At 36.5% G+C, this 137,616-nt stretch overlaps 17 protein-coding genes, 2 non-coding genes and 1 pseudogene across 23 annotated transcripts; 10 read left to right on the top strand and 10 right to left on the bottom strand.

The window, feature by feature from the left end:
• Nucleotides 1-25,597: 25,597 nt before the first annotated feature.
• LOC127900342 (uncharacterized) lies at nt 25,598-27,568 on the bottom strand. Its single transcript, XM_052434988.1, has 2 exons — nt 26,989-27,568; nt 25,598-26,634 (listed from the first exon to the last, which is right to left on the bottom strand). The coding sequence occupies exons 1-2, from the start codon at nt 27,566-27,568 to the stop codon at nt 25,598-25,600; spliced, it is 1,617 nt and encodes a 538-aa protein (XP_052290948.1).
• Nucleotides 27,569-31,127: 3,559 nt separating this feature from the next.
• On the top strand, nt 31,128-35,328 carry LOC102608677 (alpha-glucosidase). The gene is made up of 5 exons (XM_006468415.3): nt 31,128-31,424; nt 31,606-32,306; nt 33,028-33,258; nt 33,390-34,036; nt 34,235-35,328. The coding sequence occupies exons 1-5, from the start codon at nt 31,192-31,194 to the stop codon at nt 35,123-35,125; spliced, it is 2,703 nt and encodes a 900-aa protein (XP_006468478.2). The 5' UTR covers nt 31,128-31,191; the 3' UTR covers nt 35,126-35,328.
• A 632-nt stretch (nt 35,329-35,960) lies between these two features.
• On the bottom strand, nt 35,961-48,277 carry LOC102608962 (uncharacterized). 2 transcript variants are annotated; one of them, XM_052434705.1, is made up of 6 exons: nt 47,992-48,277; nt 47,554-47,778; nt 47,291-47,467; nt 46,976-47,200; nt 46,738-46,866; nt 35,961-36,475 (listed from the first exon to the last, which is right to left on the bottom strand). In XM_052434705.1, the coding sequence occupies exons 1-6, from the start codon at nt 48,058-48,060 to the stop codon at nt 36,242-36,244; spliced, it is 1,059 nt and encodes a 352-aa protein (XP_052290665.1). In that variant the 5' UTR covers nt 48,061-48,277; the 3' UTR covers nt 35,961-36,241. The 2 variants fall into 2 exon arrangements, with proteins under 2 accessions (XP_052290665.1, XP_006468479.1); XM_006468416.4 differs by lacking the exon at nt 35,961-36,475 and adding an exon at nt 45,407-45,921 and having other exon boundaries at nt 47,992-48,276.
• LOC102608383 (alpha-glucosidase-like) lies at nt 40,547-44,774 on the top strand. The gene is made up of 5 exons (XM_052434704.1): nt 40,547-40,870; nt 41,052-41,752; nt 42,474-42,704; nt 42,836-43,482; nt 43,681-44,774. Exons 1-5 carry the CDS (start codon nt 40,620-40,622, stop codon nt 44,569-44,571), a joined length of 2,721 nt encoding a protein of 906 aa, XP_052290664.1. The 5' UTR covers nt 40,547-40,619; the 3' UTR covers nt 44,572-44,774.
• A 656-nt stretch (nt 48,278-48,933) lies between the features above and the next one.
• Nucleotides 48,934-52,641, bottom strand: LOC102609250 (pentatricopeptide repeat-containing protein At4g19890). Its single transcript, XM_006468417.3, has one exon. The coding sequence runs from the start codon at nt 52,269-52,271 to the stop codon at nt 50,148-50,150; it is 2,124 nt and encodes a 707-aa protein (XP_006468480.2). The 5' UTR covers nt 52,272-52,641; the 3' UTR covers nt 48,934-50,147.
• A 4,480-nt stretch (nt 52,642-57,121) lies between these two features.
• LOC112497197 (uncharacterized) lies at nt 57,122-58,231 on the top strand. Its single transcript, XM_025094943.2, has 3 exons — nt 57,122-57,280; nt 57,420-57,479; nt 57,875-58,231. Exons 1-3 carry the CDS (start codon nt 57,122-57,124, stop codon nt 58,229-58,231), a joined length of 576 nt encoding a protein of 191 aa, XP_024950711.2.
• Nucleotides 58,232-59,920: 1,689 nt separating this feature from the next.
• Nucleotides 59,921-61,196, top strand: LOC102609529 (hypothetical protein). Its single transcript, XM_006468418.4, has one exon. The coding sequence runs from the start codon at nt 59,977-59,979 to the stop codon at nt 60,988-60,990; it is 1,014 nt and encodes a 337-aa protein (XP_006468481.1). The 5' UTR covers nt 59,921-59,976; the 3' UTR covers nt 60,991-61,196.
• A 392-nt stretch (nt 61,197-61,588) lies between these two features.
• Nucleotides 61,589-65,967, bottom strand: LOC102609812 (hypothetical protein). The gene is made up of 5 exons (XM_006468419.4): nt 64,301-65,967; nt 64,067-64,216; nt 63,247-63,381; nt 62,876-63,070; nt 61,589-62,064 (listed from the first exon to the last, which is right to left on the bottom strand). Exons 1-5 carry the CDS (start codon nt 65,635-65,637, stop codon nt 61,878-61,880), a joined length of 2,004 nt encoding a protein of 667 aa, XP_006468482.2. The 5' UTR covers nt 65,638-65,967; the 3' UTR covers nt 61,589-61,877.
• Nucleotides 65,968-66,207: 240 nt separating this feature from the next.
• Nucleotides 66,208-70,687, bottom strand: LOC102610127 (uncharacterized). 2 transcript variants are annotated; one of them, XM_015527132.3, is made up of 4 exons: nt 70,379-70,687; nt 69,134-69,422; nt 68,900-69,016; nt 66,208-68,817 (listed from the first exon to the last, which is right to left on the bottom strand). In XM_015527132.3, the coding sequence occupies exons 2-4, from the start codon at nt 69,401-69,403 to the stop codon at nt 66,679-66,681; spliced, it is 2,526 nt and encodes an 841-aa protein (XP_015382618.2). In that variant the 5' UTR covers nt 69,404-69,422; nt 70,379-70,687; the 3' UTR covers nt 66,208-66,678. The 2 variants fall into 2 exon arrangements, with proteins under 2 accessions (XP_015382618.2, XP_006468483.2); XM_006468420.4 differs by having other exon boundaries at nt 69,134-69,415; nt 70,379-70,686.
• Nucleotides 70,688-73,666: 2,979 nt separating this feature from the next.
• On the top strand, nt 73,667-77,173 carry LOC102610952 (pentatricopeptide repeat-containing protein At2g35130). The gene is made up of 8 exons (XM_006468423.4): nt 73,667-73,806; nt 73,919-74,103; nt 74,251-74,483; nt 74,736-74,985; nt 75,102-75,247; nt 75,361-75,566; nt 75,847-75,971; nt 76,465-77,173. Coding segments are annotated over exons 1-8 (1,794 nt in total). The 5' UTR covers nt 73,667-73,804; the 3' UTR covers nt 77,112-77,173.
• Nucleotides 77,174-77,429: 256 nt separating this feature from the next.
• On the bottom strand, nt 77,430-81,267 carry LOC102610441 (eukaryotic translation initiation factor 2 subunit beta). The gene is made up of 10 exons (XM_006468422.4): nt 81,101-81,267; nt 80,817-80,866; nt 80,451-80,559; nt 80,236-80,291; nt 80,086-80,140; nt 79,901-79,995; nt 79,295-79,440; nt 78,956-79,098; nt 78,635-78,720; nt 77,430-77,693 (listed from the first exon to the last, which is right to left on the bottom strand). The coding sequence occupies exons 2-10, from the start codon at nt 80,859-80,861 to the stop codon at nt 77,616-77,618; spliced, it is 813 nt and encodes a 270-aa protein (XP_006468485.1). The 5' UTR covers nt 80,862-80,866; nt 81,101-81,267; the 3' UTR covers nt 77,430-77,615.
• Nucleotides 77,895-77,973, bottom strand: LOC112497354 (small nucleolar RNA SNORD34). The gene has a single exon (XR_003064152.1). It is a non-coding gene; the product is annotated as a small nucleolar RNA SNORD34 (small nucleolar RNA).
• On the bottom strand, nt 78,283-78,362 carry LOC112497353 (small nucleolar RNA SNORD34). The gene has a single exon (XR_003064151.1). It is a non-coding gene; the product is annotated as a small nucleolar RNA SNORD34 (small nucleolar RNA).
• Nucleotides 81,268-86,381: 5,114 nt separating the features above from the next.
• On the top strand, nt 86,382-89,303 carry LOC102611254 (glycine cleavage system H protein 2, mitochondrial). Its single transcript, XM_006468424.4, has 3 exons — nt 86,382-86,566; nt 88,016-88,275; nt 88,881-89,303. Exons 1-3 carry the CDS (start codon nt 86,488-86,490, stop codon nt 89,007-89,009), a joined length of 468 nt encoding a protein of 155 aa, XP_006468487.1. The 5' UTR covers nt 86,382-86,487; the 3' UTR covers nt 89,010-89,303.
• A 453-nt stretch (nt 89,304-89,756) lies between these two features.
• LOC102626846 (kunitz type trypsin inhibitor 104-like) lies at nt 89,757-90,590 on the top strand (annotated as a pseudogene).
• A 518-nt stretch (nt 90,591-91,108) lies between these two features.
• On the top strand, nt 91,109-95,389 carry LOC102611539 (chaperonin 60 subunit alpha 2, chloroplastic). 2 transcript variants are annotated; one of them, XM_006468425.4, is made up of 9 exons: nt 91,109-91,276; nt 91,380-91,569; nt 91,954-92,075; nt 92,186-92,393; nt 92,484-92,629; nt 93,007-93,313; nt 93,850-94,100; nt 94,343-94,543; nt 94,737-95,389. In XM_006468425.4, exons 1-9 carry the CDS (start codon nt 91,223-91,225, stop codon nt 95,022-95,024), a joined length of 1,767 nt encoding a protein of 588 aa, XP_006468488.2. In that variant the 5' UTR covers nt 91,109-91,222; the 3' UTR covers nt 95,025-95,389. The 2 variants fall into 2 exon arrangements, with proteins under 2 accessions (XP_006468488.2, XP_052291515.1); XM_052435555.1 differs by lacking the exons at nt 91,109-91,276; nt 91,380-91,569 and having other exon boundaries at nt 91,954-92,085.
• A 2,738-nt stretch (nt 95,390-98,127) lies between these two features.
• On the top strand, nt 98,128-112,785 carry LOC102611828 (protein NAP1). The gene is made up of 24 exons (XM_006468426.4): nt 98,128-98,327; nt 99,067-99,505; nt 99,608-99,682; nt 100,033-100,113; nt 100,423-100,503; nt 100,654-100,736; nt 102,027-102,111; nt 102,384-102,509; nt 102,627-102,734; nt 103,481-103,525; nt 103,607-103,749; nt 104,576-104,708; nt 105,089-105,199; nt 105,303-105,381; nt 106,292-106,485; nt 107,445-107,590; nt 107,751-107,832; nt 107,923-108,033; nt 108,971-109,096; nt 109,182-109,321; nt 109,414-109,510; nt 110,463-111,454; nt 111,811-112,023; nt 112,181-112,785. Exons 2-24 carry the CDS (start codon nt 99,092-99,094, stop codon nt 112,671-112,673), a joined length of 4,158 nt encoding a protein of 1,385 aa, XP_006468489.2. The 5' UTR covers nt 98,128-98,327; nt 99,067-99,091; the 3' UTR covers nt 112,674-112,785.
• A 921-nt stretch (nt 112,786-113,706) lies between these two features.
• Nucleotides 113,707-115,320, bottom strand: LOC102612116 (sulfiredoxin, chloroplastic/mitochondrial). Its single transcript, XM_006468427.4, has 4 exons — nt 114,999-115,320; nt 114,345-114,378; nt 114,014-114,107; nt 113,707-113,941 (listed from the first exon to the last, which is right to left on the bottom strand). The coding sequence occupies exons 1-4, from the start codon at nt 115,236-115,238 to the stop codon at nt 113,926-113,928; spliced, it is 384 nt and encodes a 127-aa protein (XP_006468490.1). The 5' UTR covers nt 115,239-115,320; the 3' UTR covers nt 113,707-113,925.
• An 898-nt stretch (nt 115,321-116,218) lies between these two features.
• On the top strand, nt 116,219-118,787 carry LOC102612416 (14 kDa zinc-binding protein). 2 transcript variants are annotated; one of them, XM_006468428.4, is made up of 6 exons: nt 116,219-116,368; nt 116,499-116,606; nt 116,868-116,954; nt 117,257-117,404; nt 118,181-118,298; nt 118,405-118,787. In XM_006468428.4, the coding sequence occupies exons 1-6, from the start codon at nt 116,325-116,327 to the stop codon at nt 118,470-118,472; spliced, it is 573 nt and encodes a 190-aa protein (XP_006468491.1). In that variant the 5' UTR covers nt 116,219-116,324; the 3' UTR covers nt 118,473-118,787. The 2 variants fall into 2 exon arrangements, with proteins under 2 accessions (XP_006468491.1, XP_024951364.1); XM_025095596.2 differs by lacking the exon at nt 116,868-116,954.
• Nucleotides 118,788-119,225: 438 nt separating this feature from the next.
• LOC107175582 (receptor-like protein 7) lies at nt 119,226-128,858 on the bottom strand. Its single transcript, XM_052434987.1, has 3 exons — nt 128,650-128,858; nt 127,584-128,547; nt 119,226-122,278 (listed from the first exon to the last, which is right to left on the bottom strand). The coding sequence occupies exons 1-3, from the start codon at nt 128,856-128,858 to the stop codon at nt 119,387-119,389; spliced, it is 4,065 nt and encodes a 1,354-aa protein (XP_052290947.1). The 3' UTR covers nt 119,226-119,386.
• Nucleotides 128,859-137,616: the final 8,758 nt, after the last annotated feature.

Here is a 137,616-nt window from a genome sequence, read left to right as displayed (position 1 = left end):
CGAATTATGAAGAAAACGTCAGAAAATTCATTTGTAGTTGGTGGAGGAGATTGCAAATTTCCACATGTCCTAAAATTAATATATACTACTTATAATTTTATTATTTTTATAATATTTAATAATCTCAGGACTATAATTTTACAATATTAATTTAGTTTTATATACACTTTTATTCATATTTATTATAAATTAAATAAATCGTGTAAATTAATAATAAAAGTTTTCAGTTGTTTTTACATATTTTTATAAAAAAAAAATATTTTATATATGACTCATTTATCCCTCCTTCCTTTCTTTCTTTTTTTTTTTTTAATAGAAGGGCTATTGGATATTTTAAAAACAGTAAATGGTCAATGGTATGTATCTATTTTAGTACAAGAAAAACTGACAATCTCTCTGTAATGTATGAGGATTAGAAAGATCATTTAAAATTTCTCATATCATTTTAACTTCTTCATTTTTCCCCTTCAACTTGCTCCCTTTACTTGTTCTCGTGGTAATAGAGATTTGTTTTCTATGCTTATACCATATTTAGGAGGAGTTTGATTTATATTGAGGGAAATTATCTCCCACCCATCTCAAGAGTATTAATAGTATGAGTAAATGCCATGAGTTTCTTATGATATCTTACTTCAAGTTTTAGTTTTATTTCAAGATTATCTTAACCCCAAATCCATTTAAAAAGGTAAAACAATATTTTGGGATACCTTGGGAGAAAAATATTCAATTCTTGTAGATTTTTTAACAGTAGCTTATGAAATTGATAAAAAAGTGATTTGTTGATATAAGATTATATTGAGATATTATAAAAAGGACGTGGTCTCTTACAACTATTGAAAGAAGAGAAACAAATTAGGAGAGCGTATCATCAGCTTTACCCAGTAACAATTCTTGCATGCATATATTACACAATGTAAAGATTTAGAGATTTTTTTGATCCTTTTAAAAAAGGATTTTTCTTTCATGCTTCGAAGGCCTTCTATTAGGTTTTTACGCTTATGGTTTTTGTTTAAAATAGGTATTAATATGATTTAATTTTAAAAAAAATAGAAATAAAATTTTAATCATTTAGGAAATGAATGGCTTCAGACTTATTTAGTTGTTTTCAAGGTGGGGCGGCGTGAATGGACGGATGGTAGCAGAAATGACACTTGGCAAATGTTCAAAACAAAGCAACTATATCAGGAAAAATAACAAGACCGCCCCGCGAATAATTTAACCAGAAAAATATCCAAGACAGATCACCGTTTCCGCAAAAATGATAACAACACTGCCCCACAAATCAAAGAACCTGATTACGGTGTTGTTAGCAATAGTAACTAGTGAATTTATTATTAAAGACTCGCACACGTCAGCAATCTGATGAATGTTTTGGCCAGCCAGAATCCATTTTAACATTCCTGTGGGTGATTAAAGAAGTAAAGACTGGTTTGAATGGACTGATCAGCGGTTGAAATGTTCAATAAAGTAGTTGACTAATCCTGACCATTAATTATTTCCGATGGAAAGGGGTTTTTCAGTCAAGCACACTTTCCGAGACTCCTGCCCCGTAATTTTCCAAAATTTTCTCATTTTGTCCAGTTATTGTTCAAACATTTGTTTTATTTTTTTGGAAAATTTGTTTTTGTCGTTTTAGAATTATGTTACTTTAATTGGACGATAATGATAGTGTAGCATTGCTCATTATCAAATAAATTTTTTTAATGTATTAAATTATTTAGTATCTAAAGATCACATTGATCCTAATTAATCTAGATTTGAATTAGATAAAATCATTGAGCGTAAATTTTTTTTAATAAATATTTAATATAATTATATTTTCAAGTCTCAATTCGAGAATTTCGATCAAGTTTAAACAACCTCATATCAGTTGATCAAATAATTTATAATCAGTGTTAACTGATAAAAATATCCGAGGTAGGTGGTAGTTATATCACAAGAGAGTGACGCAGGGGCGCGTCATTTGCCTTTTTCTTTGTTTCTTGGAGTGAAAAACGTGTGGCGGTGGCCGCCGATAAAGGTGAAACAAAAGAATGGGGAAAAGTTAATGAAGAAAATAGAAAGAAATGGAATTCTTCCATTACTTTTGATCAATGTTGCTTTCTTTCTTTCATTTTTATATCAATTTGATTATGGCTAAACTATTTTAGTTTAATGATTATTGTTGAATTCTACCAGACAAAATTTACTATGCACGTTACCCTCTTGAACATTTTTTCGGTTGAAGAATATTTTCAAGTCAAGCACTCATCTTACGTTTTTAATTTGTTAATAAAGTGTTGACTGAAAAAAAAAAAAAAAAAAAGACAAACACACACAAAATTAATCTTGACAATTATTTCAGATGAATGGAATTTTCCAAGTCAAGCACATCTTGAAAAGCTGAGAATGAATTCGTTTGCTTGATATGGAGAGAAGGAACTTATGGAAGTTCCAAGGAAAGAAAACACTAATTCTTACAAGGTTAATTTTGATATTAAAAGTCGTCTAAGTATTGTTGCAGGGGGAGCGTTCTCATACGTTAAATATTTTACTTTGAAAAGTGATTTAATTTTTATCTATTAGATCTATTCAATTCAATGGTAAGACAGATTGAGACACGAATACTGCTTTTTGACTTTAAATTCTTACCATCTAATTGAATGGATCCAAATAATAAAAAATTAAATCATATTTTTCAGTAAATTTTTTTAAGTTGAAAGGAACCTCACCTTATTTGTACAGTGGTTAAGACTTTTAAAAATGTAGTTAACCTTTATAATTATTGTTTCTGATTGTTGAGATGATTTTATATTCGCAGTTATTTAATAAAAAAATTATATTTTTATTATTTTTATCAAATTATTATTTAAAAATAATACATAGGAAATATTAATATAATGGATTTGCCTAGACCAATACACTATTTTCTTTTAATTTTTAGAATCAAATCTTATATTAAGAAATCTAGGAGTGATATAATTTACCAACCTAATTTGTTCTACCTTTAATTCTTATTTATTTATCATTATTATATATTCTATCAAATTCTCATTTTGTAGTTGTCGCGCAACTCCTTATTGATATGGAAGCCATAAATGTTTTAATCATATTTACTTTTATGTTCATTCATGAATAGCTCAAATTATTCCAAAGATTTTCAATTAAATCCTTGTAACTATTGGCAACGGTCTTACTCCCATAATTTGTACAAGTAGTTTTTTTTTTTTGGGCTAATCACTATTATTCTAGATAGGTTGTGGTACATGATTATTTGGATTATTGAGCCCGATTTGATAAGTCATAGTCAACGAACTGGAATTCATTTATAAACGGACTTCTTATTGCTAGTGTTTAATTTGAAGGTGGTATTTCTTAAAATTGGGTAATCTTGGACACAACTGTTGGGGCAGAAATATCAGCTACATTGTTTTGAACCGGGTTGGTCCATGTCCATTCGATCAATGTGTATTTTGAGCCCAATATGATTTTGCTGATTTGACTGTCTGTTGGCCCAATATTTCACGCTATTTCATGGGTTATGCACTAGCTTTTATTAACCAATTTAGCCCTTCTGTGTGCGGAAATTATGGAAAAATAAAAAAAAACAAAACAAAACAAAACAAAAGGGTAAATAAGGTGAAATAAGATTGAAAGTGTGTGCCGGAGAAGCGTGAACCCTCTAATTGTATCATATGCGTATAATTGACAATACCATAAAGGCTTAAGATAAGAATAAAAATTCAATTTGATACAAATGCAATAATTCTACCAATTCATTTCCATATTCGCAAAGTTCCTCATACGATTCCCATCATTGACTTTCTTCTGTACTCTTGGAATTTATTTTTAATCACCCAGTAATAATGCTCGTGACAAAATGATGATATACATTGTGCTTTAAATTATCACATGAAATTTTCCATATACATATTATCTTCAGTTATAATATAATTGGCGAGGGTGCGGTGGTGACCAATATGGAAAGCTACGATCACGTCCATTAACTGACCGTTAACATTTATTACTAAATTTAGAGTTAATTCCGATCCAAATATGAAAGCAATCTTGTAGCCTAAATGCATATTCTATTCTCCTCATCACTCAGAAAATGGATACACATTCATATCTTCAAATACTTGCACTATTAGTTATCTCTCTCGGCTACATTTTTTCAGTTGCAGAAGCTCAGGATCAAACTGCAGGTTTCGGTTATGTTATTCGATCATCTACCAATGATTCCTCCTCACTGACTGCTGATCTTGCCCTCATCAAGAGCTCCTCCGTTTTTGGTCCTGATATTCAGAATCTCAGTCTTTTTGCAAGGTGTTTCAAAAGAGTTGTTTTTATTCATTTATTTTATCATTTTATGCGTACATATATATATACACACATGATTCTATTGCTTTACTGCAGCTACGAAACAAAAGATCGTTTGAGAGTCCGAATAACAGATTCAAAGAACAAAAGATGGGAAATTCCTGAAGATATAATAGCCCGCCAATCGAACTCCACACGAAACCATCAATTCCTTTCGGACCCCGAATCCGATTTGGTCTTCAACCTCCATAACGCCACCCCATTCGGCTTCTCCGTCACCCACAGGTCCTCCGGTGAAGTTCTTTCCGACACGTCGCTAAACGCCTCGAGTGCTGATATCGTCTTGGTGTTTAAAGATCAGTACATTCAGCTATCTTCCGCGTTGCCATCACAAGGCTCTGATCTTTACGGACTCCGAGACAGCACGGAAGAAGACATTCAAGCTGAAGCCTGACCAGAAACAGATAACTTTGTGGAATGCTGACATAGCAGCAGCAGCTGTTGATGTTAACCTCTATGGCGCTCACCCTTTTTACATTGATTTGAGATCCCCCAATGGGACAACTCACGGTGTCTTGCTACTTAACAGCAATGGCATGGATGTTGTTTACACTAGTGACAGAATTACTTTCAAGGTTATTGGAGGGATTATCGATTTGTATTTTTTCGCCGGTCCGTCTCCGGATTCAGTCGTACAACAGTACACAGAATTGATGGGCCGCCCTGCCCCTATGCCGTATTGGTCCTTTGGTAAGTCCTGAGGCTTCACATTCAATTTGAATAATTTGTTATTTATATGCTTATTATTGATCATTGGTTTGTTGCAAAATGTGTCCAGGATTTCATCAGTGTCGATATGGTTTGTAGCTGCAGATAAAGAATCAGTTGGGCATGGCTTCTCTGTTCGATCAACAGTTGTTGACTCCTCACTGAAGTCGTTGACTGCTGGACTTGGCCTCATCAGGTCCTCCTATGTTTACGAACCTGATATTCAGAGCCTCATATCTTTTTGCCAGCTTTTAAAATGTACGACTTAACTGTTCCTTGCTTTTATGTATTGTTCACTGACTGTTAGACTCAGCAGCCAGCGCGATAAAGACTTGTTGCAAGTTCTAAATTCTGAATTTAAGATTGATTGATGTGATTATCTTCTGAGTTTCTCTTCAGCTTGGAGACAAAAGTCCGTTTGAGAGTTCGAATAACAGATTTTAAAAAACAAAGATGGGAAATCCCGCAGGAAATCATCCCCCGCCAATCCTATTGCACTCACTGCTCTCTGCCGAAGAACATATTAAACTCACTGGTAAACAAGGATAAAGATTCATTCCATTTTCTATACCTTAATAAACGGTGCGTAATGCTTTTTATATGTCTTCCAAAGAAAATAATGACAAACTGCTTCACAAACAAAATGCATAAATAAGTTACAATTGCTTTCGAACCTTTATTTTCTTAACTTCTGCCCGGAATTGACTTGCTCCCAGAAATACTTAGAACAACGTTTTTTTTTTAGGGGATGATAAAACCCAAATCCTCCTAAAATAGATGTAAATACATAAAAATAAAAGAAAAGAATACACCATCAATTGAAATAATAAACTAGCAATCCTCTTGTATGATATGAGGAAAAATTTGCGCATTTAAATAGAGAATGCCAGATAAGCCCGTAGGTAGATTTGGAGTACAAAAGAAACGCTGGCTAACCCGATGAATGCAAGCCTAGTTGGCCAGAAAATCAGTAGCAGATGTAGCCTTCCAAAGCACATGTCTAATCAAAATATGAGAAGAAGATATCAAAGCACACACCCGACGTAACAAATAAGCATAATCCCAACAAACAGGGCCCTGAGAATGAATCTAAGATACCACAATGGCTGAATCTGATTCTACCTCAAGTGTAGAGTATCCAAGATGAGTAGCGAACTCTAACCCCTCACAAATAGCCATAAGCTCAGCATAAATAATCGGTTGGCAACCAAGAAAAGATCCAAAAGCAGCCAAAATGTCATCTTGATGATCACGAAGAATACCACCCATTGAACAACGTTATTTGTTTTATTCATTTTACAGAAAAATAATGTAACATACAAAAGCTCAATACTATCCTATACAACTACATGTGTAGCCTGCTACTTATGTTTATATCTACTTTACTGAGACGGCTCAAACGCTGATGATTTCTTGAGCCAGTCAATAGAAAAGAATGTTGTGAAGAAGTAAATTTTCTTTCATCCTAACCTAGACAATTTCAGACATGACTTCTGGAATTATGAGAAATTCATGACATATCAAAACAATGAATACAAGTATTATCAATAAGCCTAGTTTACAAGTCTCTCTGGCTCAGGAATGAGAGCAGAGCTCACATCATTCCAGAAATGAAATGTCAATGACCCACCTAGAATTTTTTTTCAGTAGAGCACCTTGTTGAGCTTTTTCACTTTCTGTCGCTGGAGTGATGAAATATCTGTTTGCATTGAAGATGTATTATGTCAAAAATGAGAAAGTGTAGTTAAAACCAAAAGCACTCAACACTTAAATGGTTGAGCTATAAAAGAATGGATTTGTGCACAAACATAAACCAGACAAACATAAGTACAATAGCAAGAAGGTGAATAAAGATGGTAATGATTTAATGGAAAAATCATAATTTATAAGCAACATAAGGAGTTAACTTATAGTTCATTGTGAAAAAATAAATTTAATTTATGGATTCAGTGGTTACAGAGCTATGCAAAGCTTAAGACACGCTTGAGCTTAAGCACAAAGCAGAGCACATGCTAGGATGTTATTTTGCACATTTTTAACCACATGCAACCATCATGAATCATGGGTCAACCACTAGTGTAAAAAATATACTCAATTTCTAAAAATAAAATGGTCCTCATAGATAGTGGTAGTCAAAACTCAAAAGCAGAAAAAAGTTCTTTCCTGACTATTAAGCCTCGAAAATACTAAGAGACGTCCCAAGTCTAACAAAATGATTTGGCAAAACTCTATGAGACATATTGGCAAAACACAATTATCCTTCAAATCATCATGATAAAATAGATCAATCGAATAATATACCAGTAAGTACTCGACTGCAGATCAGCAAAAATAAGATCATTAAGATAGGTTTCACTCTTTCAGATCCCCGTACCCATCCCAGTCTTGGTGATTAATGCAATTACCAAGAGCAAATGCAAAATATTTCACATTTCCAATGTGTTGAATTATGAATCTATGCATGAATGTAGGTCATAAACAAGAAAATTGTAAGAAGATGGAATATTACCTTGTGATATTCTGTGGATTAATGAGCAAGAAAATGAAGGACGGTTGTACATTTAACTCAATTTTTTCACTGTAATTATTATCTTTACTTTCGAACCTTCTAGTAACTCGTTGTAAGAGATCAGCACCATTTCATTTCAACGGGTTTCACCATACGTCAAATAGAACTCTTTTAAGCCCTCCAATATGAAAAGAATGCAGAGAAAAGAGATGCAAACCTCAAAGCTGGAAATGCAGTTGTAGCAACGAAACATAATTTTTTTCATGTAAAGCTCCTTTTTCCCAAGTAATGACAGAATCAAGATGGTGCATGTAAGGCTGTAACACCCGAAATTTACGTAAGAATCTCAAGGGGGATTTGGAATGAAAGCTCATAACATTAATCTTATTTTTATTCTAAAAAGAAAATCAATATTATCGATGATTGAAAGATGATCTCTAAAATAATAAATATAACAATAATCCTCCCAAAAAAAACTCTAAACAATAATTAAAATAGCAACAAACGATTTATCAAGATAACACCAAAGCTTTTTATCTAACAAATCGTCTTCTCTAAACCCAAAAGTCTACACCTCTAAAATCAATCTGTAAAATGTTGGAGACGATGGGTAAGTCGTCAACTTAGTAAGCAAACTCATGAATAAAGTTACTAATAACAATAAAATACATACTAATCATTACGAAGTACCATAAATTAGAAAATCAATAATTACTTCATAATCTAATACATATGTACGTTAACACCCATAATCAATAAAATTATAACATAAATAATCATTTTTAATAAATAATCATTTAAGAAATCATTTATTAATAAAACATTTTCATTTGTTCAATTGTTCATGCTTGTACTCCCGGTGACTTGGCTAGTAGTTCAGTAAGTCAACTGCATCCCCAGTGACCGAGTCAGTAGTTCAATCAGAGTATGTTACCCTACAATAATCATCAATAGGTGTGCACAATATAGTTAGTTGCTCAGTAATATCAGAAATAGCAACTATAGACAATGAGCCAAAACCTTAGATATAATTTTCAGTCTTTCAACATTAATCATTTAATAATAGTTCAATAAAACGCTCTTATAAGGCATTTAATTGGCAAAGCTTTAAAAATATTTAAAAATAAAATAATTTATGGAAAGACAATTATTTTAAAGTCAATTTTTAAAACAATTAAAAAAACATTTTAAATAAGCTTTTAGTCAAAATATAATTTGTTTGAGGGAAATACTCCGACGAGACCAGACATGATGAGCAGATGTTTGGTGGCAGAAGTCTGCGAGCAGGTGTGTCCTGTAAGAGCCAGGTAGTAGGGGAACAGGGGCAGGAATATCCTGCTCATCCACGAGCACGTCATCCGTGAGGCCAATTTCCTGTAAGAAGCATAAAGCCATTCCTGTTGTATTCTTGCTAAGGGTTGATTCGAGGAGACTCGGTCAACGACAGTTGGCGAGGCATGCTCTCCAGCCCGAGAATCTAGGCACGAAGTCCACGCAACCACCCACGACTACGGAAATGGGGAATCCACGTTCGAGAGGTGGGAGGATAACGGGCGTAGACTGCGGAGAACTGGGATTCAGAGGAAGCCTATAAAAAGGTAGCCAGCGAAGGTAAAAGGGTTAGACTTTTTGCTATTAGAACTAAGAAAAGAAAGTTCCGAGAACTGAGATTAAAAAGAAGCCATAAGATTCGTGGCAAACATTCCCAGAACCGCTATTTCTGACTTGAGCGTCGGAGGGTTTGCGCAGGGAAAACAATCGGCGTACTCTGACTTGTCTGTGTGCGCAGGAACCTCTGGAGAAGAAGCTTTACGAGGAGAGATCCTGGTCGTGGTGAAGTTGATCGAGCAGAGACCCTGGTCGTAGAACGAGGACAACCAGAATCTCGCATCAATATTTTGGCGCCGTCTGTGGGGAGCTGAGCAAAAAGCTTCTATTGATAGCAAGAAGAGAAGGAAAGCAACTGAAAAGCAATGGAGACAGGAGGAAGTAGTGCACAAAGGGGTGATATGAGGCTTAACGATTCTGTGACACTGAGGGAGATAGCTAGTGAAGCACGGGAAAAAGCCATGTTCGACCGGATGGAACGGATAGAAAAGCAGATGGAGACCTTGACAACCATCCTGCATGAGCTGCGGAGTGAACGAAGTGTAACCCAGGAGGAAAGGGTGAGAGGGGGTGGAGTGGCACCAGGTCCCGATAGTGCAAGGAGAAGTCAAACCACCGGGAGATTTGGTGGTGAAAGAGGTAACATACCTCTGCGGGGAGAATTGCATAGAGAGGAAGAGCAGTACCCGGCAAGATAGATTTTTGACGAGGACGACGGGGTGGCGAATGCAGAGGAAACAGAGTTGAGGCAACACTTGCATGATGTAGTGCAAGAGCGGGATCAAATCGCAGCACGTGACCCTGGTCGTGCAGAGCAGCTGGAGGAGGAAGTGCGCAGGCTAGCGCAGATAATTGACGACATACAAGGGAGGAGCAGAGCTCCTGGTTGGAGGATAATGCTGGACGGAGAATCACCGCTCGCAGCAGAGATCATGAGGACAGTTATTCCAAGAGATTTCCGCCTCCCTGACCTTAGATACTCGGGAAGAACTGATCCGCTGGTACACATAGAGCGCTTCAACGACATAACTGGGGTACAAGGATTATCTCAATCCCAAAGGTGCAGGGTGTTCCCACTATCCCTTGAGGGACGTGCACGAGAGTGATACAGGAAACTTCCTCGGGGCAGCATTAAAACCTTCGAGCAGATGTGCCAGGAATTTGTAGAGCAGTTTAGTGGGGCAATGGCACCAGAAGATGACATAATGGAGCTGAAAAGCATGAAACAAGGGGAGCAAGAAACCCTTCGGGAATTCATCAAGAGGTTTCATCGTGCTGTCCTCGACTTGGGAGCCTTCAACCATCCTCAGGCGTTAAGGGGATTGAAAGAATGGGTGAAGATAGGAAGGCTATGGTACAACTTGAAAAGCCCAGTTATTCAGACGTATGCGGCCGCATATGAGTAGGCTAAAAGAGACATTGAGATTGAAGATGAGAAGGCAGCACGGATTAAGACAGACCAGTTAGAAGAGTGGGGGAGGAAAGAAAAGAAAGCATTACCGGGGAATCGGCCGATCAGGAGGAGGGACCACCAGGCCTCGGGTAATGGAGCAGGAGGTCGGGTAACTGCTTACCAGCCTCATCAGAGGCAACCACAGTATCAGCACAGCAGGGCGCAACCTCTTTGTTCCCCAGCTGGGGAGCCTTGGAGAAGGCATGACTCGGCGTATGGTGGTCTTCATCAACACTCCCACGGTAGTAGAGGGGGCAGACCAGAAGCGCTGCCACCGCCCCCAACTCAGAACGGAGCAAATAGAGAAAGGATAGTGCACCTGATCGACCAGCGAAGGGGAGCAGAGTGACAGGAACTTGAGGCGCGAGCAGCCTGCAATAAGGGTGATAGCTGGGGGCCCAATATTGGCCGGAGATTCCAACAGGTCGAGGAAGAATTACGCTAGATACGCCATGACCAGCAAAGATGTATTCTTTAACACTCCAGCAGCCAAACGTGCAAGAGTCAGGCAAGTGCCAATCATGTGGACAGATGAGGATGAAGAAGGGATTCTATACCCCCACGAGGATGCTTTGGTCATCAAGGCCACTGTTGCCAGCAAGAAGTTTGACAGGATACTGGTTGACACAGGGAGCTCAGTTGATGTGTTGTTTAAGTCAACCCTGGAGGAGATGGGAATAGCAGACCTGAAGTTGGATTACACCAATACCTCCTTGAAGGGGTTTGGAGGAGGAAAGTTGGTCCCTCTAGGCGTGGTCGAGCTGCCTATCACGATTGGGAGCTCCCTGACAGAAAGGACAATGATACTGGACTTTGTGGTAGTGGATGAGGAAGGTCCTTATCAGATGATCTTAGGCCGGCCATTTCTGAGGATGAGCAAAGTGGTGTTGTCCAACCATTATCTGGCTCTCAAGTACCGGGTGAATGGGGTAGTTGGAGTGGTACGAGGAGACCAGAGAATCGCACGAAGCTGTTACTCCTCGGCAGCAAGGGAAGCAATGCAGATAACATCCCTTGATACCTGAGTGGAAGCCAGGAATGGCAGCTAGTTGGACCCGGAGTTTACAAGTTGGTTCGCACGGAGGGCCACGAGGTGAAACGCCCCTGGAGCGCGGCACACCTCAGGAAATATTTCAAATAGACTTACTCATGTTTTAAATTTTTTTTTTGTTCGTGTCCGTTGTTTTCTATTTTTTATTTCTTATTTCAAAGCAACCTCATGTAAGCCGAATTCAATAATAAATGAATCAATGAGGAGTTTCAGTCAACTACACTGTTCAAGAAATTATCAAAGGCATGCAAAGGCTCACCAAGTCTCAAAGCCTGTTTATGGCGAGACCAGAAGCCAAGCGTGCCAGGATCTGCTCGACCACGAGAAGGCGAGCAGAATCCCAAGCTTTCCAGAAATTATCAAAGGCATGCGAAGGCTCACCAAGTCCCAAAGTCTGTTTATGGCGAGACCAGAAGCCAAGCGTGCCAGGATCTGCTCGACCACGAGAAGGCGAGCAGAATCCCAAGCTTCCCAGAAATTATCAAAGGCATGCGAAGGCTCACCAAGTCCCAAAGTCTGTTTATGGTGAGACCAGAAGCCAAGCGTGCCAGGATCTGCTCGACCACGCGAAGGCGAGCAGAATCCCAATCCTTGAAGAATTGAAGGCATGTAAAGGCTCACCAAGTCTCAAAGCTTGTTTATGGCGAGACCAGAAGCCAAGCGTGCCAGGTTCTGCTCGACCACGCGAAGGCGAGCAGAATCCCAATCCTTGAAGAATTGAAGGCATGTAAAGGCTCACCAAGTCTCAAAGCCTGTTTATGGCGAGACCAGAAGCCAAGCGTGCCAGGATCTGCTCGACCACGAGAAGGCGAGCAGAATCCCAAGCTTTCCAGAAATTATCAAAGGCATGCGAAGGCTCACCAAGTCCCAAAGCCTGTTTATGGCGAGACTAGAAGCCAAGCGTGCCAAGATTTGCTTGACTACGCGAAGGCGAGCAGAATCCCAATCCTTGAAGAATTGAAGGCATGCAAAGGCTCGTCAAGTCTCAAAGCCTGTTTATGGCGAGACCAGAAGCCAAGCGTGCCAGGATCTGCTCGACCACACGAAGGCGAGCAGAATCCCAATCCTTGAAGAAACTAAGGCATGCAAAGGCTCGTCGAGTCTCAAAGCCTGTTTATGGCGAGACCAGAAGTCAAGTGTTCCAGGATCTGCTCGACCACGCGAAGGCGAGCAGAATCCCAATCATTGAAGAAATTATCCAAGACAGGCAAAGGCTCGTCAAACTTCAAGGCCTCCTCTGTGACGAGGACAGAAGCCAAATAGATAAATAAATTAAAATTCAAATGCGAGGAAGCAAATAAGAACAATCTTATTAAGCTCTTAAAAGTTTACAAAGTTGTTATATAGAATATTTAAAAAGCAATTACAGCACAAGATAAGTTCAAGAAGATGGCGGATCAGTATGCCGAGCAGCATCGGTTGGCTGGACCTCCTCAGGTGCATGAGGGGTATCACCAGTTGCGTCCGGGGGGGTGCTCGCTGTTGTGCAAATTTTAATGTACTTGCAAGCGCACGAATCTATTGTAGTGTAGATCAATGGTGACGAGTGTCGATCCCACGAGGAGGAGGATTTTAATTGTGTATAGAATTAATTTTGCAAAATGGGTGGTTGAAATTATGGTGGAAGTGATTTAAGTTATCCTAAAATTGGAATTGAAATTGCGATAATAAATTCTAAAATTGGAATTGCAATGGCGAGAATAAGTTGAAGCGAAATCTATTGAAATGACGTACTTGGGTATCTGGATCCGTATCAACATGTATCATGGGCTAAATAATCCGTATTAATGCCAATTAAATCATGACGGGGGAATCCACACCTCATGAACCACGCTCTAATCAATATGGTGCTAAGGGCTTATCGTGCCAAATAATAATAACCTTATACTAGAGAACCGGTGTAACCAAGGCGGTATCTAGACAAGATCAGTATTATTTGTCGACGATAAGTCAAATCATCCACAAAAACTAGAGGGGAAAAGAAAATAAATTTACCAAATAAAGCCCATGACACATGTTGAGACTTCACCTTCAACCCAAGCTTGAAAGGAAATTAGCTACTCATAATTGAACTAGGGGCAAAATGAGAATTTATTAAAATACAAAGAAAATACAAGATGGAGAGGGAATTACAGAAAATGGATCCCAAAAATGGATTCAGAGATATCCAATTAGGGGGGGGAGGCCCCCTTTTTATAGATACATGGAGTAAATCATGGCCATCGGATTAAAAACAGTTTGGACGTTCAGGATTGCGCCACGTCATCAGTCAACAGTCCACGGTTTGACCACGCGGATAAACAGTAACACGGTTTGACTCGGATGAACAGTAACACGGTTTGGTTGAAAATAATCATGTGTGATGCATGTACCGTACGCGAGATTTTTCATCCACTGATATGCTGCCACGTCACCATCAACAGTACATAAGAATTTTAGCCCAACATGATCGTGACACCTCATCAGTCAATGCCACATCATCGGTCAATGCCACGTCATCGATCCGTCTATGTGAACAGTGTTGTGAACAGTAACGTAGTTAGTACCGTACACGTGAATAGTACCGTACATATGAATAGTGCCATTTTTCCTTTTATGCTCCTCCTAAGGTTTTCGACCGTCCTGAGTTCAAAAGTGATGTCCGTTTTGCCGTCTGATCTCTCCTTTATTGTGAAATGACTATAATGCCCCTAAAATACATAAAATACTTAATTAAAATAAAACACATGTAATTAAATCACAAGAAGGTTAAATACATAAAAGTAAGGGTTGTTAGTAAGACTTGAAATGTAAAATGACGGTTTTCTCCTTTATAAATATGCATTTTCTAACACTCAACACACCCCCCAACCAGCTTATTGCTAGTCCCTAGCAAATAAAGCGAAAACAAAATTCAAATTCAAAATGATTTTTTTTTTTTTTTTTTTAGAAACACTCGTGTTTATTCAATCAGATTAATGATAGCAATCAAATAAAAGTATAAGCATTATCTCCAGTCTAAAGCAACATCACACCCACATCAACCATCCACATGAATTAGCCCAGTAGACTTTGTTATAGCTACTTTCAAGAATGACATGTCAAACCCCAAAATCTCACTGGAAGTAGTGACACTCTCACAAAGAAATTAAAACCCAATAAACATAGTCACTCCAATGAATGGTAATTGAGAGAGAAAATAATAAAGAAATGATATTACATGCTCTCACCAAGATGAAATAAATATGCCCTCAGCTTAGAAATAATACGATCTCAAGTCAAATAAAATGTTAGTCAACCCACTTTATTTATCTTTTTTTTATTTATTAATTTTACCATTTTTTTTTATTATGCATCACTACATCTTTTTAGCCCATATAACTAGCTTCTACTTCAAACTATAGTTCCCTAAAATCAAGAAGGACTTTTATTAGGACGTAATGTAGGCTAGGGATATGGCTAACAAAGAAAGGAAATAAGGAAAACAAAGTGTATGTTTGAGAAAAATACAGAAATAATTTTTTTTTTTTTTTGAAGTTGCAAGGTAGATTTCACCTATTATTGTTATTTTATTCTTTTGAAACAACAACTTTTGTTTTTGTTTTTGTTTTTATTTATTTATTTATTATTTTTTTTTTTGCTTTTATTTGGCATAACTTCACTGAACAACATAATTATTTACATTTTCTCAAACATAAATAGGTGATGGAACTTAAAAGACATTGGGTAATACTCCAAATCGGAGTGGGTCAAGATGATAAGTTGACAAAGAAAATATTTTTTTTTTTTTTTTAAAAGCTCAGAAGGGGTAACTATGGATATTTAATAACAGGGATGGCTAGAAAGGCTCAAACGGATCAAAGATGGCCCTTCCATCGTTTTTTAGGGCTCTAAATAATTATCCATATCTACTAGTTAAATGGGCATCCCAATGTAGCAACACGCATTTTTTTCTTTTTTTTTTAATTTTACCATATTTTTTTTTAAAGGGTTAACTTAAAAGAAATCTAGAGATCGTGTATAAAATAATAAACTGCTAAGCTGTATAGAGAATGGGCAAAAGGGTTACTCTCCAAGAAAATGATAGGCTCAACTACTCACTTGGCACTTATTTATGACATGTTCATTCCTTCAAGCAACTCATATTTGTCTCCGACATCAACATGTAAAGTAGCAAACATAGCGTAACATCACTTAAGACCAAAGATAATACAAATACTAAAATTTGAAATTAATCATGTCATCCAATGTTAAAACAAATAACACAATTTTTTTTTTTAAACAACATTCTACCCCCCAACCTATTCTAAACATGAAAGGAAAATATGCATGCAGAAATGTGAAAATGATGTAGAAAAATTAATTAGAAAAAGAAATTTTTTTTTTTTTAACTAAGAATATGCGTTTCTAGAGGCACTACACTCCATATTCAGCCATCTTCGACTCAAAAATTTGAAACTACATATTTATAAAGGAGAAAGATGAAGAAAACATGTTTTTTTTTTTTTTTTTTTTAAACGATGAAGATGCGTTTCTAGAGGCACTACACTCCATATTCAGCCATCTTCAACATAAAATGTTAGCAACAGTTAGTTTCTACAACAAAAAATCAGTAAAAACTTAACCAAGATTCCACAATTGTCGACTATTCCCTCCCCCCAACCAGAACGAAACATTGTCCTCAATGTTTTAAAGGAAAGAAGTAGAGTTTAGAAGACATCACCTAGGTGGTGCAACACAGAAGAAAATATTTACAGGCGGAGAGTTAAATCTAATTTGTACTTCTTACTGCGGCTACTGTTACCATCATTATTTGGTCGCTCCAACACAAAGGTCCAGGGGTCTGGCTCCGGTTTATAAGCTTGTAACATATCAAGTAGCTCATTAGCAGTGTGAGCACAAATAAAGAGTTTTTTCACATTAGAAGGAATGAAATAGTTTTTTATTGCATGGTTAAGAAATGCGATAAAGCCATCATAAAAGTTATTGACATTTAACAAACCGATGGGTTTCTGGTGGATGTGCAGATGGGCCCAAGATGCTAGTGTCATAAGTGCCTCTAGTGTTGCAAGATCTCCTGGAAGGAAAATAAAAGCATCAGCATGATTAAGCATTTCAGTTATTCTTTCTTGCATACCTGAGACGACTAACTCTTCTCCAGTTGATGAGTCAGACGAACTGCCCAATGGTTTTAGGACTCTTGGGATGATGCCTAACACTTGACTTCCTCTGATAAAAGCTGCTTCTGAGACCATTTTTGATAACCCTCGGTTACCTCCTCCATACACCAAATGTAATTTTCTCGCTGCTATGCTTCGACCAAGATCTATGGCTGCCTCCACGAACTCTTTATGTTTGCCATAGGTAAATCCAGAAAGCACACAAATGTTCTTGAATTGTCTATTAGGAGTAGCTGCCATTGTGATACTTCTCAAAAATAATTTGTGAGTGCTTGACAAAAGATAAATCACATTTAAGAATCTTGGTGACAGTGGATCACAGCTGTGAATAAGGTAACATGTCAGTGTCAAATAACGCGTAAAGCACGTGGCTCGCGAGTCAAAAAGGAAACAGTAAAAAGGAAAAAGCAAACAGTAATAAAATTATTAAAGACAATAATGCAAACAATAAAACAACAGTGAAATGAAATAAAATAACAGTAAAGTAAAAGGATATTTACACGTAGTTGCGACTGTGGCTCACATCTTCCTCTGGTTTTACGTCCAGAAACGGCTTGAACGCCCTCTATGGGTCGAGGATCGGCTTCCCATCCAGTTTTCTTATAAACTGACAAACAGGGTCGTTTATAGTCAGATTCCCGAGACTATATCGTGCATGCTCTTTCTGGAATAATGGCCATAACCGGAGAATCGCTCCTTGCACATATCCACTGGGATGCGTTTCAAGAGACAAAAGGATATCATCCAATGACTCCTTATTCAAGCCATCCCTAATGAATTGAATCTTATCTTCTCTGTTATCAGACACCATTCCTAAAGAACATGGGTTTTTATCGCAACTCATTCTGGCACACTTGTGACAAGCAACAGAAATTCTTCGAGCTCGTCGTTTTCTTGCGTAATTTCCTTTACCACAACCAGGCATGTATGCAATAAATTTAGGAGGTAACTCACCTGCCAATCGTACTTTAGCCTCGATTAACCAACGAATGTCTGCAGGTATGTTATTCCTCATGAGCAATCGCATGCGTTCAGACCGGGCTTTATAGATTGTAAGGAGGGCATTCTGAGGAAGTGAAGGGAATCGCTTGTGAAGCTTTGCTAGAATCTCGTTTCTATCCATACCTTCGCCTCAGAATATCAGTTATTATGGGAAACTGAAGTAACCGACTTGATTGTCACGGAGTACCGTTATCCGCCACTTCACCGGGGTAACAAACTAAAGCACACAAACAGAAAAACAAATCAAAACACACAAAGAAAATTAAAATCATCCTCTTATTGAATTTACCTCAAGCTCCAACTGGATGTCGTAAACACTTCTCTCAATGTCTCTGAGTTGGCGTTCTAAACCCTCAACATAGGCTACTAACTCTGGTGGTTGTAGAGCCCAAATGCGTTGTGTTTTACAAAATAGAATCTGCCTTTTGAGATGAGTTTTGACACGTTGAAGTGGTTTAAGAATGTTCAGGAGGAACGGTCTAAGTATGAGACTCATGATTAAAAATGATAAGAGAAAACTTAATGGTAAAATAAACACACTTATGCAAAAACAATTTCAATTAGCAAAAGAATAATAATAAAAAGAAATAAAGAAAAATCAAATCAACGAAAAGAAAAAAAAATCAATTCAAATTTGGTGGGTCACTCAAATTTATTTCGATGTTTTCTCCATGTGGTTGGTACTCTAGATATGGCTTTAATCTTTGACCATTAACTTTAAACGTGACACCGTTCTTTGGGTCCTTAATTTCAATTGCCCCATGTGGAAAAACAGTATGTACAATAAATGGGCCAGACCAACGAGAGCGTAACTTACCTGGGAATAGGTGCAAGCGAGAATTGAATAAAAGCACTTTCTGACCTGGAGTGAACGATTTTCTCATAATTTGCTTATCATGGAAGACTTTCATTCGTTGCTTGTAAATCTTGGCATTTTCGTATGCATCATTGCGAATTTCTTCAAGTTCTGCCAGCTGTAATCTTCTTTCTGAGCTGGCTTGCTGCATGTCAAAGTTGAATTTCTTGATGGCCCAATATGCACGATGCTCGAGTTCCACAGGTAGGTGGCAAGCTTTTCCATACACTAGCCTGTAGGGTGACATCCCAATCGGGGTCTTGAAAGCCGTTCTATATGCCCATAATGCATCATCAAGTCTTAATGACCAATCTTTTACGTCTGGCCTCACCGTTTTTTCTAATATGTGCTTGATTTCTCGATTGGAGATCTCAACTTGGCCACTGGTTTGCGGATGATACGGGGTCGCCACTTTGTGTGTGATTGAATACTTTGTCAAAAGAGCCTTGAATGCTTTGTTACAAAAGTGGGCACCACCATCACTGATTATCGCTCGAGGGAATCCAAAGCGTGAAACAATGTTGCTTTTCAAAAATCCTATCACCACTTTGTGATCATTGGTTCTGCATGGAATTGCTTCCACCCATTTCGATACGTAGTCAACACCAACCAATATGTATTGATGACCAAAAGACGGAGGAAAGGGTCCCATGAAGTCGATACCCCATACGTCAAAAATCTCAACCACTAAAATTGGATTTAGTGGCATCATGTTCCTTCGTGTAATGCTCCCCATTCGTTGACACCTATCACATGAAGAACAGAAAGTGTAAGCATCTCGAAATATAGTTGGCCAATAAAAACCACATTGTAAAACTTTAGTCGCGGTTTTCTTAGCACTGAAGTGGCCTCCACAAGCTTGTTCATGGCAGAATGAAAGGATATTCTGAATTTCACTTTCAGGGACACATCGTCTAACAATTTGGTCTAGACAATACTTGAACAAATATGGGTCATCCCAAAAGAAATTCTTTATTTCCGCAAAGAATTTAGCCTTGTCTTGCTTGGTCCAATGCTCTGGAAATTTACCTGTAACAAGATAATTAACTATATCAGCATACTAAGGTAATACTTCCACACTCATTAATTGTTCATTTGGAAATGACTCATTTAATATTAATGGCTCTGTAATTGTGTCAAAATGGAGACGAGAGAGATGGTCCGCCACAACATTTTCTGTCCCTTTCTTATCTTTGAATTCCAAGTCAAATTCCTGCAAAAGTAACACCCAACGAATTAGTCTAGCTTTTGCATCTTTCTTTGTGAGAAGATATTTAAGAGCAGCATGATCTGTGAATATAATTATTTTACAACCAATGAGATAAGATCGAAATTTTTCCAATGCAAACACTACTGCTAGCATTTCTTTTTCAGTAGTTGAATAGTTCAACTGTGCATCATTCAATGTCATACTAGCATAGTAAATAACATGAGGAATTCGATCAACTCTTTGTCCTAAAACTGCTCCTACTGCATAATCAGATGCATCACACATAAGCTCAAATGGTAAGCTCCAGTTTGGGGCCTGAATGATGGGTGATGATGTCAACAATTGCTTTAATTTTTCAAAAGCCATAAGACATGAATCATTAAAGATAAAAGGTACATCCTTAGCAAGTAAATTGCATAAGGGTCTAGAAACTTTGCTAAAATCTTTAATGAAACGTCTATAGAAACCAGCATGCCCAAGGAAAGATCTTACTTCTCTGACTGTTTTGGGTGGAGGAAGATTAGAAATGAGATCCACCTTGGCTTTGTCAACCTCAATACCTTTGCTTGAAATGATGTGACCGAGAACAATACCTTGTTTTACCATAAAATGACACTTCTCCCAATTTAAGACTAAGCTCTTCTCGGTACATCTCTGCAGAACTAGCGTTAGATGATGTAAACATTGATCAAACGAGTCACCAAAGACAGAAAAATCATCCATAAAGACTTCAAGGAATCGTTCAACCATATCAGAAAAAATGCTCAACATGCATCGTTGAAATGTAGCAGGTGCATTACATAATCCAAATGGCATTCTCTTATATGCAAATGTGCCAAAAGGGCAAGTGAAAGTGGTCTTCTCTTGATCTTTTGGTGCTATGGGAATCTGATTATATCCTGAGTAGCCATCTAGAAAGCAATAAAATTCATGGCCTGCTAATCTATCAAGCATTTGATCGATAAATGGTAAAGGAAAATGGTCTTTACGTGTGACAGAATTCAACTTTCTATAATCAATGCATACACGTCATCCTGTAGTTACTCTAGTTGGTATCAATTCATTATCAGCATTGGTAACTACTGTGACTCCTGACTTTTTGGGGACAACTTGTACAGGACTGACCCATGAACTATCAGAAATTGGGTAAATAATACCTGCGTCTAATAGCTTAAGGACTTCTGTTCTAACAACTTCTTTCATATTAGGATTTAACCGACGTTGCATTTCCCTAGTAGATTTAGCATTTTCATCAAGGTGAATGTAATGCATGCAGTCTACTGGGTTTATACCTTTTATGTCTGCTATGGTCCATCCTAATGCTCCTTTGTGCTCTTTTAAAACATCCAACAACTTACCTTTTTGTTCGTCATTTAGGGATGATGAGATGATTACTGGTAGAGTGCTTTCTTCTCCCAAAAATGCATATTCCAATGTGTTGGACAATGGTTTGAGCTCGAGTTTCGGTGGTGATTCTGATGATGGGATGAGTTTCTTCTCTGATGGTGCTAGTTGTTCAACTCTTGACTTCCATTTATTAGTGTCCATGGATGGTGCTGAGTCAAGTAGGGCGTTGACCTCTTCGACCAATCTGTCAATATCAAAATCCAAACCAAAGTGAGTTAAACATGTTTGTAAAGGATCATCACTAAGGTTTGAAAGAAAAGTATTATCAACTATTATTTCTATTAAATCCACATCAACAATTCCATCATCTGCACTGTGAGGTTGTTTGGCAATGTTGAAGATGTTTAGCTCCATAGTCATGTTGCCGAAGGACAATTGCATATTTCCGGTCCTACATTGAATATGAGCATCTGCAGTTGCCAAGAAAGGTCGGCCTAGAATAATGGGGATGTGCTTCCTTGAGTCCTGTATTGGTTGAGTGTCAATTACAATGAAATCAACAGGAAAATAAAACTTGTCTACCTGGATAAGCACGTCCTCCACAATACCACGAGGTATTTTCGTGGACCGATCTGCAAGCTGTAACACTACTGGAGTTGGGTGTAATTCTCCCAGTCCAAGTTTCACGAATACTGAATAAGGCAACAGATTTACACTAGCTCCTAAATCCAACAAAGCATTCTCAATTGTGTGGTTCCCTATACTACATGAGATAGTGGGGGAGCCTGGGTCTTTGCATTTTAAAGGAATTTTATGTTGGAGTATAGAACTAACGTTTTCTGTTAAAAATGCCTTCTTTTGAACATGCATATTTCTCTTTTTAGTACAAAGGTCTTTAAGAAACTTGGCATAAGATGGAACTTGTTTAATAGCATCAAGTAAAGGGATGTTGACACTTACCTGTTTGAAGATTTCGAGAATCTCACCTGTGGATTTTCCCTTCTTTCCTTTCACTAACCTCTGAGGAAATGGAGATTTGGGAACATATTCTTGCGGGTTGGTTTCTTCTCTCTCCTCCGGTGGTGAGTCCTCAACATTCACAGGTACAATTTGATTTTCTTTTGTCACCGGCATCTCCACTTTGTTGTCGACTTCCTTTCCTTTTCGTAAGGTCATGACTGCTTTGACCTCTCCATGCTGTTGTGGTGAACTGGTACTTGCTTCATGTACTCCTTTAGGATTAGGCACTGGTTGACTTGGAAATTTTCCTTTCTCAACAGTCATTGCCAAGGTCTGAACTGAAGAAGCAAGTTGTCCCACCATCTTCTCGAGGCTTGAAACTGATTGAGCTTATGAGTTGAAGCCTGCTCTCAACTTATTTCGTAGTCCATCAATGGTGCGGTTCTGTTGCTCAATCGTAGAGTGAGTAGCATTCTTGAAATTCTGGAATGAATCCTCCCATGGTCTAGGTTGAGAGTAGTTTTGGTTCTGATTGAATGGTCTAAATGGGGGCTGAGAGGCTTGAGGAATTTGAGGAATTGGTTGCATTGGTGGAGCTGGAGTTGCTGGTCCATTCTGTTGGAGTCCTTGAGACCATGAAAAATTAGGGTGGTCTCTCCATCCAGGGTTATATGTGTTGGAGTATGGGTTGTAATTTGATGGCTTTCTCATTACACCTATGGCATTGGCTTGATCTGGGTATGAGTCATGGTCATGTGGTTCTGTTGATTTAGCAGTCGATAACGATGCTATTTGTCGAGAGAGACCTTCAATTATTGCTTTGACTTCTTTAATTTCTGAACTGGATTCGCCAATTTGAACCTCATTTACTCCTTTAATTCTTCTGGTATTCCTGAGTGACCGACTCCGTTGTTGGGAATTATCCGCTTGTCGCTGGAAGAATTCCCAAATCTCTGATGCACTTTTTGACATTAGCTCTCCTCCACTTGTTGCCATTAGCCATTCTTGCACATTCGGCAATAATCCCTCCAAAAAGTATTGGCATTGGTGCCATTTCTCGTACCCATGATGTCGACACTTCAAGAGTAGCCCATTGAATCGCTCCCATGTTTCGAAAAACTGCTCGTCTTCTCTCTGAGTAAACTCCGAGATTTCCCTGCGAATAGCGTTGGTTTTATGAACTGGGAAATATTTATTCAAAAATTTCGTTACCATTTGTTCCCATGATGAAATGCTATTGGCAGGTAAAGTATTTAACCATGAACGAGCTCTATCATTTAAAGAAAATGGGAATAGTCTAAGTTTTACATCATCATCTGAAAAATTCTCATATTTGAATGTTTGACAAATGGCATGAAAATCATTCAAATGATTATATGGATCCTCATTTTCTAGGCCATAAAATGTGGGGAGACAATTTAACACACTAGGTTTTAATTCAAAACTCCTAGCAGCTACATTTGGGTATCTTATACATGATGTGCTCAAATTAGCTAAGGGACTAAAATAGTCCTTAAATGGCCTCTCCTGTGGTGCTTGTAAATCCATTCCAAATTTATTTTTAATGTGCTTTTGTGTGCGAAGTGTTTTTTCTAATTCAAGGTCTATAGGTTCAAGATTAGGTAATAATGACCTACGACCATGCATGCAAAACAAATAAAATAAAAATAAAGATGGGAACAAAACAAATAAAAATAAAGAAGAGGGAGAAATTACGATACTAACCTTATTGCGCTATTACAACTTTTCTATAAAAATACACAAAAACAAATACGTGAAATAAATTAACTAAAAATTAAATTAATAAAATAAACAAAAATTACAAAGAAAAAATAAATTGAAAATTAAATTACAGAATTTTAAAGAAGAGAAAAAAAAAAGAAATACTAACCTTTAAATGTAGATTTACTTTTTTTTTCTTTTTTAATAATTAAAAAAAATACAAGAAAACAAATAAAAGAAATTAATCACAAAAATTAATTCTATGAATTAAAATTACTTACCTCCCCGGCAACGGCGCCAAAAACTTGTTGTGCAAATTTTAATGTACTCGCAAGCGCACGAATCTATTGTAGTATAGATCAATGGTGACGAGTGTCGATCCCACGAGGAGGAGGATTTTAATTGTGTATAGAATTAATTTTGCAAAATGGGTGGTTGGAATTATGGTGGAAGTGATTTAAGTTATCCTAAAATTGGAATTGAAATTGCAATAATAAATTCTAAAATTGGAATTGCAATGGCGAGAATAAGTTGAAGCGAAATCTATTGAAATGACGTACTTGGGTATCTGGATCCGTATCAACATGCATCATGGGCTAAATAATCCGTATTAATGCCAATTAAATCATGACGGGGGAATCCACACCTCATGAACCACGCTCTAATCAATATGGTGCTAAGGGCTTATCGTGCCAAATAATAATAACCTTATACTAGAGAACCGGTGTAACCAAGGCGGTATCTAGACAAGATCAGTATTATTTGTCGACGAGAAGTCAAATCATCCACAAAAACTAGAGGGGAAAAGAAAATAAATTTACCAAATAAAGCCCATGACACATGTTGAGACTTCACCTTCAACCCAAGCTTGAAAGGAAATTAGCTACTCATAATTGAACTAGGGGCAAAATGGGAATTTATTAAAATACAAAGAAAATACAAGATGGAGAGGGAATTACAGAAAATGGATCCCAAAAATGGATTCAGAGATATCCAATTAGGGGGGGGAGACCCCCTTTTTATAGATACATGGAGTAAATCATAGTCATCGGATTAAAAACAGTTTGGACGCTCAGGATTGCGCCACGTCATCAGTCAACAGTCCACGGTTTGACCACGCGGATGAACAGTAACACGGTTTGACTCGGATGAACAGTAACGCGGTTTGGTTGAAAATAATCCTGTGTGATGCATGTACCGTACGCGAGATTTTTCATCCACTGATATGCTGCCACGTCACCATCAACAGTACATAAGAATTTTAGCCCAACAGGATCGTGACACCTCATCAGTCAATGCCACATCATCGGTCAATGCCACGTCATCGATCCGTCTATGTGAACAGTGTTGTGAACAGTAACGTAGTTAGTACCGTACACGTGAATAGTACCGTACATATGAATAGTGCCATTTTTCCTTTTATGCTCCTCCTAAGGTTTTCGACCGTCCTGAGTTCAAAAGTGATGTCCGTTTTGCCGTCTGATCTCTCCTTTATTGTGAAATGACTATAATGCCCCTAAAATACATAAAATACTTAATTAAAATAAAACACATGTAATTAAATCACAAGAAGGTTAAATACATAAAAGTAAGGGTTGTTAGTAAGACTTGAAATGTAAAATGACGGTTTTCTCCTTTATAAATATGCATTTTCTAACACTCAACACTCGCCTCGCCAACGTCAGCAGGGTCTACATGAGGAGGAGAGTTTTCCTCCTCAATCACGATTGCGTCTACCCCTTCGGCATCCTCCTTTGCAGCCTCCTCGTCCATATGTTGGGCGACACCAGCTGCAAGGTCGTCCATCTTTAGATCAGGATGCTGCTTCCCGAGGACGGCCATGATGCAACGATAGGAATGCCGAAGTCCCTGGTCGTACTGGTTGTCGGCCTCCTTCTCCAAGTTCTCGATCTGAGCTCGATGGGAATCGCGGAGAGATTCGAGCTGAGCCTCATACATTGCCTTCTGCCTTTGAAGATCCTCTTTGACCTTGGTCAGCTCCTCCTCGAGGGTAATGGCTTTTGCTTGAGCAAGAGATTCTTGCTCTATCAGCTTCAGGTTCTCGACATTCAGCTCTCCTGCTTTCTTCTCGACGGCGTCAGCTCTGGTTATCGCTGATTGAATGTCCTCCTTCATCTTCCTGTCGTAACGGCCAACCTTGGCCTTATAGTAGGTGGTCATGCAGCTGAGATGGAAAGAGCTATACTGCATGGCTCCCACTAGCTCGCCCAGGGTGCAGCCATCAAAGTCCTCCAGGTCCTTCTTGCTCACGAGTTTAGATGACTCATTGAGATAGGGGACCAAGTGTTCTGCTCGGCTGTCAGGTAAGCGAGATCGATGCCCGACAGGAGGAGAAGAGGAAGCAGGATCTATGGCTGCTCCACTAGTTTCCCCGACTTTGGCAGGAGCAGGAGGTAAAGTCTTCAAGGGAGAGACTTGCTGCACGATGTTGGCCCGCTTTGCAGTAGGGGCGTCCTTATTCTGGTCCCTCTTCGTGGTTTGAGGTCGAGAACGTTTCATGTTCAGAGCCCCAATTACAGCATCCTCCATCTTATGATCAGGGAGTATCAAGCGAGACTCGAGCAAGTTGTATGTAGTTATCAGCTCCTGGCTCGAGCAGGAATTGGCTAGCACAGCCTCGACCCGTTTGAGCTGGTCAGGTTTGAGCGAGAAATGAACACCCCAAGAAACTACAACACAAACATACACTTGGTTAGAGACAAACCAACAAAGCGAGAATAATTACGGATACAAGACATCTAAAGCGAGCAGGCAACCTGGGACCGTGAAACGGGGTGGGACGCGATAATCCTTCCCGTCTATTTGTGCAACTTGACCCCAAGGACCCCCAGCAAAAAAGAATTTCCTCTTCCAATTCCCACCACCACCAGTAGGGAGGTCGGTTATGGGTTTCCTGGTCTTGGTACTAGATTGAAAGTAGTACTAGCCGGCATCTTTGGGGCTGCTCTTTAGCTGGTACAGGTGCTTCACCTCATCAACTGTGGGCTCGCTTTGGCAACATCTGTCCCACAATATGAACAGACCAGAAAGTACTCTCCAACCGTTTGGGTTCAGCTGACCAGGAGATAGATTCAGCCCGTTAAGTATCCGGGCAAAGTAAGGTTGCACGGGACACCTCAGCCCATACTTAAAGCTATCCAGATACAGGGTAACGTATCCCCTAGGAGGCCGGTTAGGAGTATCCTTCTTTCCTGGGACCTTGAGAGGTATCTCACCAGGAATGCTATACCTAAGCCGGAGGTCACTGAGCTCGTCAAACGAGGTCGTGCACGTCATGTAATCAATGGCATAATCACGCGACAAGGCTCTACCTCCTACTGTAGCCCGTTCTTCTGGTCGTGGTGTTCCAGATGGAGACACCTCACCAGAGTCACCTTCTTCATTCTCACTTAAGGTGTCCTCAGAGCCAGAAGGTCCCTCCTCACCATTGTTTCCGGTCGTGGAGGTTGTTTGGGGGGACATCCTCCTAGCACTAGTCCCGACACTAAACCTAATGGGTTCTAAGGGGATCCCGGGGTCAAAAGCAGGATCAGTGAGCAGACCAGGCAAGAAACCTAGTTCGTCGTCATCAATCTCAACGACTTTCTCCCTACCCTTCGACATTCCCTAGGTAATAACCAAAACACCACCACCAACTACTACCCCAAGCAAAACAAAGAAAAAAGAAGTTTTCTACAAACTATCCAAGACCGAGGAAAAAGAAGTAATACCTGAAGTACTGTTTCAGTCGGAGAAAGGCAATGATGGGGGCTTTTATGCCGAAACTTCTTCGCCGGAAAGACATGGACAGAGACGGTGGAAATGGCTAATTTCCCTTCGAGAGGTTTTGGGTTACCTTATTGGAAGAAAAACCCTTGGATAGCCAGCATTTAACAGCATCGAATCCTGAGGGTCTCGTAACCGTCGGTTTGAAATTCAAAATGGAGGGGTGGATCTCTGCCACATCACCTAATCCGCAATTAAATGCGACACGACTCTTGACAGCCTTTTCCAGTCCCACGCGACCAAGAACCGCTAAGTTTCTACTATTGGTCCATTACATTACCCAACACCAGAAACTGGGGGACCGGTGTTTGAGGGAAATACTCCGACGAGACCAGACGTGATGAGCAGATGTTTGGTGGCAGAAGTCTGCGAGCAGGTGTGTCCTGTAAGAGCCAGGTAGCAGGGGAACAGGGGCAGGAATATCCTGCTCATCCACGAGCACGTCATCCGCGAGGCCAATTTCCTGTAAGAAGCATAAAGTCATTCCTGCTGTATTCTTGCTAAGGGTTGATTCGAGGAGACCCGGTCAACGACAGTTGGCGAGGCATGCTCTCCAGCCCGAGAATCTAGGCACGAAGGCCACGCAACCACCCACGACTACGGAAATGGGGAATCCATGTTCGAGAGGTGGGAGGATAACGGGCGTAGACTGCGGAAAACTGGGATTCAGAGGAAGCCTATAAAAAGGTAGCCAGCGAAGGTAAAAGGGTTAGACTTTTTGCTATTAGAACTAAGAAAAGAAAGTTCCGAGAACTGAGATTAAAAAGAAGCCATAAGATTCGTGGCAAACATTCACAGAACCGCTATTTCTGACTTGAGCGTCGGAGGGTTTGCGCCGGGAAAACAACCGGCGTACTCTGACCTGTCTGTGTGCGCAGGAACCTCTGGAGAAGAAGCTTTACGAGGAGAGATCCTGGTCGTGGTGAAGTTGATCGAGCAGAACCCTGGTCGTAGAACGAGGACAACCAGAATCTCGCATCAACATAATTTATTATCATAAGTTATAAGAGTAGAATAACTCCAAAACCATATAATGTCAATCCATATTAACAATATTATTATTTTCCTAGATATTTACATATATAACTATATTCAACATTATGCATAACTTCACTTACCTTGATTCGAAGCAATCAATAATAACCCCAATCACATGAGCTCACTTTTGGCCTATAATTATCAAGATAAGATATTTATCAACATTCTATTCGATTATGACTTTGATAAGAAAACCCAAAAATCCTTAAACCATTTACTCAAGCATATCAATTCACTAAACTACACTAGACTATCTTACAAGAGCTGATTTCTAATAAGATATAACTATATCGTAAAAATCACATATATTACAAAAAGCTACTGTGCACATGTTGGCATTCAATATAAAATTTAACAAGATTAATCAGAGTTCACAAACATCTCTGAAAACTTATTTTCCACCAAAAAAAAAAATAATCAAAATTGTCCAGTGACAATATGAACATAGGACTACTGATTCGAAAATTCATTACTTTAGTTATGCATGTTTAAAAATAGTGATTCAAATTTTGATGATCAGAGGAGACAATAGGGAATCTGAATTAAAATTTGTAAGGCATTTATTCATGAACTTAAATATCAACCCCTGCAATTCTGCAAGACAATTTCTAAGATTGCAGCAGTCCAACTCTATGATCTTTTTTATGATTTTTATATAAAGCCAAAAATTATGAATTTAAATATGTAGAAACTAGATATATGTACATAGAATACTAAAAATTCTTAGAATTTTGAGAAATCATTTAAATTACGAAATAAATTAGAGATATAGGAATTGCTGCTGAAGTCTGAAGATCATAATTTTCTAGCACCAGTGTTTCAAATTCAAAAAATCAAAACAATTAATATAGAGTTTTTGCAATGGCCAAAATTTCCGGGATATATTCGAAAGGCAATCATTAAATTCTTTAAAAAAAAAAAATTTGAGTCATTTGCCGATATAAAGATGCATATATAAATAACAATGCTTACTTGTGGAGAGCAGCAAGCCGGACAAGCTCAAATGAGTTGAGAGATTGTAAAAATTGGATTACTTGATTGGTTTTACAAACACTAAAAAAGAATATTCAATGACTTTTAGTCAACTTTGCTTCGTCGCTATTTGGCTATCTGGGTAAATTATAAAAGATAAAATAAGAGACAAGAGTTATATAATTGGCAGCACCGATATTCTCACACCAATAAGCACTACAGTTAGCACAAAACGGTTCGTTTTGTGCTAACTATAAAAGATTTAACTGTAGCTTAAAAACGCAGACTCATCTTGCTCAAACGCAGACCACACACGCGCTCGAGTTTCTGAAACGCAAACGCAAACACAAACTACACACACTCATCTCACTGGACCGCAACACATAATGGCAATTCCTAGCACAAAGTTATAATAATTCTTTTATCATCTAATTTCCAGCACAAAGCCATCTCAATTAGCCCCTCAGACTACCAAATATGCAACCCAAATCAACCTATCTGAACTATATATCAACAGAATTTAACAATTTCCAGCAGCAAGTTTTAACAGCAGATAAAATTCCAACAACAACTCATACCAAAATCAGCAACTCATCAATCCCAAATCAACCTATCCGAACTATATATCAACAGAATTTAACAATTTCTAGCAGCAAGTTTTAACAGCAGATTAAATTCCAACAACAACTCATACCAAAATCAGCAACTCATCAATCCCAAATCAACCTATCCGAACTATATATCAACAAAATTTAACAATTTCCAGCAGCAAATTTTAACAGCAGATAACTTCCAACAACAATTTGTGATAACAATTTCCAGCAGCAAATTAAACCAATTACCTCCACGAATTGATTACCCAACGAGATGCGTGAGAGAGACCCACGACAAGAGAAAGCCGAAGGAGAGAGCAGCGAGATGCGCGTGAGGCCGGATGAGAGAAACCCACGGTGAGAAAGAGAGCCACAGCCGAAGAGAGACCCACGGAGAGAGAGACCCTTAAGCCATCTCATTCATCTGAACCAAGGGCGAGCCACCTGCATGTTCATCTTCACCGAGTGCTGGAACCAGAACCAAGCTCTGTTCCACCTCTATCGGAACCAAGGCAATGCTTTGCATCTCTTTCTCCTGTTCTACTTCCAGCAGAGCGGCTAAGAATAGAGACCCACGCTCGAGAGAGAAAGAGAGAAAACCGAAGGAGAGAGCAATCCCACGATCCGTTTGGCGAGTGTGTGAGGAGAGTGTGTTAGTTTTGAAGCACAGTATTTTCTATTATAGTTAGCACAAAACGAACCATTTTGTGCTAATTGTGGTGCTAAGCGTGGTGCGTTTCTCATTTTCCTATAATTGGCCATTGCAAGATACTGCTTGAGTGCTTGTCCTTGAGGTCCACTAGCTCAAAGTGTGAACAGTAAACGTGGGGCTGAGTGGACTCTATCATCTTAGAAAAAATGAAGCAAACAGAAAAAACTGCTGCTTCTTCTCATCATCGACATCTTTCATTATTACTTTTATTTCTCTGTTGCATGTTTGTAGCTGCAGATAAAGAATCAGTTGGGTATGGCTACTCTGTTCGATCAGTCGCTGTTGACTCCTCACTGAAGTCGTTGACTGCTGGACTTGGCCTCATCAGGTCCTCCTCTGTTTACGGACCTGATATTCAGAGCCTCAATCTTTTTGCCAGGTTTTAAAATTTACAACTTAATTGTTCCTTGCTTTTATGTATTGTTCACTGACTGTTGGACTAAGCAGTCAGCGAGAAAGACTTGTTTCAAGTTCTAAATTCGATAAGCTAGTGATTTTTGATGATTTTTGGTTTGTGACTCTAAGATTGATTGATCTGATTATGCTCTGTTTCCCTTCAGCTTTGAGACAAAAGACCGTTTGAGAGTTCGAATAACAGATTCCAAAAAACAAAGATGGGAAATCCCGCAGGAAAGCATCCCCCGCCAATCCTATTGCACTCACTGCTGGCTGCCGGAAAACAGACTAAACTCACCGGTAAACCACCAAACAGGGCCGGGAAACCACTTCCTCTCCGACCCCACCTCAGACTTAGTCTTCACCCTCCACACCACCCCATTTGGCTTCTCGGTCAAACGGCGATCCTCCGGCGACATTCTTTTCGACACATCACCTGAAACCTCACACTCTGACACTTTCTTGGTGTTTAAGGATCAATACATTCAACTCTCTTCAGCATTACCAATAGAAAGGTCTCATCTGTATGGAATTGGAGAGCACACAAAGAAATCATTCAAGTTGACTCCCAATGACACTCTAACTTTGTGGAATGCTGACTTGGCCTCAGCAAATGTTGATGTTAATCTCTATGGCTCTCATCCTTTTTATATTGATGTGAGGTCGCCCAATGGGACAACACATGGTGTTCTGCTTCTTAACAGCAATGGCATGGATGTCGTTTATACTGGTGACAGGATTAGTTACAAGGTTACTGGAGGGATTATTGATTTGTATTTTTTTGCCGGACCTTCGCCGGATTCAGTCATACAACAATATACAGAGTTAATTGGTCGGCCTGCCCCTATGCCATATTGGTCCTTTGGTATCTTTTCTGTGAATACCTGCTTACTTTGTTTTGATAAGTTACGCTAATACTTATACACAATTTAATCATTCTCTATGTTGCAATACGATGGATTGGAGTAAATTATTCGAAAATTTCTTCATTTTTGCCATACATTTGTTTGAGATTATACTATACGGGTTGTACTTGTTGGCCACTTACCATCATGAGTTATACATTGTAGAGTAAGTTTGAGAAAAAGAAAATATAAAGTATCCTTTCTTATTTTACTTAGGCCTGTCTGTCATTGTGGTTGGGTAACTATAGGTTAAAAGTTACGGCACTAAAATATTTAGTACATATTAACTGTTGTGGCTTAGAAGTTAAGCTGATTTAATATGCCGCTTGTATAATGAAAAACCTAAAATATCTTTATTATTTTTGTCAAAATGATTATTTACTACGTACTATTAATTTTTATTTCATAATCACAATTATTATAACTTAAAAACTATGGCACCTCACTACCAAACTAAGGCCTTAGTTACCTTATTAACAAATCAAATATAGAGTCACCACAATTTGATTTACTAGCTTTGATAAGTTATTCATTCTGAAGTATTCTTCTATCTGCCTTGAGATAAATTTATTTTCTTGGTGTATAACTCTTCTAAGCTAGGTTTCCAGTTAACCAAAGGTGACGGCATGACCAATTATTTCGTTCTTCCCAATTTGATTTTCACGTTGTCTTAATGCACAGGATTTCATCAGTGTCGATATGGTTACGAAAACGTGTCCGATCTTAAAGCTGTGGTTGCTGGCTATGCAAAAGCTGGCATCCCTCTTGAAGTTATGTGGACAGATATTGATTACATGGATGGATATAAGGATTTCACTCTGGATCCCATCAACTTTCCAGTGAACTCAATGCAAAATTTTGTAAATACACTCCATCAAAATGGACAGAGATATGTGCTCATCTTGGATCCTGGTATGTAGTTATAGAAAATGAATTATCTTACTGCAGAAACATTTTTTCAGTTTATTTATCGTGTCGATCAATAAGCCGGATTAGAGCTCATTTGTCACAATATGAAACGTATTGTTGTGCCTTTCCTGCAGGTATCAGTGTGAATGAGACTTACGGAACCTTCATTAGAGGATTGAAGGCTGATATCTTTATAAAACGTGACGGTGTCCCTTACCTGGGAGAAGTTTGGCCTGGAAAAGTCTACTATCCTGATTTTGTAAATCCTGCTGCTGAAACCTTTTGGAAAGGTGAGATCCAATTGTTTCGAGATATTCTTCCTATGGATGGTCTTTGGCTTGATATGAATGAGTTATCTAATTTCATTACATCCCTTCCCACGCCACATTCAACCCTTGATGATCCTCCCTACAAGATTAATAATAATGGAGTACGACGCCCAATTAACAATAAAACTGTTCCAGCAACAGCTCTACATTATAGAAACCTTACAGAATACAATACTCATAACCTATATGGACTCCTGGAAGCCAAAGCTACTCATGCAGCTTTAATCAATGTTAACGGTAAAAGACCATTTATACTTTCCAGATCAACTTTTGTTGGCTCTGGAAAATACACAGCTCATTGGACTGGAGATAATGCCGCCACATGGAATGATTTAGCGTACTCAATTCCGTCCATCTTAAATTTTGGACTCTTTGGAATCCCAATGGTTGGAGCTGATATTTGTGGCTTTTCTGGTGACACAACTGAAGAACTCTGCCGACGGTGGATTCAAGTAAGACTCTAAAACTATGTTAGATTTTCAGAGATTCTAATGTATTATATTCTGACACTAAACACAACGGAAAATGTACCAAAAAAGACCATTTCTATGAGCAGTCCTATTGCCATTTCAGTGAGATTAGATTTTTATTAATTTAGTTTTCTTATGAAGTGTTTATGCAACTAATGTCAAAATATTTTCAAAATGCAGCTAGGGGCTTTTTACCCCTTCGCAAGAGATCACTCTGCTATTGGTACGATCCGGCAGGAACTCTACTTCTGGGACACGGTTGCTGCAACAGCCAGGAAAGTGCTCGGGCTTCGCTACAGGCTACTCCCATACTTTTACACACTAATGTATGAAGCACATATGAAAGGGACCGCCGTTGCACGACCAATGTTCTTCTCATTTCCCCAAGATGTAAAAACTTACAGAATAGATACACAATTTCTTATTGGCAAAGGTGTTATGGTGTCACCTGTATTGAAGTCAGGAGCAGTTTCAGTGGATGCATACTTCCCCAGTGGAAACTGGTTTGATCTTTTCAACTACTCAAATTCAGTGTCTCTAAACTCGGGAAAGCAAATAACACTAGACGCACCACCTGATCATATAAACGTACATGTTCGGGAAGGTAACATTTTGGCCTTGCAAGGAGAGGCCTTGACAACTAAAGCTGCACGTAAGACACCATTCCATCTTTTAGTAGTTGTCAGCAGCAAGGAAACTAGCACTGGCGAAGTTTTCCTGGATGATGGAGAAGAAGTGGAGATGGGGAAAGAGGCAGGCAAGTGGAGTTTCGTGCGGTTTTATAGCCAAATGATAAAAAGTAATGTTAATATTAGATCAGAGGTTCTGAATGGAGATTTTGCTTTGGGTCAGAAGTGGATTATAGACAAAGTGACTTTTATAGGACTGGAAAAGTTTAAAAGATTCAAGGGGTATAAGTTGAAGACTTGCACAGGAAGAAATTTGATCAAGAACTCCCCAGTGATTAAGGCAAGTGTAAACAGTAATGCACAATTTCTTACAGTAGAGATTTCAAAGCTATCACTGCTCATTGGAGAGGAGTTCAAGTTGGACCTGGAACTCACCAAGTAGTCAGCGAGCTGTTAAAGAGACAAATATTACAGGCAAACAATAATGCAAACTAAGCAGAGATTCAATAAATGCTCACTGACACTGAGTATTGTACTAGAATTAATTTGTGAATCATATCCTCTGCCTCTGACTTGCCGGAGACAAAATATTTGTATCAATTTAGTTTGCAAATGAGTGTATCAATTTATCCTCTGCCCTCTTAATCGCTCCGTCCCTCACCTCCTCCAATACTTTCTTCACATTCCTCACTCCACACTTTCTTCACATTCCTCACTCCACACTTTCAGATGCCTTCATCACTTGCACCCACGTTACTACTTTCTCCACTGTCGTTTTAAGTAATTGTCTATGACGGTGTCTGAGGGAGGAAACCGTGAACGAAGGGTTTGCCGGCGAGTGAGATAACGAGAAGAGCAACAAGAGACTTAGTGTAGGTGGCGTAATGAAGAGCTTTCTGGAAGAGACGTTGACGTCTCTTCGAGAAGGTGACCATTCTTGACTTTGAATTTTCTATTTTCTTGATCTCCATCTTTTTCTTGCCGTTTTCCATCTCTGTCCTTATGGGATCTGAGGTGGGGAATGTAAATTCTTATGAAGCTTAATTAACTAAAGTACTCATAAGAATTGATTAAGATTTTTTTAAGAAATTAGAAAATTAAAAGGTGATTAATTCTCATTCTAAGTACGTGCGACCTGCCAATGTACACGTCCACTATATGTACTGATCCAACTAACTATATAAATGAGAAAATAAGAAGTTGAGCTAAGCTTCGACCACACGACCAAAGATGGCTTCTACAATGCTTTCAGCCACACAAAAATCAAGATCAATACAAAATCGCAATAATCTTTCAGATACACCATTCATAGAATTTCATAGGGGAAAAAAATCATCCCAGTTTCTCTCAAAATGCAATGTCCCATACTTTAGTAAATCCAGTAAGCCTCCAGTCCCTGAAATTTATTTACCAAGTTTCTCAAGAGAGAGCATTCACAATAAATTTATTTAATAACATCACACACAGAATATATACACATCTCGGCTGACAGTCTAAACAGAAAATGCTTTTATAAACAATGACCAAGCTCATCTTAGGCACTGTAGAAATATGGAAATTATGCAGAAAATTTTTCTCTGTCATGGGGTGAAGAATAATCGATATCAGGGCCAAGAGGGATGATCCCATATGGATTGATAGAAGGATGGCTCCCATAGTAATGCCGCTTGATGTGTTGCATATTCACAGTGCTAGACATGCTGGGAATCTGATATATGTCTTTGGTGTAGTTGAACAGATTTGGATATTCTCGTAATAGTTTCTTGTTGCACTTGAAGTGAACTGCATAAACCTGTTAGCATAACGGACTCAAATCCTTGAGATGCATGAACAGACAAACTACAGCAAGTGCTAAAGAGTACTATTAAGTTCAAAGCAAGCGAGCAAACAAAAAATGTAGTGATAAGATCTGTCTCAAGATGTTCTGATTTGCAATTCAACTTTACATAGCTATAGTTTTAGTAAACTAAGAGATCTTATCAGTTGCCTGATTTACCACTAATTATTGCACTCCTCCATTCAGAATATGTGTGTGTGTGTGTGTGAGCAGACCTACAAATAAGTACAGTTTAAGAAGAAAGCAAAAAGGGAACCATGGTTCACTCATATGCCATCTTCACAATAAACACAGATATTGCTGCCTGGAACATTCTATTTAATTTTGGAAATATCACCTCCAAATATCAGATGCATATAATGAAAGATAAAATTTGTGAAAAACTCATTCCAAATATCAGTTTATTTCTCCCGTTGAGCCAAATTGTGAATGATGACAATCCAAAAATCCTAAAAAAAGAAGTCAATAACACTTGCATACTGGTTTTGTGTCCCGGTCATGTCCATATGCTAAAGCAATTTCTAATAAAGTACGCCGATTTGAAGAACATCATAACAGTTTTGTGCCAATATGAACAATTTTACTGCATTCTGCTACGTCAAACACTAAATACCGTGGAATTAGGTTGCAAACTTCTAGAGATGTCATCACCATTAAAAGGTAGGGTTAATTTATGCCTTCTGGCTACCCAAAATAGTGATAAGAAAGGTCAAAAACAGAGTGAACAAAAATGGAGCTGCTGCAGAACAGGTTAAAAGCCAATATGGATACCTCATCAAATCTTATAAGCGTGACAAACAACCGAATATCTGCTTCAGTCAGCCTGTTTCCACAAATGTATCGTTGCTTGCCAAGTATCTCTTCACATTTGTCCAATGCTTCGTACACTCTTAAATGACACAGCAAATGGCAGATGTATGAATAACGAAATCATTTCTAGAAATGAATACTACTGTGGCGAGAAAATGCCTTACTTCATCATAAGGTCCTTGCTTTGTTGCAAACCCACATCGATAAACACCATTGTTTATCCCATTGTATATCCATTCATTAGTCCCATCAATTTGATCTCGCTGATCAGATGGATGCAGATCCAGAGAAGCATTTTCAGCTATATCATTGAATTCCGTATTAAACATGCGGATTATCTCCGCACTCTCATTATTAACAATCGTCTTCAACTTCTTATCCCACAGTACCTAGTATAGAACAAAACCACTCAAGTAAGTTAGCACATGCAAACATAGAGAGCAATATTCAAATGGAGATCACTAGTTAAGTGAACATACAGGGACAGTGAACTTCCTTGAGTAGTTTGTACTTGCGAGCTCATACAGGCCTCCTATAGTTTTGGCTCCATTCAAGGGGTCAGGCTCAGCTCCTGGTTCCTCAGTATCCGTCGCCGGAAAAACCCATCCCCTATGCTCATCGGTTTCTTTTGTTCGTTCCCAAATTGGTTACCATTTCTCAGATCAAAGGCATAATCCCTTTATATTTTCCCTTAAAATAATTCACTGAACACTAAAGTTTGTCGTAATATCTTACAATGAGTAAGTAATATGTATCACAGTATACACTAAACGATATAAAGTTATAAACTATGATTTGTGGTGAAATGATCTATACTTATGTACGAATTATACGAAACATTTTGATATAATCGTCCAAATTATAGTAAAAAAAGAAACGCTAGCTTTTGAGGTAACCTAAGAAGTGTCTTGCCGGTTAACTTTCACTACCTATTTTTCACCTAATCTTTAGCTCCCTTTTCCTCTCCGACACATACCCTCAAATATATAGGGGGGTGGGGGAACATTTTGTTTGTTATTTTTTATTTAAACTGGTAGGTTTTTAACCTAAAATGTTATAAATTTTTGGTTTGAGTAATTATTTCATTACTATGGTACCAAAACATCCCTAATATATGTGTGTATATTTGCTAATTACTATGAAAGCTCTAGACATAAAATAAAATATAAAAAAAGAAAAGAAAAGAAAACTTGAAAAGGCCAGAACATACATTATCCATCATAAATCTTGCCCAAGCCTAATACAAACTTTGTTTTAAGAAATCAATTTACATTTTAGCATAGAAATCATTAATTTACATCTTTAATTTCTGCTGAAAAATCATGAATATCTTTCATTAACCTTTATTTTCATTTCAAAGTTTGAAATTTTTTTTTTTAATAAAGGCATTAGATAAAATTATAAATATTTTTAAATAAATTCATCGACACCTCTTTTTCTTATCTTAAGGTGGAGCGTTATTTAAATCTCTCCAACATGTAATTGTGAAAATTTATGAGCTTCTACAATTTTATATATTGCGTTTCTCTTTATATATTTATATATTTATATATTTATATTTATATTTATATTTGTATGGACTTTTGCATTAAATTTTAGTTGTGATTTATACTTACCCTCATAGTTATATTGTACACAATATATAAAAAGAAAAAAGGAAATTTAAATTTTGACAAAGTGCCATTTTGTTATATAAATTTTACTAGATAATAAGAGAAAGTACATATGCTTAATTTTTTTTTAAAATTTCGGAAATACATATACTTTGCATTCGGGTTTTGTGCAAACTATATATGTGATAAAAAAATTTGGTCATCAACATCAGATAACATTAGAACATCACTCTTTTTTTATTATTATTATTAAATTTTATTAACTTTATTATTTTAGTTATTATTAATTATTTGTATTATTATTTTTATTAATATTATCATTATTATCATTTATTATTATTAATTTTATTTTTTTAATTAAAATTATTTTTATAATAATATTTACACATGTATCTAGTTAATGAAAATTACATTATTTAATACTATGAGTATTTTGGTAAATTGATTCTCATTCTCATTCCTCATTCCCATTTATTTTGCTAAGTAAACACATTAAAGACATTCCTGCACATTCTCATTCTCATTTATTTTTTGTAAGTAAATATTGGAATCTCATTCTTATTCCAACTCATTCTATATAGTAAACGCATCATAAAAATGAAGATTTCATAACTATTTTTAGGGGTGTTCACGAATTGAATTTTACGGATTGGATATCAATCCATATCGAATCCACGATTTTGCGGATTATAAATTTTTAATCAAATCCAATCCATGGATTAGTGAAATTCAATCCAAATGTCTGTAGATCAGATGCAGATTTAACCTAATCTACCATTTTATAGATTGGTTTGCAAGCTAAAACTTTTTAATCATATCCTATCCACGAACTAACTAAATAAAAAAATTAATATAAAAATAATTTTACTATCAATCAAATTTAAAATTAAATAAGATTTAAATAAATTAGTTGTTTAAATAAAGTTAAAAAATACATTCAAAGTTTTAAAATATAACACACCAAAAAGAAAAAAATTTCAAAGTTTTGTTTAGATCAGTACATGAAAATTAACTGCCTGGAAGCTATATTTTTTATTTAATTATTGTTATTTTATATTATTATCGGATAAGACATAATATGATGTTAATTTAACTATATTTTAACTTATTTATTTATTAATAAGTATAATGTCATATTTATAAGTTTAATTTTTCTATTAAATAAATATTTTTTATATTTTTTTACTGATTCCCAATTTTTTACGGATTCACAAAAGTAAATCTATATTTAATCCACCGACTGCGGATTTTTAAATTTTCAATTCAATCTAATCCATCAATCCACGAATTAAATTTGTAGAGATCGAATTTATACGGATTAGACTGATTGAGCGGATCCGATTAAATTCTAAACACTCCTGACTATTTTAGTCAACTTTGCTTCGTCACTGTTTGGCTGTCTGGGTAACTGATAAGGGTCCTTCTATCTTACATGCATGTAAGATACATTCTTCTCACATAAATAGTATATGGATCCCATACATATACTATTCATGTGAGGGGATGTATCTTACATGCATGTAAGATAGGGTTTGCCAACTGATAATAGATAAAAGTCAAAATAAGAGACAAGAGTTATAATTGGCCATTTCAAGCTCAAAGTGTAAACGTGCCCAGTGCCAATTCGAAGTTTGAAAAGAAACGTGGGTTAAGTGGACTCTATCATCTTAGAAAAAATGAAGAAACCAGAAAAAATGAAGAAACCAGAAAAAACTGCTGCTGCTTCTTATCATCAACATCTTTCATTATTACTTTTATTTCTCTATTGCATTTTTGTAGCTGCAGAGAAAGATTCAGTTGGGTATGGCTACTCTGTTCGATCAGTCGCTGTTGACTCCTCACTGAAGTCGTTGACTGCTGGACTTGGCCTCATCAGGTCCTCCTCTGTTTACGGACCTGATATTCAGAGCCTCAATCTTTTTGCCAGGTTTTAAAATTTACAACTTAATTGTTCCTTGCTTTTATGTATTGTTCACTGACTGTTGGACTAAGCAGTCAGCGAGAAAGACTTGTTTCAAGTTCTAAATTCGATAAGCTAGTGATTTTTGATGATTTTTGGTTTGTGACTCTAAGATTGATTGATCTGATTATGCTCTGTTTCCCTTCAGCTTTGAGACAAAAGACCGTTTGAGAGTTCGAATAACAGATTCCAAAAAACAAAGATGGGAAATCCCGCAGGAAATCATCCCCCGCCAATCCTATTGCACTCACTGCTGGCTGCCGGAAAACAGACTAAACTCACCGGTAAACCACCAAACAGGGCCGGGAAACCACTTCCTCTCCGACCCCACCTCAGACTTAGTCTTCACCCTCCACACCACCCCATTTGGCTTCTCGGTCAAACGGCGATCCTCCGGCGACATTCTTTTCGACACATCACCTGAAACCTCACACTCTGACACTTTCTTGGTGTTTAAGGATCAATACATTCAACTCTCTTCAGCATTACCAATAGAAAGGTCTCATCTGTATGGAATTGGAGAGCACACAAAGAAATCATTCAAGTTGACTCCCAATGACACTCTAACTTTGTGGAATGCTGACTTGGCCTCAGCAAATGTTGATGTTAATCTCTATGGCTCTCATCCTTTTTATATTGATGTGAGGTCGCCCAATGGGACAACACATGGTGTTCTGCTTCTTAACAGCAATGGCATGGATGTCGTTTATACTGGTGACAGGATTAGTTACAAGGTTACTGGAGGGATTATTGATTTGTATTTTTTTGCCGGACCTTCGCCGGATTCAGTCATACAACAATATACAGAGTTAATTGGTCGGCCTGCCCCTATGCCATATTGGTCCTTTGGTATCTTTTCTGTGAATACCTGCTTACTTTGTTTTGATAAGTTACGCTAATACTTATACACAATTTAATCATTCTCTATGTTGCAATACGATGGATTGGAGTAAATTATTCGAAAATTTCTTCATTTTTGCCATACATTTGTTTGAGATTATACTATACGGGTTGTACTTGTTGGCCACTTACCATCATGAGTTATACATTGTAGAGTAAGTTTGAGAAAAAGAAAATATAAAGTATCCTTTCTTATTTTACTTAGGCCTGTCTGTCATTGTGGTTGGGTAACTATAGGTTAAAAGTTACGGCACTAAAATATTTAGTACATATTAACTGTTGTGGCTTAGAAGTTAAGCTGATTTAATATGCCGCTTGTATAATGAAAAACCTAAAATATCTTTATTATTTTTGTCAAAATGATTATTTACTACGTACTATTAATTTTTATTTCATAATCACAATTATTATAACTTAAAAACTATGGCACCTCACTACCAAACTAAGGCCTTAGTTACCTTATTAACAAATCAAATATAGAGTCACCACAATTTGATTTACTAGCTTTGATAAGTTATTCATTCTGAAGTATTCTTCTATCTGCCTTGAGATAAATTTATTTTCTTGGTGTATAACTCTTCTAAGCTAGGTTTCCAGTTAACCAAAGGTGACGGCATGACCAATTATTTCGTTCTTCCCAATTTGATTTTCACGTTGTCTTAATGCACAGGATTTCATCAGTGTCGATATGGTTACGAAAACGTGTCCGATCTTAAAGCTGTGGTTGCTGGCTATGCAAAAGCTGGCATCCCTCTTGAAGTTATGTGGACAGATATTGATTACATGGATGGATATAAGGATTTCACTCTGGATCCCATCAACTTTCCAGTGAACTCAATGCAAAATTTTGTAAATACACTCCATCAAAATGGACAGAGATATGTGCTCATCTTGGATCCTGGTATGTAGTTATAGAAAATGAATTATCTTACTGCAGAAACATTTTTTCAGTTTATTTATCGTGTCGATCAATAAGCCGGATTAGAGCTCATTTGTCACAATATGAAACGTATTGTTGTGCCTTTCCTGCAGGTATCAGTGTGAATGAGACTTACGGAACCTTCATTAGAGGATTGAAGGCTGATATCTTTATAAAACGTGACGGTGTCCCTTACCTGGGAGAAGTTTGGCCTGGAAAAGTCTACTATCCTGATTTTGTAAATCCTGCTGCTGAAACCTTTTGGAAAGGTGAGATCCAATTGTTTCGAGATATTCTTCCTATGGATGGTCTTTGGCTTGATATGAATGAGTTATCTAATTTCATTACATCCCTTCCCACGCCACATTCAACCCTTGATGATCCTCCCTACAAGATTAATAATAATGGAGTACGACGCCCAATTAACAATAAAACTGTTCCAGCAACAGCTCTACATTATAGAAACCTTACAGAATACAATACTCATAACCTATATGGACTCCTGGAAGCCAAAGCTACTCATGCAGCTTTAATCAATGTTAACGGTAAAAGACCATTTATACTTTCCAGATCAACTTTTGTTGGCTCTGGAAAATACACAGCTCATTGGACTGGAGATAATGCCGCCACATGGAATGATTTAGCGTACTCAATTCCGTCCATCTTAAATTTTGGACTCTTTGGAATCCCAATGGTTGGAGCTGATATTTGTGGCTTTTCTGGTGACACAACTGAAGAACTCTGCCGACGGTGGATTCAAGTAAGACTCTAAAACTATGTTAGATTTTCAGAGATTCTAATGTATTATATTCTGACACTAAACACAACGGAAAATGTACCAAAAAAGACCATTTCTATGAGCAGTCCTATTGCCATTTCAGTGAGATTAGATTTTTATTAATTTAGTTTTCTTATGAAGTGTTTATGCAACTAATGTCAAAATATTTTCAAAATGCAGCTAGGGGCTTTTTACCCCTTCGCAAGAGATCACTCTGCTATTGGTACGATCCGGCAGGAACTCTACTTCTGGGACACGGTTGCTGCAACAGCCAGGAAAGTGCTCGGGCTTCGCTACAGGCTACTCCCATACTTTTACACACTAATGTATGAAGCACATATGAAAGGGACCGCCGTTGCACGACCAATGTTCTTCTCATTTCCCCAAGATGTAAAAACTTACAGAATAGATACACAATTTCTTATTGGCAAAGGTGTTATGGTGTCACCTGTATTGAAGTCAGGAGCAGTTTCAGTGGATGCATACTTCCCCAGTGGAAACTGGTTTGATCTTTTCAACTACTCAAATTCAGTGTCTCTAAACTCGGGAAAGCAAATAACACTAGACGCACCACCTGATCATATAAACGTACATGTTCGGGAAGGTAACATTTTGGCCTTGCAAGGAGAGGCCTTGACAACTAAAGCTGCACGTAAGACACCATTCCATCTTTTAGTAGTTGTCAGCAGCAAGGAAACTAGCACTGGCGAAGTTTTCCTGGATGATGGAGAAGAAGTGGAGATGGGGAAAGAGGCAGGCAAGTGGAGTTTCGTGCGGTTTTATAGCCAAATGATAAAAAGTAATGTTAATATTAGATCAGAGGTTCTGAATGGAGATTTTGCTTTGGGTCAGAAGTGGATTATAGACAAAGTGACTTTTATAGGACTGGAAAAGTTTAAAAGATTCAAGGGGTATAAGTTGAAGACTTGCACAGGAAGAAATTTGATCAAGAACTCCCCAGTGATTAAGGCAAGTGTAAACAGTAATGCACAATTTCTTACAGTAGAGATTTCAAAGCTATCACTGCTCATTGGAGAGGAGTTCAAGTTGGACCTGGAACTCACCAAGTAGTCAGCGAGCTGTTAAAGAGACAAATATTACAGGCAAACAATAATGCAAACTAAGCAGAGATTCAATAAATGCTCACTGACACTGAGTATTGTACTAGAATTAATTTGTGAATCATATCCTCTGCCTCTGACTTGCCGGAGACAAAATATTTGTATCAATTTAGTTTGCAAATGAGTGTATCAATTTATCCTCTGCCCTCTTAATCGCTCCGTCCCTCACCTCCTCCAATACTTTCTTCACATTCCTCACTCCACACTTTCTTCACATTCCTCACTCCACACTTTCAGATGCCTTCATCACTTGCACCCACGTTACTACTTTCTCCACTGTCGTTTTAAGTAATTGTCTATGACGGTGTCTGAGGGAGGAAACCGTGAACGAAGGGTTTGCCGGCGAGTGAGATAACGAGAAGAGCAACAAGAGACTTAGTGTAGGTGGCGTAATGAAGAGCTTTCTGGAAGAGACGTTGACGTCTCTTCGAGAAGGTGACCATTCTTGACTTTGAATTTTCTATTTTCTTGATCTCCATCTTTTTCTTGCCGTTTTCCATCTCTGTCCTTATGGGATCTGAGGTGGGGAATGTAAATTCTTATGAAGCTTAATTAACTAAAGTACTCATAAGAATTGATTAAGATTTTTTTAAGAAATTAGAAAATTAAAAGGTGATTAATTCTCATTCTAAGTACGTGCGACCTGCCAATGTACACGTCCACTATATGTACTGATCCAACTAACTATATAAATGAGAAAATAAGAAGTTGAGCTAAGCTTCGACCACACGACCAAAGATGGCTTCTACAATGCTTTCAGCCACACAAAAATCAAGATCAATACAAAATCGCAATAATCTTTCAGATACACCATTCATAGAATTTCATAGGGGAAAAAAATCATCCCAGTTTCTCTCAAAATGCAATGTCCCATACTTTAGTAAATCCAGTAAGCCTCCAGTCCCTGAAATTTATTTACCAAGTTTCTCAAGAGAGAGCATTCACAATAAATTTATTTAATAACATCACACACAGAATATATACACATCTCGGCTGACAGTCTAAACAGAAAATGCTTTTATAAACAATGACCAAGCTCATCTTAGGCACTGTAGAAATATGGAAATTATGCAGAAAATTTTTCTCTGTCATGGGGTGAAGAATAATCGATATCAGGGCCAAGAGGGATGATCCCATATGGATTGATAGAAGGATGGCTCCCATAGTAATGCCGCTTGATGTGTTGCATATTCACAGTGCTAGACATGCTGGGAATCTGATATATGTCTTTGGTGTAGTTGAACAGATTTGGATATTCTCGTAATAGTTTCTTGTTGCACTTGAAGTGAACTGCATAAACCTGTTAGCATAACGGACTCAAATCCTTGAGATGCATGAACAGACAAACTACAGCAAGTGCTAAAGAGTACTATTAAGTTCAAAGCAAGCGAGCAAACAAAAAATGTAGTGATAAGATCTGTCTCAAGATGTTCTGATTTGCAATTCAACTTTACATAGCTATAGTTTTAGTAAACTAAGAGATCTTATCAGTTGCCTGATTTACCACTAATTATTGCACTCCTCCATTCAGAATATGTGTGTGTGTGTGTGTGAGCAGACCTACAAATAAGTACAGTTTAAGAAGAAAGCAAAAAGGGAACCATGGTTCACTCATATGCCATCTTCACAATAAACACAGATATTGCTGCCTGGAACATTCTATTTAATTTTGGAAATATCACCTCCAAATATCAGATGCATATAATGAAAGATAAAATTTGTGAAAAACTCATTCCAAATATCAGTTTATTTCTCCCGTTGAGCCAAATTGTGAATGATGACAATCCAAAAATCCTAAAAAAAGAAGTCAATAACACTTGCATACTGGTTTTGTGTCCCGGTCATGTCCATATGCTAAAGCAATTTCTAATAAAGTACGCCGATTTGAAGAACATCATAACAGTTTTGTGCCAATATGAACAATTTTACTGCATTCTGCTACGTCAAACACTAAATACCGTGGAATTAGGTTGCAAACTTCTAGAGATGTCATCACCATTAAAAGGTAGGGTTAATTTATGCCTTCTGGCTACCCAAAATAGTGATAAGAAAGGTCAAAAACAGAGTGAACAAAAATGGAGCTGCTGCAGAACAGGTTAAAAGCCAATATGGATACCTCATCAAATCTTATAAGCGTGACAAACAACCGAATATCTGCTTCAGTCAGCCTGTTTCCACAAATGTATCGTTGCTTGCCAAGTATCTCTTCACATTTGTCCAATGCTTCGTACACCTGCTTAACAGCCTGTAGAAAGAATCAATGTACACTCTTAAATGACACAGCAAATGGCAGATGTATGAATAACGAAATCATTTCTAGAAATGAATACTACTGTGGCGAGAAAATGCCTTACTTCATCATAAGGTCCTTGCTTTGTTGCAAACCCACATCGATAAACACCATTGTTTATCCCATTGTATATCCATTCATTAGTCCCATCAATTTGATCTCGCTGATCAGATGGATGTAGATCCAGAGAAGCATTTTCAGCTATATCATTGAATTCCGTATTAAACATGCGGATTATCTCCGCACTCTCATTATTAACAATCGTCTTCAACTTCTTATCCCACAGTACCTAGTATAGAACAAAACCACTCAAGTAAGTTAGCACATGCAAACATAGAGAACAATATTCAAATGGAGATCACTAGTTAAGTGAACATACGGGGACAGTGAACTTCCCTGAGTAGTTTGTACTTGCGAGCTCATACAGGTCTCTTATGGTTTTGGCTCCATTTAAAGGGTCAGGCTCAGCTCCTGGTTCCTCAGTATTCGTAGCCGGAAAAACCCATCCCCTATGCTCATCGGTTTCTTTTGTTTGTTCCCAAATGGGTTTGACTGACTGCAAAATGAATCAAACAAACAAACAACTTTATATGGTGGCATCAAGAGTCAAAATATATGAAATTCATTACATAATTCACCAACCGTGAAACTGATGGCTTTCTCAAGTCCTTTGATCTTCAAGTATGCAAGACACCTGGAGGCCCAAGGGCAAGCATAGGATATATACAGATGATACCTCCCAGATTCTGCCGGAAACTGAGAATTCGGGTCCCGTGAAATAAATCTACGAAATGTCGAAGCAGTTCTTGTAAAAGAACCAGTTTCTGAAACTTCATCAATAGCAGATCGAGCCATTTGTCGAGAGTGCTAATGGTGACAGAACTTCAAGTAATTAGTGTTATGACTTTCACTCATCACAGAACAGAGAATCAGGTAACAAACAGCAGAATCTTCATTTTCAACATGCTAATTTTTATTTGTTGAAAAGATGATAAGGAAAACAAAAATGAACCGCCCAACTAATAACAGGACACCAATTGATTCAAATTACCAAACAAATAATTAGAATAATTGAATTACCTTGAAAGGGAATAGAGAGAGAATGAAGGAGGTCTTAGCAAAGAAGGTTTTGCTAAACAAAAATATCATCACTTTATCATCTTCGCTGGACTTAAAGCTTCTCCTTCTGGCTAGTGGCTTGGTGGGTGGCTTATTTTGTTGAAGAAGCAAAGTTCAATTTGACGAGGAAGCGTCAGTGCCAACTGCTAAAAAAGATTACGTGGCATAAGACAGAGGATTTGACTTTTGATGAGGTAAAGAAAGTACACGACATAGGATTCTAAGGATTGGACTTGACTAGCTTACAGAATCTGTAAGCTACAGACTGCAGCATCAGCCGTTGGATGTGGTTGGATGTGGAGTGAGAAACTAAACAATAGACAATCCGATGGTGGGATGACGGGAGATGTTTGTGACAGAATCTGTACCATAGACAGGTCCCTAAGGATTTATAAATTTCTTTATTGAATGTTGAACAGCCGAGCTTTTTTCTACCATACTCGTACTCACATTGAATAAAATGTGTACTCATCGGCCTAAAGTAACATAATTGATATTTGATTACTTGTCGAATTGAGTGTATATAACGTACAGAACCTAAACTAAATTACGGTCATTTTGCTAAAAATAGGATTAAAGAATTTCTAATTGATTGTATGTACATCTGAAACTAAAAAAGTAGCGTTGATGAGTCGACAATATAATTTACGTCATTTTCTTGGTCGCCTTCGTTGTTTATTAAATGCCTATTCGACTATTCATATGTCAGATACAATGCATATTCGATTCATCTATTTTATCGTAGCATGAGGGCATTTAATTATCCTACGATCTCTGTCAATCAGAAACGAAAGTGACTAAAAATTTGAAATTGCCCAGAAATTTTTCAATCAAGAAGAAGGAGATTAGCCGGCAATGTGGCACTCCAGCAGCGCACAAATTTCAGATTTACAGAGATAAAAGTCAAACAAATAGGGATAAAGTAATCATTAGTAGTATAGAAGTAGCATTGAATATTATAACCATCCTTGCTCGAGAAACTCCACATTTCTGAGAAGGATACTCAACATTTCAGACATAACAATGGAGGCAAGCTGCCTGACGATTTACTCCAGCATATTGATTTCTGGTAACCCAAAAGGATAAAGTGCAGCACCAGTTTCACCCACTTCAACCTCGATGTTTCATTGGATATCGAGCAAACATCCACGCTGAAATGCAGATGTATTGGGTACAATTTATCTATTTGATGGCAGGCCTTTCTGCACCACAATCTTCAGATTGAAGATGATTCCAAGGACGACTGCGATGATTGCGGCAAAGGAATCTGCTTCTTATTGTCAGAAAGGGATGCATGTTTGTACTGAAATTATGATCTCAGACGCCGAAGGGGATGGAGATGAATTGCGAATAGGGCAAGAACTGATGCTAACACCCTCACCCTGCAGCATGTTGAACTGGACAAAGTGATCTCAAACCTCCAGCTTGGCCGTCAACTTAGAGTTAAAGGTCATCGAGAACAAATTTAACTTGTATGTGAATGAATCTGCAGATTTCTTACAGGCTTCACTTACTGCTATAAAGAGCCATTTCAACCTTGATGTCAGTTGATCATCCTCTTAAACATAAAGGCCGCTTATCAAGAGAAATAGAATAACCAAGATGTACATTTCAGCCACCAGCATATATTAAGGCACATAAAAGATGAATCTCGAAATCAACAGCAACACACATTCTTGCCCAATCCATCTTGATGAATTGATGAAATTTTCCTGCACAAATCTTGTGCCGAAACTTATCATAGCTGCATTTATTTCACCCACTTTATTTAAATGTGAATGACTATGAGCAATGGCTACAAAATGCCATCAGGACATCACCAATTTCTTTGATGGTATATAATAACTACATTTCATGGGGTGAGTTCAATATTTTCTGTTTCAGGGCAAACATTTACAACCTTCTTTTCCTGCTACTGGTGTCAACTCTATATTCTCTTTCAAATGCAGCATGGACCGTGATCTTACTTCCATCTCAAATCAATTCATAACTAATCACTGTAGTTGATGTATAAAGGTCCAAACACTAGCATATTAGACATGATCTACAAAGGTGATTAATGTAAGATCCATTCAATAACATGCTATGAAAGACCCATTTTCTGTTGAATTGGTCCGCTAACCAATTCCTTCTGCGATCCTTTGAGACAAGTCGGAGAAAAGAGCATACTTGTTACTCTCATAGCATGCATTTTTGAGTGCTGCCAGAGACACACGATCCACATTTTGGTCTTTACCTAACAATTTATGAAAGAACAATGCTGCCATCCCTACTCTTTTCTCACTACAAAGCTTCCTGATTAAGGTATTAACTGTGCGAATCCAGAGCTTTTTGTCTAGGCTTTCCAAAATAATCATCGCTGTTGCAGAATCGCCTTGTTTGCAGTACTCATAGGCTAATGTCACCCGAGTAACTTCACAGGGGGAAATCCCCTTGCCAATCATAGATTCATAAAACTGACAAGCTTCATCCAACTTGGACTGTTTGCAAAGCCCACTAATAAGAGCTCCATAAGTAATATTATCAGGTGCACAGCCAATTTGGTTCATTCTCTGGAAATATTTTACTGCCGAACTGATATTTCCATCCCTAAGATACCCGCAAATCATGGATGTGTAAGTTTCCTTGGTTGGAAACAAGCCAGCTGTAATGGCTTCCTGAAAAAACTTCTCACTTTCTTTCATTTTCTTTTGCCTACAGAATGCAGCAATCAACGTAGTATATGCATGTATATCAGGATTTAGGCCGGCTTTGACCATCCTACAAAAAAGACCCAGGGCTTGTTTAGTTTCAGCTTGCTTCAGATGCTCAGATAAAAGAATAGTATATGTAATTTTATCGGCTTGCAGTTCACGTTGAAATGCCTTCTTAAGAAGTTCATAAGCCTCTTGAACCCTTCCTTTTTTACAAAGGCCATCAATAATTGCATTATAAGCATAGATATTAGGAGTACAACCTTCCTTGCCCATTAAATCCATCAAATCATATGCTCTTTCAAAATTCCCCACTTTGCAATGACCATAAATGAGACTAGTATATGTATTTGTGTTTGGGAGTAGTCCTTGTTCTTTCATTCTCTCCAACAACATCTCTGCTCGATTCATTTTCTCCTCTTTGCAGTATCCGCTAATCATAGCAGTATATGTATGCACATTTGGCTTGTAATTATCACTCCGAACAAGCTTTAGAAACAGCCTAAATGCCTTTTCAGTCCAACCCTTCTTGCAAAGTCCGTCAATCAACACTGTATGAGTATACACATTAGGTTTCCAGCCTTTTCTAACCATTTCCTCCAACAGTTCAAACGCTTGCTTAATACTGCCCCTCTTACACAACCCATTAATCAAAGAAGTAAAATTGATCAAATTCGGCTTCAGACCCTTCACAATCATTTTATCAAAATACCAAAACGCCCTACTCACAAAACCTTTATCACAAAAAGCAGTAATCAACAATGTTAACGTAGCATTATCGAGAATAGCCCCTCTATCAAGCATTGCACTCAACCATCTATCAGCCTCCGTTACTCTACCCATTCTACAATACGCAACAACCATCAACTTATAACTGGAAGCATCAGCACAAACACCTCTCGCACACATTTCATCAAACACTTCCTCTGCATATTCAACCAAACCCAGTTCACAAGCAATCCCCACAACACGATTCAGCGTACTAGTAATCAACGGCAACCCGTTATTCGTCATCTCAATAACCATACTAAAGCCCTCCTTCAACCTCCCGATTTCAGCAAAACTACTCACCATACACTGCATAACTTCGTGGGCTCTCTCAAAATTCCCATTACTAATCAAAGACGTAGCACAGACTATGTAAAGCCTCATAAAATGACGAAACTTAGCAAACCCAATTGCCCAATAGAAGAAACTTAGCGCCACCATCGAGCCGGCTTCATTGGCAAGCGAAGCGACCACTGTAATAGCTTGCTCATGGGTCAAAGAATCAATGTCGATTTGAAGATTGAGCCTCGGAGGTGAGGATCTTAAATGGAATTGTTGGTAATAGGATTCGAGGACCATTGAGCAGACTGTTTTGACCAAAGATTGAGGCGGCGATGGTGACGACGATGTCGATGAAAAGGCGGGCTGTTTTGAATTGGCGAGAAAATTATGATGGTGTGTTTGATAACATAATGATCTGATAACGAATAGGGTGAGGCTTGGAGTGCGAGATGGTTTCCCTCGAAGGCCATGAGATCTCAGAACATGAAAAGAGACCATCAAAATGGCGTTCAGTTTGAAGTGAAAACGATGATGTTAAGAAACTCCAACGGCTTCCGTTTTAGTTTACGCTGAAATATGGGAATTTGGATATAATGCAAACCTTAAACCCTAAAACTTTTATTTCCAGCATCTTAATTAGATAAACAATGAGTGTTATTAGTGTTTTAAGTAAATAAAGTTAAGTAATTTATATAATTTAAGTAAGGATATTTTGGACCGGATACAATTATTATATCTCTGTCTCCTTATAAGGTTCTCTCTCTCTCTCTCTGAGAAAATCTTAGAATGGTAGCAGAATAAGATTGTCATAATCCTTATAGGGTCACCCACAAGTTGGGTGGGTCGGGTTAATCAGGAATTGAGTTCTAAGAAAGAAAGCAGTAAGAGCGGAGAAGTGTGCTGGATGCTTATTTGCAAGGTAAGGGTTTAGAAAGGGCATTAAAGAGGGAGCAACAACTAAGGTGCAACTTTTATCAAAATAGTGGTAGTACAAATAAGCGGTGGGGATCAAATGGATACGGACGAATTAATTAAGAAGTGCAGCTCCATCACTTTGGAAGAGGAAGAAGAGGACAATGTTATTTATGAGGGAATGATAAAAGAGAAAGGGAACATGCTTGCAGCTCACTATTTAATAGGAAAAATCCTTCTTAATCGAGGGATACACATCGAAGGCCTGAGAATCGCTATGAGACAAGTGTGGAAAACGCTTAGAGAAGTGAAGATCGAGAGCATGGGGGAGAACTTCTTCATGTTTAAATTTGGCTCAGAAGAGGATAAAAAAAGAGTGTTGCAGGTGGCCCTTGGCACTTTGATAATGCCCTAATAGTTTTTACAGAGCCAACGGGAGTTGGGGACATAAAAAAGCAATCATTCTCACACACTTCATTTTGGATACAGTTTCATAATGTGCCCCTTATGTGCATGGACAAATATGCAGTTCAAAAACTGGGGTCTTTAATAGGAAAAGTGGAAGATGTGGACACCGACGAAGGGGAATGTGTGGGGCCTATTGTTCGAACAAGAATTTTAGTGGATGTCACCAGACCACTGAAAAAGATTCTTTTCTTGCAGCAAGTAAGGATATTTTGAAATTTTAAAGAGCGTCTAAAGTCAAACTTAATTTTTTTATAATTAGAGTATAAATGTGCAAAGTAATAGAGTTTTTAAAGTAATATTTAGAATGTAAATAGGCCCACCCTTTTCCAATTTTTGTATCAACAAATACATATATAAGGAATGTATTGCCAATATAAGGAATGTATTACCATGATTTGTACAACAATTAATACAATTTGCATATAGTTTCACTTGACATATGATTTGTTTCCATTAATATTTTAACGAAAATTTTCATTACGTCATGAATAAAATTACGACATTAATGCCTTGATAAATATAAATTTTGTAAATTATACATAATACTAATAAACAAAAAGTAAAATAAGTAAATTAATATAGGAGTGGTAAATTAGTGCATTAATATTATAAGCAAAACAAACACTTGTCAAAATAATATAAAAATTGTAAATTAGTATTAAACTTTAATATAAAAAATAGTTTATTTATTTTATTTAATTGAGCAAAGAAATTTTTTTTTCATCAATTGAATTGAAACAAGTTTTATTAAATTGGTTTAACCATAAATTCTATTTCATGTTAGGACATTTATAATTATTTTTTTAATTTTATACCATAGTGTTTGTTTACTATACATGATAATTGAGCAAAATTAATTTTCTTGTGGATCAAGCCAAAACAAAATAAAAAATACATTCTTATATTACTAGACATATATGAAATATCAATAAAATTGGATCTAATATATAGTTTTATATATATTTAATGTAGTTTCAAACTTTGCTTCTTATTTACACTAAAATATCATTTGGGATTACTGTCGAGGAGGATTAGAAGGATGAAAAATCAATTATCTTACAAACAATTTTAAAAAATATACAAAAAAAATTCAAATTTTGATTTTGAGAATAAATTTTATCCTTAATAAAATTTCACATATATTATCACATATATTACATAAACCCATAATTATTATTATTCAATTTAGAAATAAAAACAATAAATATATAAGGTAATCATTATTATAATGAGTTTTTATTTCATATTTGTAAGTTTTTATTTTTTTAATAACTTTTATAATATTAACTTGTTTTGCATTTCATTTACAAGTATTCTATTTCATTTATATAATTTATATGTTAGTTTATACTTAATGTTGATTTACAAGCTTTCTGTTACATCCATAATTTTTTATGTTTTCTTTACCAATAATACATCATTTTGCTACTCCTATGTTAATTTACTTGTTTTACCTTTTATTTAGAGGTCTTATGTTTTATTTACTTAATTTATGTTTTATTTTATACTTAATATTGATTTACAAGTTTTATGTTACATCTAGAAGTTTATGTTTTGTTTACTAATAATGCATCATTTTACTATTCCTATGTTAATTTACTTATTTTACATTCTATTTATAGGTGTTATGTTTTATTTACTTAGTTTATGTTTTATTTTATTTTATTTACTTAGTTTATGTTTTATTTTACACTTAATGTTAATTTATAAGTTTTATGTTATATTCATGAGTTTTTGCTTTATTTATCAATAATATATTAATTTATTACTCCTATGTTAATTTATTTATTTTACCTTTCATTTACAAGTCTTATATTATATTTACATCATTTATGTTTTATTTTACACTTAATATTGATTTACAAGTTTTATGTTAAATTTATAAGTTTTTGTCATGTTTACCATTAATACATCAATGTACCATTCCTATATAACTTATTTGTTTTACCTTCCATTTACAAGTCTTATGTTATATTTACATAATTTATCTTTTCGCCTTACACTTAATGTTGATTTATAAATTTTATGTTAAATTTACATGTCTTACTTTTTATTTACACAATTTATGCTTAATTACAATATCGATGCCATGATTTCAATTACAGCATTATAGAATCACCCACATAGTTTATATACAAAAAAGTTTGTTGCATTCAAAATATAATTAGTTTCCATCTTAATTATATTGATTTCACCTCATAAATGTGTTGTTTGTTAACTTAGCATTTAATATTCACAACCAATTATTTACTATAAATAATTTGTTGCAATGAATTAATTTGCAAATCTTAATTTCTCTTTGTTTGTATTCACTAGCAATTAAGCACACCAAATACACATAATATCAAGAAGAAATTGAGAGATTATAAGAGTACAACCCAGCTGATAAAATAAATTCATGGCATTATTATATATTTCTTCCATGGGTTTTCCTGAGAGTTTGATCGTAACAATGGTTTTGATAATTTTATCTTTTTCTTTATCAATCAACGGATTGGATTCGGAACCGCGACTACCGGATTTCGAACTTCTTGAAGCGGAGCAGCAACTAAAGACATTGAACAAGCCCTTTGTTAGAAGCATCAAGGTATATGTTTTATTATAGAAAAATATCCACCGTCTATCCATTTTTTCTAACTTTTTAAAAAATATAAAATTCTTTTTTTTTTTGCTGGAATCCACTTAAAGTTATATTTTATTTCACTTTTCCACTTCCGTTTGGAATCCATTAAGAAAACTAACGGAAATTTTTTTTAAAATGATCATTTTACCCCCCAAAATGAAAATTACAATTTCACCCTAAAAATTACCAAAAATAATAAGATTAAATCTAATTATTTTCCTCATCGGTCAATAAAGAAATTAATTCCACAACCATCAAATGCATGATTTTTTTTTAAATATGTCTGTAATTAGAATGCTAAATTATAACAATAGTATTAAAAATAGCTCAATCTCGCAAACCATTAATTGAATTTAAGATAAGTAGAGTTTTATTATTCATTGAGTTATAATCTCTAGTAGTTAAGATTTGTTTATACTTCATTAACGTACCAATAATGATATTCATCATTAAATCTGATTATTTTTGGCATTTTTAGGGTGAAATTGTAATTTTCGTTTTGGGGGTAAAATGATCATTTTTTTTTTAAATTTCCGTTAGTTTTCTTAACGGATTCCAAACGGAAGTAGAAAAGTAAAACAAATTGTAATTTTAGGTGGATTCCAGCAAAAAAAAAATAAAAAATGAATTGTGTATTTTTTAAAAAGTTAGAAAAAACGGGTGGACGGTGGATATTTTCCCTATATTATATCATTTTATAAAATGTCATCATATATTACAGTTTTCGATTATTCATATTATTATATATGTAAATGGATAATCAATTTGATTAATTTATTTATTATTAGACCGAAGAGGGTTATGTCTATGATTGCCTGGACATACATAAACAACTAGCTTTCGATCATCCCTTGCTCAAGAATCACAAAATTCGGGTAACTCCGTCTACTATAATTAATGTAAATTACATTATTGTGTCTTTCTTCTCCTTTTATATATTTATATCAATTACGAGTGAATACAGATGAAGCCTAGTTTTATTACTTTGAAGCCAATCGTAAGTTGTAGTAGTACTCGAGCACCATCATCAATTTCAAACAAGCCATTTGAAAGCGGGATCATCAAAAGGGTAAATTGCCCATTTGATACTGTTCCAATCAAGAGGACTTCCAAAGAAGATTTAATTAAAGCTAAAAAATTTATGGATCAAAATCTAAGCATGTCAAATTTTGATCAAAATCGACCGAAGCCTCCCGGGTTTCACGTAAGTCAATTAGTTAATTACGTCATGTATTAATTTCTTCTATCGCATGTGTGTATATTTTTCGACTTGTTAATTGTTGATTTAATCATTTTATTCTTATACGTATGTCATGCCATAAATTTCAAGTATGCGATAAAAGTAATGCGAAGTAGTCCAAGTGCAAAGCTTATGGGGGTCCAGGCTGATCTTAGTGTGCACAATCCATCTGTTTCAAACCAGCAATTTAGTGCAGGAGGTGTGCACATTCAAAGTGTGACAGAAGCCATTAATCAAACTGATTCCATTAAAACAGGATGGATGGTAAGTGATACATTAAATAATTATATTTCTTGTGTAATTAAACGATTAATTAACCAATTGGCACTATTAATTTCATCAATCTTAATTTGTTTTGTTTTTAATTCTCTTAGTTTTATTTACATATGTCAATTAAGTATAGGTACAACCATCGTTACTTGGGGTTGGGGACACTCAAACTCATGCATATGCTAAATGGACTGTAAGTGATCTTTCCCTTTTGCTAATTATTAAAGTTTTTTTAAAAAAAAAAAACATTTATGTAAATAATTAAGTTGTACGTGTGGTACACGTGTTTCATCAAATACATGCATGCATGCATGCATGCACAGAGCGGTGGAAATAAAAGGTTGTATGAATACAATGTGCCCCGGTTTCGTGCAAGTCCACAGAGAAATCCCCGTTAACTTTATCCTCAGGTGTAGTTTCTGTTGTTGGAGGATCACAATATACTTACGGCTTTTCACTGCTACAGGCATGCATGCTAACTTGATCATTTGAATCATTAATTTCATTTTACAGAAAAGGATATATAATTTGCCATAAAACGGAATTCACTAGCAGAAACAAATTTCGTATGAAAAATTTAATTGACAGGATTCAAATACTGGGGATTGGTGGCTCCAGTACAATTTTGAGAAGCTTATGGGGTATTGGCCAAAGCACCAATTCACGGGTTTGCAGAGCTCAAATAGGGAAATGCCATGGGGAGGAGCAGTTTACAGTGAATCAAGTCCAAGCCCTGTAATGGGAAGTGGTCGTTTTGCGGAGGAAGGTTGGAGATATGCGGCTTTTGTAGCAAATCATGCTTACATGGATGAGTCCCACAACTTGCGTTTTGCTTATGAAAAGGATTTGGAAGCTTACAGTGACACCCCTATGTGCTATCGGTTTGCTCCTTATATGGATTTTGGCTTTTTCTACGGAGGTCCTGGTGGAAATTGTGGAACTTAACAGTAGTATATATATCTTCTTAATTCTAAATTTATTCAAAATCTAGGTTTTAATGAATTTTAAGATGGAATAAATGAAGTTATAAAAAATCCTTTTCCGAGTGAGTTGCCTATTTATTTATAGAAAGCTCATGTTCTGCTTCTCTCTCTCTCTTTTCTTTTTCTTTTCCATTGTGATCTATCTTCCAAAATTTCGCTTCAAGTTAATAAAAGTAAAACTATTTTGCCAAAAATTATCTCCAAATCAAACTTGTCAATTGGAATGGGAACAAGAAAGCAAGTTAGGTGAAAAATGAAAGGGAAGACCCATTTCTTTTTTTGATTGGAATAAAAGGCAATCAGTCCTTCAGTAATCAGCGGAAAAAAAAAAGGAGAGAAAAGAACTAATAATTCACATTTATATTATTGTCTTACATTAATAAATAGTCATTAATTTGTTTATTAATAAACAATATTCTTATATTTATAAAATTATCACTATTTTCAATAGCTTAACATATGCCTCTTAAGCCTCTCTTTTAGTCTCTATTTGACATCATACCACTCTTCTTTGATGATTAGGTGGGTGCAAAGAATTTGTTATCAATTCCTCATTTAATTTATTAGGGATGGGGAGTTGAAGATGCTTTAATCTTCACATGCAACTCCTACCTTTACATGATTGGAAGATATTTTACTCACAATCGAGGAAAGACTTAACGCATGATCACCATGAGTGGCGTAACAATTCTCTCCAGTAACCCCACATATTAAGTGACCATTAACAACCATTTCGGCCTATTAATTTTTCTTTGCCGTTGTCTATATTATAGAAGTGTTCCCAATGACCATTAGTGCAAGTTACCTTATATTCTCCTCTCGCACATGTTGCCACTTTGCCTTGACCTCTCTCCTAAGGAATTGGTTTGCCCGCATATATGGCAATTAATTATAAAAATCAAGATAAAATGTCCTAATTTTGTGACTTAGAGACATGTTATTGTAGTCAAAGATGTTGAAAGAGAAGAGGTGGAATCCAAAAAGGAGGAAAAATCACAGAAGGCATCACATGGTTGCTTTTTACACAAAGGGTACATACATCATTTAACCCTACATTCGTTTTTCAGTTTTTCACTTTCATCATTTACTTTTTAAACTAATCACCTTTATGTTAATCACATTTCGGTCAATTACAAAGACTAAAGTGAAAAACATTAAACACTACCAGTCAATTGCAAAACTTGTGGATCAATTAAAGTTTTTATTCTAAAAGCAAAATAAAAGTATCTTTATATATGCGTTAAATTTGTAACTTGACACGTTATACTTACAACTCTTGTCAAATGCCCCATTGTAATTTGAAGGAATCAGAAACTCTTTTAAGTAATATATAGCAAATAATAGTGTTATTCATTTGGTGATCCCAATGCTTCAAAATTGCTAGTTTAAGAGTGGGCACAAAATACATAATATTTTTGTTAGGTACCCCAACTTCTTTATTTAATATCTCAATTGGAATCAAGAGTGGAAAAAACAAAAGGGGAGGCAACACTGTTATCATAAAAAAGTAAGACAATGATGGACAATGAAATTATGTAAACATGCAAGCCACTGTCCACCGGAAAACAAATTAATTATTATAAAAGAGAATCTCACCCACCCATTAACTCATGCAAACTACCCCTTAATTAGGCCCTTCTACTCTTTATAAGAAAACTAATTCTCTAACTGTCAATAGAAGCAGCAGCAGCAGCAGAAACAACGACAATGATACTGCAAAAGCTGCCTTACTATTTCCTCTTGCTATCTCTCAGTTATGCTCCTTCTCTGGCCTTTTCTTTTAGCCAAAGCAAGGAATTGTTCAACCAAGCTAAAAATTATGAGGGCTCTTCCGATCTCGTTAATCTTGAATATCACATGGGTCCTGTCCTTGCATCTCCAATAAATGTGTACATAATTTGGTATGGCGATTGGAGTCTATCACAACAATCCACTATCAGAGATTTTCTCTATTCATTTTCTTCTCCTGCCGCATACCCTTCTGTTGCTGATTGGTGGCGAACCGTTAGGCTGTACACTGATCAAACAGGATCAAACATCACTGGAAACATCGTCCTTTCAGGGGAGTTTTATGATACAAGATACTCCCATGGGGCCTATCTCAGCCGCTTAGACATGCAATCCATCATCAGAACTGCTGTCAACAAGAGAGCAATGGCTCTTAATCCTCACAGTGGCCTTTACTTGGTGCTAACATCTCATGATGTTCAAGTTCAAGATTTCTGTAGAGCTGTTTGTGGCTTCCACTACTTCACATTTCCAAACATTGTTGGTGTCACTGTGCCTTATGCTTGGGTTGGTTACAGTGGAGCTCAGTGTCCAGGCATGTGTGCCTACCCATTTGCATGGCCCGGTTATTCAGGCAGCAGCAGCTCACCACCAAGAAACAATGAAGGGCACAACATAATGCGCGCACCAAATGGGGACGTTGGGGTGGATGGAATGATTAGTGTGCTAGCGCATGAGCTTGCGGAAGTATCAAGCAATCCTCTGGTGAACGCTTGGTATGCCGGAGATGACCCCACGGCGCCTACCGAGATTGCAGATTTGTGTCTGGGTGTGTATGGATCTGGCGCTGGTGGAGGATATGTGGGAAAAGTGGACAAGGATACGTGGGGGAATGCCTATAATGTGAACGGAGTGAGGGGAAGGAAGTTCATGGTGCAGTGGGTATGGGATCCTGTGAAAAAACGTTGCTATGGACCTAATGCCATAGATTAGAGCTCAGAGGTGTGTTTTCTTGTACATTATTTTCTATGATAATTTCAGTTCTTATTCAGATTGCAAGATGTGGGGTTAAAAAAAGACATAGGAATCATATCAAGCTAAAGCTGGCATGGTGTTGGAATCGCCTTCCCCTGCTTGCTTTCTTTGCTTATGCTTTTCAGAATTCATTTCAGAGGAATTTGATGCTTTTGCTTGTTTCATTCATGGCTACTTTCTGTATACGCAACAAAATATGTAGAGAACAATTTTCAATCATGCATATGCTGAAAAAGATGACCAATTGCGTACAGTACATTGTTTTAATTGCAAAATAGAAGTAAATAAAAAAGTACCATTAATCCCATTTCAAACACCATCTACTAGCCTGAAGGAATTCAGTGGATTAAAAAATTAAAATCAACTCACAGTTTGACCATAATGATTCAATCTACTTTATATACTTTAATAAACAGTGAATAATGCTTTTCACCTGTGTCTTCCAAAGAAAAAACAATGACAAACTGCTCCACAAGCAAAATGCTTAAATAAACTACAATTGCTTTCGGAACTTCATTTTCCTAAATTCTGCCCAGAACTGAGTTTCTGCCATAAATACATGAACAGCATTATTATTTTTTTTTCCATTTTGCTGAAAAATAATGTAACATACAAAAGCCCAATACCATACTTTACAACTACATGTATAGACTTTACAACTACATGTATAGACTTTACAACTACATGTATAGCCTGCTACTCATGTTTATATCCACTTTACTAAGACGGTTCAAACACTAATGATTTCTTGGATCAGTCAATAGAAAAGAATGCTGTGAAGAAGCAACTTTTCTTTCATCCTAACTTGACCAATTTTAGACAACACTTGTGGAATTATGAGAAATTCATAACACATCAAAACAATGAATACAAGATTTATCAATAAGCCTGGCAACAAGGCTCTCGGGTTCAGGAATAAGCGCAGAGGTCATGCTGTTCCAGAAATGAAACGTTAATGACCCACCAAGAATCCTTTTGAATAGAGCATCTTGTTGAGCTTTTTCACTCTTTGTCGCTGAAGTGACGAAATACCTGTTTGCATTGAAGATGAATTATGTCAAAAATGAGAAAGTGTTGTTAAAACCAAAAGCACTCAACATTTAAATGGTTGAGCTGTAAAAGAATGGATTTGTGCACAAGCATAAACCAGACAAACATAAATACAAGAGCAAAAAGGCGAATGAAGATAGTAATGATTTAATGGCAAAATCATAATTTATAAAGCAGCATAAGAAGTTAACTTATCTTTCATTGTGAAAAAGAAATCTAACTTATGGATTCAGTGGTTACAGAGCTATGCAAAGCTTAAGCCACACTTGAGCTTCAGCACAAAGCAGAGCACTGAGCATGTGCTAGGATGTTATATTGCATATTCTATAACCACATGCAACTATTGTGAATCATGGTCAACCACTAGTATACAAAACATGCTCAATTTCTGAAAAATAAAATGGTCCCCATATATATGGTAGTAGTCAAACCCAAAAGCAGACAGAAGTTCTTTCCCGACCATTAAGGCTCGAAGATACTAATAGAAGTCCCAAGTCTAACAAAATGATTAGGCAAAACTCTATGAGACATTTTGGCAAAACACAATTATTCTCCAAATCATCATGATAAAATAAATCAGTACAATAATATATAAGTACACAATTGCAGATCAGCAAAAATAAGATCAGTAAGATAGGTTTCACTATTACAGGTCCAGATAACCATCCCTGTCTAGGTGGTTAATGCAATTACCAAGAGCAAAGGCAAAATATTTCATATTCCCAATATGTTGAATGAATGTATGCATGAACATAGGTCATAAACAAGAAATGGTAAGAATATGGAATATTACCTTGAGATATTCTGTGGACTGATGGGGAAGAAAAAGAAAGATGGCTGTACGTTTAACTCAAATTTTTTACTGTAACTATTATCTACACTCCAGAACCTTCGGGCAACTCGTTGCAAGAGATCAGCACCATTCCATCTCAAACGGGTTTCATCATATGTCAAATAGAACTCTTTTAAGCACTCCAATATGAAAGGACTGCAGAGAAAAGATATGCAAATCTCAAAGCTAGAAATGCAATTGTAGCAACGAAAGATAATTTTTTTTGCCCCTCATGTAAAGCTCCTTTTTTTTTTCCAAGTAATGACAGAAATCAAGATGGTTTCACACCCTCCAAACCATCCCATTAACTAAAGAGCAAACACCATTAATACCTGTGCTTTCTAAATGCCATTACAGCACCATTCAAAGAACTTCCAGGAAACTTATCCTCCATGCCAACAGAATTGTTAAGTGAAGACAATGATTTCAGAACTATAATATCAGAATCCATATAGATACCTCCATATCTGAAAAATCCAACAAATTTTATTTCAACTCAGTATACTCTGGTACTCAAAAGGATAAATGTTAATATCTAGAAACGATCACAATTCAATATAGCAATGGACAATGGACAATAAAATACCAACAGCTAAAGTACAATATGAAATTATTATGAACTTGAGCAAACAAGAAGATGATCCGGGTTTTCTCTAATCCCATTTCCTGGTCCAACCAAAGTAAATTGCTTAACATTGTCAGAAAGTACAGATGAGAGATTGCAGTCTTTGCAGATTTTTTCTTCCTTTGTCGGGTGGAAAGCAGTCTAAAGAAAATTTAAATAATCTAACTTGAATAGTAAGCGAAAATTTCTTCCTATCAAAGTGCACAGGGCTTAAAAAAGGTAGGAATGACTTCTCTTGCATGAAAATGAAGAAACTAATAAGTAGGTGTGTCATTGTTTTTCACTACTACTTTTATTTCTCATAGTTCATTTTAGAAAATCATTTTCAAGACACTTTTCATAATTTCCCAAATTGTACTCTTTATATACCTAGACTTTCATGTATTTCCACATAAAATGAGGATCATTAAACTGAAACCAGCCAAAATTTCCAGGATATAGCCCAAAGGCAATCATTAAATTCTGAAGATATAAATTTAGAGTCCATTTGCCAAAATAAAGATGCATATATAAATAAGAAAGCTTACTTGTAGAGAGCAGCAAGCCGGACAAGCTCACTATAGTGAGTATTATAAAACTTTGTCTTTCTCCATTCAAACCAAACAGAAGCAAATTCATGGGCTGGTGTATCTTTCAGTAGTTCATCGAGATTCGGCATGGCAACAGCAACTTTAAAACTGAAGAATAAGTTCTTCAATCAACCACACATATTGAAACATAACAAATAAATCTAATAGACAAAGAATATCATGTGCTCTTACCCATCCTTCACAAAGCTGTCTTTGAAAAAGTCGAGCTCGATTGTCTCAGAAAACACCACAACACAAGCATCTCGATGGTGGAAAAGCACACTCTCCAGTCCCCTTTGATGCCTCACACTATACATCCAAGGAGGTGAATTCCACACCATAAAAACCCGCATATCACATTTGCCCTTCCTGAAAAATGCATCCATAAAATTTGAAAATGAAAGTCTAGGATGTAAACCAGGATAGTAACCCCATCTCTTTCCATCTGCATATATGTGACTTGAAAACTCATTCTTACTCTGATAAGCCTTAGAATCTCTGACTGCCTCATCAGTCTTAGAACTCTCATTTCCTCTTGCACTCAGATACTTGTTAGAGTCATTTATCTCCTTATCATATAATTCACCAGTAGCATTGCCGCTACTCTCATCTTTTACATGCTCCTCATTGTTCACTCTCTTGCTATACGACTCATTATTGACACTATCATCCAAAGTCCTACGTTCCGCCCTCTTAATCTCACTCCTCCGACCCAACTCCTCTCTACCGTTTCCTCTAAAATTCAGATTCCCACTACTATCTAAAACTCCCAAAGGCTTCTTCCCAATAAACGGAACAAGCTTAAACTCATTCAGCAACAATTTCTGCAACACTTTGTCACCCCTAGTAAGTCCACTAATCCCAACCCCATCTGGGTCCTGCAACAAAGGATTATTCATTGGATTCAAAACCTCTAAATGAGATTTAAACATCTTATCTCTCCTTAAGAACTCGCCCTTTTTATCAAACCACTCGCCCCATTTCTCTCTTAAAGGAGACTTCCCCTTCCCCGTCTTCAACAGCAACGCATCCTCAATATCCTTCACTAAAGTCATCTTTCTCCTCACCTCATCATCGACGGGAAAATCATCTGATCCAAACGCGGTCTTACTTTTATCCTCGACATTCGACTGTAGAGTAGTAAATCCCGAGTAGTCAAAATCCCAGTCATCGATTGATCTCTTGTTGAATGCGCGTCTTATGGAGCCAGACAGGTGATCGAAGTAATAACTAGATGAAGACATCTTGGGCTTCTCTTCGTTGTCGACAACGACGTCGTTGTCGTCGAGGGTGTCCAGCTCGTCGATCTTGTCCACGTTGTTGTCATTGGAGTCGTCGGAATCGGAGAGGAGGGGATCGATGAAAACGGCGTCGTCTGACGCAAGTTGGTGGTGACGGAGAATTTGGTTGGGCTGGGAGAGGCGAGTGTGGAGAAGAGATACAGAAAGGAGGAGGAGGAGTGCGGCGATCAAGGCGCATACTTGCGCTCCGTAACGGGGCCGCCGCCGTGCCCTTAGTGTTCGTAGCATGTTTTCAATTAACGTTGTCGAAGGATTATAGACATTGCTAGCCTGAGCTGAGTTTTGACAGCTTGTAATCAAACGCTTTCTTCACTCAGCGAACTGAACTGATGAATTGATTGAATTGAGTTGAAGCAAGGAAAGGCGCTTAACTTAACTTACTAATTAATTGTTATTATTTTAAATCTTTCAGGAAAAATTATGAATAATAAATAAATGATTACTATTTTTTTTTAATACTCATTGATGATATATATAATATATTGCTTTCCTTTCAATTCAAGAAGAATTCTGATGATTTTTTTTTAAACAAGTAATAGAAGAAGAGAGAAAAAAAAAAGAAACTATGAATTAAAATTTTGAAAAAGGAATTGATTCAATAATTATTCTCGGTCATGATATTTTGAGAGAATAAAACTAATTTATCAAAAAAAATTTAACCTGTAGATATTTTTCATCAAAACAGTCATTTCTCTGAAACAGATAAGAATATACAGGCTTAAACTATGCAGTTTTAAAACTAATTAAACTCAATTAACTGTAATGATTTAATAAAAATCAATCCTTGAAAACACTCCATTCTCTCCATCCATTACTTTTTCATTTAACCTTGAAAAGAAAATAGAATAAAAGGAACCCTTAAAATTCAGGCACCTGGTAACAAAACCAAAAGGTATCAGCTAAGCTACTAATCCTAAAACAGATCAAAACCAACAGACTGCTATGTTCCTTTGTTGCTAAACTTGAAACGCCAAATCACATCCAGACCATGAACATGTCTAACTATTACTGTATACATATATCAAAGAGAGCCATTTCTAGTCAAAGTCTGTTCACTAGATTCAGACCTGTAGCAGACAAAATTTCATTAGTGCTCATAGTCAGTCAGCAAAGTGGTTGAATTCATTTGAGCCCTTGTCAAAAAAATATTCCAGGTGCTTCAATAAGTCAGCGGCATATGTTCCATTCACGGGTGTTAAGTTCCTTCACCTTTCATCGTTTACACAAATATCTGCAAGTTGTAGGGATAATCTTGAGTTATTTGTTGTTTCAGATTGTCTGGTATTGCCCTGCGGTGATTTCACCCTCACTCGAAAGAACCGAATTTTTGTCATCATCATTTCGTAATATGTCCACTTTGCAGCCTTTGCATCGACTAGCTATGACTTCTTCACACACCCTCTCAGATTTAGTAGCTTGATTATCCGATTCATTCACCAAGTCAACATCATTTGCACCATCCAAGTTAGCATTTGAATCCGACTCCTGTATGTTCCTAGAGCATTCAATTTCACCAGATGCAATCCCATAATGACTTCTTTCACATGCCTCAAGCGATGACTCTTGTTCAAAAGAGTGGGTACTGCCATTGAGATCTTGAAATAATCCATCCACTAATGAATCCTTGTTTGTCGGTATGTCAACGTCATTTGCACCATCCAAGTTAGCATTTGAATCCAACTCCTGTATGTTCCTTGAGCATTCAATTTCACCAGATGCAACCCCATTATGACTGCTTTCACATGCTTCAAGTGATGACTCTTGTTCAAAAGAGTGGGTACTGCGATTGCAATCTTGAAATAATCCATCCACTAATGAATCCTTGTTCATTGGTTCTTCCACAGAAATTGAAGATGGTATGGATCTGATGTCAACATTTTTGGACAATTCTTTTCCAACTTGAATAACATTACTAAATGTAGGCCCACAAGTTTCCACAGTTTCTTCTACTTCACAATTTGAGACTCTTTCAGCTTCAACAATATTGTCTTCATGTCCGACATGACTCAGTACACACAACTGCTCAATTTTTTGAGGAGTGTCAACATTGATACTTTTGTCATCAATCAACTGATTCTTACTGAAATCTGGCCTAATCAACTTCCTCTTTTTTTGCAATCCATCAGCACAGCCCTCAGTCTCTGCTCTCCAACCACAACCACCAATCTTACTATCACCATCATGACTCTTTCGCATTTCACTGCGACGCTTAAAATCCACAAAAGGTGTCTTTCCAGCTAATTGGTCACTAATCTCTTCATTGGCAGTAATATCATTCATGCTCACCTCATCTGAAATCTTCTTGAAATGATCCTTCAATAATTTTGAATCAGGAGCGGTTTTTCTCTTTTTCCTAAAATCTGCGGTGTCAAGTTTGATTAACTGTCTATCCTTTCTCATTTTCAGCCACTGGTAGTGGCTTTGGTGCAGCATTGACATCACATCATCCACTGAAGTATCCATACTGTCTTCATCTACCCTGACAAGGGTGTCATTTTCTCTTATGCATGCTTTTGGAGCCAAAGCTAATCGTGAAAACACACTTTTTCGGTTCTTTTGACAATCAGAATACATTATTCCAGAATTTTGGCAGACATCAGGCTTCAATGAAGAACTATCATGGAGGTCTGTGTTACTGAATTTGACAGGAGCAACAGGACCTTGGAGCTGGCTCTGACCCTCTTTCAAATTAATTCCAAATTGCAGCGGTTTCTGATCATTTTTGTCTAGTGATGCTTCATGACATCCATAATTAAACACAAAAGAGGGATACTGACTGGGACTAAAGGAATAAGCACCCACATTCATTCCATTGCAATTTCCAACATCTGAAAAAGGGACAGGACTAGGTCTTGGAAGGGAAAAGCCCCTATGACCCTCAATCTCAGATGGATTTGTTGCCATGTTTCCAGAATAAGAAGCCTCCAATGATGGCATCCTAATCCCCTGGGAGTTCCTATAAAGGTTGGGGGATGGTATTGGAGCACCATAACCTAAAGCAGAACAAAAATCTGGGCACCTTGCACCTCTTGGCTCTGTGTATGGGACAGCATGAATAACGGGGCCCTCTGGATCATAAGGAAGACAGTTCATGGATTGTGGTTCCATTGGGCGACAAAATGCTGAAGATGGCTCAAATTGACAGTGAACTGATGAATCTGACGGTAACCTATAATCATCAATTACTCTTCCAACACTGCCTAAGCGAGCACCAAAATGGTCAGTGGAGATTACTGATTCATGACTACTGTCAGCATCACGTTCATCTTCCCCTTGAGTACTTGTGATAGACCTATCTTCGGCTGCTCTTCTAAATTTGTCTATGGAGTACCCAGCAGCTTTACATCTTGAAAAATGTGTCTGGGGCTTTATCTTTTTCAAACTGAACAGATAGAGCAGCTTATGAACCTACAAGATTGCATGGAAAGAGAAATTGATAAAAAACCCATCTTTATTTCACTGAGGTCAAATTAATGGACAACAAACAAACCTGAACTTCAGACAGCCCAAAATTGAACTTTTTTGCTGAGTAGTAATTTTCTTTGATTGCCTCACCAAACTCATCTTCAGAAAGTGGGCTGCAGTGCCACAAATGCGTGAACTTCACCTACAAAGAGAAGGGGAAAAATCCTCATAAAAGAATCAAATAATATATAAAGCCTTTTGTCAAGCCCTAGGAGAAAAAATGGCCATAAATGAAATATACAAATCCATAGGACCACACCTGTGCAGGGAATTGCTTCCCAGAAGAAAAATATGCGTGGGGAAGAATATTCATTGCACCATCTGAGCTTGCTTGATAAACGCCATGAAGTTCTCTCCTCTCATATTCAAACAGAAACAAAATCATACCAGCTTTAATTTGTTTCACGAAAGGGGCTAGCCCAGATGGGAGACCCAATAGCTTTCGTCTGAAACACTCTTCTTTTGTTCCAGTGTTTGACATGAATATTGCTCCAAACTCTGGAACACATCCAGGCCACTTGAACTCCATTGTTGCCCTTAACTACAATCTGTCAAATTGAATAATGTTAACACCAATAACAACCACAAAATCAGGGTATATAAGCTCTGCTACAGCCAAAAAAAAAAAAGACACTTCTTGTTTCAAAGAAGGAATTAATTTTCAGGATTCTGAAAAGTATTATAACTTCAGGGCATCAGGGCAGGCTATCAGAGCAGGTACACAGCGAACAAAACAGTGAAAACAGTAGAAAATATAAAGGGCCAGACAAGGAGGAAATACACCATACACATGTGCTAGCTACAAACATCACTCTTATGGTTTGCATCTGCTTTAAGATATCAAAAGATGTTCATTTTTCAGTATGCCAATAAGGGGGGAGAAAAGGCTTCTAAACTTAAATCTTATTAATTTGCAGGATTAGGGGTAAATATTTAGACAACTTTATTTGCTAAAACCCCCCTCCTCCATCCCAAACCCACATGGATAAACATATTCACTTTGAGCATATTAAAAATCATATTGACCATTTAAATGTTTATGAATCTACGGCTAAGAGAATGAAAACCATTAGTTTTCATCAACAAAATATAAGTTGGCAGAACCTATCAAGCATATTCACAGTTAACACAGAAAGTAGATTTGCAAAAAATTTAAACAAAGAGTGTCTTTTAACGAAATCAAAGACCATTTAGTTTTACACCAAAACCCCAAACCAGAGACATTGACCATCAACTATCAGGCCAACCATAGCACCGCCGTGACATGCCATTGGCCGCCACAACTACAAATCACTTGCCAATATCAATGAAAACACACACATTAACTTATAAATACATAAACCAAACACAAGTCATAATCTATTCATAACTTCAGAATCTTAGAACAATGAAATAGCATCAAAACAGTAAGCACGGCAGCAATGGCAACAAGGCAAATATCACTTAAATTTACAGTAGCAGACACCGTCATTATCAACAACAACAAAAACATTCGCTCTTTTACCGATCAAGAATCCAGCGGCGCCGCCGGCCGTTCGAACGGAGTAACTCGCCGCTTTCGCTCTCTCTCTCGACTTGGCGGATTTAAGCAACGAGAGTTGTCTCTTTATCTACTTCTTTTTTTTTATTGAAAATTGATATTGCCCTCAAATTGAAATCAATAGAGTGGCAATTTTCTTCTAAAAATAATAAAATCTATTTTTTTTTTTTAAATACTAAACAATGTATCTCACTATCTCATACGTGGTGTTGTCGCTGCGGCAATTTTGGCTCCATGACGTTAGAACAGATGTTATAAGAAGATAGACGGAATGACCATCCAATTCATTATGCATATATATATATATATATGTATGTATATGTATGTCTATATGTATATATATATATATATATGTGTGTGTGTGGTTCTGTAAACAGCGACGTTTTAGTTGTGTTCACGAAAAGCAAATCTCTGTGTGTTGTCTAATATTAATAAAATAATGGGCATATGCCTGACCTACCCCACCAAGATTTCCTCCTGACGTATTATCAAATTCTCCTCTCGTGTAGCTCGAAAAAAAAAAATATCGTCTCGTGAAGAGATGCATGAAGTTTACTTTTGAGGCGATGTTTGGTATTTGAGTTACTGTTAAAACAATTATAGTTAAGGTGAGGCGAAATCATCAAATTTCTACCTAAATTTATTTTTAAAAAAATTTAAAAATTTAAAATTATGTTTCACCATTCACATTCTTTCTATCTACTTTATAATTGTATATTATCTCCCTACTCTTATATTTGATGAACTAAACACTTAATTTCATACTCTTTCGAATTTATTTTTTGGCATTTCTTAACATATTATGACCTATATTTCATACTTCATATATAGAAGATGTTTTTCTTTATTTTGATATTCATTATCTTTTGTGTTTAGTAGATATTAATTTCTTGATATTTAATAATTTTCATGACCGATAAAAATTTAACAATATCAATTTTTAAATAGTAACTTTTATTCTTTTTAGGTAATGATATCAACTATTTGCCATTAAAAAAATATATCTGAATGAATTAATGAGAATTTGTTGAATTGAGAAGAGAAAAGCAAAAGGTTTACTTATAAAAAAAAATTACTTAGATAATAAAATTCTCAATTAAAAGAGGGTATAGAAAGAGAATTGGTCCGTTTAAATATCCCCACCTAAAAGTTAATATTGTGTATAAAATATAATTTTAAAATACAATAATTTTGATAAACATTAATAAGAATATTATAAAATTTTCATCGTATAAATATAGAATCTAATTTACTAAGCTTAGAAGCCACAATAGCCAGCCAATTAGGGATAGATCAGCATGGTGATGGATACTGGCCGTGGCACCGATAAAAAAAAATGAAAAAATAAATTAATATATTAATCTTGTTTACTAAATTATAAGTTAAAAAAAACCCCTAAATTAGTAGTCTTAATATCTTTAGTGTTTTGTATGCTAGCTATTACGGGAAATAGTTTTATCAAAAATGCCTCTAAAATCCTACTAATTTATTATAATTTATTTTTTCTCATAGGTAGTAACAAATCATAATTCTCTCCACTGATTTAATATTCACTTTAAAAATATATCTTTCAACTCATTTATAAATTTGTTGTTGTTCCAATCTTTGATAATATTAGCTTATTATTTAGTTTCTTTCTTTTATTTCTTAATTAATATTTCATCTTTTTTTTTATGGTTTAGACTTTAGATAATTGGATGGGGGACGAGAATCACATCAGTTAAACACCAACATGGAATATTACATATTAACATATTTTCATTTTTTGAAGTATGTTATTTTTAAATGATGTTAATATATTTTTTTGTACATTTTTTCACGCTGCTGCTACAACTGAAGTTTCCAACTTCTGTCCCCTAAAAATAGTTAGGTCATGTTTGGCTTCTAGAAAAGGGAGGAGAGGAAAAAAGTGGAATGGAGAGGAAGAGAGAAGAAAGGAATGGAGAAAAGTAGTGAAATTAGATTTTGTTGTTTGGTTTGATATAAAATTTAACAAGGAAATGAATTATAATTTTTTTCTTTAGACTAATTTACCATTTACCTTAAATATTTAATTATTTATATTATATATATATATATATATATATATATATATATAAATAAAATGATGGTCCGGTGGCCGGCGGTGAAGGCCTGGCGACTTTCCGGCTCCTTTCCGGTGAAGTCCGGTGGGATTCCGGCGACGTCCGGCGGTGATCCGGCGAAGCCTGCGGTGGTCCGGCAACATGCCGGCGAACGTCCGGCGTGGTCCGGCGACTTTCCGGTAGTAGTCTGGCGACTTTCCGGCGGTGATCCATTTATAATATTAAATCAATAAAATAATAATTATTAATAACATTAAACAAGTTAAAAAGTTGAAGGGTAATTTTAGAAACTTTAGTTTCTAACATAAGAGGAATTTAAATTCTTCACTACTTGGTGTGGAATTCAAATTCTACATTATGATGGATATTAAATTCTAATGGAAATTAAATTCTTATATATTTTGTCAAACCAAACAATAAAAATAGAAAGAGAATTTAAATTACTTTTCTCTCATCTATTCTCTCCTCTCAACCAAACACCACCTTAATATTTATTAACAACTGAAGTTTCCAACTTCTGCCCCCTAAAAACAGTTAATGTTTATTAAATAGTTTAATGTTATAAGTTGTAACTTTAAACTATAACTAGTTAATTTCAATACCAAACAAGGCTTGAATGACAATAATTTGAAACAATTTCATACCAATAAAATGTTGTACAAACTAATGTAACCTATGGACTTCAATGCAGTGTTCTTTATATTTTAATACATCAGAGTTTTTAGCTATTTCATCTTTTAAATATGGGTGATTCATTTAGTATATTTTGTGTTGCTCTTGGTTCTAATATTTAGTTTTATTATAAAATAAAGTAGCTCATTCACAATCAACATCTAAGTTGAGTTCACTATCGCTTCGTTATATAATTTAGCTCAATTTAGTCCATCAAAATTATAACGCATGCTTTATGATCATATCTGACACTTCGAAAAATTTAAAATAATATGAGATAAACATGAATAAATTTCTTTTTTTAAGACTAGAAACACAAATAATTGAAAATAAATAAACTCAAATAGTTTATTTGCTAAATCTCTACTATAAAAGTGAGAGTTAATTTGTTTTACATTTATGTGTTATTTTTCAATAAAAAAAAAATAGTGATTCTCCCATGGCACGTGCGGAGTGTGTGGGAATAGAAATATTGCCGTTGTTCAATCTTATGATTCGCACGTACAAATAATACAAACAAAGTAGCCAACCGTCTGTTTCTGGAACATTTAAGATATTTTGAGTTCGTTATCTTCAAACTAAAATCATCTCTTTGTGATCTCTCAACATTCAAACTTAACTCTTTATCGCTTCCATGTAAGTCTAATCCTTCAATCTTCTCTATACGAATTAATACATTCGTTGCATTACTTCCTTTTGCATTTTAATTTCCTGTCAGTTTTAGCTAATCTTGATGGAAGTTTTGTAGGTTGACTGCTGGAAACACACTGAATGGAATTGTCATACGACCAAGAAGCTGTAACTGTGATTTTAGATGTAGAGCTAGCAACTCCACTGGAGTTTCAGTTAAGAAGTATAATAGAGATGGCTTTTTCATTGACAAAAATGGCAAATTGAGAAGCTTCAATCACAAAAAGCTCTCCAGGAAACGATGTAATGCAAAATTTCACTAACTATTTTTACTACTACTTTAATGTAAGCGTGCATGCTCTTGCATATGCCTCTTCTCATGTATATTTTCATTTATTACAATTAAAGTGTGTATTATATTTGTATCATAATGTTAGTGCTTCTGCACAGGCGGTTCGTTGAGGGGAAAAGGATGGAAGTATGGATCCGGGTTCGTTGATGGAATTTTCCCAGTGTTGAGCCCCACTGCTCAGCAGATTCTGAGATTTGTACAAAGGGAAGTGGATTCCAATACAATTTGGGATGCTTTTGATTCTCTTCCTCCTACTCATGCCACGTGGGATGATCTTATTAATGTATCCGTTCAACTTCGGTTGAATAAAAAATGGGATCCAATTGTCTTGGTAAGAAATTCAAAAATTTTGCTTTACTATTACTTGTTCTATCTTCATAAGTTGAAAATATGTGTCTGCATTTGATGAATCCCTATGATGGGTGTCTGCATTTGTTGATGATGCATGTGTGTCAAAATTTCTAAAAGAGGGCCAAGCATTTTAAGAACAAAGAGTATGGTTTCATATCATCATTTATTTGATTTTAAAAGTAATTTTCAATATATAGACTGTCAACAAGTGTAACACCTAAGGGATTTCCAGATATGTGAATGGATACTGAAGAGGAGCTCCTTCCATCCAGATGTCATGTGTTTCAATTTGCTTATAGAAGCTTATGGCCAGAAGTCTCTACATAAGAAGGCAGAATTCACCTATTTAGAACTTCTGGATTCTCGATGTATCCCTACTGAGGACACTTATGCACTTCTTCTGAAGGCCTATTGCATGTCTGGGCTGCTAGAGAAAGCTGAAGCAGTGTTTCGCGAGATGCGAAAGTATGGCCTTCCCCCAAGTATGATCCTGTATCAATTTATCAAAATAATTACTAACTCAATTTATATACTTGGTATACATGTCACCAAGTGTAATGTGAATTTATCATGCTGAAGTATCATTGATTTTGTTCAGGTGCAGTTGTGTATAATTCTCACATTGATGGACTACTGAAAGGAGGAAACCCTCAAAAAGCTGTTGAGATTTTCCAGAGGATGAAACGAGATTGCTGCCAGCCATCTACCGAAACTTACACATTGATGATCAACTTATATGGGAAGGTGAGCCAAATCTTATTTAGTTTTATTTATGCCTCTTACTGCCCCTATCTTTTTACTGAAGTTTGTTATTTTTACAAACTGTGAGGTTCATATACGCACGTGCTTTTGTGCAGGCGAGCAAATCCTTTATGGCCTTGAAGCTATTTAATGAAATGAGAAGTCATAAGTGTAAACCAAATATCTGCACATATACTGCTCTAGTTAATGCATTTGCTAGGGAGGGACTTTGTGAGAAGGCAGAAGAAATATTTGAGCAGCTGCAAGGAGCTGGAATTGAGCCGGATGTGTACGCTTATAATGCCCTAATGGAAGCTTACAGGTTGATCTCCCGTATGGTAGCATTATGTCTTAATTATTCAATCTAACGATTTCTGTCACCGGCATATATTAGAGATGCTTAATTATACCAAGGATGATATAATACATATACAAGAAATATGCAAAAATTTATTAGGATTGAATGGTAAAAGTCAAATGATGGTCAGGATTTGATTGTTTGAGAAGTTATTTAGGAAATAATAATTTATTTACGTTTTCATATTCACTAAAACAATTGGTCGTATTGCTCACAAAATACATCGGCTCTATTGTCCCAACAGTCGTGCAGGTTATCCTTACGGGGCTGCTGAAATATTTTCACTCATGCAGCACATGGGTTGTGAACCAGATAGAGCTTCTTATAATATTATGGTAGATGCTTATGGCAGAGCTGGTCTTCATGAGGGTAAATGCTCATACAGCTTAGTTGAATTGTCTGTCAAACATTACCCTGCATAATTTCTTCGCGAATCACTACAATTTTGCCATGAAAGTCATATTTTGAATCCTAAAGACAGATTTCTATTTCTAGTTCACCCTTTTCTTATGCAATATGTAACCTTTAATTCACAAATTTTTCCTCACGCAAGAAACTTCCCAATGCTATAAGTACCTCAGTCTCAGATATTGACATCAAGTTTATTATCCAACTGTAATATTTTGTGTCTACTGCTGGAAATTGGCACATCAAATTCAAAATGTACTCACTTGAGCTATATTTTAATAACAAATGAAGAAGCCCCAGTGCACGACTTGTGACCTTTGTGTAGCTCAACGAGCACCTCATTCTTGGAATTTTAATTATCTGCCATACCCATCCCATTTTATGCTGATTAATTTTCTTCTGCTTCAACACACGCCAAATTTGTTTGTTTTCATATTTTCTATATATTTTTCAGACGCACAGGCCGTGTTCGAGGAGATGAAGCGGCTAGGCATAACCCCAACAATGAAATCACACATGCTCCTATTAACTGCTTATTCAAAAACTGGCAATGTAGCTAAATGTGAAGGCGTTATAAACCAGATGCACAAATCTGGGCTCAAGCCAGACACTTTTGTTATCAACAGTATGCTGAACCTGTACGGCAGATTAGGCCAATTTGAAAAGATGGAAGAAGTCTTAACAGCAATGGAGAAAGGATCATATGCAGCTGACATCAGTACGTACAACATCTTGATCAACATATACGGGCGTGGAGGATTCATCGAGAAAATGGAAGGTCTGTTCCAGTCACTTCCTGCCAAGAGGTTGAAACCAGATGTTGTAACCTGGACCTCCAGGTTAGCTGCATATTCGAGGAAGAAACTGTACAGAAGATGCTTAGAAATTTTTGAAGAAATGATTGATGCTGGTTGCTACCCAGACGGAGGAACAGCCAAAGTTCTAATCTCAGCTTGTTCAAGTGAAGATCAAATTGAGCAGGTTACTACTCTGGTTAGAACAATGCACAAAGATATGAAGACTGCTTTACCTATCTACTTTAATTTATACGGGGAGAAAGGTGTTGCCAGATCAAATTTGGGTCAATACATAGGCAACTAATAATATGAATCTGCAGAACAAATGTACATAATTTTGTTAATAATATTCATGACTTGTCAATATCTTGGGAGTATATTCTTTCTCAAATTAATTAGACCATTTGTTATCTGAGAGTCCGTTAACACTTTCTTAAAATATTGCAATACACAAATAGTAAATGTCACCCAAATGGCCAAATTACTCCTGATCCCAATGGAAAAGAAATAGAACTTCAACCACTCATTTATTTAAGATCTAAATTCGTGAAAAATCAATGAACAAAATAGAATGCAATCTAGCTTGCATAGAGAAGATAAGAGCATTCAAGAGCAATGCTAATTTCAGCAGGAAAATATGTAAAAAGGATTAATCGATCATTCTAGTTATAAAGGCTCATCCATATCAATATTTTCCCGGCTAGATAAATACAATTAGTCAAAACCAAATAGTAGTAAAACGCATAAGGTAAAAATGAAAACAAACAGCTTTTTTTTCAAAATGCTGGAGAAAAGCAGGACAACAAGATCACATTCCAGCATTTCTACGACCAACACGTGCCTGGAAACCAGCTTTGATAGGAGCAACTGATCGTCCAGAACCACACTGCAAGAATAAGATCAACAAATTAGACCCAAACAGTTAAGCAAACAGAACACCTGATTGGGCATGCATGTAAAAAAAATATCAAACCCCATAACACTATTGAAACTAAAGGAACATCAGCAGACAGGATTTTATCCATATCATAGGAATATATACCATCTTCCTAAATATGCAATCAAACAGAAAAAGAAAAAGTAACACAAAGGCCTCAGACAGATAATTTCTCAGTCATAGATAAAACAATCTGACAATGTAGGCAACTTTTACATCATAGGCCACTCAATGGAACCCCGCGGGGGGGCTGAACATTTTGAAAATGGAAGAATTTTCTTTACCCAATAAAATCCATTTTTGGGTTCAAAAAACAAATAAATATTCATTTTCAAAAGCAAAGGACAGTCATCCAAGGAGACATCAGTAACTACATATCTCTGTCATAGAAGAGAAATCAGACGATGTAGGCATATTCTTCATAGCCTCCAAAACAGATGACTTGGCCATAAAAAAGAACTCAAGAAGACAATTTCCTGGCATAGATGCAAGTCATTGGTCCAGCAGACTAATGTGTTCAATTCATCAGTGTCTTCCAATAGGCCTCAATAATATTCAACATCAGTCATTGCACAAACATCAGGCAATGTAGGCAATTCTTAAATCATCATTGGCCACCCCAATGGAAAATTTACAGAAATATCAAAGAAGAAAGCTTCTATTGTGTCAACAATAATGACAATGAAAACAGTAAATCACACTTTTATCCGTCAAACTTTTATACCCCAGGGGAGCTCCTCAATTGCAAATGTTTGAACAAGATAAATATGAAACATAATCAGAAGCCCACCACATCCTTCGTAAGAACCATGTTAGTCATGCATCCATGGGAAAGAGCAAGGGGAAAGTCAAATAGGACATAAATAATATGATTGTATATGAGCTTTTACCTTCTCACATCTGAGAAAGAAGAGGCGGTTTTCCTTTGAAAGTATCGTGTCAGGACTTTTGCACCCAAGACAGATGACATATTCATCTGAAAATAATATGCAGAAGATATTAAATTTAATGATGAAAAAGAGAAATAATTAGTGTGCATGTAAGTTAGTTCCATGCACCACACCCCCATCCCACCCTCAAATTATACTTATCCCCTCCAAGGTTGGTGTGAGGGGAATTGAACCTTTTGACCTCTTGCTTCTACAACAAGAGAAGCCATACCACTGACTTGTATATATTAAGCACAAAACTTGATTTTAAAAAATACTTACTGACATATCGACGCAGTATCCCTTCAAAATTCTTGGGAGCAAATCGGCCCTTCACGACCAGTCTTTGCTGTCCGTCCAGTGACCCACTTGTCCCCAGTTCAGCAAGCAAAAATGTCATGACATGATCTGGCTGCCGATGCATGCTGTATACATTTACCAACAAAAGAAAGGAGGAAGAAAAATTCAGCAGGCACTTTAGTTGTTTATACAATCAGAAATGGAAAAACTGTAGTTTGAAAAAAAAAGAAAAAAGAATGAACTCAATTGTCCACATTTAATAGAAATGTAAAATAAAATAAAATTTAAAAAGAAAAAAGCAGGCAAAGCACCAAAACATACGTCTTGCAGAGATCCATGAAATTGACAAAAACAGTTTTCTTCGTTCCTTCACGAAGAACTTGTGGAGGTCTCATGACTGTTCTACGCCTATCTCCTGCAAGTTCAGGATTATTCTCTCGGAGGATGTTAAAGACCCTACCAAGAAGCTGCACATGGAATCAGACAAGGGAAAACAAATGGATTAACACCTTTAACACAACAGAATATATGATGAGCAAAAGACACATAATCATTTTCGAAACTTCAAACAGCAAGGTTGAGCAAACACATATGATATGATGCTATAAAATATGGAATTCCTAATGTAGATCTCATCAGGCGACCATAAAAAAAGTTAAGACCATTAAGCTGAAGCAAAGAACAATGAAAGTGAAATATCAAGAATATTAACATTATATTACTTAGATATTCTTTTTCTGCTACTTTATGTACTGCTGTCTCTTTAAAACACCATCAAACACCTAATTCACTATTTTAGTATATCATTGATCAAAAGGATTTCCAGCTTGCTTGAAACTCCTAAATAAATCAATAGAAATGCAAAGCCACTCAACAAAGAAATAACTGGATTTGATGAAATAGAACTTTATGAAATAAGCTATATACCTCCTCATATTCATAGTCGCGATCACTCCCTTCCCATGGATAACGCTGCCGTGGACCACCACTTCCATCAGCTTCATCATCCTCACCCACATGACCTAAATAAGCAATAAAATAGCAATCTCTTAGATTTCATAAAAAGTTAATTAAATAGGGATATAAACACAAATATACTCTAAAACATTTACCATCCAAATCGTCTCCTGCATCCCCAATCTCATCGTTCAATAGACTGCTTTCTACCTACAATTTCGCACAAAACATTGCATGTCAAATACTATTGAAAAATACCTTTAATTTAAGGAAACGCCAGATGCTCTAGAATTCTTCCAACTTACTGGTTTCTTCTTCTTCTTTTTCAAACCAGTAAAAGTACTTTCAAGCCCCTCAGAGACTGCAAATTAAAAAAAAAAGAATAAAATTAATTCTGCAGAAAGAGATAATAATGCTTTATAAAAGTATTACAAATAAAAATAATAGTGGCCTATTCATTCATCCATAAAAAATAATAACGTTAATAGTAAGGAAATAGCTTGTACTCTAGTAAGGATACCTGATAAAGTTTCAGTTTTCTCGGCCAGTTTGTCCACAGAATCATCTGAAGGATCCTGTATTACAACCTTCTTCTTCTTCTTCTTTTTAGTAGGATCGAAGGGGGCAAGCTGCAACAAAGAAATTTCTCAATAAATAAATATAGCAATAACCTGAATAACAAATAAATTAAACTATAACAGTTGGTAAATTCCGTCAAAACTGGTCACTAAAAATATTGGTACTTATCAAATTACTTGTTCAGATCCTCCACATGTTCAAATTCAAGAAAACCCCAAGAAATAAAATTAAAAACCCTAACAAAAAATCAGATTCATAAAAGCTAATAATTAGTTCAATAAATCTTTATATAATGTAATACACTTACTTCTGCCACCTCGTCCTTCACATCTACTTGATTTTCGTCCGTCATAGTCGCTGAAATACAAGTAATTTCACGACAATCAAAAAATCCTAGAACTAGATTATTTAAAAAAAAAAGAAAAATCCAAACATAAATTATAAGATACTAAAACATTTAGAAAAACACTAAATTCAAAAGAATTAGAAACATAAGTAAACAAGTGAGGTATCTAGTCAAAACCCCAAGATAATCAAGAGGAAATTAAAACAATTTGTATTATTAAAACAATGAAAGAGGAGAAAGCATACGGTTTCTAGAATCGAAACTGAGATCTTCTCTTCCGTCGCTGACGGCCTGCGGCTAAAGAAATGAATTCGAATACAGGCTTAACAGAGTTATCTTTTCTTCGATCCTTGCTGTCTGTATAACGAATGTTAAACCCTTGCTCCGTATAAGAACTACCTTAACGCCAATCTCATTGGGCCAAAACTTGACTTGAGCTTCAAGTATTGGGCCCTATGGACCTGCCTTGCGCAATTATTTGTTAGGCACGTGTTTGATTTTTGCGACGTCGAATAAAGTTTTTTAATCCGTTTAATGTGGTTTTTTTTTTTTTTTTTCACTCGTTGAATTGTTGATTTTATTTCCTTAGTTATTACAAACTTACACCTTATTGCTATTGAGATTAGCACTAAAGTATTTAGTAAATATTAATTATTGTGATTTAAAATTTAAATTGATTTGATCTACTACTTATATGATAAAAAATTTAAAATATCTTAACTATTTTTATGAAAATTATTATTTAAAAGTCATATTTCCTATATATTATAATCTTTATTTCGTAGTTACAATTTTTTTTTCTATAATAACTATAGCTTAAAAGTGATATAACACCTTAATATCAAATAGAGCCTTAGAAATTGGAGAACTTTATTATATAGAACAGGAATATAAAATATTGGTAGGTGAAAAAGAACATAAAATAAAGTAGTAATTGTAGATAGATGCCAGAATCCATAGTAGAAGGGAGCCTCTAATATAGAATAATACTTGAGAAAAGTTTTGTACTAAAAAAAACAATCTAAGATTCCAAAACAAAGTCTCTGTATTGTTCTATCTGTCCATCATTTCTTCTACTGTCTTTGCTATATCCTCATTTAGAGATTGATGACTCATAATTTCATCTTCTTCTCTTGATGATTGCACATCATTGATTTTAATTGTCTGTTAAGAATTCTCCACATTTCTTTGTGTTGTCTGCTTTTAAGTTGAAGTGAAGAAAGGAGCAGATTTTCATTGGCGGTATGCTTTTGAGCAAAAATAGTGTAATTTTGCCCCCGAGCCTTTCATTTTGTCACGAGGCTTATAACATTCCAAAAGTACTACACTTTTTTTTTTTTTTTTAATGAGAACTATTACTCATGAAATTTATAAATATTGAGACCCATTTACATTAATTTTAATATAATACCAATATACGGTTAAAAGTACTTCAATTTTATGTTCTCTATAAATATCTTTTTCAGAAGAATTTAGAATATTATCGTAATGCCTTCGGCTGAACTTTTTGGCTCTTTCAGATAATGAAGATGACATGATAGGCTAGAAGTATAACACTAGTCTTCTTTTTATTAATTAGCTTAGTTCTTGGTTGTAAAGGACAAAAAATACTGATAAAGATGCCGATTTAAAATAAATAAGGCTCCATTAACTATTGGTAGAAAGAATTTGAATCTATCTTCTTTTAAAAATAAAAAAATGTAAAGTTCTTGTCGTTCCAAAGATTAGGACTTTGAATAATAAGTCTTCATTATCGATTGGTTTAGATAAAGAATAGTCCAATGGAATTACAATTCATCACCAATGATTTTAGATATTTTTTTTATACTCTATTTAGCAATTAGCATTGAACATTTCTCGATGCTTCTTTCCAATATGTGGTTTTGTGGTGCAGTGATTTTACTACTTAATTCTATATTAATATTTTTTTAATGCAGCTATTCTTTGTCTACAATATTCGACGTTTTGTCTTGCAAATGATATATTATGTCATCAAGTGTTTTTTTTTTTTTTGAAATATTGATATTTATAATTAAAATTCTAATGATATTTACAACTAAAAAACAATCGGGACTCTCCTTCATATTTCTAGCATGACATAACCCGAACAATAACCCTCACTTAATATTAGAGTAAAATCTATTATACCCTAGGCGGGGAGCTAAATAAACCCCTATTAGAAGGAGAATCGAGTGCCAACAATTACCGTGAATCGAACTCATGCGCCCAAAGCTACTGGGTGCATAAGTTGAGAATGGACTGGGAGGCCATTGATATTTATCTCATCAAGTGCTTTAATTGTTTGTATCATTATATCATAGTCTGTCTAATAGTTTAATTTGCTAGCTAACAAAAAAAAAAAAAAAAATTGGTCCCATACTTTTTTTCCCTGTAGCATGATTATAGCTTTATGAAATGCATTAAAAACCTTTTAACATAGAATTGGGTAACTGATTATTCGATCAATTACCTCGCCCAATATTTATATATACTTAGTTGTTTACCATTAAATACTACATAGAATGCACATTTTTTTGCTGTAACTGGCATGATGCCTTGAGAATAATAAGCCATAGCATGTGACTAATTGGATGATGGACGTTTCGGTTACATGCAAGCCATTTGATTCTATTGGTCAGTTAGCAAATAAAGCTAGGAAGACCAAGAGCATGTTTTTGATTGCTTTGAACTGTCAAATAAGTGATTATTTGACAATTTAACACCATAATATATTTGATAAATCAATTTTAAAGTTATTATTAAAGAAATTGATTCTCAAATAATCATTTTTTTTTTGTATTGATTCTTAAAAGTATCAAAATATTACTTTTCAAAATCTGATTTTAAAACATAAAGTACAAAAATTACCCTTAATGAAATTATATTATTTCAAAATTACCAATGTAACAAAATTTACAAAATAACTACGGTTCAAAATTTTTTAACTTAGAAAATTAACAACTCTGGCGTTCTATACCAATGTCGACGACAGACTGACAGAGTCGATATCGTCACTGGAGGCAGTGAAATTCGTCCAACAAATACCACGCCCATAAAAAGTTTACCAAGCACACATCGTGAATTATTTGATAATTGATTCTATTATAATCTCAATTTACCTAACACCTTTACCAAATTATTAACAAAGTTGATTATTTAAAAATCTAGTTAAGTATTGACTCTTTGGAAAGCTAAAGCAAATCCCGAACATACACGTAGTCGTGACCAAAATCATAATTTAACAAGTCATTGTTTATATAATTATATTGATCGAGCCATTTACGCAAGGAGCTATTTTGATTGCGCCATGCTTAACTCTTTTATATTCGTCCAATTAATATTACAAATTACGAAAGCAAAAATTCTTTTAATAAGCATATGTTTAATGGTTCACTTATATATACATAACATAACCGATTTTACACAAAGAAATTTGTATAACCGTATCAACATTATATATTTATTGAAAAATGTAAATGAATTCATATATATATATATATATATATTATCTCTTATTCTATGCGTACGCTTTTTTTTTTAATATGAATAAGTTATTAAGTCATGTAATTTAATACGATCAGTGGAGACATAGTATTAAAGCTCATAGTATATTGAATATTAACTTGATTAATAACGTGTCCGCATTTAAAAAATGAGACCTCACATTTGAGTGAATATACATATATATATATATATATATATATATATATATATATATATATATATATATATATATATATATTTAGAGAGAGAGAGAGAGAGGGCGCGATCTAATGGGATCTCAGAGAGACTCCATTAGAACATAGAAAACACAGAACTGAGATGATGAATGTATGTTTGTATATTCCATGTGTCTCAAAGGCATTGTGGCCTCATAGAGATTCCATTGTGCTTTCGGTCACCTTATTGGGATTCCCAAACACGAGTCAGCACACCAACTTTGTTGTTCGGTGGGTTTGTTGACACATTGACCCACCACCGTTTCTAATTTCTAAGATATGTAGTCTATTGAAAGGATTTCAATATATGATTATATGTATGTAGCATAATACCATTTAGGTCCTCAAAAATTTGTCTTAATTTATTTTAAAAACCTCTTCAGTAGTTTTGTTATTTTTTCACCTTTTTTTCTACAAATTGTAGAGGGGCAAAATTATGAATTCATTCCAAGATTTTTATCTCATACTTTGCATGGACCACGTCATTAAAATTTATATTGATAATTCCATATAAAAGATTAATGTTGCTGTCATTTTTCAATAATTACTTTGCATTAATTCAAGAACTTCTAAATATATAAGTTATTATCTTCATTTTCTTTAAAAAAAGATAATATTATTGTTTTCATTTACTGACGTGTAAGCGTAATTATCAAATCACACTGTTAAAATGTTTTTCAAAAACAAGTAACAATACTACGGTGATGATATCAGTAGGATATGATATGATCAAATTCACAATTCATTTATAGTATTTTTACAATCTAGGACTCTTAACAATAATTTATCTTCTCTACATAAGTTTTAATATGTTTAGGGCTTTAAAATTTATTTTAAATATATTTTAATAAAATTATCTATTACAAAAGTATCCATAATGTGAATTAATATTAAAGACACGTTTTTATGAGCCAATATAATATAATTACTTTGAATATTCTACACACCTATTAAAGTTACAAATATCTTTATGTAAACCCTAATTTTTGTTTAACATCTTCACCAATACTTTGAATAATGAGTAAATCGATATTTTAAAAGATTTTGAGTACAACAATGCATGTGTGACCATTTTTATTCTTTTAAAATAATAATAGTTAAAGATGTTTTGATGACCTATCATTGAGATTAGGCAAGTAAATAATCAAATAGCTCATCTACGTATTGATGGCTTTTACCATGCGACAAGTAAATAATTGAGTTTTTTCTTATAAGAAATCACACCAAATTAAGTTCTAATGTCTTATTTAATTCATTCACATTTACCATTTGTTTTGTTACTCTTCATGTTGGGAGAAAAAAATAACAATTAAAAAAAATCTAAATCTCTATGCAATATTTTGATAATCTTCACATGCAAAGTGTTTTGAATAATTTTATGAATGTGAAGAGTAAATAAAGATCAAGAAGACAAAGAAGAAAAGGAGGAGAAGAAGAAAGTTATTTAGGTGCAGTAAATAATTTTATGGGTAGTATCAAAAAAATAATTTTACGGCTGTAGAGAGAAAAATAAAATATTTATTGCATATAATTTAATTAAGACTATTTTGGTATTTACAAGAGTGTAGAATAAAAATAAAAATATTAAAATTACTAAATGAGTATGAAATAGTCCCATCTATATGTTTAATAAATTTAACGTTATATATGGTTCAGTTCCTATTATGATTGTAAATATGGTTCTGATTGTAGTTCATAAAAAAAAAAAAAAAAATAAAAAAATTAAAAAAAAAATAATAAATAATAATAAATAATAAATAAATGTAGTACAAACTACAAAACAAGCATCCACCCACCTACCAACCCTGAAGCCCTCGAATTCGAAAACTTTATATTCGTCTATAAAAGGGAACACAATTTGTTTGTACTAGCTTTTGAAGTGCGTTCCGAAAGTGAAGTGAGAAACAAAAGACATGGCTTCAAGGTTGTTGTGGGCTTCAAGGGCTGCTTCTTACCTCAGGATCTCTGTCTTCCACAGAGGATTTTCTTCTGGTAAATCAACCTTCAGCAACTGCTATTTTTGCTGTCTATGTCGATGTTTATACTTCTTTTAATGTGTATGCAGTGATCATAAAAATGTGAATTTGTGAAAAATAGATATGCACGTGGATCTTATTTATTTGTTTGTTGAAATACTTGATCTGTGATTGTGTTCCGTTAAAGATTTGATTTTTGTAACTGGGTGCTATTTATTATTGTCACTGGTGTAAAGGGGCTTTATAGAAAGTCAGTCTATGTAAGCTTTGGTTCTCTCTGAGTATTGATATTCGGGATCAGGTTCTTGATTATTTTGCCTATTTATTAAGATTTGTCTTTGTAAGTCACTGATATCTTAAAAAGATGAATGCCAGGCTGGGCAGAGTTTGGTCGGCTTGCCGATTTTCTGTTTTTTAAATAGGAAAGGAGCCTGTATCTTTTAGACATAAACATGTTTACTGACAAGCGGGAAGCTAGGCTGCAATGATTGGCTGTATTGGTGTTGTTGTTGAACTGGTTGTTGGGGAGATGATGGTGATAGGAAGGTGGTGAAGTCATTGTGGCATTGTTGGCACTGCAGATGGCCTGGTGACATTGGAAATAATGGCTATCATGGCAAAAGTTTGACACGGCCTTGCAGATCACAGATGTTTTTCACATTTTGGAATAATTTTTTTCTCTTTTATCCTTGAGAAAAGGGGAGGATGGGAGCAGTTGCATAAATAGTGTTCTAATTGAATTTTCTTTACTGCTTCATTACATTTAAAAAAGAAATCTGGGACAGGAAATGGAAATGTAATGAAACAAAAAGTGTATATATGTAGTGGTGCATTTATGCACGTGCTTTAGTGTGCCTATTTTATATGTGTTTTTCTGTCTTTCTTGATTTGTTAATAAGTTCAAATGAAAAGGATGGAAAGAGTAGTTCCTCTAACTGGCCCCAAGTTTTAGAAGGCTTTGACGTCTGATGACCACAGCATGGGCATAGCAAGATGAGGTTATTCATAGGAATGCATTGGCTTACTGGAAACTTAAGATTATGGATTAGCAATTGGAAGAACCAATGCTGGTGGCTTTGTTGTACGCCCTTTGTTGGTGCCTACACGTCTTATCCCTTAAATTTTCTGTGTTTAAGGAGATTAATACGTCAGAAATTTTTGCATTGCTAGAGTTAAGATCTGAGGTTCTCTGTGAAAATCCAAAAGTTTTTGAATGTTGTTCCATACGAGCAAAATTACTAAGAATGGATTACTTTCTGAAAAAAGGTTAAAAATTTAGTTACATCTAATCATGCTTTTACTGCTTTAGACATTGGTTTCTGTATTCTTGGATTATTGATAATGTTATCTTGTAAAATAATATATATACTGATAATATTTTAGATACTCCATTGTTTTAATTTTTATGTCCGCTGCAGTTATTATTTCTTTTGCTTTAACTTATGCTTTTCCAATCTTACTGCAGTTATAAAGGATCTAAAGTATGCTGACTCTCATGAATGGGTTAAGGTTGATGGTAACTCTGCAACCATTGGTATAACTGACCATGCTCAAGATCATTTAGGCGATGTTGTGTATGTTGAATTACCAGAGGTAGGGGTTACAGTAAAGCAAGATGCCAGCTTTGGTGCAGTTGAAAGTGTCAAGGCTACTAGTGATGTTAATTCTCCTGTTTCTGGGAAAGTGGTTGAAGTTAATGAAGAGCTCAGCAGTTCACCTGCTTTGGTGAGTTTGTTGTTACCCAGTGCCATATAGTTCATTTGAGATTCATTTGGAAATCATCTGGATTTATTGTGAAGTTGGATTTTACTGGCTTGAGTATGTTTGCCATTTATGGTCTTTTGCATAAATGTGTGCATTTGTTTTCGGTTGACTTGTCATTTCCATTGAATTTAGCGATTTTATGATAGCATCTTTCTCATCTTGATTAAACCAAAACCAATTTCCTCTTCTGTATAATAGATTTCACCGCGTTCATTTATGCTTCTTTCTTTAATTTCCTAGCACTAATTAAAACGTAATTCAACTACAATGTCTTACTGTTTTCTCTTCATTTGAGAATTATCTCATCTCTAATTAGCTTCATTGTTCTCCACCTGCTATGTGACCTGCCCTTTATAATTCATACTTTTTGCTTCAGTTGTTGCTATTTTCTTGTTATTAATATCATTGCTAATGAGATATTTTTCGTGCAAAGATACCTTAACGTCCCCATTTCCCCTTGTTCAGATACTGAAGTTTGGCTTATCTAAATGAAACATAACGTGGGAGTGGTGTTTTCCCCTTATCCGTTTGCTTTATGGTTACATTTGTTTCATTTGATGAACTAGGTCAACTCAAGCCCATACGAGGATGGATGGATTATAAAAGTGGAGATGGACAATGCTGGTGAATTGAAGAAGTTGATGGATGCTGATCAATACACCAAGTTCTGTGAAGAAGAAGATTCAAAACACTGAGTGAACCTCTGGCCGTGTAGGAATTCTCAGCACCCTTCCGGAATGACCTATGTCATGCACGGAGAAACCATTCTCTATCAAGGAATCCAAAAGTGCACGTTTTCTTTCTGGATGTTTTTATCCAAATATGTACTTCTATGTCTCATTTACTGTCTTCAGGGCAATTGAGTTTGGTGGAATATTTCTATCTAAACTGAGAATAATAATTTGGGGTGTGGAAGTGATGTAACCATTTGGTGGTTTGAAATTTGTTAAGGGTTTTGATAATCAAAATTAACCATTTAAGAATTTAAAGTAGAAGATCCCAAGTGCTCATCAACTAAAAGCACTCAGTTGTCTCTCATTCTCCTCACCTTTCACACTTTCCTCTAATTGTCGGGTTTATTTATTTGTACGTGATTGTTGCCGAAGAATTTAATGGGAACAAAATGGCAGTGATAAAAAAATTTCTAAACTAATAAAAATTAATTACCATGCCGAAGTGCATGGTAAGTCTTTGACTCTTTGTACGCTTATAACTTTTTTCGTGCACGGCAAATCTTGTGACTTTTTGTGTGTTTAGAACTTTTCTTCTTTCAAACGCGGCTGATATATAGGACCATCAAGCAAGTAAAATTCAGCCGCCACTGTTTTACATCCCTACGGTACAACCGTACAAGTAATGCTTAAATGGATCAGATTAATAAGACTTTTCACATGCTACTACTTATCGTTGCCATGTCCTATATATATATATATATATATATATATATATGTACGTAAAACTGCATATTATTGCCATCACAAATTTGTTTATACTTTATAGGGAGAATGAGGCAATCAGCAATGGTAAGATTGATAAAAAGTCTGAGCTTTTTCTGTCTGATTTTGGCCATAACTCAAGCTCAACCATCTGATGACTTGAGTCCTCCAGTGCTTGACACTAACGGCCAAGCACTCCAACGGGGCCTGGAATACTACATACTGCCGGAAGACAATGCAACCGGCGGTGGTTTAACATTAGTTGAACGCAATGACTCTTGCCCCTTGTACGTTGGGTAGAAAGAAACTTCAGGATCGGAAGGCTTATTTCCTGTCACGTTTTCGCCTTTCGTTGGCGAAGAAAACATTGTAAGAGAGTCTCATGACTTTATTGTTACATTCTCAGCATTTACAACTTGTATTCAGTCGACAGCTTGGAGAGTCGGCGAGTCTGATCCTGAAACCGGGAGGAGATTCATTGTGACTGGTGGGGTACCAGGATTCTTCAGAATTGACAGAAATGGAACCAGCTACAACTTGGGATGGTGTCCTTCCATGGCTTGTCCGAATTGCAGGTTGAGGTGTGGATTTGCTGGCATTTTGATTGAGAATGGCAAGAGATTGTTGGCCCTGGATGGTCCTGCACTTCCATTCGTGTTCAAGAGGGCTTAAATGCTCAACCTCAAATTCTCCAATACTACTAGTTAACATAAAATGATGGTCGTTCCACGACGAGCCATGGGAGAAAGCATATACTCTTTTGCATTGAAATAATGATGTATATTTTCAGTTTTACCTTGTTGTGTAATAAGGATTTCATGATTGAAAGTTTCTTTCAAATAGCAACATATTCATGCAATGACTTTATTTGAAAATCTTATTTTAATACTAAAAACGTTTATTTGAAAATAATTTTTTTTTTTTGTCTGAACCACGAGATGGTGCGGGTCGGCCTGTAAAGAGTAAAGTATTGGTCAAAGTGGTGACTCCATACGAGAACGGAGCTTGAACTTTTGACCTCTCTTAAGAAGTGAGAGTGCCGAACTACTCACACCAACCAACTTTGATTGTTTATTTGAAAATAATGGTAAACGTAGAAGGAGTATTTTAGTCGTTCAATAGATGCTTTTAATTCCACTGACCTAACCACCCGAGCAATAAGACCGTAAGAATTAACCGAAAAAAGGAAAAGGATATCGCACGATACATTTTGTTCGGATAATATCATCGGGCTATAAATGTTTTTAGGTTTTCTCATAGAAGGAGATAATATTTCAATTCGTATCAAATAGGTCCTAACGAGGGTCTCCAAATAATATGACTGGTTCGTTTTTGACTTCTATCAAATAGGTCCTGACGAGAGATTCCAAATAATATGACTGTTCGTTTTTGACTTCTAAACCCCAGCAAAACCTTGGAAATTTTGAGAGGGAGAAAATCCCCAAAACCCTTTCAGAACCAGAAACATTCAAATGTCCGTTTCCTTCTCCTCACCTTCAGTCGTCTCTCCAGTATATCTCTTCACTGTAAGTTTCTCTCCATGTGTATGTATGTACGTATGAATTACATTTGTGTATTCATCTTTACAGTACCTGCGAGTTCATGGGTATCCATTGTCACTTGTTGCAGAATAATTTTGGTGGGAATAAAGTCAAAAGGGTAAGTGGAAAATGCTTATGGAGAAACCAGTCCAGGAAAATGGTGGCGGTGGTGAGGGCGGGACCAAAGAAGATATTGTTTGGCAAAGAAAGCAGAGAAGCCTTACAAGCTGGGATTGACAAGCTTGCTGATGCTGTTTCTGTCACTTTAGGCCCTAAAGGTTATCTGGCCCTAATTTCATTTACATTACTTGTTTTCGGGTCTTTTTAAACCTTCAATTTTCAAATTGTACTGTGGAGGCCATGAGGAAAAAAAAATGGTGAAAACTGTTTGATGGATGTTTGCCTCTGTTTTGTTATTTATATTCATGCGCTAGATACTAAATTTTGCAATCCAAGCTTGAAAATACGGGATTTCAGTCCAATGATGTTGCGTTAGCTGAATGATTTTCTCATTAGTTGTTTCTCTATATAAGAATTCTTTTCATTTAAAAAAAAATAATAAGAAAAATAATTGTTATTACCTGTGCAAGAGTGCAAACTTTTCTATGGCAGTTCTGTTTACTTGTTGTGGTTTGTTGATTGTTTTAACTGAAAACATGCAGGACGGAATGTTATTCTTTCTGAGTCAGACAAACTAAAAGTAATTAATGATGGCGTGACAATTGCTCGGGCCATTGAGCTTTCAGATACAATTGAAAATGCTGGAGCAATGCTGATGCAAGAGGTTATTCATGGTTGCTGGATAATTCTTTCTCCTAAGCTTTTACTTATGCGTCAATGCATGTAGGGCTTGCATAATCATTAAGGTGTGAATATCAAGTGCTTTACTTGCAGGTTGCTAGTAAAATGAATGATCTGGCTGGTGATGGCACCACAACTGCAGTAATATTGGCTCGAGAAATGATCAAATCTGGGATGTTGTCAGTTTCTTTTGGGGCTAACCCTGTTGCTTTGAAGAAAGGAATGCATAAGACTGTGAAGGAATTAGTCAAGGTTCTGAAGCAGAAAAGTTTTCCTGTGACAGGGAGGGATGACATAAAAGGTTGTTTCTTCTCCTGTTGAATTTTTCTTAAAAAGTAGTCTCTGATTAAGAATCTAAACTCTAATTAATGAAATTTTTCATCTTTTGCAGCTGTGGCTTCAATATCTGCTGGAAATGATGAGTTCATTGGTAACTTGATTGCTGATGCTATCATCAAGATTGGCGCAGATGGTGTAATTCTTATTGAATCATCCTCTTCATTTGAAACCTCAATTATAGTTGAAGAAGGAATGAAGGTGATTTAGATCCTTCTGGTATTGAAAGTTTTTTAACTTTGTTAGTTTTTCTTACCTTGGGTAAAAGTTGTCCAAGTTGCTAAAGAAATCCTCAGGACTAGAGCTAACTTGAAGTGCAAAATCTGTTATTTTTATTTCTCCTCGAATCACTCTTTCAACATCTTGCTTAACACAAGAGATAGTTTAACCAACAGTCTGAACAGATAAGATCTTCCAGCACCTTGAGATGATAGAAATGTTTGTGTTATTTGCTAAAAATTGCTTTGTCTCGTAGTAACTTACTATTATGCATGCGCGCCCCCGCACCCCCCTGCGGCCCCCTCTTTTTCTGTTTCTCATATGTTCTAAAAATTACATCATGTGTTCCTTGTTAACAGATTGACAAGGGTTATTTATCGCCCCAGTTCATTACAAACCAGGAAAAATCTCTTGTGGAGTTTGACAATGCTAAAGTGCTGATAACTGATCAAAAAATTTCAACTGTGAAAGAAATAGTTCCTTTACTAGAAAAGACCACCCAATTGAGTGTCCCATTGCTAATTATTGCTGAGGATATTTCAAGTCAAGTACTGGAAACACTAGTGATGAACAAAATTCGAGGTCTGCTTAATGTTGCTGTTGTCAAGTGTCCGGGATTTGGAGATGGAAAAAAAGCTTTATTGCAAGATATTGCCCTTATGACAGGTGACAGTAGACATTATGTTCTACCTAAAACTTTCATTTTTGAGTTTGCTTTTTTTTTTTTAATTTCTGAAATGATGGATCAGCAGTCAGATAACGTGCTCTTGAAGGTGCCATATGTATACTTTCAAACTTGCGATGCATTTCTGATAACAAGCAAATCTTGTAATGATCAAATTCCCATTATGCTAGATTACAAAATTTTGGAGCTGTTAGGCACCCATGACTTCCTAGTATGGTTTTCCTGTAGAATTTACTAAATAATGTAATTGAGTTCACAATGCAGTAAGATATTTAATGGTCGGGTTGTGGTTGGCTGGCCCATGTGTTGGTTATGCAAGGAAACTTAGTGTCAACTTTCATTCTGAGCATTTTCAACTCTAAAAGGACTTCAGAATTGCTGACACTTATGAGTGTAATGCTTATCTGAAATGCAAGTTGTGATGTACTATTTCATGGTCATATGAGTGGCATTTCCTGATCATGAGATTAACAACTTTTTCTTTGTTTTCTAATTGGCTTCATTTTGACATCATCAGGTGCTGATTTTCTCTCAGGAGAATTGGGTCTGACCCTTGCAGGTGCTACCTCAGATCAGCTTGGCATTGCACGAAAAGTAACCGTAAAGAGTAATTCAACAACCATAGTTGCAGACCCTTATACTAAAGCTGAAATTCAGGCTAGAATTATGCAGATAAAGAAGGATCTAGCTGCAACAGATAATGCATATTTGTCAAGAAAGCTCTCAGAAAGAATTGCTAAACTCTCTGGAGGTGTGGCTGTAATTAAGGTCTGCTACATGATGTGAAATTAACATGTGTTTGAAATCCTTGCAATCGACTTGCCACCCTGAATGATTATTTATGGTGTAATTGATTTAAATTCTTTAGGGGTTGCTAAGATATTTCTCCTTTACAACCTAGTGAATAATCCATTTCAGTTACTATATTGCTAAAGATATATAAGTATGAGAACAACCTTGCGTCTTATTTCTGTCTATTAATCTTTTTGAGCAATGTCCATGTAATATAGGTAGGAGCACACACTGAGGTGGAACTTGAAGATCGAAAACTCAGAATTGAGGATGCAAAGAACGCAACTTTTGCTGCCATGGATGAAGGGATAGTTCCTGGTGGTGGTGCCACATACGTACATCTATTAGAGCATATACCAATTATAAAGAATTCAATGGAAGATCCAGATGAGCAGATTGGTGCTGATATTGTAGCGAAGGTGTGCTGTTAATTTATTTTCACATTTCTCAGCAGACATTTGCCTCTCTTTGACTCTCTGTGAACAATCTCCAGAAGAATTTTGGAAATATTAAATATGTACCAATCTCAGAGAAAAGGGGGGAAAAATGTATCAGGTTTTCTTTAGACGATTCTTTTCTAACACAGTAGATTTTGTTGATGATTATTTGTAGGCACTCATTGTACCTGCCATATCTATTGCAACTAATGCGGGGGTTGATGGAACAATAGTTGTGGAGAAGACTCGAACTTCTGATTGGCGATTTGGGTACAATGCAATGACAGGAAGATATGAAGATCTCCTGAGTGCCGGAGTGGCTGACCCTTGTCGGGTAGCAAGGTGTGCACTTCAAAATGCAGTCTCCATTGCCGCGGTAGTCTTGACAACTGAAGCTGTATTGGCAGATAAAATAAAGCAGCCGAAGCCAGCTGTTCCTCAAGTTCCAGGGATAAATACTTGAGGAAAGAAGAATATAAAATGAATCAGAAAACCTGCCGGTAGCCAATACAGACACAATGAAGTCGAGCGAGCCGTGGTTTTTACCAGTAAGTGAGCTTCTGAACTCAATTTGCTTTTGCCTGGAACGACGATGAAGTGGAAGAAGCTTTACAAGTTCAAAGCCGTGGAGAAGCTAATCACAAATTCAGTTACCTCTTCGATTCTTCGAGTATGAAACGTCATATTGGATGGAGTTTGCCTTGTTTCCCTTCCCCATGTCTTTAACACGGTGAAGAAATTTACCTCATAGTTATGATTAAATTAAATTAGAAAGATATATGATTCAGCACTCACATTCGAAAGTAAATAAAAGTACTCTTGAGACTCCGTCGAACAAATGTGATTAAAAAAAAAAAAAAGTTGAAATATGTCACGTGGAATCAAAGGATTCATGGTAATTAAAATCCCTCTATGATCAATTGAAATAACAGTGTGTGTGACAATTTTCCAGTTATAGCACAGGCCACAGAAACTATCTTTTCAGTTGATTCTGCTTAACGTTTTGGCTCAAGGAAATGTTTGTTTTTGTTCTATTTTTGGGTTGCATTCTTCAAACCAATAAGAACGAAACATGAGATTAAGAGCGTTAGTTACGAGGATAAGTAAACCTTACATTATAAAATAAAATTAAAGATAAAAAGTGCTTGCATAATGTATTGATAATTGTCTTAATCGAATAACTACTTCCTGGACATTCTTTAACTATTAAAATCGTGATTTTATTAACCACGATTAACGGTAAAAAATATTGTCTCCATTTGTTTTAGAATATAACTAATAGTTTAGACTATGGCAAATACTCACTCAACACTGATTAACAGTAGAAAAATATAAAATAAAATAAAACTGCAATGATGCTGGCTTAATGTCTAAGTTACGTATGTCTTCCACCTCACAATCCAAATCCAAACAATCCCTTCTAATAAACGCACCGTTTGAAACTCTCCACTAATAAAATATGAACAAGTCAACTTCCTTATTGCACTTAGGTACCATGTGTTCCACTGCTAACCCAGCATCATTATTCTCCTTATAATCACTCTTTCACTTTTTTTTTTTTTTTTTTAGTTAATTATATATCGGCATTTCGATTGAATCCCTAATCAACGAAATGAACCCATTAATTTTTTAATGAATAAGTTATAGAAAGTAAATAATATATTTTCGATATATATAACAGATTAGTACATGCTCAAGTTGTATGAACAGTTTTACGACGGCTTGACTAATGATTATGGTATCGAGCAGTGGATACTATCATAATAGTTTATCAACCCTTAAAAGGGAAGCATCACATGTAATATCATATGATAATAGCATTGCATCACATCTCTTGAAAGGCAATGAGATTGTAAAGATACAACGAATCTTGAAATCTTCTGTAAATTCGCAAGTATTTCAACCACCACAATTGTGGTTTGGGTATTTGTGGTGGGCTTGTTCGTCCCACAAAATTTAGAGCTAATAACAAGAGTTGGTGGGTAACATTTTTCTTGATAAAATGAAAGAACAATTTTGGTTTTGTACTCCAATTCTAATGAGAAAAACCATAATGTCCTCTATTTCGTTTCGTTTGAAATATTACAATTGTAATATTAGCATTTGGAACTTGAAATGCTATGTGTCACCTCCAATTCGTATATAATTTATAATCAATTCCATTGGTTTTTCTGCTAGAAGCCTAAAAATCTAAAACTATCTCAAGGTAAATAAATAGTTATTACATTCATAATTTCGTATTGGCAAAATAAAGCCACGAAAATCTCATTTTCATCAGTGAAAATATCAAATTAGAAACATTACAGTGGTTGTTTTTATGATATTATAATGTGTGGATATTGACAATTAAAATTTTCTATGGAAATCTTTTACAGATAGCTTCGTCACAGTGTAGCTTGCATATACAGACCCAAAAATGGATAATGTCTCTTTTATAATTACACTATGGACTTGAACCCTTTTCCACATGAGTGAAGGGGGGGATGTTTACCAACCAATCTATTAAGGGTCTCCAAAAACATAAAAATGTTTTAATTATTTAAATTCAAAATAAATCATTGAGTTTTACATTCTTCCTTACAGTGTTGTGTTTCGAGATGGGAAAAATCTATACTCGTAACAATATCCTAATGTTAGTAATTGATATAAAGAAAATTCCATTCAGTGGTCATGGTTATGAGATATGATTTAATTCTATCAATATTACTAATGCAATATCAATTACATCAATCTGCATATCAATGTTCACATATATATATATATATTTGTACATTAGTATTTTTAAATAACTTTAATATATGAGTAGCACTAGTAATTTTTTAGTTCAGAATTTTAAAGTGCGGGAAAGTTCGAGAAAATTTTAAAACCGCACGGTTTTAAATGTTTTAAAGGTTTACAGTTTTAAGCCTTTAAAATCGTGTGGTTTTAAAATTTTTTCAAACTTTCCTGCATTTTAAAATTCTGAATTGAAACATTTCTCTGATTAGCACTAGACATCTTAATATTTAAGTTCCAACTTAATCCTCAAATTTTGTGATATTTTTTTATTTGATGGTAAATACATAATTCTATAAATTATGAAATTTATCATTGAAGAGATGACTTGCAAACAACAATGGGCATAAATGTTAGGATTCCTAAGTCCTAACATTATTGATTAACATATTATTAAAATAATTAGTAGTTTGATTATTTTGCATAAGATAGATTCGTAATTCCAATTGAAATGATCCAAATATACGCTGGTTTATACGTCACGGGATCTTTCTTTCAAAGGGCGTTTCCCTAATTTAGAGAGAGCTAGGCACCCGTTTGATACAAACAGACAATCTATGACCTTAATTTAGAAATTGTAAGAAGTCAAGAACCCGAACGTATTTTCGCATTAATACGATCACGAGTCTCGACCAATGTGTACGTCAATAATACGTGTGTATGGACCACAGTATACGCGAAGCGACGTCGTGCGAACTAGTTTTTTGATTCCAGTCGCTTAAATTAATTAATTAATTGAAATGAATTAAGAAAAATCAAGCGATTTAAATAAATAAAATAAATTAGGACATTTCCGTTTTGCTCAAAACCCAGCTCTGCTACTAAAAACCAAACCAACTAACCTCCTCTCTCTCTATCTCTAGACTTTCTCTCTGTGGAAGAGAGTTTCTGATTCTTCGTTATAAGCTGCAGAGCCTCAGATCTGAAGCTGAGGCTTTCGCAGAAACTGAAAGTCACACTGGCTTTGAATTTCGAGCTCTGAACTGTGACGGTACTTTCTCTTCAACTAATTGACGTCCGTTTGGTTTCCGATAAAATGTGGCCAGAGAGAGAGAATGAATTGTCAAATTTTGACTGTATATAGTCGAGCCTAGAGTTTTTTAATACCTTTTGTTTTCGAAAATATCGGTAGCGTTCGACTTTTAGAGTCAGTTTGAGTGGAATTGCTAAATTTTGATAAATTTGGGTTCTTGATGCTGCTAGTAATGAGATTTTTATTTGTTTTGTGTAGTATTTTTTTTTAGTTCATATAAATAATCGGTAGCTGTAATGCTGGGAGTTGTTCTTCTTAAGTTCTTTGATATTAAAACTGAACTCATTCTAAGGAAATGTGACGCACAATTTCATATTCAACTATTTTTATTCTATTTATTTTGACACCGAACAGCACATTAGCATACAGTGATGATAAATTTTCTGGGATAAGATTGCTTAATTAACCGAAAGAGCTGGAGATTTTGATAGGATAACATATGTAGGATTCTTCCATGTTTAGCAGCAGAGCAAACTGCAGTGAAGAGGAAAAAAAAATTCAGTCTTATTTTATTTATTTTCTAATTTTAAGTTCTGTTGTCAATGATTCTCTGTTTCCTATATTGTGCCGGGGAAAATTTTGGTTGTGTCATTCTATTAATTAAATGAATTTTTGATGTGATTGTGGGGAAGCATGTAGAGATTAAACTCCTTCATGTTGTAGATTCTTGACTCTCAACTCCAACTTCTATTTGTAGAAAGTAAGAGTTTATTCATTAGTTCATGGCAAAATCGTGGCAACATTATTCTGCCCAAGATGCATCATCATCACCTACTGGTGGAAGGTCAAGGGAGTGGGAGGGTCCATCAAGATGGACTGAGTACTTGGGTCCTGACATGAGTTCCCCTGTGTCATCGAGGTCCTCTAGAAATGCTAGTTTTGATGGAAAGGTCCAGGGTTATGGTGGGTCCCATAAAGGTTTGAACATGCAGTGGGTTGTTCAACTTATTGAAGTTGCTGATGGACTAATGGCCAAGATGTATAGATTAAATCAAATATTGGATTACCCAGATCCAGTGGGTCATATGTATTCTGAAGCATTCTGGAAATCGGGTGTGTTCCCAAACCATCCGAGGATATGTTTGCTGTTATCAAAAAAGTTTCCAGAGCACTTTAGCAAGTTGCAACTTGAACGTGTAAGGATGGACCTGTGTGTGTTAAAATTTTCAGGTTTTATTTTAGTTGGTTAATGAATAGAGGATTAGGTAATTTTACTATTTGTATAATTACTGATGCAGGTTGATAAACCTTCTTTGGATGCTTTGCATGACAGTGCAGAAGTTCATCTGCAGAGCTTGGAACCATGGGTTCAGGTATGTACCCTCTTTGTGAAAATGTTATGCATTTCTTGCATAACCACTAAGACAATCAAAAGGAAAAATGTTGAAAGCCATCGATGAAGGTATCAAATTTGTTGTTTTCCTGCTATTATTGCTAGATTTGATGACTCAAGCAAGAATTTATTACTGGGAAGCTATTAGGCTGCTACCTCAACTTTGTTCAATGAAAATGCTCATTAGACTTATATTCACGTTAGATAATGACATAAAAATTGCAAACATTCTGACTTTTTATTTTTATTTTAATGATATATATATATATATATATATTTTGCATTGCAACTCGGTTATTGGTAAAATCACATCTCTTCTGTGTGGATCAGCTGCTTCTTGACTTGATGGCATTTCGGGAACAAGCACTGCGACTTATATTGGATCTAAGTAGTACGGTTATTACCTTGTTGGTGAGTTCAAAATTGATTCTCTTGGATACGCATGTATGTATATATATATATATATTGTTTTTGTTGTTGTTACAAGGACATTGGTTTGGGTTTTGATATATTGCTCGAAACAAGGTGTCAAAACACGATCTTAGAAATAAAGAAAATGTTACTAGTACTTTCTTATAAATATCTCTGTTGTACCCATGTTGATATGTGTCAATGCATGTAAAAGTGTTCAATGGTACATTCTTGTTCTTTAGATGTGGGTAAACATGATTCGTGAATTTCTTCATTATAACTCTGATAACTTGGCACAGTATTTTGCAGCCCCATCAGAACTCACTTATACTACATGCGTTTATGGATCTGTTCTGCTCCTTCGTCCGGGTTAACCTTTTCTCTGAGAAGGCAAGTCAACTTTCATAAATGTTTAGTCAGTCAATGTTATGGGAATTGTTTTCCCCCCAAACTATTCATTTCTATGTAATCACTTTTTTCTGTTTTATGTATATGTATTTGAGTTTTTCTGTTACAATGCAATTGACGCTTTCATATCAGATGCCAAGGAAGATGATGCTGCAAATGTATAACCTTTTGCATGCCATGTCAAGAAATGACCGAGACTTTGATTATTATCATCGGTAAGAATTTTGTCCTTTTTTTAAAAAAATTTCTGTCTTAATATTTGTTGTTTTACCTGATGTGCTAGGATCTGTCCTGGCTACCTTCCTTTTGACTATACCATTTTGCAAATAAGTATAATTCAGTTTCATGAACTGTGTATTTCTGTCCTTGAGTATTTGTGAATTTTCTTGAAATGATTGAAGTTTCGTTTCTCTTGTTAATTTGCTGGTCAAAGCTGGTTTTATCTACTTTGCTGCTGCATTAGGAAACCGGATGAAGTTTGAAGTTGATTCTTGAAATTAAACATGTTTTATGTAGCTCGATAGTTGTTCTTTGCTAAGTTAAAAGAAAGGACGTCTCAACATATATTTTCTTTTCTTGTTTTTCTGTCCATCAATGAGATCTTCAATAAGCCAATTCTCAACTTTCCAGTTTCAAATAATCTTTTTCTGCTTCCTAAGAAAAATAACTATATGTGAAGAATGAATTAAAGTTTGTTCTTTTCTTGATTCCTTCAGTATGCATGCATGGAAACATCAATGATTCAATTTATCTTTTTGTGAAAAGATGATATTGATGCTCCTGCTACCTCTTATATTAATTGAAATTTGTTATAAAAGCTTATTTATTTATTTACTTTTATTTGGAAGTGACAGCTTATATTTTTTCTCACGAGCAGTAGAATAATTTCAACAACTTCCTGACATGGCATTGTCTGTTCAATCACTGTTTAGAATTTCTTTAGAGGAAAGCTTTAGTCCTCCCAGGAAAGAAATGATTTGACAGTTTTTTGTTGAGATTTAGGAATCACAACATTTCCGAGGACTTCTCTCTCTTTGCACTCATGCACTTGTTCTTGGTTCCTTCTTCTCAATTCCAGTCACCCGATGTTACCTAAGGTCTCTTCAGGTGGCTTCCAATTGTAATTTAAAATAGCCTCGATTGACTGACCCGTCGGCTTTTCTTGAAGTGTTACAGAGACATCCATGGATTCTAGAATAGACTCCTTTATCCTTGGTCTAGGCCTGCTTGATGTAAGCTAAACTTGAGTCTATCTTGATATTGGTAGCCAAACCAGACTTGCTTCGATCATGGTTGACCACGCTGTGTATTATTTCTAATATTTTCTTTTTTGAACCATAGATGGGTCCTTTTAGTGCAAATAAATCATAGTTGCACTATCCAGTTACTCGATCTAGTACCTGGTAGCGTGGTTGAGTTGTGCTTTAGTTTTTCTTTTTCTCCCTTATAATTATTCTTCTTGCTTATTTCATGTCCTATTTGCATGTCTGTCCTTGAATTTTCAGGTTGGTTCAATTCATAGATTCTTATGATCCACCATTGAAAGGGTTACAAGAAGACCTAAATTTTGTCAGTCCACGTATCGGAGAGGTAGTTTGCATCCCTTTTCTTGCGTTGCTGTTGTTATGACGTAGATTAGTGCCTGAAATTACCATCCTCAATATCTTTTTGATATTCTGCCTCTGGTTTCTGTTTTCGAGCTATGCTCAGCGGATTTACTGCTCATCTCTCTGTATTTTTTAGCTATGTTAGTCAACTTTGACCAGTATGGTATCTCATACGACCTCAAAGTTATATGATTCTTCCGTTTGTATTCATGTTTAAGTGTTTAATATTATTGAAATTTTATTTTTTATTTCCAGGTATTGGAGGCTGTTGGTCCTATTATTTTTTTATCTACAGATACAAGGAAGCTGAGAAATGAGGGATTTTTGAGTCCATATCATCCTCGGTATCCGGACATACTCACTAATTCTGCTCATCCCATGGTACATGCTGTTGTTTAGGATGATTCTGAGATTCATTCTTGTTTTCAGCTTGCTACTGTTTCTCTACTTGACTTACCTTGTTCACTATTAACCACTTTGGGAATTCACACCTTGCAGAGAGCCCAAGATCTAGCGAATGTCACTTCTTATCGGGAGTGGGTGTTACTTGGTTATCTTGTTTGCCCTGATGAGCTGCTCCGTGTCACCAGCATTGATATTGCTCTGGTAACATTCCCCCAATTTTTTTTAAAATAAATTTTCTTCTCTTGTTATGCAATAAAGTATCTGATCAAATTGAATCTGTGCTGGCAGGATGAAGATATATGCATTTACTGATTACTAATCCTGTGAAATTTGATACACTACTAACATGAAGTGCATACAATGAATTCTGGGAGAGAGATTGCTCTATTTTCTTCAAATTAAAATTATAAGGCATTGAATATGTAAATTTTTGCTTGGTGTTCTTATAATCAATATGAGAGCTTGACGAAAGTGTTGTGAATGCATCGCAATAAGGTGTTTGACATGAAATCTTCAAAAACTCTATAACATAGGCTACCACATACGCTGCATATGTATATAAACAGAGTGAATTGGATGCTACTTTTTTTTTTCTTTCTTTTTAATTTTTAGATGCCCATGTCAATCTGTATTAGTATACGTCCCACGTACATTGGTGTGACTTAGTAAGCCTTGCTAGTGGTTTTGTATTATTTCTTTTCTTCAGTTCAATTAAGCTAAATATTAGAATGCGGCACTGTTTAACAAGTTGCTTATTGAATGGATTGTATATGCTTAGCAAAGCTCCTGAATGGATTGTATACGTTTGCTTCTTTATTTTTTTCAGCACTGTTTACATGCAAATCAGTTCTTGATGTTCCAGCTTTTCTTTTAGACGTGATGCTACTTCACTGTTTCTGCTGTGCTGGTTTTTCTCTGACTTACTCATCCTTTTTCATGGCTTATAGGTTGTACTGAAGGAAAATTTAGTTCTTTCATTATTCAGAGATGAGGTGAGTATGGTCGCCTGTTCTTGAAATGGAAATTCTTTTTTTTTCTGGTAGCTTATTGTTGTAGCGACTTTGTACACACAGTATATACTGTTGCATGAGGATTATCAGTTATATGTTTTACCACGGATATTGGAATCGAAAAAGATGGCAAAATCTGGACGTACTAAGCAGAAGGAAGCAGATTTGGAATATAGTGTGGCAAAGCAGGTTGAGAAGATGATAAGGTATAACAAAGCTTTAAAACATGAGCTAACTTCTTTCTCTTTGCAACACTGCTGTGAAATCAAATAATAAATTACTGTGTTATAAGGAACTGCTTGTGTAAGAGGAATTTACAAGAATCCTAGAAAAATGGGAAAGGGTGTTGGCTTAAATCTGTGTTTTTGAGTTTTGATTTTTTTTTTTTTTTGGGTGAGATCTTATAGTCTTATAGATCCTATACTAATTATAAAATCTGATCAGTATTCTATTGTATAGATCTTTTTGTGATCTTAAGGGGTCCTTTTTTGTGGACACCTTTTTCACTTTTTGTACATGTGTTTCTTATTAATACAAGTTTCTTTCTTTCCTATTAAAAAATAATAATAACAAGAAAAATGAAAAAAAATCCATTCATCATATGGGGATAGACTTGATATCTGAGTCAGATAACCTGACAATGGTTTGACACGTATTCACTGATTGCAACTGGATTGCAGAATTACTTCTAAATTTCACCTATAAGAAACTTCATCCCCGTCTTTCATTGAAAGTGATAATTTTTTAGGAGATTCTGAAAGTTTTGGAAGGTTTCAGAAAAATATTTGTCTTCTGATGTGAATGCTTTTGAAGTGGTGCTTTGACTGGCAAAAATTTTATGGCTATCTAGAGTTGTCAGTAATTTACTTGGTGCATTTGCTTGTCTGCTTGCATCCTATCTTTAAATAGTCTCACTGATGTTGGGAATTGTCTGGTTCCCTTTGTTCATTGTTTAGCTGGTCTATGGAGTACTTTATATTTCTGGACACATCAACATTGTGTATGAGATGTTCAAGTGATTCATTATTGCAGTGAGGTTCATGAGCAAGCAATTTTATCGTGTGACGTGATACACCGGGAGAGGAGAATATTATTGAAGCAAGAAATTGGAAGAATGGTGCTCTTTTTTACCGATCAGCCAAGTTTATTAGCTCCAAACATTCAGGTAATACTGTTGTTGGATTTGTTTTAGACTTATTGATTTGTGCTATTTTGACCCAGGAAAGAAAAAATGAAAACGAAAATTACCTGCATTTTCTTAATCTTTATGTATAAATACTTAGATGCCTGATATGATCTTATACATTTTATTCTTATGGACAAAGGTTGATTTTGCAAAACTGATGGTAGCTATGCTTTTAACATATTTCAATTTTTATTAGAAAATGCGAAAGAAGTGCAAAAAATTGATAGATTTTTAGTATTTCTTCCTCTCAATGGATTTGTAATTTAATAGAAATCAAATTTGCACATGTTCAAGCATAATCAATTCTGTAATACTCCTTGAAAAAATGTCTTTTCTAAAAATTTGGTGTTTTTCTGTAGATGGTGTTCTCTGCCTTGGCACTGGCCCAAAATGAGGTGATCTGGTATTTTCAACATGTTGGAGTTGCATCATCAAAATCCAAAACTACTCGAACGGTAGCAGTGGACATAGTAAGTTAATTTTTCCCTGGTATGACAGGTGTTTCTTACCATGAAATTCCTCTGTAATTAGCCCTACCAGCCAGTGCTGTGCTTAATTTGATTTTGGTTGCAGGATCCAAATGATCCAACTATTGGGTTCTTGTTAGATGGAATGGACCGCCTATGCTGCCTAGTACGCAAGTATATTGCAGGTTACACGAGTGATTCATAGACCAATTTTTCATATTTGGCAAATATAATTTTCATTTGTACATTATATGCATAATTGTGACTTTGAAATCCTTGAACAACTTGAGTGAAAGAATATGAACTTGTGAAAAGCAGTAAAATACATTCTATTATAGCAAATAATTTCTTTGCATTTGCAAGCAATTTGGTGATTAGTTCGTGCTGTTTTCTAGAAATGGATAGAGAGACTTTTCATCATTTAGTTCTTGATTGCAAGGTTGTGGTGGTGATCTTGGTATATATTTTGAATTTTATGAAATAAGGATCATTTTCTTCATTATGTTGTGGGCTTTGTTTTCTGGCGAATACAATGATGTTTCATTCATTTTTGTTAACAACTTGTTGATTCTTGGCATTCTGCAATCTTGATTTTGTAATATTTGCTTTTGGTAGAATATTTTAGAAAAAAATTAAGTAGATTGAATACATAAAAATTTTGCAAAAGGCAAAAAAGATGTCCATTAGCCCCCAAAACAGCTAAGAATTTATAAATAAGAAAGTATCTCCTAACAGAAAGTTTCTATCTTGTAAGGGCTAAAACAGTAACTTTTATAACAAAAGTATTTCATTAATTTAGTTTTTCTTGTTTGTTGGGGAAAAGGAAAAAAGCTTGTGTGGCGTGCACAATTCTTCTTTCCCTTTTTCAAAAGAGAGGGGTGTCTAGGAGGAATAGGGAAAGAAGGCTTGGAGGACACTTTGTTATGCCTGTTAACTATTTTGTTTGAGAGCAACTGTACTGCCTTCGTGGTTGTTGAACATTATTGAGCTGCAACACGCTTTGCATTTTTGTCTGTAAGTGCACTGAAAGGTTCCTCAGTTGTATAGATGAGCTAGATTTTGAAACTTTTTTTTTCTTTTGGTTTTTAAATGCAGCTATCCGAGGTTATGCATTATCATATCTTTCTTCATGCGCTGGTAGAATCCGGTTTTTGTTGGGAACTGCGGGAATGGTGGCCCTTGATCTTGATGCAACGTTGAAAGGACTTTTTCAACGGATAGTTCAGCACCTTGAAAACATACCAAAACCACAGGGTGAAAACATATCTGCCATCACATGCGATCTATCCGTAAGAGATCTTTGCAAACCATTTTGGCATTTTCTATTTGATCAGGATGAAGGACTTACGGTGGCTTCTGAAAACCACTTGACTTTCTTTGAGCTATGATTATTCACCTCTATGAATATTTCTTATTCTTGATATAACTATTGAGTCACTCTTGCATAGCAGAAAAATGTTGCTGGTTGCTTTCCAAAGCTAAAGTCTTATCATATTCTAGCTAGTTGGTTACATAGTGACATGAAATTAACAATGCGTAACTTTGTTGATTTTTCAGATACCTTTGGAGATTCTTAATTGTTAATTGAGAACCTTAGAGGAAGTATTTTTGTTGATCATTTGCGTCTGTGTGTACTCTTGTTTGCTTTCGCATCTTAATGCTAGTGGTTTCACTTATTTCTGTTTATCACATAATTGATGCCTTTGTTTGCTTAAACTTGAATAAAATTTGGGTTGCACTATTTGTTTGTACATCTTTTGTATCTGCACGCGGTACACTTGTTTGAAACCTGTTTCACTGAATCCAATATAAAATGAGCTTATCTTTTTAAAATGGGTTCTAGCACGTCATTCTTTCTGGTAATGTGTAAATTGGAAATGAAAGGCTTTGGAATTTTGTTTACTTATTAACATGCAGTGTTTGTTTATTCTGTTAATTCTTGTGTACCATGATCAAGCTACGGGGTATAATCCATCTATACTATTTTGGAACATAGATTATACTGCTGTGTGGCTTTCTATTAGTTGGCTTAAGTTAATAATCTTATTCGGTGATAGAAACACATCATTATCTACTACTAGGTTTTCTTTTCTAAATGTTATCTTAAATGTTCAGTTAAACTACTGTGAACTGATAATTTCTTTTTGCCATTGTTATTTTTGTTTTACCATGATTATAGTTTTTGGTTGAAATGGGTTTCTTTACAATTCTTTTACTTGATAGATGGTAATTTCTGATTGTCAATCAGGATTTCCGCAAGGATTGGTTATCAATATTGATGATTGTCACATCTTCTCGGTCATCTATAAACATTAGACATTTGGAGAAGGCTACTGTTTCTACAGGAAAGGAGGGATTGCTATCAGAAGGAAATGCTGCGTACAATTGGTCCAGGTATTCTCCAGGACTTCTATTTTTGTTGTGATTCTTATCGAGTTTTCATCCTTATTAGTGAATTACCTTCGCTGCTAAACTCGATTTGCAATAAGAAAGGATTATCTTCTGAAATGTATCTCTCTGTATTAAACGACGTGTTGAATTTTGTTCAATACAGATGTGTTGATGAACTGGAGTCTCAGTTATCAAAGCATGGAAGTCTCAAAAAGCTGTATTTCTACCACCAGCACCTTACAGCAGTATGTTATTACTTAAGAATTTAAATACTGATTTACTTGGAACAATTAGACTGGAAATGTAATTTTGATTTGACTTCACTCTTGTTACAGGTTTTTAGGAACACTATGTTTGGACCAGAAGGACGTCCTCAGCATTGTTGTGCATGGCTTGGTGTGGCTAGTAGTTTCCCTGAGTGTGCTTCTCCAATTGTACCTGAAGAGGTAATCCAACTGCCTTCACAGAATCCTCCTCTCTGCTGAATCCTGCTGGCATCCTTAAATTGTTGTACTTTTCCATACTGAAAACCATACAGTTTTAGGAATAAAACTCTTGTGTCATAGATGGTAAAAATTCCATCGATCAATGCTCCCAGAACTGATGTTTCATTACTGCAACAAACTACGGTTAATATGCTTAAAGTGTTGCTTACAATTGAAAAAACCTTTATGAGATTGAAGAATCAAGAGCATGATAACAAGTATGTGCATCTTATAAAGCCCAAACTGCTCAGCATGCTTTTTCTTGTTTTTGTTTTCACTTTTATAAATTTTGCAACCTCCAACCAAAAATACAAAAAAGTTTTCAGCATTCATCCTTTTGATTTTTAATTTCCATTTAGATACTTTCTGATTTCTACTTTTTATAGAGCCATACGTTTGAATCTTTTAGTTATATTGAATGACACTTCTTGTGAATGAAATTCATTTTGCATCTAGGTTCAATGACTTTATAATTCTCAGCATTTGGATTATAGAAGTCTTGTTGCATTGTGTGATTTTATTAGTTTCCAGAAGGCTTAAAGGATGAAAATGGTCATTGACTTACCTTCCTCAAAAGTATTTGTTTATGGATCTCATGTTTTCTATTCAAGTCTGAAACGGAATTAGATGTTTTTTTTTCTCCCTTGAATTATAGTGAAATATGGATAACACATGAATTCAGCCACAGTTGAAATTTTGAAATCTGAAAATTGTGATAATATATATCTTTTTTATTTTCTTCATAATCTCAGCCATTGGCTCGTCTATCCCGTAATGCATAAATTGCTGGAATGATTATTGTCTATCATTAACATGTTACACAAAGCTATTTTTGAACTCATGTAAATAAAAAGGAATGGAATGACTAAGACTGTACTTTTTATGTTACTGCCTGCAGGTAACAAAAATTGGGCGAGATGCAGTTCTTTATGTTGAGTCTCTTATTGAATCTATCATGGGAGGATTGGAAGGGTTGATCAACATTCTAGATTCTGAAGGAGGATTTGGTGCTCTGGAGATTCAGGTTCATTTTCTTCATTTATGTTATGGCATGAGAAAATCCTTGGTTGTAATATGTTTCGCAAAACTAATTCTGAGCAAATTCTCAGCTTCTCCCAGAGCAGGCTGCATTTTATCTGAACAATGCTTCAAGAGTTTCAGTTCCTTCAGCAAAATCTCCAAAAGTAGCTGCTGGTTTTCCATTGCCTGGTCATGAGAGCTATCCTGAAAATAATAATTCTATTAAAATGTAAGGCACTTTTGATCAAGGCAAGGAATCTTTTTTCTTCTGGAGGAACCTGCAATTTGCTGAGGGCCTCTTAACCATTTTGTTTCTGGCAGGTTAGAAGCTGCAATGCAAAGGTTGACCAACCTATGTTCAGTTTTGAATGATATGGAACCAATATGTGTTCTTAACCACGTCTTCGTTCTGAGAGAGGTGAGTTTCTAATCCACATACCCATCCTTTTTCCTTTTGTGGTAGCAGAATTGGATGTACGCGTACCTTCTATGCTTTTCATTTTCTTTGTGCTTGCATAATGATGATACCGACTGGTTTGCTTACCTCTTTTCTTAATAGACAGTTTTTTTTTTTATTTGTCCCTTCTCTTTTATTATATAGTTCTTTTGTCAATTAACCTTCTGTCAAATTTAATCTTCTTTCTTTTTCAGACCTCATTAATAAGCTTTACAGTGCCTGCCGTTTTTCCAGTCACTTAAAGAGAGATTGAGTTTCTTGTCGGTTCATTGTCCTCTAGTTTTTTTTTTTTTTGGGTCACCGTGAATATTCAGATCATTATGATAATCATGTCAAGTTACATCAGCAGGTTCATCTTGAACATCATAATGGCAAGTTATATCAAGAGTCTGATTCTACTGTTTTTTTTATTTTCTCTGTTATTTTGCATTGTCCCTTAGGCATGCTTCGATTATGCTAATTTTACATTACTACATACAGAAATAACCAAGTATTTGAATCACATATGTTTGAAGTTGTTTTATTTCATTTATCTGTTTGGGGAGAAAAAAGACTAGAGAAATAATAGTGCATACTTGTGGCAAGCTTTCAAAGTGCAATTCTAAAGCGAGTAATACTTTCAAGCTATAATTAAATTTAAAAAAAAAACGAAGGTAAAAATAATATGTATCTTCTAGCTGTCAAGTTTTTGAATTGGATTGAAATTCAAAATGAGACCTATGTTATTAGCAGGCTTTTACTTGAGCAGATATTTATTTATAAATTCTGGCTTGGAGGTCCTGAAATGACCAAATTGAATATGCTAGTCCAATGTTCATGTATCTTTATTTCCAAATGATTTTTCATTTGTGCATACCGTGGTGTATGAAATCTGATCACATCATTGTCATTATTCATTATAATATTCTGCTAGTATATGAGGGAATGCATCCTTGGAAATTTCAAGAGGAGATTGCTTGCTGCACTGAAAACTGATAATGATCTTCAAAGGCCTTCTACCCTTGAGTCAATGATTCGCAGACATATGAGCATTGTCCACCTGGCAGAGCAACATATTAGCATGGACCTAACACAGGGTATTCGAGAAGTTTTACTCTCAGAGGCATTCACAGGCCCAGTTACATCTCTGCATTTGTTTGATAAACCAGCAGAGCAACTAGCTGGAACAGCCACTGAAGTTGTATGTAACTGGTACATGGAAAATATTGTCAAGGATATATCTGGTGCTGGAATCCTGTTTACACCTATCCATAAATGCTTCAAAAGCACTAGGCCTGTTGGTGGATATTTTGCTGAGTCGGTCACAGATCTAAGAGAGCTGCAGGCCTTTGTTCGTCTCTTTGGTTGCTACGGAGTGGACAGACTGGACAGAATGATGAAAGATCACACAGCAGCTCTCTTGAATTGCATTGACACATCATTACGGTCAAACCGTGAGGTATTAGAGGCAATTGCTGGCAGCATGCATTCAGGTGACAGAATAGAAAGAGAGGCATGTTTGAAGCAGATTGTGGATTTGGACACGTTAATTGGATTCTGTATTGAAGCAGGGCAGGCATTGGCTTTTGATAACCTTCTTGCTGAAGCAGCTGGAGCCATTCTTGAAGAAGGTGCCCCGTTAATACACTCGTTACTAGCCGGGGTAGTTAAGCATATACCTCAAGGAATACCTGAAAAGAAGGAAATCAGGAGGATGAAAGGGGTGGCGAACAGTGTTGGTGTGGTTGTCGATCATGATTCTGAGTGGGTAAGATCAATTTTGGAAGAGGTTGGAGGTGCAAATGATGATTCATGGAGCTTGTTGCCTTACCTATTTGCAATCTTCATAACGTCCAACATTTGGAACACTACTGGCTTCAATGTTGAGACTGGGGGCTTCAACAACAATATCCATTGCTTGGCAAGGTGAGGTTTTATTTTTTCCAACATGTACTTGAAAATCAATAAACTATAGTGCCTGAATGCTAATTATCCAAGCCCCTTGACTGTTGACCAGCCATTACATCCAATTGTCAGTTTGATTGGTTTTTATCTCACTGAATAATGATTTCATATTCTTAGTCAGATATTTTCATTTGGGTTTTACATGTGAAATAGCATCACCATATATTAGCACATTTTATTGTTCTGATGATCTACAACTCTTTATCATGCTTGTTGTCATTGAGCATCTATGGTTTTCGCATCCACTATGAAGGAAATCATTAGGTCTCAAAAATTAATAAATCCTTTTTTGTTCCACGATGGAAATGCTCTGGCAGATGCATTAGTGCTGTAATTGCAGGACGTGAATATGTTAAATTGCAACGTGAACATCAACAGAGGCAGTCTTTTTCAAATAGCCGTGACAGTGAGACTTTGGATTCTGAAATACAAAGCCGTGTTTCTGCAGAAGCCAGCATTAAATCTGCAATGCAGGTCTTTGTCAAATTTGCTGCTGGAGTAGTTCTAGATTCGTGGAATGAAGCTACAAGGTAAGATGGCTATGATATGCAGACATGCATTTATGTTCATATCTAATTTTGTGTGGCAGGCATGCATGATTTCCTCATTCTGAGTTCTTTTCAAGTCCTTTTCAACAAATTTACCTGAAATCTATGGACACTGTTGATGAATCTCTGTATTTTGCAGATCTCATCTTGTCGCCAAGCTTATTTTTCTGGACCAACTCTCTGAGATATCACCATTCCTTCCAAGAACTTCTCTTGAACCCTATGTTCCCTATGCCATTCTCCGTTCAATATACAGTCAATACTATTCAAATTCCCCGTCAATCCCATTTGCATTATTAAGTGCATCGCCCCACCATTCACCTGCCATATCATTAACACATGCATCTCCCGTATCGAGACAGCCCCGTGGAGATTCAACTCCTCAGAATAGTGCCTACGATTCGGGTTACTTTAGAGGATCATCATCCCTTAGTCAGGAACACCTCTATGAAACTGAGAGTGGAAATCTGAAGAGTGATAATAAACATAGGAATGTTCGCCGTTCTGGGCCACTGGATTACAGTTCAAGCCGGAAAGTTAAGTACGTCGAAGGTTCGACGTCAGGGAACACGGGTCCCAGTCCACTGCCTAGGTTTGCAGTGTCAAGGTCTGGCCCTATATCATACAAGTAGAACAATGCTGGCTGGGCATCCAAATTTTGGCTAAATGTATTTAGATGTGTACTTCACACCCTCCATTTGTAACAGCTACGATCCTGTAAGTTAATGTCAATTATCTCGTTTATATTGAGGCTGTTCATCAGTAATTATGCCCAAGTTAAGCATATGAAATCAAAGCTCGTTAAAAGCATATGAAAGTTTCTGAGCTAAATTTCCTCGATGTCTGTTATGGCAATGGCTGGCATCGAGGAAATTTAGGAGAGGCACACACTTCTGGAAACTGGAAAATTTTCTCTCTAGTAGGAGAAAACGAACTTGTGGTGTACGTACAAATAACGGCTAAAATAAAGAGAAGAATTGAACTCGGAAGTGGGAACGATTCATGCATAAAAGCAGACCATCTTTATTTTCGACATTTCGGGTGCGTTTGGGATTGAGGTTGGACAGCTGTAGCTTAAAAGCTACAGTACTAAAGTGTTTGGTAAACACTAACTGCTGTAGTTTTTAAATTATGTTGATATAATTTTTCACTTATATAATATAAAATTTATTATATCTTTAATAATTTTGATAAAATTATTATTTAAAATTTATATTTACTATATATTATTAACTTTTATTTCATAATTACAGTTTTTTTTTCACAGCAGCTGTAGCTTTTAAGCTACAGCACCTCAATTCCAAACGCATCCGATTGCATCGAGTTTCTCAAACAGAAATGATTTGAAGATGTGGTGTCATTTTTTGGAAACGGACGACCCTATCCGTCACAAGACAAGTGATCCGTTCAAAGGGTAATATACAGATTTTGTAAGGACGAAAACTCTGGACACAATCTGAAGTTTCTTGCACAAAACTTGAAACTGAAAGTTGAAATTTAACTTGAAAACTAACGCAATTGAGAACTTAAACGTGAAGTGTCCAACACAATTGAAATATCCAGCACAAATTGTAAACTTCAAACAGCAAAATTTGAAGCATGATCTATATGGTAGTGAATCCCCAGGTCGGTACATAGGTGGATGGATAAGAATAGAAATCTGTAGATCACCAACAACAATAGTTGATTTTTATTTGATACTCGCAAAGTAATAGCACATGTCATCATTAATAGATCTATACATCTGAGCAAGTTTCTTTATATATATTACTACAGCCTTTACAAATATATGTAGGTTAGTCCAATCCTTTGTAATAAGATCAAATACAGTAGCTGGTAGTTGGTGAAGCTGCAAGTTCACTTTGAAAAGGAACTTGCTGAAACTTAGCGTAGGTGATGCCTGCAAGATGAACATCAACTGATATTACAGGTATATACTAGAGGAGTAGAGACATTTCTGAGCAAAGCATACCTCAAAGTTTCTTTTGTTCCACGACGAACTTTACAACGGATTGTTGGAAGCCCAAGGCGCTGGTGAGCCTCATACCGGTGACACCCAGAAAAACCTAAGAGGTAAAAAAAAAAAAGGAAGGAACAATCAACGATCACCATCCTTGGAGAAAACATGAAAGATTATGATATTAGCTGTATTTAGTCTCTGAAGGAGTTCTTGTGCTTCTTTTACCTCTTTCCCTTTGTCCTTTGGTGACAACACTCACAAGAACCCAAAAGTTGAAAAGAAGACACATGAAGTAACTACTAACTAGGAAGACCATAAGCAGAAAGTATAAATGAGCACATACCATAGTAATTTCCATCAACCTCGATGACATCAATCTGCATCAATTTTTATATAACAAGTCAACATAAACAAGCAAAGGAAAAGAAAAGGAAAGAGTCAAATAACAGAGTTTAACCAAGCGATGAACTACTGGCATTTGCAGCAACAATGATGGTGGTGCCCGAGGATATGCTAGCACTGGTAGCGGTTAACTTTTGGTGTTGGTGTTGGCCCTACTAATGACGCTAAAATGCCTAACATTTCTATCTACTCCACACTCTATGCCGAATTGTCTTTATTACTAACATTGGGATTTTGCTTAAGAACTTGAGTTTTTGGGTCCATGCTAATGGTGTCGGATCAATACCCAACATCTCATTCTGCCTCAAATCTCAATCAATTTCAAATCAATCTCGTTTTATTTTATTCGGTTTTGGTCTCATGACATCGGAGTACTCATTGCAAGTTAACACAATATTATATGCATGTTCTTAACTAATTTTAGATTTCTTATTTTTCTAAAATTATCAAAATGGAAATGTTGTTAGTGCAGCTATATAAGTTAAAATATACTTATAATTAAATTATCATCGGTAGACAGTACTTAGCTAAGCTGAATATTTCGACCAAAATAATTAAATTTACCGCCCGGGGGGGGGGGGGTGTTCGTTCTTACGGGTACTTGAAGGCCAATTTGTTGAATGCTGTCCATGAGTTCCTTGACTTTGTTTTGATCATTAGCTCTGGTTCTCATCAATGGCCTCCTGATTTTATCAAGCGGAAGTTCCAGTATCACTGGCCCACTGCCCCTGCTTTCAGAGCTACCCGGAGGATTCCCATTTGAAGAAGCAGAAACGCAGAACCGCTTCAAGTTGAAGCTGTTTGTCTTTGGCAGTTGTACCACAAAATTTGCCATTTTTTTTGTCAAACTTCTTTAATTTATCATTACCTGTCGTTTCTCTTTTCGTAGATAGACATGATAAGAGTCGAAAAAGGACAATGTGATGATGATTGGACGCGATCAGGACCATCAAATATAACGTCTCCATCTTTATTCATCACAACCGCCCAAAATTTAATTTAAAAAAAAAATAACATTATTAATATTAAAGTGAAAATTTGTTCTTATATTTTAAAGTTAGTGTCCGTTTAGTCTTTATATTTTTTAAAATACCTCAAAAAAATAACATTATTAATATTAAGGTGGAAATTTGTTCTTATATTTTGAAGTTAGTGTCCGTTTAGTCTTTATATTTTTTAAAATACCTTAAAAAAATAACATTATTAATATTAAGGTAAAAATTTGTTCTTATATTTTGAAGTTAGTGTCCGTTTAGTCTTTATATTTTTTAAAATACCTCAAATTATTTTTATCATTAAATTATTAACAATCTTGACATTATCTTTTGTTCCTTTTAATTTATTTTTATAATATTATCTTATTATAATAATTTTTTAGATATTATTAAAAAAAATTATTAGTTTAACACCAAATATATATATATATTAATTTTTATGAAACACTCTCTTGAGTTAAAATATTAATTTTTTTTAAAAATAAATAATGTAATTTTTTATAATATTAATTTTTAGACATACGTGAGCTTCTATAAAAATTAATATATACTTTTATTATTTTTATTTTATTTTTAAGTTTAATTTAATAATTTAATTTTTTATTAATATAAAAAAAATATTATTGTAAGAGTGTAATATTATAAAAATAAATTAAAAAAATAAAAAATAATAATATGAGTGTCGATATTTATTAATAAAAATATTTTAAAATGTTTTAAAAAATATAAGAATTAAATAAACACTTATCTCGTGATATAAAGACTAAATAAATTTTTACCCTTGATATTATTGATAACTTATCACAAAAAAAAAGAAAAAAGAGATATTATTGATAGAAAAATAAATAGATATTTGGCTGGCGGGCATATATAAAAAGGAGAAACTACTGACTCTGCACAGACCACCAAACTGTCATCGAGAGAAAATGGTATCAACCACATTAGCAGCGACCTCCTTCTCTCTACTTCGGTGATCTCTCTCTCTCTCTCTATCATCACTCTCTCTGTGTATCATCATATCTATCTATTTATTGATTTTTTTTTTGCATTATTATTATTATTATTGGTTAAAATTGAATTGGGTATTTTTGTTTCAACAGAAATTATAATGCAAATGTTCGAGCTTTTGCAGCAAATGTTCGAGCTCCACTGCAACACTCAACTAATTACAACTCTATTAACTTTCTCCTTCCTCTTCACTCTCGTAGGTACAAAATTTCTTTCTCTTTCTCTTTTTCTTTTTCTTTTTTAATTTTAAAACTCCGATCGATATATATATATATATATATAAATTTATGGCCAAGCCCCAGAAGATGTTAATAGCACTGTTTTTGTGTATTAATCTTCTTGCTAAAAAAAGGCACACCTGATGAAATTTTTGATGTTTTCAATTCATTGGCTATATCTGTAGCTTCATTTCTGTCTTTTACAGTTCTTATTTTTTACGTTTTAACTTGAAATTTGTTCAGATCTCTGTCTCGAGTTAGTGTTACAAACGATGAAGAGGCTGCTGCCAAAGCAGCTGCACTGAACGCCGGTAGTGAAGCTCCAACCATGTACATGAAAAACCATGGTTTGATCTCATTTCTATTTACATGTTTAGCCTAAGCACTGGCTGTGGCTGACCCCTTTGCTTTGGGAGATAAATTTCATAAAACCTCGAAGGAGGTCCCTGATTCTTTTTCTTTTTTTTTTTTGGCCCCCTTCTTTTGGGATGCTTAGTTGGATTTTGAAACTAGCAATTATTGGAACTGATTAAGGGCTACATGCTTTGTTTATCCATGGGAGTAGTACTTTTTTAGTCACTATTTCTCCTAATCATTATTCCCCTTCTGTTTTACCCCCTCGACCCTTTCAGATTTGACAAGATCATAGCAAAGGAAATCCCCTCATCCATTGTATATGAGGATGAGAAGGTCCTAGCATTTAGGGACATTAATCCGCAGGCTCCTGTTCATGTTTTAATCATTCCAAAGTTCAGAGATGGATTGACAACGCTTGCAAAGGTTAGGTTTAGCCTTTTCTTTTATGTCTATAATTTCTCAGGATTAAAAGAAGTCTGCAATTATTTGATCATTCATTTACTTATTTTGTTCCCCTTTCATCCAAACTAAGATTATTATAATGGTCAAAATATTCTCATATTATTACTGTATATGGTCAAAAATTCTGTTAGCATAACAACATTTTAACCGGTATCGCAAAAAACAATATGTGTACAAATATATAATCAGTGCATTCCAATCCATTGTGGAAATTGTGGTTTACCCAGTTCCTATGGTTGTTTTGCTGCATAATGACGTCCCTTTGCAAATACATATTTAATGTCACTTGAACTCATAAAAACCTTTTACGTCCTTTCATGAATTTTTCAACAATATGAGATGATGATGTTGGAGGAAATGTTCAATTGATAGCATTCAATATTATTTTGGAGAACTTAATTGGTAAAACAAGACCGTCAGATCGGTAACACACCTAAACAATGATATGGATGTCACACACTTGATATTGAAAGTCAAACTAGTGTTAAGTTTGTTGCATGTGGCATCCATAGTGGCCCATTATTAAATTATATTGGGGCCTGTAAATGTACATGTAACTAAGTACCTATTTGTATGAATGCATGTATATACTTTAGAATTGAGCATTCTCCAGTTCAAATGTAAATGATTTTTATGTGAGATTTCATCATTTCTTTCTTGTTGCTCTAAAGCTCTCCATTCATTTCAATATGAAATGGTTATTGTGTGATTTTATGCTTTCTTCGTTTCGTTGTCAGGCTGAAGCAAGGCATGGGGATATTTTGGGCCATCTTCTGTGTGCGTCAAAAATAGTTGCTGAAAAAGAAGGTATCCTGGATGGATTTCGAGTAGTAATCAACAATGGTCCTGGAGCTTGTAAGCTTTCATCCTAATCCATATATTTTCCATACTGATTTTTGTTAGTTCGTTGCATTGATCCATTTGACATAATTGTGTCGATGCTCTAATTCTCTTTCTCCAGGCCAATCTGTTTATCATCTCCATTTGCATGTTCTGGGTGGTCGGCAATTGAAATGGCCGCCTGGTTGAAAATTTGAAATACACGTGGACTTCGAACTTCTTTCCCCTTTTCTTCTGCTGCTATTTTCCATCTATGAAGCAGGGAGATATGAAGTACTATTTTCGCTTTAGCTAGGATAATTTAGACCTAGAATCTGCAAAAGACAGTGTGGACAGTTGTACATTTGAGTAAAGCTGAAATACCGTTGTGTTTTGAAACTTTTAGAAGTTATTTCTTGGTGTTATCGAGAATGAATTAAGAATATGTTGAGGCAATATTTGTTACATCAAACAAACTCTGTATGCTTTAATTTATCATAACACAGAATCAGAAAATTATTTTAAGCTCGTCTGTCATTGTTTTTGAAACGATGTTTTTAGATTTCATGTAAACAAAGATACTTTTTGAATTTAGTGTTTTTCAAGATTTCAAAATGCCACCGATAGCATGTTTATTGAGTAATAATTCCATATAAAAATAAACAAAAAACGGTTAGGCATTTAGCGCTGCCGTGATGTTTCCCCCTCTATCTGCAGGCTCATGTATACATGCATCTTCATTTACTATTTCTTCTGAGTATTTATAAGCAAATTTCTTGAGCAACTGAGATCTTAATCATTCGTTTTCTTTTAATTGTTTGATTATCCTTAATAAGGGACAAAACCTCCTCTTTGGAGCTCGCAAAGTGAGACTCTCACAAGGATTTGGTCTCTAATGCTAACCAGCGCACTTTATCATTTAAAATAATAATAATAATGACTTCACTTGATAATTGACACGGGTGCTTCCTCTATTGCAAGAGAGTGCTCGCTGATTTTACAAATTTTCATTTTTCTTACTCACGCGACAGAACTATTTATTTCACCATAAAATATCAATTACATTAATTCGTACAATTGCATTGGACAAAATAAAAACAAAGACCATCACTTGCACCGACTTGTTAATTTCTTCTTCCTCTGCCTCTTCTGATCGGCCTTGTTCTCACCCTCTTCTTGGATTGCTTCTTCTCAAACATCTTCACAAACCATAGTGGTCTTCCTGTTACAAAAACCATGTACCCAATAGACAGGCCAATCACCAATCCAGATCCATAACCCATCTTGGCAACTTTCCAATCAAACCAGCTTGAAGTTGTTGGCACTAGTTCTGGTGGGTCATCTTTGCCACATTGTTTTGTCAATGGGAATCCACACAACCCCAAGTTGCCAATATATGAATGGTTTTGAAATGTACTAAATTGGGGTCCTTGAGGTATAGGTCCTTCAAGTTGGTTGTAGGAAAGGTTTAAGACTGAAAGGTATGTTAGACTTGTCAACTGCATTGGAATTTTTCCAGAAAGGTCGTTTGAAGACAGGTCTAACGATTCAAGGTTTATCAAATTTCCCAGCGAAAATGGAATACGCACTGTAAGGTGGTTGTGAGAAAGATTGAGGAGTCGAAGTGAAAGAAGGTTTCCAATTACTTCAGGAATCTCCCCATGAAAATCATTGCTTGATAAGTCAATGGTTGTGAAAACAGTGAGAATCTTCTGCAGTTCGATCTCAGCTCCTTTAAGTGTCACCACTACAGAATCCTGATAAAAAGTTTCACCCACGTATTGCAATTTCCTTTCAGTTTCACCAACATTCCTCATCCCATTTAGATTTTCAAAAAACCTTGCTGGCAAAGGACCAGTAAAATTGTTGTGTGAGAGATCAATGATTCTCAACTTAGGAAATGATTGCTTGGCTTCAAACTCCCTCATAGAGCTGTGAAATTTATTGGAACGGAGAACAAGAACCTGGAGCTCTGGAAGATTTCCCAACCAGTATGGGAAAACATCTGTTACCTTGTTGTTCCCGATATCTAGAACTTCAAGCTTAGTACAATTGACCAAGGACTTAGGGACCGGTCCTTCCAGTTCATTGTTGTTCAAGTTAAGAGTCCTTAGCAAATTGGCTTCTGCAAATGCTTCAGGAATGGTTCCATTGAGTCTATTATTCCGCAGATCCAACACGCTAAAGTTTCTGATGCACTCTGGAATAGTGCCACTGAACCCGTTATCGGAAAGATCAAGAACTTCAAGGGTACTACTACTGCAGATCGATTGAATAATCTCTCCTGTGAATTGATTGTTCGAGGCCAAAAGGAATTGCAAGCGAGGTGGAGGAACTGGAAGTGGTCCTTGTAGTAAGTTGGATTGAAGCTTAAGATACTTAAGGTTCTTCCAAGGAATCTGCTTCATTTCAGTTATGAAGTTGTGGGAAAGATCTAGATAACTCAAAGTATCCTTTCCAACCTCCCACATCCAGTTTGGTATCTGACCATCGATATTGTTCTCAGAAAGGTCCAAATATGCTAATTCAAGAGATCTTAAGAAGCTTGGGAATGCACTAATGTTGCAAGCAGATAAACTCAGATAGAAAATTTGGGGAAAAGAAGAGTTGACTTTGGATGTGGTGCCAAATGATAGACTGTTGTGAGAGAGTTCGAGGATTTTGAGGTTAACGAGCTTTGCAAACATATAAGGCTCTACGATACCACTGAAGTTGTTTGAAGCAAGACTGAGATCAGTCAAATTTGCAAGTTCAAATATTGAACTTGGAATTGAGCCATGCAACCTATTGTTAGTCAAATAGAGATTTCGCAATGATTTACTTGGAAATGCATCAAGATGGCCAGTTAGTTGGTTATCACTGAGGTCCATATACCGCAATAATGGAAGAGAGAATAACCAAGATGGTATTGTCCCACTGAGGGTGTTATTATCTAATCTGAGAAATGCTAAATTTTGAAGCCCACTTCCATGGGAAGGAATTGAACCGGTAAGTTGATTATTTGAGATGTCTAAATCTGTAACTCTGGTTAGATTCATAATATCTGGGAATTGACCATCAAAACTGTTGCTTCCAAGATCTACATCGGTTAGCTGGTGAAGATTTGAAAGAGATGGTGGGATATGACCACTAAAACTGTTAGAGGAGAGGGACAAAACAGCAAGTTGTGTAACATTACCTAGTGATGCAGGAAGAAATCCATAAAAGTTGCATTGGGAAAGATGCAATTCTCGCAAGTGCCTCAGGTTGCAGATTGAATCAGGTAACTGTCCGGAGTACCTTGCGCCAGAGACATCCAAATACCTTAAGGGGCTTGTCCAGTTGGACCTGGGAAAGACACCAGACAGATTTAAATTGAATTTTAAACGAACCATCTGTATGTTTGGCAGGCGGAAGATGTTCTCGGGAAATTCACCTTGGATTCTACAATAAGAGAGACTTAGAGATGTCAGAGAGGAAGAAAGATTTTTCAAGGTACCTGGTACTACGGTAAACATGTCTACATAATCAAGAAAGAGTAGTTGTAACTTGGTCACATTTTGAACTAATGCTTCCATAACCGGGTTTTCAAGCCTCAGTGTAGTATAGGTAGAGAGGTCAAGTGAAACTAACTTACTCAAGCGGGATATTTCAGAAGGAATTGAACCCTCAAAGTTGGAATAAGAGAGGTTAAAGTGTGTCAGATTAAGGAAACGGCTAAAACCGGAAGAAATCAGAGAGAGATTGAAATCGTTGTTAGCAAGGTTGAGCTTTTGTAGGTGAACAAGGTCAAAGAGACTTGTGTTGGAAGGGATACTGCCGTAAAGCCCACTGCAGCTAAGGTCAAGGCTAATGACATCACCTGTGGCCATATCACATGTTACTCCCTCCCACGAGCAGCAATCAGTACCCCATTTCCAGGACATCGTTTTTGGGTATGCACGGCAACGGCCAAAATAATAACGGTTGAAGGAAAAGAGTTGCTTAAACTGGAGCAGTGCCAAACTCTGTTCCTGAGGACACTGTTTTGCATAACTCTGAGTATGCAAAAGCAATAATTGAAGACGCAAGAAATGATAAGACCACGTTAACCATCTCATTTTTCTGTAACAAATTATTATTTGGAGCAAATTTGATTTTATTTTGAGTACAAGATGAATATCGTCGGGTCACTATAAATAGTAGAACCCAATTTCCGTGACATTAGCTTCAATCCAGGTGCGTGACAATTAGAGGCATAAAGCAGGGTTACGTATCCACCAATGTAACAACTTCATTTTGAAAGCACTGTTCTTTTCAATTGAAGAAGTACAACTGGCTGCAAAAGCCGCTCCCGTTTATAATATTTTAGTTTTTTGATGTTTGGCTGGCCGGTGGCTGCCACTTGGCAGTAGAGAGAGCACTATTAGACAATAACAAAGGCTGATACTGAATTGTCAACTGTATAAGACTTGTCTTTGATCAGCCAATATTTAAACTCAATACAGTTCCTGTACTTATAAGCATTTTACAGTAAAATTATAGTGACCGCGCCGGCCTCCCCACATTACTTAACCAAGCTGATCATCATTCAAATCTGTGGAGACAAGCATCGCATTTTGTATTGCGTAATTTGAGTTTGTGAAACGACAACAGTCTTAATTAGAACAAAAGAAATCAAGTGAATCGTGTTCCTTCTAGATTGACACAGAACTCGAATCGTGGCAGCCTTTTATTCCGCAAATTGGCACCAAACGGTAATTACCATCGCATGCATCATAAGGGAGAAACCAATCCTAGTTTACTTTTGAGTTGGACTATTGTTATGCCCCAAAATCCTCTTAAAACCCTTTCACTGAAATTTACAATATCAACCCTCGAATGCGTCATGTCTTTCAAGAAAAAAATAAAAATAAAAAGCACTGCATCACGAGGCATGATCATCATCTTTATCCATCAAAACAATTCTCTCTTTTTATAATTTTACAAATTCTGAGAACCTATGCAAAAAAATAAAAAAAATACAGAAAAAAATATCTCGAATATATATTATTGAGTTTCTATGTTTCAAGTTAAATGATGATAGAAATCGAAAAGCAAATGGCAAGTTAAAAAAGGAATTCAAAAATTAAAATGATTCCTATTAATTGTATTAAAGCTTCATGCTAATTAGTGAAAGAATTATGAGTTAAAAATAATTTTTGTTTTCCAACGGGGATTGGAGAAAAAAGAAATTATGAATACACAGTGTTACTTTCAAATTAAAACGGATGTTACTAAAAGTAGTGCAATTTACAAGTACTTTTAATGAGGTGTTTTTAGAGGAGTGCAAATAGTTCCACTCTTTACATTTCTATACTCAGTGCTCACTAATTTGATATTTGTACTTACGCAACATAACTATTTATTTTAACATAAGGTTCCGTTTGGTACACATTTTCAAGTAAACCTTATTTAATTAGAGATTAGAGCTTTTACAAATAGAATTTTTACCTAAAAAAATTTAGTTGTTTGGTTGTCAATAAGAGATTTTATTAAAATTTTATAAAATTATTTTATTAGGCAAATTTTTTTAAATTATGTTATAAAAAGAATAAAATAAGATTGTCAAATAAGTAGAGAATATATTATATATTTTAACATTTAAAAAAAAATTTTTAATCTCTACTCCCAAATGGGAGCCCAAAAATTGAGTTTTTGCTATTAAAAGCAAAATTGTTTATTTAAGCTCTAAAAACTCACCAAAAAACAACCAAACAACAATAAAGTTTATAATAAGAGCTTATGAGATTAAATAAGTACTTATGACCATTAGATAAACTATATCAAATAGTCAGTAAATATTAATTACATTAATCCGTGCCATTCCAAAAGGACAAACTTGTTACAAAAGAACATCACTTGCACTTTCGGATTAATTTCTTTTTCCATTGCCTTTTTTGAATCTCACATTCTTGGACAGTTGGATTAATTCCTCTCAAACATATTCACAAACCATAGCAGTCTACCTAACACATCCAATAGATAGGTCAATCAACAATCCAGGTGCATAAGCTATCGTGGCAACATTCTAATCAAACCAACTTGAAGTGTCATCATCTTCTTCTACTTGATCTAGTGTCTTATCTGTAATACCTTAGGTAAATCCCACATCAACAAAGTACATGAGAGATACTGAGTTTATAAGTGGATCCGCACCTTAATTGACAAGATGTGGTGATATGAGTTGTAGGATTGAGTCATGACAGATGGTATCTTCTACATGTTTAAGAACAAAAGAGATGTTAGATTTATTAATTGCAAAGGAAATTTTCCTATAAGGTTGTTGGAAGACAAGTCTAATGATTCAAGGTTTGTATATCATATGAACTTAGAAGGGGGATTAATAAATTAATTATTTTATAGCAATCTTTGTAGGGTTCTTGTCATCACTTCGTATTAAAGCACCTGACTGGCTACCAGATGCATGATACAGAACAGAAATAATTATTATCTTTTCTACAAACACATTATCCCTCTAGTACAGATTTACACAAATAATTTGTGAAAAATACCCTACGTGGGAATTAAAAAATGCAGTGAATCCATTTATCCTTATGATTGCATTTTCTTTAGATTGGTACCGTACTCGAATCATGGAAGCCATTTCTCCAGCAAGTTTTTGTTTCTACAAATTGGGCAGCTTTCAATATATATTTTTCATCTCACTGGTTTGAAGTGGCAAGGATGATACCCTATATTGATCCATTTTCTATTCTTTTGTTGAAGAGAAACTTGTTTTTTTATTTAATTTTTTTCTGTTAGATCTTGATATTTTAATCTCATTGGCTTTCTCTAGTTTCTGTTGAAATGAACTCAAACTCGTCAAAACAACGTGTCGGTTTTAAGTTGTAAAGATGAGTGACGTGTCGTTTCATTTGAGTAAGATACCAGAGCTGACAAATTGCCAATGTCGTACAAGACCTTTAAATCTCACGTGTCTAATGCATGTAGGCTTGGCAAAACCCCGGGTCCGGTCCGGGTTTGGTGCAACCTGGGACCGGATTGGACGCAAAAAATTGAAACCCGGACCCAGACAAAACCCAGCTTTTGCATGTCCGGTCCGGGCTTGAGCCCGGCATGTCCCGGGTCCGGGTTTTGTCTTCCGGGCTTCTAAGCCCGCAAACAATTATTTCAAAAAAAAATTTCTTTCATTTTTAGGACAAATTGATCGAGCAAATATTGTATGAACATTTTCAACAAGTTATTAAACAGATGTGTTCAAACAGCCCATAATCGGGAGGGGAAAAAAAAATTCTATAATTGTAGCATTTAACATCTGATTAAAAACAAGCAAATTAACCGTAGCTAAATCATTTTGTCACATACGACACACTTGTAAATTTCATCACTGTCTCATTGTAAATTGATCCAGCAACATTATGTCAAACAGTAGCATAGAATGAGCCAAACAACAAGCACACATCAAACATATCAATAGCGGGCGAAATACATTTTCTTTGTCACATTGCAAATGGCAATCAAGAAGCAGCTGATCTTAGCCTCACAGCAAGTCAGCAACCATGCACAAAATTGGCCGAAGATAAACACGAATAGCAACAGCCAACACCAACAGAGAAGCAATCGGCAAAAATGCAACTGGGAAGACAAAATATGGAAGGAAAAAAATCAATACCTGCGCCTGGTAGTGGTGGCGGTGATGGCAGAGTGATGGACTGATGGTGGATGACAAAGTGGCAATGGAGAGTTGGAGACGGTGGCGCTGACGCTGACGGCGCCGAAGGGGGTTGCACTGCGCTGCTGCCGCTGCACGAACGACTCCCGTCACAGCCACAACCGATCAAAACCGAGTCAGCAAATGCCAAACGAGAAGAGATGATGCCGACTGCCGAGTGCCGAGGGGCGACGGTGACGGACTGACGATGGCAGCGTCACTACTGATGCCTTTGGGTTTGGGTGTTTTGCGATTTGGGGATTTAGATTTAGGGATTTTCGGATTTGGGTGTTTGCGATTTACGTTTGGACTTTGGGTAACTGATTTTAGTTTTTTTTTTTTAGTTTATTCGAAAAACGAGTCCGGGTCCGGGTTTCAGGTTTTTGGTGCTGAACCCGAACCGTGCCCGGAAATGTCCGGGTTTTAAATTCAGAAACTCGGATCTGCTTTTTCAGTATATGCTGTCCGGGTTTTGCCCGGACCGGATTGGCCGAGTCCGGGCCGGATCCGGTCCGGGCGGGTTTTTTTGACACCCCTAAATGCATGCCTGGTTTAAGCTTAAACGACAGTGCTAGCAGTCATTTAAGGAAAGCTTTATAATAGTGCGTGAGAAGCTCGTGACAGGTTGGTTAAAAGGCTGTTAGATTTGGAGGGAAAATCTGGATCTGTTAAGCCTGTACAACTGGTATATAAATGAGCTGGTTCTGGTGTTATCTTGCGTGATAAAGGAAAGAGTGATAAAGCAGCCATAGTGAGAGTTGAGCTTTGTGAGTAATCTCTGTATTGTGTGCTATTATCTCTGTAACCTTGAAGCTTAATAAAGTTGCTCCCTAAGTTATTTTCTCCAGTGGATGTAGGCACCCTCAAAGGTGTTGAACCACTTAAGTTCTTGTGTGTTCTTGGTTTTTTGGGCTGTGTTCTTTGATATGATCTTTGTTCTTGGTTAGCTTAAGTTTGATTCTTGAGTCTTTAAGTCTGAGTTAGGTCTTGGGGTGTGATTAATCTAGTAATCATAAGGGTTAATTTCACAATAGTTTCATTGTCCTTTTCTTCAAGTTGAATGGTTTGAAAGGATATTATATTTGTTAAGAACAGGCAAACCTATTTATTTTGGAAGAAAAATTTCATAGAACCTCAAGGGAGGCTATTGACGGTTGTTTGCAGAGGTTTTTTATTCTCAAAATGTCCAGGGAGGCCTAACTATAGATAAATTTTGAGCTACCAGGGCCTGTAATGTGACTTTGTCTGAGCACTCGTTTAATTAAGTCTCTCGTTTTATAAATTTTAACTCTTCGATTTTTATTCAAATAATTCTCAAATTAAATCTCTTTTATTTTTTTTAAAAATATTTTGAAAGCCACTTAGTCAAGCTTAAAAACATTTTGCTAAACTTGTTATACGAATAAATGAAGAAATATATATATAAAAGAAAAAAGCTAAACTTTTTTAATATGAATGAATGAAGGTTTTTTCTTTTAACTTGGCCAAGCCTAGTTTACTTTTTATGCTAACTAATTTTTCAAATTTTTATTATTCATGCACAAAGAGTCAAGAAAGAGCATCAATTGATTATTAAGAAAAAAAAAATCAATTTCACCAAGTGATTAATTTCTTCTTACTCTGCCTCTTCTGATCCCCCTTGTTCTTACCTTCTTGGATTGCCACGTCACAACCATCTTCATAAACCATAGTGGTTCTCCTGATGCGAAAACCATGTATCCAATAGACATGCCAATCACTAATCCTGATCCATAACCGATCTTAGCGAATTTCCAATCAAACCAGCTGCTTGAACTCTCAGCTTCTTCTTCTTCTTCTTCTTCATGGAATGTTGTTGGTGCTTCATCATTGCCATATTTTTTGGTCAATGAAAATCCGCACAACCCCAGGTTACCAATATAGGAATCTTCTTGAATTGTATTGAACTGGGGTCCTTGAGGTATAGGTCCATCAAGTCGGTTGTGGGAAATGTTTAAGACTGAAAGAGATGTAAGACTTGCCAATTGCTTTGGAATTTTTCCAGCAAGGTTGTTTGAAGACAGGTCTAAGGATTCAAGCTTTGCCAAATTTCCCAGCGACGATGGAATTTTCCCTATAAAGTGATTGTGAGTAAGGTTGAGGAGTCGAAGCGAATGAAGCTTTCCAATCACCTGTGAAATCTCTCCATCAAAACCATTGCTTGAGAAGTCGATGGTCGTGAAAACAGTGAGAATCTTCTGCAGTTCAATCTCAGTTCCTTTTAGTGTCACCACTACAGAATCCTGATAATATTCTTCACCCAAGTACCGTAATTTGCCTTCATCTGCACCAACATTCCTCATGGCATTTAATTTTTCAAAAAACCTTGCTGGCAAATAACCACTAAAATTGTTGATCGAAAGATCTAAGATTCTCAACTTATGAAATGATTCCTCCGGTTCAAAGACCCTCACAGAACCGCGAAGTTTATTGGAACGGAGAACAAGAACCCGCAGTTCTGGAAGATTTCCCAACCAATACGGGAAAACATCGTTGATCTTGTTATTTCCAATATCTAGAACTTCAAGCTTTGTACAGTTGACCAAGGATTGAGGGTTCGCTCCTTCGAGTTCATTGTTGTTCAAGTTAAGAGACCTTAACCAATTGGATTAAGCAAATGTTCCAGGAATGCTTCCATTAAGTCTATTATTCCGCAGATCCAACACGCTAAGCCAGGGGCTAAAGTTTCCAATGCACTCTGGAATGGTGCCACTGAGCCTGTTATTGGAAAGATCAAGAACATCAAGGGCAATAATATCGCAGATAGAATGAATAATCTCTCCTGTGAATTGATTATTCGAGATCAAAATGACTCTCAAGCTAGATGGAGGAACTGGAAGTGGTCCTTGAAGTAAATTGGAACGAAGGTCGAGATACCCAAGATTCTTCCATGAAATCTGCTTCATCTTGGTTATAAAGTTGTGGGAAAGATTTAGATAACTCAAAGAATCCTTTCCAATCTTTGATATCCATCTGGGAATCTGACCATCGATTTTGCTCTCAGAAAGGTCCAGATAAAATAACTTATCTTGAGTTCTTAGGAAGCTCGGGAAAGCACTTATGTTGCAAGCGAATAAACTCAAATAGGAAAATTTTGGAAATGGAATGTCGATTTTGAATGTGGTGCCTAGTGATAGGCTGTTATGTGAAATATAGAGGTATTTAAGCTTAATGAGCTTCGCAAACATATAGGGCTCTGCAATGCCACTGAAATTGTTTGAATCAAGTTGGAGATCAATCAGATTCACAAGTTCAAAGATTGAACTCGGAATTGACCCCTGCAACCTATTGTTGGACAAATAGATATTTTGCAGTGATTTACTTGGAAATTCATCAATATGGCCAGAGAGTTGGTTATCACTGAGTCGCACATACTCCAATAACGGAAGAGAGAATAACCAAGACGGTATTGTCCCACTGAGGGAGTTATTGTTTAAACGGATTAACACTAAATTTTAAAGCATACTTTCATGAGAAGGAACTGGACCTGCTAGTTGATTGTTTGACAGGTCGAAAAAAGAAACTTGTGTCAGATTGACAATATCTGGGATTTCACCAACAAAACTGTTGCCTGAAAGATCTAAACAGGTTAGCTGCACAAGATTTGAAAGAGAGGATGGGATATGACTGCTAAAATTGTTGTGCATGAGGTGCAAAAGAGTAAGTTGTGTAAGATTACCAAGTGATGCAGGAACAGGCCCAACAAATTGGCTGTAACCAAGCATCAATCTTCCTAACAACTTCAGATTGCCGATTGAATCAGCCAACTCTGAGAAACTTGTTTCAGAGACATCCAAATACTCTATGGGGCTGGTCTAGTTGTTTGCCGGAAATTTGCCAACCAAAGAAGGATTTTGGCTTAATCGAATCATCTATAGATTTGGCAGGTGGAAGATGTTTATTGGAAAGTTTCCTTGCAGTAAACAATCAGAGAGACTTAGAGACGTTAAAGAAGAAGATAGATTTTTCAGTGAATCTGGTACTACGGTGGACATTTCCAGAGAAGCAAGAGAAAGTACTTGCAATTTGGTCATATTTTGTACTAATGCTTGGAAAACTGGGGTTTCAAGACTCACTAGAGGATTGGAAGAGAGATCCAGTGAAACTAACTCACCCAAGAAGGAGATTTCATATGGAATTTTACCGTTAATATAGGAGTTAGAGAGACTAAAGTGTGTTAAATTTCAGAAACGGCTAAACCCAGAAGAAATCTCAGAGTAATCAAAATCGTTATGAGAAAGATTTGAGTGTTTGTAGATGAAGAAGGTGAAAGAGACTAGTGTTGGAGGGGATATTGCCATAGAGCCAACTGCAACTAAGGTCAAGGCTAATAACATTACCTGTCGCCATATCACATGTTAATCCATCCCACGAGCAGTAATTTGTGTCCTTTTTCCAGGAGATCATTTTTGGGTAAGAATGTTGACAAACAAAAGAAGAGTCTCCATCAAAGGAAAAGAGTTGCTTAAACTGGATCAATGCAGAACTCTGTTCATGAGGACAATGTTTTGCATAACTCAGAGAATGCAAGAGCAATACCTGGAGGGCAAAGAATTGATAAGACCGTGTTAACAATCCCAATTTTCTGTATGAAACAAAAATGATTGATTAATTGAATTGTGTTGTATGGTAAATGTTTGAGGGAAATACTTCGACGAGACCAGACGTGATGAGCAGATATTGGGTGGCAGAGTTCTGCGAACATGTGTGTCCTGTAAAAGCCTAGTAGCAGGGGAAAAGGAGCAGGAATATTCTGCTCGTCCACGAATATGCCATTCACGAGGCCGAACTCCTGTTAGAGGCATAAGGCCATTCCTGCTAGGGGTCAAGGCGAGGAGACCCGGTCAACGACAGTTGGCAAGACGTGCATCCCTATCCGAGAATCAAGGCATGAAGTCCATCTCCATTCGCCCACAATGACGACAATGGGGCATCTACATCCGAGGGTGGGGAGAATAATGGGCGTGGACTGCGAAAGACCTGGATTCAGAGGAAGCATACAAAAAGGTAGCCAACGAAGGTAAAAGGGTTAGAATTTTTGCTATTAGAACTAAGAAAAGACAGCTCTAAGAACGAAGATTAAAGAGAAGCCATAAGATTCGTGGCAAATATTCCCAGAACCTTCATATCTGACTTAAGCGTCGGAGGGTTTACGCCGGGAAAACAACCGACGTACTCTGACCTGCTTCTGTGTACGCAGGAACTTTTGGAGAAGAAACCTTACGAGGAGAGATCCTGGTCGTGGTAGAGTTTGTCGAGCAGAGTTCCTAGTCTTGGTAGAGAAGGCAACCAGAATCTCGCATCAATATTTTGGCGCCGTCTGTGGGGACCTGATAAAAAAGCTTCTGTTAATAGCAAGAAGAGGAGTGAAGCAAGTGGAAAAGCAATGGAGACAGGAGGAAGTAGTGCACAAGGGGGTGATATGAGGCTTAATGATTCCGTGACGCTGAGGGAGATAGCCAGTGAAGCACGGGAAAAAGCAATGTTCGACCGGATGGAACGGATGGAAAAGCAGATGGAGACCCTAACAACCATCCTCCATGAGCTGCGGAGTGAATGAAGGAGAACTCAGGAGGAAAGAGTGAGAGGTGGTGGAGTGACACCAGGTCTCGGTAGTACGAGGAGAAGTCAAACCATCGGAAGATTTGGTGGTGAGAGAGGTAACATACCTCTACGGGGAGAATTTCATAGAGAGGAAGAGCAATCCCCGGCAAGACAGATTTTTGACGAGGACGATGGGGTGGCGAATGCAGGGAAACAGAGTTGAGGCAACACTTGCATGATGTAGAGCAAGAGCGGGATCAAGTTGCAGCACGTGACCCTTGTCGTGCAGTGCAGCTGGATGAGGAAGTGCGCAGACTAGCGCAGATAATTGACGACATGCAAGGAAGGAGCATAGCTCCTGGTTGGAGGATAATGCTGGACGGAGAATCACCGCTCGCAGCAGAGATCATGAGGACAGTTATTTCGAGAGATTTCTGCCTCCCAGACTTTAAATATTCAGGACGAACTGATCCGCTGGTGCACATAGAGCGCTTCAACGACATAACTGGGGTACAAGGATTATCTCAATCCCAAAGGTGCAGGGTGTTCCCACTATCCCTTGAGGGACGTGCACGCGAGTGGTACAAGAAACTTCCTCGGGGGAGCATTAAAACCTTCGAGCAGATGTGCCAGGAATTTGCAGAGCAGTTTCGTGGGGCAATGGCACCAGAAGAAGACATGATGGAGTTGAAAAGCATGAAGCAGGGGGAACAAGAAACTCTTCGGGAATTCATCAAGAGGTTTCATCGTGCTGTCCTCGATTTGGGAGCCTTCAACCATCCTCAGGCATTAAGGAGACTGAAAGAAGGGGTGAAGATAGGAAGGCTGTGGTACAATTTGAGAAGCCCAGTTATTCAGACGTATGCATCCGCATACGAGCAGGCTAAGAGGGACATTGAGATTGAAGAGGAAAAGGCAACACGGATCAAGACAGACCAGTTAGAAGGGTTGGGAAAGAAAGAGAAGAAAGTATTACTAGGGAATGGGCCGATCAGGAGGATGGACCACCAGGGCTCAGGTAGTGGAGCAGAAGGTCAGGTAACTGCTTACCAGCCTCGTCAGAGGACACCACAGTATCAGCGCAGCAGGGCGCAACCTCCTCATTCCCCAGCTAGGGAGCATTGGAGAAGGCATGACTCGGCATATAGTGGTCTTCATCAACACCCCCATGGTAGTAGAGGGAGCAGACCAGAAGTGCTGGCACCGCCTCCAGCTCAGAACGGAGCAAATAGAGAAAAGACAGTGCACCTGATCGACCAGAACCAGGACTATGGGCGGTATACTTCCTTGAAGATGTCCTTGGATGAGGTGTATGAGGCCATAAAGGACCGAGGGTTGCTGTACCTCCCTGCCCTAATAACAAAACTACCCAACATGAGGGATATGGGACGTTATTGTAAGTTCCATGGCACTCATAGCCATACCACAGCAGAATGCAGAGATCTCAAGACCCAGGTTGAAGATTTGGTGAGAAATCGGTACCTGGACGAGTTTATAGATGAGACCTTCCCAATGGTAGCCTCGACAAGTGAAGGGGAGCAGAGTGACAGGAACTTGAGGTGCGAGCAACCTGCAGTAAGGGTGATAGCTGGGGGCCCAACATTGGCCGGAGATTCCAATAGATCGAGGAAAAATTATGCTAGATACGCCATGACCAGTAAAAAGGTATTCTTCAACACCCCAGCAGCCAAACGAGCAAGGGTCAGGCAAGTGCCAATCATGTGGACGGATGAAGATGAAGAATGGATTCTATACCCCCACGAGGATGCTTTAGTCATCAAGACTACTGTTGCTAGCAAGAAGTTTGACCGGATACTGATTGATATAGGGAGCTCAGTTGATGTGTTATTTAAGTCAAATTTGGAGGAGATGGGAATAGCAGACCGAAAGTTGGAGTACACCAATACCTCCTTGAAGGGGTTCGAAGGAGGAAAGCTGTTCCCTCTGGGCGTGGTCGAGCTGCCTATCACGATTGGGAGCTCCCCGACAGAAAAGACAATGATACTGGACTTTGTGGTGGTGGATGAAGAAGGTCCTTACCAGATGATCCTAGGTCGGCCATTTCTAAGGATGAGCAAAGCGGTACTGTCCAACCATTATCTGGCTCTCAAGTACAGGGTGAATGGGGTAGTTGGAGTGGTACGAGGAGACCAGAGAATCGCAAGAAGCTGCTACTCCTCGGCAGCAAGGGAAACAATGCAGATAACATCCCTTGATACCCGAGTGGAAAACAAGAATGGCAGACAAGAACCTGTAGCGGAGCTGGAGACAGTAAGCTTGGGACCAAAGAATCCGGGAAAAACGATCAGAATCGGGTCGAGACTTAAGGAAGAGCAGAAGCAGGAGTTGGTGAAATGCTTACAGGCTCATGCAGATGTGTTTGCTTGGACACATGAAGACATGCCATGGATTGATCCTGAGGTAGCATGCCATAAGCTGGCAATAAAGAAAGGTGCTCGAGCAGTAAGGCAGAAAAGGAGGTGCTTCAACCAGGAGAGGTATAAGGCTATAAATGGCGAGGTGGAGAAGCTCTTGAGAGCAGGGTTCATTCGGGAAGTCAATTATCCTGAGTGGATATCGAATATGGTGTTGGTAAAGAAGACAAATAGCAAGTGGAGGATGTGTGTAGATTTCACAGATCTTAATAAGGCGTGCCCAAAAGACAGCTTTCCTTTACCAAAGATCAATCAGCTAGTAGATTCAACAGCTGGACACGGCCTGCTTAGCTTCATGGACGCGTTCTCGGGATATAACCAGATCCCCATGTACGAGCAGGATCAGGAGAGCACGGCTTTCATTACTAACCATGGCTTGTTCTGTTACCGGGTAATGCCATTTGGTCTTAAAAATGCTGGGGCCACATACCAGAGGCTGGTGAACAAAGTCTTTAAGCCATTGATCGGGAGAACCATGGAGGTGTACGTGGACGACATGATAACCAAGTCAAAAATCCCGAAGGAACATGTCGGACACCTCGAGGAGACATTCGGGCTTTTGAGGAAGTATAAGATGAAGCTCAACTCGGAAAAGTGTGCTTTTGGGGTCGAGTCAGGGAAATTCCTTGGATTCATGGTGAGTCATAGGGGGATTGAAGCAAATCCCGAGAAGATCCAGGCGATCGTGCAGATGAGGTCTCCTCGTAGCCTGAAGGAGATGCAGAGCCTCACGGGGAGGTTGGCGGCGTTGAGCAGATCCATATCCAAGGCTACAGATAAGTGTCAACCATTCTTTCAAGTGATAAGGAGGGGAAAGAAAACAGAGTGGACCCCAGAATGCGAGGACGCCTTCTAGAACTTGAAGCAGTACTTGCAGCTAGCACCTCTGTTGTCCACACTGAGGGATGTGGACAAGTTATTTTTGTATTTTGCGGTATCAGATCGGGCCACAAGTTCTGTTCTGGTGAGAGAGGAAGAAGGGGTTCAGTATCCAATATACTACACCAGCAAGGCCCTGCTCGACGCTGAGACCAGATACCCACCATTGGAAAAATGGGCGCTTGCCCTTGTGGTTGCTGCTCGGAAGCTGAGGCCATACTTTCAAGCGTTCCCAGTCTCGGTAATAACAAACCAGCCATTGCGTCAAACTTTGCACAAGCCAGATGCTTCTGGTCGGCTCGTCAAGTGGGCTATAGAGCTGAGCGAGTTCGACATAGACTACAAACCCCGAGCAGCGATAAAGGCTCAGGCAATGGCCGATTTCGTAGCAGAATTCACAGAGCCCGAAGTATGTTTGGACCAACGAGATGTAGTTACAGACAGTTGCGAAGCTCAAGTATGGCAAATGTCTGTAGATGTGTCATCAGGGGAGCAGGGATCAGGAGTAGGGATTGTCTTGGAAGGCCCGGAGGGGGATGAGATCTCTTATGCTGTAAAGTTAGAATTCGCAGCCACAAATAACCAGGCAGAGTATGAAGCCTTGATAGCAGGTCTGGAATTGGCTAAGGCCGTGAAAGCAGATAGAGTGAAGATCAGAATTGATTCCCAGCTGGTTGCGAATCATGTCAGTGAAAGATTTCAACCGAGAGAGGAGAAGATAGAGCAGTACCTGAAGATAGTCAGGCAGATGATGGGGAAATTTGAAGCTATGGAGGTGGTACAAATCCCCAGGGAGCAGAATAGTCGAGCAGATATTTTGGTCAGGATGGCAGTGGTAGCAGACCCAAAAATGCCAAAGTCGATCCCTCTGGAGGTGAAGTCCAGCCCGAGTATCGAGCAGAATTTGGGGGTGCTGCGGATAGAACAAAAATGCTCGTGGATGGACCCGATAATTTCATACCTTAAAGACGGGGTATTGCCACCAGATAAGCTGCGAGCTCGGAAGATTAGAGCCCATGCCTCGAGATACACGATGATTGATGGGGTGCTGTATCGGCGAGGATATACACTACCTTTCCTTCGATGTTTGGATGAGGACGACGCGGATTACGTACTGAGAGAAGTACATGAAGGAATTTGCCGAAATCATTCTGGTGGGAGATCCTTGGCCCACAAGGTTATAAGGCAGGGATATTTCTGGCCGACAATGCTCCAGGATGCGCAGGGGAAGACCAGGAGCTGTGTAAGCTGCCAGAGTTTTGCAAGTTTCTTCAACCAACCACCAGGGAAGCTCACCTCCATGGCCTCGCCTTGGCCATTTGCTCAATGGGGAATTGATCTGATCGGCCCGTTGCCAAAGGGACGAGGAGCAGTAACACATGCAATAGTTGCTATAGACTACTTCACGAAATGGATAGAGGTAGAAGCCCTTAGCAGGATCACAGAGAAGAAAACAACAGACTTTGTGTGGAGAAACCTGGTCTGTCGATACGGGATCCCATATGCCTTGGTAACGGATAATGGCAGGCAGTTCGATAATCACAGCTTCAGGGATTTCTGCCAGAACTTAGGGATAGAGCTGAAGTATTGCTCGCCTGCTCACCCTCAATCGAATGGACAAGTAGAAGCAGCCAACAAGACCACCAAGAGGCTTTTGAAAACCAGGCTTGGGGCAAAAAATGGTGCATGGGTTGATGAGCTGTCAGGTGTTCTATGGGCATACAGGACAACCCATAAGACAACAACTGGGGAGACACCGTTCGCCTTGGCTTTCGGACATGAAGCGGTCGTACCAGCTGAGATATTAACGACCACGCACCGGACAGAACATTTCGATGAGCAGGAAAACGACGAGCAGATGTGCCTGAATCTAGATTTGCTAATGGAAAAGAGGAAGCAAGCAGCAGAACGATCAGCCATTTACCAGCAAAGGGTTGCTTGTTATTATAACCAGAAAGTGAATGTACAGCAATTCCAAGTCGAAGACTGGGTACTGAGAAGAGTGAATCAGAGCACCAAAGACTCGACTCAAGGAGTGCTGGGACCGAACTGGGAAGGGCCATATAGGGTCAAGCAGATAGTGGGACCCGGAGCTTACAAGCTGGTTCGCACGGACGGCCACGAGGTGAAACGCCCATGGAACGCAGCACACCTCCGAAAATACTTCCAGTAAGACTTGTTTACGTGTTAAAGCTATTTCTGCCCATGCTCGTTGTCTTTTATTTTTTATGTCAAAACAATTTCATGTAAGATTAAATCCTGCAATTAATGGAACGTCGAGGAATTTCATTCACTTGAAACTGTGAAAAATACTAAGGCATGCAAAGGCTCACCAAGTCTCAAAGCCTGTTTTATGGCGAGACAGAAGCCAAGCGTGCCATCATCTGCTCGACCGCGCGAAGGCGAGCAGAATCCCCAAGCATCGAAATATTTTTTAAGGCATGCAAAGGCTCACCAAGTCTCAAAACCTGTTTTATGGCGAGACAGAAGCCAAGCGTGCCAGCATCTGCTCGACCGCGCGAAGGCGAGCAGAATCCCCAAGCATCGAAATATTTTTTAAGGCATGCAAAGGCTCACCAAGTCTCAAAACCTGTTTTATGGCGAGATAGAAGCCAAGCGTGCCAGCATCTGCTCGACCGCGCGAAAGCGAGCAGAATCCCCAAGCATCGAAATATTTTCTAAGGCATGCAAAGGCTCACCAAGTCTCAAAGCCTGTTTTATGGCGAGACAGAAGCCAAGCGTGCCAGGATCTGCTCGACCACGCGAGGGCGAGCAGAATCCCCAAGCATCGAAATATTTTCAAAGG

The sequence above is a fragment of the Citrus sinensis genome, chromosome 2, assembly GCF_022201045.2.
Source record: "Citrus sinensis cultivar Valencia sweet orange chromosome 2, DVS_A1.0, whole genome shotgun sequence".
Lineage (NCBI taxonomy): Eukaryota > Viridiplantae > Streptophyta > Magnoliopsida > Sapindales > Rutaceae > Citrus > Citrus sinensis.
This window is presented reverse-complemented; position numbering and strand designations above follow the sequence as displayed.

Coding starts and splice junctions, on each gene's coding strand:
- LOC102609529 (XM_006468418.4), top strand. CDS start 59,977: ATGATACTGCAAAAGCTGCCTTACTATTTCCTCTTGCTATCTCTCAGT.
- LOC127900342 (XM_052434988.1), bottom strand. CDS start 27,568: ATGTCGAAGGGTAGGGAGAAAGTCGTTGAGATTGATGACGACGAACTA. Junction 26,635..26,988: donor CGGTTGGAGAGTACTTTCTG/GTCTGTTCATAT, acceptor TTTGTGTTGTAG/TTTCTTGGGGTGTTCATTTC.
- LOC102608962 (XM_052434705.1), bottom strand. CDS start 48,060: ATGATATTTTTGTTTAGCAAAACCTTCTTTGCTAAGACCTCCTTCATT. Junction 47,468..47,553: donor AGAAAGCCATCAGTTTCACG/GTTGGTGAATTA, acceptor TTCATTTTGCAG/TCAGTCAAACCCATTTGGGA. Junction 47,201..47,290: donor CAGGGAAGTTCACTGTCCCC/GTATGTTCACTT, acceptor GTTCTATACTAG/GTACTGTGGGATAAGAAGTT.
- LOC102609250 (XM_006468417.3), bottom strand. CDS start 52,271: ATGGTCTCTTTTCATGTTCTGAGATCTCATGGCCTTCGAGGGAAACCA.
- LOC102609812 (XM_006468419.4), bottom strand. CDS start 65,637: ATGCTACGAACACTAAGGGCACGGCGGCGGCCCCGTTACGGAGCGCAA. Junction 63,071..63,246: donor ATGGCATTTAGAAAGCACAG/GTATTAATGGTG, acceptor TTTTCTCTGCAG/TCCTTTCATATTGGAGTGCT. Junction 62,065..62,875: donor AGTCCACAGAATATCTCAAG/GTAATATTCCAT, acceptor CAATGCAAACAG/GTATTTCGTCACTTCAGCGA.
- LOC102608383 (XM_052434704.1), top strand. CDS start 40,620: ATGAAGAAACCAGAAAAAATGAAGAAACCAGAAAAAACTGCTGCTGCT. Junction 41,753..42,473: donor TATGCCATATTGGTCCTTTG/GTATCTTTTCTG, acceptor CTTAATGCACAG/GATTTCATCAGTGTCGATAT. Junction 43,483..43,680: donor TCTGCCGACGGTGGATTCAA/GTAAGACTCTAA, acceptor TTCAAAATGCAG/CTAGGGGCTTTTTACCCCTT.
- LOC102610127 (XM_015527132.3), bottom strand. CDS start 69,403: ATGGAGTTCAAGTGGCCTGGATGTGTTCCAGAGTTTGGAGCAATATTC. Junction 69,017..69,133: donor GGAAGCAATTCCCTGCACAG/GTGTGGTCCTAT, acceptor TTCTCTTTGTAG/GTGAAGTTCACGCATTTGTG. Junction 68,818..68,899: donor TTGGGCTGTCTGAAGTTCAG/GTTTGTTTGTTG, acceptor GCAATCTTGTAG/GTTCATAAGCTGCTCTATCT.
- LOC102612416 (XM_006468428.4), top strand. CDS start 116,325: ATGGTATCAACCACATTAGCAGCGACCTCCTTCTCTCTACTTCG. Junction 117,405..118,180: donor GATTGACAACGCTTGCAAAG/GTTAGGTTTAGC, acceptor TTTCGTTGTCAG/GCTGAAGCAAGGCATGGGGA. Junction 118,299..118,404: donor CAACAATGGTCCTGGAGCTT/GTAAGCTTTCAT, acceptor CTCTTTCTCCAG/GCCAATCTGTTTATCATCTC.
- LOC102610952 (XM_006468423.4), top strand. Junction 74,484..74,735: donor AATGGGATCCAATTGTCTTG/GTAAGAAATTCA, acceptor AGGGATTTCCAG/ATATGTGAATGGATACTGAA. Junction 75,972..76,464: donor CAGAGCTGGTCTTCATGAGG/GTAAATGCTCAT, acceptor TATATTTTTCAG/ACGCACAGGCCGTGTTCGAG.
- LOC102610441 (XM_006468422.4), bottom strand. CDS start 80,861: ATGACGGACGAAAATCAAGTAGATGTGAAGGACGAGGTGGCAGAA. Junction 80,292..80,450: donor GAAAACTGAAACTTTATCAG/GTATCCTTACTA, acceptor TTTAATTTGCAG/TCTCTGAGGGGCTTGAAAGT. Junction 80,141..80,235: donor AAAAGAAGAAGAAGAAACCA/GTAAGTTGGAAG, acceptor GCGAAATTGTAG/GTAGAAAGCAGTCTATTGAA.
- LOC112497197 (XM_025094943.2), top strand. CDS start 57,122: ATGCGAAGTAGTCCAAGTGCAAAGCTTATGGGGGTCCAGGCTGATCTT. Junction 57,281..57,419: donor CCATTAAAACAGGATGGATG/GTAAGTGATACA, acceptor AATTAAGTATAG/GTACAACCATCGTTACTTGG. Junction 57,480..57,874: donor ATGCATATGCTAAATGGACT/GTAAGTGATCTT, acceptor TTTAATTGACAG/GATTCAAATACTGGGGATTG.
- LOC107175582 (XM_052434987.1), bottom strand. CDS start 128,858: ATGAAGCAGATTTCATGGAAGAATCTTGGGTATCTCGACCTTCGTTCC. Junction 128,548..128,649: donor CTCAGTGGCACCATTCCAGA/GTGCATTGGAAA, acceptor CAATTGGTTAAG/GTCTCTTAACTTGAACAACA. Junction 122,279..127,583: donor TGACGTGGCAATCCAAGAAG/GTAAGAACAAGG, acceptor TTGCATACTCAG/AGTTATGCAAAACAGTGTCC.
- LOC102611254 (XM_006468424.4), top strand. CDS start 86,488: ATGGCTTCAAGGTTGTTGTGGGCTTCAAGGGCTGCTTCTTACCTCAGG. Junction 86,567..88,015: donor CCACAGAGGATTTTCTTCTG/GTAAATCAACCT, acceptor ATCTTACTGCAG/TTATAAAGGATCTAAAGTAT. Junction 88,276..88,880: donor TCAGCAGTTCACCTGCTTTG/GTGAGTTTGTTG, acceptor TTGATGAACTAG/GTCAACTCAAGCCCATACGA.
- LOC102608677 (XM_006468415.3), top strand. CDS start 31,192: ATGAAGCAAACAGAAAAAACTGCTGCTTCTTCTCATCATCGACATCTT. Junction 31,425..31,605: donor AGCCTCAATCTTTTTGCCAG/GTTTTAAAATTT, acceptor GTTTCCCTTCAG/CTTTGAGACAAAAGACCGTT. Junction 32,307..33,027: donor TATGCCATATTGGTCCTTTG/GTATCTTTTCTG, acceptor CTTAATGCACAG/GATTTCATCAGTGTCGATAT.
- LOC102612116 (XM_006468427.4), bottom strand. CDS start 115,238: ATGGCAAATTTTGTGGTACAACTGCCAAAGACAAACAGCTTCAACTTG. Junction 114,379..114,998: donor AAATTGGCCTTCAAGTACCC/GTAAGAACGAAC, acceptor AAATTGATGCAG/ATTGATGTCATCGAGGTTGA. Junction 114,108..114,344: donor GGTTGATGGAAATTACTATG/GTATGTGCTCAT, acceptor TTTACCTCTTAG/GTTTTTCTGGGTGTCACCGG.
- LOC102611828 (XM_006468426.4), top strand. CDS start 99,092: ATGGCAAAATCGTGGCAACATTATTCTGCCCAAGATGCATCATCATCA. Junction 107,591..107,750: donor GCTGCGTACAATTGGTCCAG/GTATTCTCCAGG, acceptor TGTTCAATACAG/ATGTGTTGATGAACTGGAGT. Junction 109,097..109,181: donor TTGGTGCTCTGGAGATTCAG/GTTCATTTTCTT, acceptor GCAAATTCTCAG/CTTCTCCCAGAGCAGGCTGC.
- LOC102611539 (XM_006468425.4), top strand. CDS start 91,223: ATGTCCGTTTCCTTCTCCTCACCTTCAGTCGTCTCTCCAGTATATCTC. Junction 92,630..93,006: donor TAGTTGAAGAAGGAATGAAG/GTGATTTAGATC, acceptor CCTTGTTAACAG/ATTGACAAGGGTTATTTATC. Junction 93,314..93,849: donor AGATATTGCCCTTATGACAG/GTGACAGTAGAC, acceptor TGACATCATCAG/GTGCTGATTTTCTCTCAGGA.